Genomic DNA, 144,179 nt, shown 5'->3' on the forward strand with positions numbered 1-144,179 from the left:
ACCCCCACCCTTCTCCCTGGAATCCCTTGATGTTTCTAGCTTTTCTTCCTTCCCGTCTCATCTCCTATTCAGTGAGAAAGAAGTTCCTTCACTGATGACCTATTTGAGATGTCTTCCCTTTCTCTATAATCTTTACCCCCTCCTTTAATGCTATGTGCTGACTCCTTAATGTATGTATTTCGAATCTAACCCTCATCTCACCTACAGGCTCAAGCCGACACCTACTTGACACTTGAAGGCCTCATGAGTATCAGCCTCCTGAGTAGCTAGTATTACAAGTGCAAAGCACCAGTGCCCATCTGACAAAGTCACTTTTTAATGCCCCTATTTATGTTCCAAATTGTAGGCATATCTACCTAGTCTTGCTACCATCCAGGACCATGCTTCTGACAGCGAATAAGTCTCCATCAAATTCTTTCCTGTCTTTAGACTCCATTGAGAACATCAGTTCTTCCCGAGAATTGAACCAGCTGGTCTATAGCTAGAAACTATATCATTAGCTCTTCTGGGTCTCTGGACTTAACCCTTGCATTAGAATTAAGCCATATACTTTCTTGAGTCTCTGTGATCTTGCTGACTCACTATGAAAAGTCTTGGATATAAGATAGGAGGGATGCTGGAGGAGCAACAGTGCCTTAGCTGAGCTCCCTCCAACAGCGCAGTTTTCCCACCCCAGAGAAACTTTTACCGCTAGATAGACAGCTCAAATAAGTTCTAACAGTACAGGGATTTCGGCCAGGAAGGAAAAATCAACATAGCTGGTCTGAAAACACAGATTTGAGCTCTGGGCGGAGTCCCAACGCCACACCAGTGTGGGGGCCAGCACCGCGCCGTGCACCCCATGCAGCTCAACAGAGACCAGGGACAAATTCTCCAGATGGCAGCGAACATACAGATCGCAGGCTGAGCATGGATGGGCTGAAATTGCAGAGACAGTGTGAGTACTCCCATGAAAGACATTCTCACTAGCGCCCACAAGCAGCTCCTTCCCCAACTGCCAGAGCAAAGCGCCATCTTTGACACTGGCAAAGGGTCAGACCAGACGGGAGCTAAAGCCCGCCTGGGGAAAACGAGGACCAAGCGGCCATCTTTGAGAAGGGTAAGAGGGACCAATTAGCGAAAGCCAGCTCCGCCCAGGAGAACGCCCCCTGCCCAGGTAGGAGGCGTGTCCTGGGCCTAGGCCCAGCTAGAGGTGCCTGCCCTGCCTGCCGGAATTCCTAAATTAATAAGTGAAAGCAGCTAGCAGCTATTGGTGGCACGGAACTGCCAAATGGGAGAACAAACCTCCCAAGACAGATAATCGGTTCCATTTAGAAGCCCAGTTCCCAGCCCGAAAGAGAGCTGAATTCCATACCCAGCTCTGCCCAGAGGGCCGCCCCGCCCAGGAGGGTGGAACCACCCCAAGGCAAGTGACTCAGATGGGTAAAACAGGCCAGAATCATCCTGCCCTACTGAGTCTGCAGCCTATTCAAAGCCAGGCGTTAAAGACAGTGGCCCCACAGCAGACGGGAGGTGCCACAGCTCCCGAGACCGCTAGTGTCCCCACCTACAGAGAACGCACAAGGCCTACCTGCAAGCTGTGGGAACACAGGGAAGGAGAGTCAGAACAGACCCACCCCTGGAAACTGAAGGCATATCAAACCAGCCAAGTGGCAGAATAGACTGCAGATCATCACAAGGAAACCAGAGACCATAGAAAGTCCATCCAAACAAGGAAGACTTTTTTTGTTTTGTTTTGTCTCTAAAGTTTTTTAAGCTTTCATTTTTATTTTTATTTTTTCTCATATTTTCATTTCTGAAACATAATTGGTTTGTTTTTGTTTCCCATTTTCACCTGTTGGTTCTATCACTTTTTTTTGTTTTTGTTTTTTTTGTGGTCATTGTTGTAGTTGACCATTTTTTTTCTTTTTTCTTTCTCTGTTCTTTTTTGTATTTCCTTTTTATTACTCTTTTTTAAATAACTCTTCTCGGTTATGTGCATCTGTGTTCCAGTATTCTCTCTTTAGTTCTCGCTATGTATTCTCTTTTTTTAAAAATTACTTTCCTATGAATAACAGGTCCACTCTTTATGGCTAACTCTCCACTGTCTATCATTTTAACCTTGTTGTTTCTACCGATTCTACTCTCCTCCACATTTCCACGTCACTGAAACTAAACCAAAATCATCACCCCCCCCATACATTTTACTCTAGTTTCTTTATTACCACTAATTTACCCTCCTGACTTACTACTAGGTCCTCCAGATCCCATTTACCCCTGGTTATTGGATCGAGGGTTTCCTCGCTTAATTCGAGTGAAACAAAGGGGTTCATAGAGAAAGCCAGTCCAAAAGGAACTTAATATAAGAACAAGAATTGCTCATAGAGTTGTAACAGTAATAAGTAACTACTGAATACAGGGCTCAGAATTGGTTGTTATATTGAAATTGTATTCTTTAGGAACACCAAATCTAATTTTATACACAGGTATAAGAGGTATGTGTATTTAATTGTGAACATCTAAGATTTACACAACAGTGCTTGGTAAGGGCTGCTTTGGGTCTTAAACGGTGCTCACAGGTGCTGGTAGACTGGCATCCCCAACCCAAATGGGCAGAAGGAACACAAGAAAGATGGCAAACAATGAAGTCTTATCCCCCACTCAAAACAAGCAGGAAGCAGAGCAGGCAATCAAAGATATAGAAGAGAACCCTCAAAATGCTTTACAAAGTCTACTGATAAATATGATAAATGAAAAGTTTGAGTCTCTTCAGTCAATTATTCTAGAGCATGAGGAGGCAAACCAAAAATTAATGGAGAATTTCATGGCATCCACAAATAGAAAGATAAATGAACTTCAAGAGTCAAATGAAAAGATAGCTACTCAGCTTAAAGATTTGAGAGACAACACTCAAAACCAAATTAATGAAGTTAATGAAGTAAAGAAGTCCATACAGGACCTAAGAAATGACATGGAAATTATCAGGAAAGACCAGTCAGAAGGAAAAGAGATTCGAAATGAAGTAGCTAGCCTACAGTCCCGACTAACTGAAGCAGCAGATCGAATCTCAGGAGCTGAAGATTCCTTAGAATCTATGGAGAAAGATAAAAAATCAATACAAGTCCAGTCCAATCAACAAAACAGATCACTACAGGAGATTCAAGAAACAATCAGGAAGCCCAATTTAAGAATAATAGGTATTGAGGAAAACTTGGAAAAAGAAGTTAATGGGATAGGCAACCTATTTAACAGAATAGTAGCCGAGATGATATATGACTGTTAACAAAGGGAGACGGAGAGACAGTAGATACCAAGTCTGTGAATACTGTATATGTTCATGATACATTGTATATTGTATATGTGTCTACCTGACCTAGAGAAGGGATAGAAAAACAGGACGTAAGATATCACAAGAAATGTACACACGGCCCTACTATGTAACTGTACCCTTTTTGCACAACACCTTGTAAAAAAATTTGTGTTCAATTAATAAACAAATAAAAAAAAAAGAATATTAGCCGAGAACTTCCCAAATATCCAGAAGGAAAGGCCTATACAGATACAAGAAGCATTTAGAACCCCAAACCGACCAGACCAGAATAGGACATCGCACCGACACATAGTGATCAAAACAGGATCAGTAGAGTCCAAGGAAAAAATACTCAAAACTGTTAGGGAGAAGAAAACAATCACATATAAAGGAAAAGCAATCAGAATTACCCCAGACTTCTCAGCAGAGACCATGAAAGCAAGTAGAGCCTGGAATGAGGTATACCAAACACTAAATAAAAATAACTACCAACCAAGAATTCTGTACCCAGCCAAACTCTCATTCATAGCCAAAGGTCAAATAAAAGTCTTCCATAGTAAGGAAAAACTGAAACAATATATCTCCACCAAACCAGCTTTGCAAAAAAATCCTTAAAGATGTACTATACAGGGAAAATAATCAAGAGCCCAATACAGACAGAGAAATGAATCATAAATAGTAAACATCAGATCAAGAAATTGGAAGAAACAGTTTTAACAAGATAGTGACAATGAAAGGAACAAACGATCATCTCTCAATTCTAACTCTCAACATTAATGGACTTAATTCTCCAATCAAACGACATAGGCTCTTAGTTGGATCAAAAATCAAGATCCAGCTTTCTGCTGCCTCCAAGAGACACATCTATCTAGCAAAAGTAAACATCTGCTAAAAGTGAAAGGCTGGAATCAAATCTATCAAGCAAATGGCCCCAGTAAGCAAGCTGGAGTTGCAATCCTAGTATCAGACAAAATTGACTTCAAATTAAAAAAAGTAAGAAGAGACAAAGAAGGTTACTATATACTAGTAAAGGGAACTCTCCTACAGGAAGATATAACCATTCTAAATATCAACACCCCAAATGCAGGAGCACCCAACTTCATCAATCAAACACTACTGACTCTAAAAACACTCATAGACCCAAACACATTGATAGTTGGGGACTTTAACACTCCACTATCACCTCTGAACAGATCAACACGCCAAAAACTGAACAAAGAAACCACAGAACTAAATAACTGCATAGACCAACTAGACTTAACTGACATCTACAGAATATTCCACCCAGCAACAACAGAATACACATTCGTCTCTGCAGCACATGGAACATTCTCCAAAATAGATCACATCTTTGGACACAAAGAAAATCTGTACAAATTCAGAAGTATCAAAACCATTCCCTGCATACTCTCAGACCACAATGGAATAAAATTAGAGCTCAACTAAAACAGACACCACAGAAAATCCCACAATTCATGGAGACTAAATAACACACTGCTGAACCATCAGTGGGCCATTGAAGAAATTAAAACGGAAATTCAAATGTTTATGGAATTCAACCAAGATGAGGACACAAAGTACCAGCTCCTTTGGGATACAGCAAAGGCAGTACTCAGAGGAAAATTTATATCTCTGAGTGCATACATCAACAAACTGGAGAAACAGCAACTCAATAATTTAAGGAAGCACCTTAATCTCCTTGAAAGAGAACAACAAGCCAAACCCCAAGTCAATAAACGGAAGCAAATAATTAAAATCAAATCAGAATTAAATCAATTAGAGATGAAAAAAAACTATTGAAAGAATCAACAAAACAAAGAGTTGGTTCTTTGAAAAAAATCAACAAGATAGACAGACCCCTGGCAAACCTGACCAAAAGACGAAGGCAGCACACTCAAATAAACAAGATAAGAGATGAAACAGGTAATATCACCACAGAAATAACCGAAATTCAGAAAATAATAAGGGACTATTTTGCAAACCTTTATGCCAACAAATTCAAGAACTTGGAAGAAATGGATGATTTCCTAGAAAAAATTCATATCCCCAAACTCAACCATGAAGATTTAAACCTTCTAAACAGACCCATATCCAGTATTGAAATAGAAATGGAAATAAATGATCTTCCATCCAAGAAAAGCCCAGGTCCAGACGGATTCACTGCAGAATTCTACAAGGCCTTCAAAACAGAACTCACACCAATATTTCTCAAACTCTTCAATTAAAGTGAAAGAGAACATTCACTACCAGACACATTCTATGAAGCCAGCATAACCCTCATCCCAAAACCAGGTAGGGACTCATCACGGAAAGAAGACTATAGACCGATTTCCCTGATGAACATAGATGCAAAAATTCTCAACAAAATTCTGGCCAATCGACTTCAACAGGTCATCAAAAAAATCATACACCACGATCAAACTGGATTCATCCCAGGGATGCAAAGTTGGTTTAATATACGCAAGTCAATTAATGTAATTCACCACATCAACCCGAGCAAGATAAAGAACCACGTGGTTTTATCTCTGGTGTGCGGAAAAAGCGTTCGACAAAATCCAGCACCCATTTATGCTAAAAGCCCTGGAAAAACTGGGATTCCAGGGAACATTCTTGAATATAATCAAGACAGTTTATGACAAACCAACAGCACGCATAACTCTAAATGGTGAAAAACTAAAGTCATTCCCTTTAAAATCAGGAAAAAGGCAGGGATGTCCACTTTCTCCCCTGTTCTTCAACATAGTACTAGAATTCCTAGCCAGAGCAATTATGCAAGAAGAAAATATAAAGGGGATCCAAATAGGAAAAGATGAAGTTAAACTTTCTTCGCAGATGACATGATCCTATACCTAAAGAACCCCATAGACTCTACCCCCAAGCTACTAGAGCTGATCCAAAACTTTGGCAAAGTTGCAGGATATAAAATAAACCCTCAAAAATCAACGGCCTTTCTCTATGCTAACGACCCAAAGACCAAGGTGGAAATCAGGAAAGCAACTCCTTTTGCAATAGCTCCCCAAAACATAAAATACCTAGGAATAACCTTAACCAAAGAAGTGAAAGATCTCTTTGATGAGAACTTTAAAAGCTTGAAAAATGAAATTAAGTCAGAACTAAGGAAATGGAAAAACCTCCCATGCTCCTGGATTGAGAGGATTAATATAATCAAAATGGCAATATTGCCAAAGGCTATCTACAAATTCAATGCAATACCCATTAATATCCCAGCACCATTCTTTAATGAAATAGAGGAAGCAATCCAGAAATTCATATGGAACAATAAAAGACCTAGAATAGCAAAAACAATCCTAAGCAGAAAGAACAGTGCTGGCGGAATTACAATACCCAACTTCAAGCTGTATTATAAAGCTATAGTAATAAAAACAGCTTGGTATTGGCACCGGAACAGACCTGAAGACCAATGGAACAGAATTGAAGACCCAGAAATGAATCCACAGAACTATGCCTACTTAATCTTTGATAAAAGAGCTAAAACAATAACTTGGAAGAAAGCCTCTTTAACAAATGGTGCTGGCAAAGCTGGTTCAACACATGCAACAAACTAAAACTAGATCCTTATATATCACCTTGCACCAAAATCAATTCCAAATGGATTAAAGACCTCGAAATCAAAACAGACACCCTGAAAACACTAAAGGAAGGAGTAGGAGAAACACTTGGGCTCCTTGGCACAGGACCGAACTTCCTTAACAAAGGATACAAATCAAAGAAAGGCTGGACAAATGGGACTGCATCAAACTGCAGAGCTTCTGCATGGCAAAGGACATAGCCCGCAAGATAAACAGAAAGCCCACAGACTGGGAGAAGATCTTTACCGGACATTCAATGGACAAAGGCCTCATATCTAAAATATATGCAGAACTAAAAAAATTACCTTCCTCCAAAACAAAACCGCAAAGAACCAATAGCCCTCTCATCAAGTGGGCTAAAGACTTACAAAGAGACTTCTCTGATGAGGAAATGAGAATGGCCAAAAGACATGAAAAAGTGCTCTACATCACTGGCCATAAAAGAAATACAAATCAAAACAACATTGAGATTCCATCTTACCCCGGTAAGAATGTCATATATCAAGAAAACTAACAATAACAATTGTTGGAGGGGATTTGGCCAAAAGGGAACCCTACTTCATTGTTGGTGGGAATGTAAACTGGTTCAGCCACTCTGGCAAGTAGTATGGAGATTCCTCAGAAGGCTAAATATAGAACTCCCCTATGACCCAGCAGCCCCACTTTTGGGTATCTATCCAAAAGACCACGAACAAATTCACAGTAAAGCCACCAGCACAACAATGTTCATAGCAGCGCAATTTGTCATAGCTAGAATCTGGAACCAACCCAGATGCCCCTCAGTAGATGAATGGATCAGGAAAATGTGGTACATATACACAATGGAATTTTATGCCTCTATCAGAAAGAATGACATTGCCCCATTTGTAAGAAAATGGAAGGACTTGGAAAAAATTATACTAAGTGAAGTGAGCCAGACCCAAAGAAACATGGACTCTATGGTCTTCCTTATTGGGAGTAATTAGTACAGGTTTAGGAAAGTTACAGCATAGGATCACAAGAGCCCATTAGCTATACCCTTATGAACACATAAGATGATGCTAAGTGAAATGAACTCCATGTGGAAACGATTGCTATATCACAGTTGTAATTACTTTCAACGTACCATGTGTATCTGTAGCATCTATTATAAATGATGTTCTTGTATCACCTTCCTGTAGTTGTACCTACACTATCTCTGTAACATTATCTGAGTGTATTGGAAACCATGTATACTGGTATTAGAACTAGGAAATTGAAAGGGAATACCAAAATTGAGAGACTCAGGGTAAAAAAAGAAAAACAACTACAAATGCAATACTTGCAAAACTGTTTGGTCTAAGTGAATGGAACACCTCATGGGGGGAAAGGTAAAGGTAAAGGGGGCGGGGGGTATGAGGGACGAGGTAACAAACAGTACAAGTAATGTATCCAATGCCTAATGTATGAAACTGTAACCTCTCTGTACATCAGTTTGATAATAAAAATTTGAAAAAAAAAAAAAGAAAAAAAGAAAAGTCTTGGAACTTCTTAGCTCCCACAAATATACAGCAAATCCTCTATGATATAATACTTTTCTATAATTAGGATACTCATCTGTTAGGGTACTAAATTTTCACTTAGGTGTACTTTCATTGTTCACTAAACTCACTGTGTTGATTCTGAATCCTTTTGGAATGAGTTCTTGCCTATACACACTAAACATATGTAAGCTCAGAATTTACTAAGTGTGGGTTGGGAATATGGCCTAGTGCTAAAGTGCTTGCCTCATATATATGAAGCCCTAAGTTCGATTCCTCAGCACCACATCTATAGAAAAAAAATCCAGAAGTGGCGCTGTGGCTCAAGTGGCAGAGTGCTAGCTTTGAGCAAAACAGCAGCTAAGAACAGTGCTCAGGCCCTGAGTTCGAGCCCCAGGACTGACAAAAAAAAAAAAGAATTTACTAAGTGTTCTCAGAAATCCTTGGAAATTTCCCCCTGAAAGTACACACATGTTGATATTCCCTGGAATTTATTACAGCTGGTTGCCTTTCTGTAGTTTCTGACTGCCTTGGTCCCAAAACTCACAGCTGAAGTAAGACAATAAGCCCATTGTTCTAATACTTCTCCCTGAAGGCAAAATTGGGGGATCTATCCTTTTTTGTTATTCTTATAGTTCCAGACTAAGTGTGAGCCATTCTTCCCAATCTGGTTTGGATCTCTGCGAGGACTGTCACATCAAAGGTGCTTTACTGTGGTAGAATCCCACTCTATCAGCAACCAGATTGGGAGGTAAGGGAGCAGAGGGAAAAGGTAGAGAACAGTGAATACTAAATGGAATCTTCCAGGTTATTCCACTGAAGGATGGTCCACCCGAATTACAAGTGAACTTCCAGGTGAATGCTGGTCAAAAAAAATGGTCTGGAAATAATGATACTGTAATTATAAAAAGTGGGTATTTTTCACCAATATATGTTTCAGGTCATAATGGTGTGTTCAGGTTTTGTAGCATATATCAGTTCATTGAAGTAAGAGAAAGGAAGAAGTAGACTTGAGACAGAACATATTTGTCAGTTAAAAACAAAGCATGAAAGAAATGTTGGGTTCTGACCCTGCTTGTTTATAAAAGCTGAAGGGAGAACAGATACAATTATAGATTCAGACATGGCTTATATTTTAAAACAAAGCTAACCTCAAAACTTAGAAACGTTCAGTTCTCTCAGTATGGAGGAGACTGTAGAAAGGATAGGGAAAGTAGCCAGGTTTCTCTGTATATATTTTGTTCTCTGTCTCTCCACACACATACATATACACACATATATACCATTAACTATATACATATATACCATATATATACATACCACGTACCTATACCTACCATGTATATATATATATATATTTAACTTGTTTTGCAAGTTTTACACAATTGTGAAAGTTAAAATTTAGAAATGAGACCCTGAAAATAAGATGCAGGATGAAACAAAGAAACCAAACCTTTAATTGAGTAGATGTCATAGCTATAGTGATAGGACTCTGTCAAGTACCTTTAAATCACAGTCTGTTCCTTGGGGACTATATGCTAAGGACAAAACCTGACAAACTATTTTCTACAATCACATTGTTGGTGGTAGTTTTGGTAGTGTTGTTCTGAACCTGTATTTTGTGGGTTGTTTTACTTGTTTTGTGTGTGTGTGTGTGTGTGTGTGTGTGTGTTTACATAATACAAAAGAGTAATGATGTTGGAATCATTAGAAGCCAGGTATTTTTTCTTGTATGGGAGAGAAAAAACAGGATGCAAATGTGGGAACAATGAGGTTAATTTCAAACCTTAAATCCAGTGGCTCTATCATGACCAGCTTTTGGTATATTTCATCTTAAAGGAGAGGAAAATGTTTTAGTGTTGTTTACTGAAAAAGTCTTATAATACGGGCAGAGTAACAATGAGCCCCAGCTGGCAGTTCCTAATGCATAATTTCTGTTAATAGAAATCAGAGCTTTGAGAAAAGTGACTGGTTTCAGATTAGGAGAAGAAAATAGAAAGAAATCTTGCGCTGGGAATATCATGCCATTCACAAAAGGTATCAAAAAGTTATCATGGGGGCTGGGGATATAGCCTAGTGGCAAGAGTGCCTGCCTCGGATACACGAGGCCCTAGGTTCGATTCCCCAGCACCACATATACAGAAAACGGCCAGAAGCGGCGCTGTGGCTCAAGTGGCAGAGTGCTAGCCTTGAGCGGGAAGAAGCCAGGGACAGTGCTCAGGCCCTGAGTCCAAGGCCCAGGACTGGCCAAAAAAAAAAAAAAAAGTTATCATGGGGGGCTGGGAATATGGCCTAGTGGCAAGAGTGCTTGCCTGGTATACATGAATCCCTGGGTTCGATTCCCCAGCCCCACATATACAGAAAATGGCCAGAAGTGGCACTGTGGCTCCAGTGGCAGAGTGCTAGCCTTGAGCAAAAAGAAGCCAGGGACAGTGCTCAGGCCCTGAGTTCAAGGCCCAGGACTGGCCAAAAAAAAGAAGCCAAAAAAAAAAAAATACTTCAATGTCAGGAGCCACACTTGCAGCTAAATTCTTCCTGACCTCTGGCTGTGTTTTCAAGGACGTGCAAGGACATGGCTTAATGGAAAATCGGAAATGCTTTACTATGTCTGCCATGAGTCCATTCTTATGTCAACCAAACTCATCCTGTCTTAGCTACCATCAGGTATTGCTCTGGGGTCCATTCTTATGTTAACCAACCTCACCCTGTCTTAGCTATGTCGGGTATTGCTAACTCCAAGCCTTTTTGTGTTCTGGAATTTTAAGCCTATGCTGTTTCCTGGTTTTCAAACTGCATATATCCTGGAAGTTAAGAATAAACCTGGCTGCAGTCTTGAGTTACAGTCTGAGGCTGCAGACCTCCCATACCCCATCTTCGCCTCTTGTCTTTTTTCTCGTGTCTTGTATTTTTCCTTTTCTTTAATCCTCGCCCCCCTCATTCAGGATTTCCTATTCACTGCCGGCTGGCTCAGCAGAAGTGGTGCCCGAATACCTGGGACGACGGTAGAGGACCCCTGCTCAGGTAAGGATGTCTGAACTCTTGGGAAGGAGAGCGGGAGAGAGAGATAGTTGGGGGTAAGGAATTATGGGACTAAGTATAGGCTGTATGCTATACGTGCAGGCCCCCAAAGGCATGCTTCATGCCCGGGCAGTGAAAGTTGGCCAAAGTTACTTAGAACGTCTCTTTCACTTTATTGAGGAAGCATGCCCCCAGTTCCTGGAGGAAGGAACGAATAACTTAGAAACTAGGCAGAAAAAAAAAAAAAAAAAAAAGATTCAGGAACATTATGATGCAAATGGCCCTGAGAAAACCCCAGTGGATGCTATTATTCTTTGGTATCTGGTCTGAGATTGCTTAGATCCTAGACATAAACAGATTAAATTCAATCAGTCGATTGGAGAAACTGAACAGGGACCTGATGAGTGTTGCCCAGCCCAGGAGCGTATGCTGCTGCCCAGGAAGAGCTGAGAAAATTAATAAGATCTGAACCCAATGGGCTAGATTTTAAGGAAGACTCAGATGGCTCAGACACTGAGGAGAAATTATGCAATAAGCCTACTAAAGATAGATTGACCCATGTTGAGAATATGTTGAAATCAGTTATAGCCCTATTTCACAGCTTCATCCAGAACAACAAACTTCTTTAAAGGTAGATACTGGTGAGCCCCCACCGACAGTTCTGGCAGACTTACAGCTCTCTAATGCAGGCTGCTCGCAGAGGGGCGGGACCTGAGGCTAGGGAAATGCTAACACCACCGAGGTAACTTCTCCTGACCGAGCGCTGTACTTCCACCAAGACAATGACAGATTTGAAACCCCAACCAGGGTGAGTGACCATTAGCCTGGAGCTTGGATTTTCCATAAAGCTACTGGGCTAGGTCAAGGGGATCAGCAATTGTGGGTGTTTGGAGTCAACTGATTTCTAGTTCAGTTCCGCTGGTTGCTCATCAAGTGGGGGACAGTCTAAAATGCTTCAGGAAAGCTGCTCAAGTTTGAGCCCAATCTTACATATTTGGAATATTTTGTAGGACTTACCTAACTTCTATGAGTGCTTAGGCAGATGAAGTTCTCTCTGTCTCTTTTACTGCCTCTCTCTAAACTCTGCCTGCCTGTGACATAGGATGGGCTGGTGCTAGCTTCCAAGGGTACCAATGTTTGTTTAACATCTGCTTTGAAAGATACAAAGAAAGGTTTTCTGTTCTTGTTATTGATGTTTGTTAAGCTTGGAGATTGTTAAGCTTGTTGTTGGCTAAATCCTGTTTTCTCTAGCATTGACCACGTGGCGGGCAATAGATTCAGTTTTAGCAAGCACCATCTTGGTTCCATCAAGGTTCCAAAAACTCTTGGAGGTGGAGTCCCACCCATCCCCCCAGGTGATGGGCGTGTCGAATTCCTAGAGGCAGGGCAGGGACTTGGAGACTCTAGCTCCTGGTTACCCTGCCCCTCACCCTGAACTCTGTAACTGTGGCCTTGCAATTCAAAGGAGCCTTGCAATTCAAATGCTGAAAGGTGATGGTGTCATGCTGTGGACTGCTGTCTTTGTGTTCTGCTCATGTCCTGTCTCCCATATCCTGGAACTTCTCTGGTCATAGTGTCCCACTTAAGCTCCCCATGGGAGCTGAACTGGTTTCTCAAAAAGTTTTGTTTGTTTGTTTGTTTGTTTACTGTCTAACCACGTGGTTCTAGAATATAGGCAAAATAATATCATTTGCCACTGGAATTCCAGAAAACTTACATGGCCAATTAAAGAACAAATCTAAGTGTGCCCCAAAGCTTGTACACATTGTCTGTATGTCTGTATGTATGTCTGTCTATGTCTATGTGTTGGTAAAACTTAAAAACAAAACAAAAAACAGGTTTTAAACCCAAACTGATCATGTTTGGGTGCAAGCAAATATGTCTAAGAAAAACTCCAAAAGGTTCTAGTCAAGTGTACATCTAATCCTGACAATTCTTTGATACAGACTAAGATTTTGCTTCTCCATTTTTTTCTCTTTTTTTTCCTATGCTCTCATAAACTCTTTTTTTTGGGGGGGGGGGCATTCCTGGGGCTTGGACTCAGGGCCTGAGCACTGTCCCTGGCTTCTTCTTGCTCAAGGCTAGCACTCTGCCACTTGAGCCACAGCGCCGCTTCTGGCCATTTTCTGTATATGTGGTGCTGGGGAATCGAACCTAGGGCCTCATGTATACGAGGCAAGCACTCTTGCCACTAGACCATACCCCCAGCCTCTCATAAACTCTTTAAGATCAAGGGACCAGAGTCATTTTGGAACAACTGCACAAATGTGACTATTAATCTAAATTTTCCCGACCCAAAATTAACATTTTGCTTTATAGGATGCAGGTTGACATGTGTGCTAGCTGAGTGGACCGTGGCAGTCTGTGGCTACAGGAAGCTGCCTCCACAGTCGGCTCCCAAACTGCCTGGTTTGTTCAGGCAATCTAGGAGTCCTGTGAGGATTTTGACAGGCCAAGGCTGTCAAAGGCCACTACCCTGGCTCTGCCTGCCCCAAGATTAGAGTTGGGTTTATAGCAGGCCTATCATGACAGAGTTGCAACTGAGACTTATTCCAAGGTTAAAAGCATCAGAGTTGTGTTTGGCGACCACAGGGCTGCATTGGTGTAGCATTGGTGTCTTCTCCCTCCATGACTCACAAACTGTCCTGGCTGCTACAGAGAGCAGACTTGGTTGGCCTTCAATCTGTGTGGATTTTGTGACTAGAAAGATGGTTAAAGGCCCATGCCTTCTAAAATCTATTTAAAAATGCCTTTAACCAGTCTGTGTAGAAATTTACAGGCAACCAGCAGGAGGTTGACAATCTATCCAGGGGACTCAGAGATGCTACTACAGCCTTATCCAGATGCAAGCCATCTCTCCTGCTGGCCTGCTAATTTGGGATGGAAGACACAGCCACTTCAGATCCACTGAAGCTGAGACTTTTTATTCATTTGTTTTCTCTTTCATGTGCCAGTAAGGTAAGGTTAAATAATATGATTTGATTTAATGCCACATGGACCTCATCCAGTCTGCTGTTCTCTAAGTGTTACAGCAGAACTCTGGCAAATATTTATTTGTTGGTCATATTTGAGGTCCTTATTATTTTACTAGTCAAAAATTACAGATTAAAACTTCTCTTTTGCGTACTTTACATGATTTTCAAAAATTCTGGGAGATATTAATTGGCTTTGAAGAGCGTAGAGAATAAAATTATAACCATTATGCCCCAACAGCTATTTTACTTCTGTACCTTTGCTTGCTAACCCATGGGGAAGTGGAAAAATACCAGCAGTCTTCCTATAGCTACTCTGTAACTCCCCCTCACCCTTTTGTGAACTCTGTACATACCTGAATCTGAGCATGGGAGATAACAACTACCTGGCGCCGGGACGTGATTGATTGTCCACGCGCGGAGCCCACTCAAGGTTGGACATGACTAAGTGCCCGGTCTCAGACCCCAGCCAGGATCTGGGCACAAGAGACAAGAACCATCTGGCTCCAGGAATGTGGCTACGTGACCACTCCTGGAGGCCCACTCAAATCTGTACCCCAAGGTTAAGGCCGTCTGGCCCATATGTTTGGCGGGAAAACCCAGGCCAATCCTGAGGCGACCAGTAAACTAGGGCAAATGTCAACCAATCATGTACTTGTAACCAGGGGTCTTCCTCATCTTCCCTGTACTTGTCTATAAAAGCTGTACTGGAATTGTGCTCGAGGTCTCTCAGCGTGACTGACAATGAGTGCACGGTGGTGGTGGTGGTGGGGGTAACCAGGTTCGAACTCGCAATAAAACGACACTTGCGGTTTGGCTTTGACTGTGGACTTTGATGGTTGTCTTTGGGGGCCTTAAAATCTGGGCATTACAGCTTCACCCTTATCTTAAATTATCCACAGCTGAATTAAAACCCTTATTTGATCTATTAAAGGGGGGACCTTGAACCTACATCTCCCAGACAAATGACAACTGAAGCAGCTAAAGCCTTAAGCATAGTAAATTCTGCCATTTCTTCCCAACATGTTGTCGGGAGCCAACAGCGAAATTAACCCTGATTTCTGGCTTACTCTCAAGGGCGTGCAAGGTCATGGCTTAGGGAGCCAACAACAAAGTTCATCCTAACCTCTGGCTATGTTGTTATCTCAAGGACATGCAAGGACATGGTTTACTTGAAGGACAGTACTAATCCTGAGATGTTTTATTATGTCAACAAGAGTCTGTTATGTAAACCATTCAACCATATCTTGTTTTACTGTCTGTTGTTATTTACCAATTTCAGGGCCTTCCTGTTTTCTTAAACCTTAGTTAATCCTATGCTATTTCCTGGTTGTCAAACTGTATATAAGCTGGAATTTAAGAATAAACATGGCGGGGCTGGGGATATAGCCTAGTGGCAAGAGTGCCTGCCTCGGATACACGAGGCCCTAGGTTCGATTCCCCAGCACCACATATATAGAAAACGGCCAGAAGCGGCGCTGTGGCTTAAGTGGCAGAGTGCTAGCCTTGAGCGGGAAGAAGCCAGGGACAGTGCTCAGGCCCTGAGTCCAAGGCCCAGGACTGGCCAAAAAAAAAAAAAAAAGAATAAACATGGCTGCAGTCTTGAGTTACAATCTCAAGATGTAGACCTCCCGTATCCCATCTTTGTCTCTTGTCTTCTTTCTCTTGCCTTATTTTTCCTTTTCCTTAATCCTCACCTCCCTCATTCAGGATTCCCGCTCACTGCCAGCTGGCTTGGCAGGCATGTAAATTATATTGATTACTCAGCCCCTTGGGAAGCATATATTTTAACTACACCTCATTCTCCAACAGCGGTCCTCTGGCAGAAGGGACCCCTTTTATGGCTTTCCTTGCCTGCTACTCCTTCAAAAGTGTTAACTCCCTATTATGAATTGGTGGCCACCTTAGTCCATATGTGCTGTGTGGAATCTTGTAAGTATCTTGGACGAGATCCACAGGTTATTTACATATCCTTTACTTTACAACAGCAAGAATGGCTTTATATTCATTGTGATTCCTGGGCCAGTGCTTGGGCCAATTTTATGGGCATAATTTCACATCATTGTCCCTCCAAATTACTTCACTTTGCCTTTTCTTACCATTAAGGGAGGGCAATGCTATTATGGATGAGGCTACTCAAATTTTTCTCACTCAAATTGACTTAGCAAAGCAATCACATGCTGCCCACCATCAAAACAGTCATGCCTTATGTCAGCATTTTCATATCACACTTGAGGTGGCTCGTCAAATTGTAAAAACTTGTCCCAACTTTACTACCTTCCTGTCTGTGCCCTCCAATGGCATTAACCCTCAAGGTTTAGTGGCCAACCATGTTTGGCAAATGGATGTTATCCACATTCCCTCTTTTGGACAGCTCCGCTTTCTCCATGTTACCATAGACACCTACTCTAATTTTATTATGGCTACTCCTCTTATCGGGGAAGCTAGCAAACATTGTATCTCCCATGCCTTACGCTGCTTTGCTACTATGGGACTTCCTAAACAAATTAAAACTGATAATGGTCCAGGATTTGTTGGACAAGCTTTTCAAACTTTTTGCAAATCTTACCAAATTGTTCACTCTACAGGAATTCCCTATAATCCTCAAGGTCAAGGAATTGTTGAACGGGCCAACGGTTTGTTAAAACACCAAATTTCTAAATTAAAAGGGGGCGGGGGAATTATACCCCTTCTCTCCTGTTAATATTCTTTCTCATGCTTTATTTGTACTAAATTTTTTAAATTTGGACTGCAATGGACACTCCACAGCACAGTGGTTCTGGGAAAAGAGAGAGCAAAGAGCTTTTGCCCAAGTTAAGTGGAAAGATTCTTTAACAAGTGCTTGGCACGGGCCTGATCCAGTATTGACATGGGGTTGAGGACATGTCTGTGGTTTTTCACAGGATGAAAATGATGCCCGCTGGCTACCTGAGCATTGTGTTTGGATTGTGGAAACTCATCAGAATGGTACAAGCGCTGACCCACTGGGCTTATGTGCCAGATCCACCGATTTTTGCACCCTGCAACTTGGGAAGGAGCTGAGGTGTTCGTCCATGTCAACAGATCAGCATATGGTACAGCTCTAGATCCTTTTGTCCAACATGTTAAAATGGGAGACTTTGCAGCTTCTGGCATTGGAACCCCTTTATGTTTTACAACTGACCGCAACAGTTATATTCCAGACTGTAATGTAATGCGATCCATACATCATAGAATTTGGATTCCTGGTAACAGTCAAGTATATAATATACAAATGACTTAATTGCCTACTGGGTTCCCTGTACATGCTAATTCTACATCGTCCTTCATGATACCTCGCTGCATCAACTCTTCTCAAATTGTAGAATCCACGGGAGAACTGCACCCCATAAAGTGTAGACATGATCATCTTCTTATAACCAATATTTCAGGAACTAATTCTCAGCTGATGGACTGGTCTGGAGCCAATCTCACCAACAAGTACAACCCAGGTCTGTGGTGGATGAATGAACACCCTCAACATCATGTCTGGATGTTAGTGGATGCCCTAAATAATATCTCTTGGCCCACTTCTTCGTCTTTAAAAAATATTATGAGTTGTGTAACACCCCCTTATGCTATTATGTATGGACCTTTTAATATTTGTATAGAAGACATGTATTTCAATGTTACTTGTACTAACTGTTCTTTTACAAATTGCTTGTATAGTGCTAACTGTTCTTTTACAAATTGCTTGTATAGTGGTCTTACTGAATCTGTAATTGTTATTAAGCAGCCTCCATTTGTCATGCTTCCTGTGAACATATCTGAAGCTTGGTATGAAGAAACAGGTATTCAAGTGTTAAAACATTTAAAAGAGCTTATGCGCCCTAGATGATTTGTAGGGCTATTAATAGCAGGCATTGTAGCCTTTATTTCCTTAGCTGTCTCTGCTGCAGCAGCTACTGTGGCTTTAACACAAAGTGTGCAAACAGCTCACTATGTTAATCAGCTTGCTCATAATACTACGCAAGCCCTGCACTTTCAAGGCAGGATTGATGACAAGGTAGAACAAAAATTAGAAGCATTGTATGAATCTGTGTTGTTTCTGGGAGAACAAATACATGCTTTACAAACTTTGCAACGGGTGCGCTGTCATGCTGGGTTTGACTTTATTTGTCTGACCCTCCATAAATATAATGGGTCAAGCTATCCTTGGGAACAAGTTATAGCACATCTAAATGGTCACATCTAAGGTCAAGCTCCAAGTGAATGAATTTTCCCCCTGAGAGGAACCGCAGCCAGAGATGGGTTTGAGGGCGGGGCCAGCTTGACCGACCTAAGACAAGGGCCTTCAGCATTGCTCTGAAGATGATCCCCAGGACGGATAAGGCAGGCTGGGTGACCCACCCCACCTAAGACAGGCGGGTTCGCTTCTTTAAATAAAGACAGGGGACATGTCAGGAGCCAAACTTGCAGCCAAATTCTTCCTGACCTCTGGCTGTGTTTTCAAGGACGTGCAAGGACATGGCTTAATGGAAAATCGGAAATGCTTTGCTATGTCTGCCATGAGTCCATTCTTATGTCAACCAAACTCATCCTGTCTTAGCTACCATCAGGTATTGCTCTGGGGTCCATTCTTATGTTAACCAACCTCACCCTGTCTTAGCTATGTCGGGTATTGCGAACTCCAAGCCTTTTTGTGTTCTGGAATTTTAAGCCTATGCTGTTTCCTGGTTTTCAAACTGCATATATCCTGGAAGTTAAGAATAAACCTGGCTGCAGTCTTGAGTTACAGTCTCGTATCCCATCTTCGCCTCTTGTCTTTTTTCTCTTGCCTTGTATTTTTCCTTTTCTTTAATCCTCACCCCCCTCATTCAGGATTCCCTTTTCACTGCCGGCTGGCTCGGCAGACTTCAACAGCCCCAGATTTCCAAAGGACATGTCCGCACAATTATTTATTTTGAAAACTGTTGGATAAGAGAAAAACAATAAACAGAGATCTTGTCTTCTTGTTTTTTGTTGTTGTTGTTTCTTCCATAAAGAGTATTTTACAAACAGAAATAGACTGGCTAATAAGTGAAAAAGAAATAATCAAATTAGAATATTACTATTTTGCAACTTCTAATAAACAGATGAAGCTACTAATGATCATCAATGGCTAGACTCTCAAAAAAGGAAGAGATAGACATTTTCATCATTCCAGAAATGGAGTAAACAGTTGAAGTACAAATGTATAAAACATATCAAGCAAGATAGAGCCTGATTCATTGGAGCTGCAAAATAAAATGTAAAATCCTTCTCATACTGACAGTATGTCTTCATCTACTGTTGCTATAACAAAACACCAGAAACAAAGTAAAATGTAAAGAAAAAGGATCCCTTCATGTTATGCTTCTGAACATCCAAAAACAAGATATCAGCTTCCAGTGGAGTCCTATCATGGAGGAATGGATGGCTTCGCATTGTAAGAGTGTGAGCTGAGAAATCCAATGTCAAGAAAGAAAGCTGGGAAGAAACCAGCCTTGTTCTTAAATAAACAGCTTCTGAGTGTGGTATCCCAAGACTGTAATGCTTGATATGTGGGAACTGAAGATTGATGGATGATGGTTCAAGGCCAACCCAGTCCCCATATTCCAGAAAAAAAAATGCTCAGGAGATTCTGTTTTGATCAGGTTTTAGGCCTGGTGACCCAACTCAATCACCTCAGTGACACAGGGAAACACAAATAGGAAGACAGTAGTCTGGGCCAACCCAAGAATAAAGTGACACACTATCTCAACATAACCAGCCCACAAAAGGGATGGCTACCTGCCTAACAAGTGTGAAGGCCCTGAGTTCAAATTCCAGCATTGCTCCCCCACCCCACCCCGCCAAAGATGCAGAATTGCTTTGTCTATGTTTTAGTACAAATTTTAGGATTGTTTTTCTATTTCTATGAAGAATATCATTGGAATTTTTATGGAAACTGCATTGAATCTGGAGATTTCTTTTAGCAGTGTGATCATTTTCATAATATTAGCTCTGCCAACCCACGGACAATGGGAGTTCATTCTAGTTTCTGGTGTCTCTAATTTCTTTCTTTCTTTTCTTTTTTTTAGTATGTTATAGTTTTTCTTGTAGAAGCCTTTTAACTCTTTGGTTAGGTGTGTGTGTGTGTGTGTGTGTGTGTGAGAGAGAGAGAGAGAGAGAGAGAGAGAGAGACTTTAGAGCTAAATCTTAATAGAATGTGAGTTTAAATTCTTACAGTTAAGTCAAAACCATGAACTTACTGATTGGTTCAAAATGATTTTATGAAAAAAATTAATCCATAACAGAAACTTGGCATTAAGAATGAAGCTTCTATTTTTTTTTTGAGCAAAGTATACAAAGGTTTGATGAGCAAGGCTGAGAAGGAGAGACTCAAACATTTCTAACAGCAGGCAATTTTCTTTTATTATTTTTTTTAAATGAGAAATGGGCCAAAGGATTGCTGGATACTTCATGAAATCCTGAGGCTTCACCATGTGAAAGCTTAATGCCTCAGGTAGTTCATAGCACATATCTTGTTAGCCATGGCTAATTCCTATGCCATCATGGGCATAGGCCGATGAGCATCAGCTACTTCTCTGTGTCTTAATTGTATCTTCACCATCCTCAACATCTTGTTTTGTTCCCCCTAGAATGATCGGACAGCTAAAGGAAAAATAAATTAAGAACTCATCTGTTGCTGGGCACCAGTGGCTCATATCTGTAATCCTAGCTACTCAAGGAGGATAAGATCTGAGGATCTCAGTTCAATGCTAGCCAGGGCAGGAAAGTCTGTGAGACTCTTATCTCCAATTAATCACCAGAAAACCACAAGTGGAGCTGTGGCTCAATGTAGTAGAGTGTTAACCTTGAACAAAAAAGCTTAGGGACAGCACCCAGGCCCTGAGTTCAAGCACACACATATAGAAAGAACGCATCTGTTTGTGAATAGGACAGGGAGTGTAATCTGTCACGTACATACATACATACATACATATATTATATATATATATATATATATATATATATATATATATATTTGCCAGTCCTAGGCCAGCTCTGTCATGTGTATTTTCTTGTCCAGTTGTATCTTATAAGCCTAGATTCACCAGTTCACTACCATAATATTGACAGAGTAGTTCTCAAAGATTTTTCCGGAAGTTCACTGGCAGTGGAACTGATCAGTCGAAAAGTTTGGGGGGCTGGGAATGTGGCTTAGTGGTAGAGTGCTTGCTTAGCATGAATGAAAACCTGGGTTAAATTCCTCAGTACCACATACACAGAAAAAAGCCAGAAGGGGCACTGGCTCAAGTGGTAGACTGCTGGCCTTGAGAAAAAGGAGCTCAGGGACAGTGCCCCAGCCCTGAATTTCAAGCCCCAGGACTGGCAAAAAAAAAAAAAAAAGAAAAGGAGGAAAGAAAGAAGGAAAGAAAGAAAGAAAGAAAAAGAAAGAAAGAAAGAAAGAAAGAGAAAGAAAGAAAAGTTTGACCTATAGCTCTTCTCCCATCACCATACAATCGATGCCAGGTGCTGGAGTTGCAGGCTGACAAGGTACTTGAGCAAGAACTGGCTACAAGCTCCTGACTGTAAGGGGTGCTGGGTGCAAGGGCCACCTTGAAAGCTGTTCAAATGCCTGCTGACTTGAAGCAACTACTTCCCATAACTGAGGAAAATTGCCCTTGGTTGAGCTTATTCCTGGGATTTTCTTTTCTTCTGAGGTATTGCATATATGACACTTTTTCTGATTTCTTTCTCAGCATGTTCATAATTTCTCTACAGAGAAACTACAGATTCTTGTATGCTGCCTCACTATAAGTGTTTATCAAATCTAGGAGTGTTCTGCTAGAGTTTTAAGACCTTTTAAATATAGGATCGTGTCACCTACAAATAGGAAGAAATTTACTTATTATTTTCCTCTCTGTGTCTTTTTTTTTTTTTTTTTTTTTTTTTTTGGCCAGTCCTGGGCCTTGGACTCAGGGCCTAAGCACTGTCCCTGGCTTCTTCCCGCTCAAGGCTAGCACTCTGCCACTTGAACCACAGTGCCGCTTCTGGCCGTTTTCTGTATATGTGGTGCTGGGGAATCGAACCTAGGGCCTCGGGTATACCGAGGCAGGCACTCTTGCCACTAGGCTATATCCCCAGCCCGCTCTGTGTCATTTTTAATTCCTTCTTTTGCCTTATTGCTCTGGCTAAAAGTTTAAACATTATTTTCAATAAGAGTGGGAAAAATGGACACTCTTGTCTACCTCATTGGAGGAAAGCATTTTTTACCCATTCAGCATAGTATTAACCACAGTTTTGTTGTGTAATGTGTTAGTGGTTGAATTATATTCCTTCTATTCCTAGTTTCACCAGAGCTTTTTTTTAATCATAAAAGGATGTTAACTTATTTTTTTGATAGGGGTTAGTATTAGGGTTTCAGACTTTTGCCCTGCCTGTGCTACTTGAGTCATGTCCTCTGCCTTTTTGTTTTGTTTTGTTTTTACTTTTTTATCTTTTGAATAGTGTTTTTCTTTTATGGCTGATCTGGCATGGACTGTGGTCCTGTTTGTACTTCCTGCATAGCTGGAATAGTAGGTACCTGTCAGTTGTATTTCACCATTTTGCTTTTTTAAAAGTTTATATTATTTGTTTGTTTATTCATTCATTCATTCATTCATTTAGCCAGTCCTGGGGCCTGGGACTCAGGGCCTGAACACTGTCCCTGGCTTTTTTTTTGCTCAAGGCTAGTACTCTACCACTTGAGCCACAATGCCACTTCCAGCTTTTTCTGTGTGTGTGTTGATGACGAATCGATCCTAGGGTTTCATGCATGCTAGGCAAGCATTCTCCGGCTAAGCCATATTCCCAGCCCCCCAATTTATTTTTTTAAACAGTGTTTTATTTTTTCCTAGGCTGGCTTTGACCTGAAATCCTTTCAACATCCAACTTCGTAGTAGCTGGAATTACAAATACAAGTCATTGCATCTAGAAAAGGTAGATTTTATCAACTTTTTTTTCTCCATTGATGGAGATACTCTCATGATTTTTCCCTTTGCTTTTATTTATGTGCTGTGTTTATATGTATTGACTTGGAATGTTGAACTATCCTTGAATCCCTAGAATGAAACCAATTGGCTCATGATTGATAATGTGTTATTGAACTCAGTTTGTGAGTATTTTATTGAGGATTTTTTACATCTATGTTCATCAACAAAAAATGTGGTAGCTTTTTTTGTATTCTTACTTTGGTTTGCTAACAGGATAACTGGCTCAGTAGAATGAGTTTTGTAACATTACTTCTCTTTCTTAAAAAGAAATTATTGTGAAGTGATGTACAGAGGGGTAACAATTTCATGAGTCAGGTACTGAGTATGTTTCCTTTTGAACAGTATCACTCCCTCCCTCATTCTCTCCCAGGTTTTTCCCTCTTGACTTCCCTCCCCCCAAAGTTGTATATTCATTTCTAATATCCTTCTCTATTTTATGAAATAACTTGAAGTACATCAGTGTTACCTCTTGATGAAAGGTCTAGTAAAGTCACCAGTAAGTCCATCACAACCAGGGATTTTCCTTGTTGGAATTTTTTCTATTACTGTCTCAATCTCATTGTTTGTTATTAATCTGTTTAGATTGCTTATGTTAGGTTGGGCTGAGGGCATAGCTCCAATGCTAAAGAAACCATTTAGCATAAAAAAGGCCCTGAGTTCAAACTATAATACAGCAGCAGCAGCACCACCACCACCAGCAGCAGAAAAACCTAGATTGTTTATATCCTCTTGGTTCAGTTTTTTTTTTCCAGTAATCCCAAAACACAAAATTTTTATTGACTGAAACCAATTAATATTCACAGAAAAAGAAACACAACAATTTTAAGAATGCTTACTTAGGAGTTAATGCAATTACTTTTATTCATGATCTCAATCTGTCACCCATATTATGAAGTGAATCATTAATTGGCAGTTCAAAGAAAAGCACACAAAATCTAAGCTATGATTAACTCATTAAACTCAGAAAAAAATTCAAGTGTACAGAGAAGCCCACATGAGAATACTACTAGATCTATTTTAGATTTATTTCTTATATTATTCATCAAGCAAAATACAATGATCATAGGAGAATGTGTGCAATGTATTTGATGGTGAATGGCTGCTTTTTCAGTGATACTAACATAATTACTCAAGTTCTACATTCTGCTATACTCTACCTGTGGACCTGCCTTGATTATAGAGGTAGCATCAAGCATGTACAAAATAAGCAGGTAAGGCAAAGCAGCAAAACACAGAACAATAATACGATCTTTATTTCTGACTTCTTTAAGATGAAAGTACTCATAACCATTGCTACTGGCTCCAAAAGTAGAGAAAGTGCTCCCCCTTGGCTGTTAATTTGTTTAGAAAGTGGTAAGCCATATAATTTGTAGGAGGAAAGTCATTGAAACCTCCAAAAAACATAACCAGGCAGTTTCTCTTCAGTGCAGAATAGTGAACTGGCAGGAACATGATGGAGAACCAGTCTTCAAGGCATCATGTAAGGGCATCCAACTGTGCTGGTATGGTCTCCAGCTTGTTATAGAAATCAAACAACTCTTTGTGGCTGAATTCCACAAGAACTTTCTCCAGTTCCTTTGAGTTTTCGCTGCTCACGCCCAGCTGCAGCACAGCTTGTGGAGATTTCAGCTTTGCTTGAGCAGAGTGGGCCATTTGAAGGTTAAGCTGCCATCCAACTGTCTCCAGCTTGTGGGGTCAGACTCCTCTGCCTGAACTTCTCCACTGTCTCCTGACCAAAGGAACACCAGACGCTGAGGAAGGCTTCAACTTTGTCCTGCGCCAGGCGGATGCCATGTAACTGCTGCTGGAAGGTGGCCGGCTTCACATGGTGGTACACCACCTGCTCTAAAATAAATGCTCTTGTTTCAAGGACTAGGTGAAGATCTTGCTCTAGAGAAAATGCGGCTTGAAGCTTTTCCTCCTCTTCTTCACTGAAACTGCTCTCAGCCTTCGGGTGAAGTTTTTGAATAATCCGGGTTAGCAACTGAGGAAATCTTCCTATATCTATTTCGTTTATCAGCGACACTGCTTTCTTCATGCTAGGGCTCTCCCTCAGCACCGGGGCCGCGGGCGCCGCCATCTTGAAACCCCCAGGCTCTCCCGAGCGCGGCCGCGGCCTTGGTTCAGTTTTGGTAGGTCAAATGTGCCTATAAATGTATCTGTTTGTTTTAGCTTTCTCAATCTGTGGTAATGTCAGTGCTCCCTCATGATTCCCTGGATTTCACTGGTATCAGTGTTAATATACCCTTTGGTCTCTAATTTTATTAAATTATCTCTTTTTCTATTCATTAGTTTGGCTAATGGTTTGACAATTATTTTTCATCCTTCCAAAGAACTCTTTGTTTCACTGATTCTTTGTATTATTCACTCTTTTCTTCCTTCCTTCCTTCTTCCCTTTTCTTTCTCTTTCTCTTTTCATCCCTCCCTCCCTCCCTCCCTCCCTTCCTTCCTTTTTGTCCTAGGGCTTGAACTCAGAGATTGGGTGCTATCATGAGCTTTTGTGCTCAAGGCTTGTGCTCTACCATTTTGATCCACAGTTCCATTTCCTGTATTATCATTTTGGTCACCACTTCATTAAATTCTATTCTGATATTCATAATCACTTTTTTTTTTTTTTTTTGCCAGTCCTGCGCCTTGGACTCAGGGCCTGAGCACTGTCCCTGGCTTCTTTTTTGCTCAAGGCTAGCACTCTGCCACTTGAGTCACAGCGCCACTTCTGGCCTTTTCTATATAAGTGGTGCTGAGGAATCAAACCCAGGGCTTCATACATACGAAGGCAAGCACTCTTGCCACTAGGCCATATTCCCAGTCCTCATAATCACTTCTATATACTAAATTTGGGTTAAGCTTGTCCTTGTAAGTCATTGAGATCCATCATGAAATTATTTGTTTGCAACCTAATTTTTTGCAATCTAATTTTTTTATTAGTAAAAGTACTTTATTCTCCTGCAATCTAATTTTTTAATGTAGGCAGGCACTTATAAACATGTCTCAGAACTGCCTTGACTGTACCCCTAAGGCTCTGTTGAGTGGCATTTTCATTTAATCTAGGAATTTTTACATATTCCCTGTGGTTGCTTAAATCACTTATGATCATTAAAAGCATATTGTTCAATTTCTGTGTGTTTGTACATTTTCTGTAGTTTCAGTTGTTGTTAATTTCTGGTTTTATTCCATTAGAATCTAAGAAAATACAAAAAATCATTTTTGGTATTTTTGAAGACTTACTATGCTCTAAAATGTTGTCTATTTTGGAGAATACTCTGTGAGCTGCTGAGAAAATGTTTATTCTGGGTATATTATTCTGTAACTGTCAGACCATAAATCAATTTTTTTTCTTGTCTGATCCTCTCCTCCACAGTTGCCTCTTATGACCATCTCCCACAAAGACCCTGTGGTAGGGGTGTTCTTAAGTTCCCTGATTTGTACCTTGTTTTCAGGTCCCCAAAGTGGCTTGATCTTAAACTATTGGCCTTTTCTCAAAATGATAACTTTTTATGACACTCTAAGATATGAAGAGTGACAGAATGAATTTCTTTTCTGTCAGTTGTGGAGCTTGAACTCAGGACATGGGTGCTGACCTTCAGCTTTTTCATTTAAGGCCAGCACTCTACCACTTTGAGCCACAGCACCACTTCCAGTTTTCTTGTGTTTAATTGGAGATGAGATTCTCATGAATTTTCCTGTCCAGGCAGGCTTCAAACCATGATCCTCAGATCTCAGCATCCTGAGTAGCTAGGATTACTGGTGTGAGCCCCTAGTACCTGGTTATGGATTTCTTCTTTAATGCTGCCTGCTATGAAGCAGTCATTCTTCTCAGACTAAATCCTTGTATTATATTTAAACTGCGGGGTTTCTCCTGTGCTATGATTTCTAAGCAGTTGTCACCAAGGCCACCTAGCTTATCCTATAGTTACATCTCCCAGTTTCCCTCACCCATAGATCATGGAATTGTGCCCTGCTGTCTACTTTTCTGTTTCCATTTCCTTTGGGCTCTCCTATCACTTCTTTCTTGATTCCTGATGCTCTTCTTCTTTTCTATCCTTAGAATACAGTCTCACCTTTGTTAACTTGACTCTTCCCATTCACTGAACTACAAAGAAAAATATATCTTGTGTGTGTATGTGTGGGAGTGGGTGAAGTGGTGATGGGATTTAAACTCAGAGCTTCATGCTGGCAAGGTAGGTGCCCTACCTCTTGAGCCATACCTACAGCTCTTTTGACTCTGGTTGTTTATTTCATTTTATTTTGTGCTGGTCCTGGGGCTTGAACGCAGAGCTTGGGCGCTGATCCTGAGCCTTTTTGCTCAAGGCTAGGACTGTATCACTTGAGCCACAGCTCTACTTCCAGACTTTTGCTGGTTAATTGGAGATAAGAGTCTCATAAACTTTCTTGCCTGTGAGCCACACTACGGAGCCACAACTTGTTGTTCTGGCTATTTTTAAAGATAGAATCCTGTTGTTTTGCCCAGATAGATTTGGTATGGTTTTCCTATTTACACTTCCCACTGTAGCTGGGTTAACAGGTGTGTCTCCTTGCTTGGATTTTTATTGGTTGACATAGAGTCTTGAGAACTTTTTTTTTTTTTTCCCTGAGCTACTGTTACGATTATAAAACAAGACTGTCTTACCATTTCTGAATGTTAGCATCCAGACAGCCACTTGGCTGCATGGTTCTGGCTCAGTCTCTCTTAGCAAGTTTCTGTTACAATTCTAGTGAGGGCTGCAAATGATTTATTGAGACAACTTAATTGAAACATTAGGAAGATGAAATTTCTCAGTTAACAAAGTACTAAACGGTACTCAGAAGGGTAAATATAGTTCTACCACTTGAGAATCCTCAATGGGATTAAAGGAGATCAAATAAATAGGATTGTTCCAAGCAAATGAACAAAGGCCATGGACAAAGAGCTTCTCATCTCTTAAATATCCCTAGGCTCATCAAAATCAGAAACACTCATAGTAGGCTAGACATAACCCCTAACATTTTCTTTGTAAGAAACAATATCCTGTGAAAAATGCCTGAAGAAAGCTAAACAAGGACACTGTCTGAACCTCGTAGGCAGTAGTGTTGGCCTCGCAGCTTCTCTGAGATGATGTGTATCATCCCCTCTCCATGTGCTTCTGTATCAGAGAATTATACAAAGCAGTTTCTGAGCCCCCTGAAGAATGGTCAGTTAGGCAATTTTTTTTTAAAGACACCTATTTCTATAGCTGACCCTAGACCTGTGCAAATCAGCACACCTTAGGTTGCATCCCAGGAATGTTCATCTTCAATATGATGTCTTGGGAGAATTCTACATATGTCTATAATATTATATTTTCGATATTATTATTTATTTGTATGTTATGTGTATTATATACAAATTATATTTACAGCAATATATTTATATATTATATATGTATATGTATATACATATACATACCTTCACTGAATAGATATGTATATATTCAATATATATGTGTGTATACACACACCTATACATATACATATATGTATAAATATATACACATATACATGTGAACACATATATACATATGTATATATACATACGTGTGTGTGTGTGTGTGTGTGTACGCATTCAGTGAAGGCCAAGAGTCAGGAACTCCTGGATTAGGTTGTACACAACTCCTGAGAACAGAGCCTGGGTCTTGTTCAACTCTACATTCCCAGCTCCTCATCATAGGTAATTAAACCTTTCTGAGCACAGCTGATTTTTACACTCTTCTAGGTGATCAGATTGGATGGATTATTATCATTTTCAGTGGATTCGTCCATTGACAAGTTTTAATCTGAGTGGGCAATAGAAAGTGGGGCCTTATTGGAGGATGTGGGTCACTGGTGGTATACCTTTGAGGAGAATAGTTTGTACCTGCCCACTTTCTCTCTGGATGTGCTTTTCATAAAGCCATAAGGTGTACAGTTTTCATCTGCCCCTCTCTTCACTGGCATATTCTGTCTTATCACCAGACTGGGACAAATGAAGCAAGCCATCTATAGGCTGCAGTCTCTGCAGCCTATCATTCTTTAAGTTGATTTTATTAGGTATTTTATTGCAGTAATGGAAAGGTGACTAATAGAATTGAACTGATTTGGCATAATAGCCGCAAAAAAATTCTAGGTACCTGAGACTGTTGGGTCTTGTGTAGATTTGATGAATTGATCATCTATTGTTTTTGCCTGTTTAGTGTCTCATCTTTCCTCTGATGATAACTTTATTATTTCTTGAGAGAGGTGCTCCATTATTCAACAATTCTTGCCATTAGAGAGGCACTGATACTTTTTTTTTTCCAAAACAGAAGATGAGCATGGGATCCAGACATGGCTATTCAGAGTACCATATTTATAAGTTATAGGATGACTCAGAAACAAATATTTACCAGAACAGGACCTGTGACTTTCTCAAAATTTTCTGGTGTTGTAGGGAAAGAGGTAGCTACTGCTTCCTTCTCTGTTTCTTTTCTTTCCCTGATTTCTTTCTCTCTTCTTTTTTATTGCTCTGTTGCTTCTTCATTTGTTGGTCCTGGGGTTTGAACTCAGCGTGGAGGCACTGTCCTTGAGCTTTTGTGCTCAAGTCTTTATCACCCTCTCACTTTGAGCCACTGTTCCACTTTCCCTTTTTGATGTGGTTAATTGGAAATACTAGCCTTAGGGACTTTCCTGCCAGGCTTTGAATTTTAATCCTTAAATATCAGCCTCCAGAATAGCTAGGATTACAGACGTGAACCATGAGCACCTACTATGGAGCTTCTTCTTCATGGATTTGTGAAGCAATTGGAACATAAGTTTGGATTTTCTAATCAGCATATTTACTTCTTTTTAATCTACTGTCTTCTGTCTGTATAGGTTTGCCTGTTTTGGATATTTCATATAAATGCAACCAATATAATTATGGATATTTATTTGTGGACAGCTTCTTTCACTTAACATAATATTTTCATTAATTTTTATGCTGAATTTTTATTGCTGAATAAATATTATCAGTGCACCTTTCCTTTTTTATTGCTGAGTAATACTTCATTGTACATCACATTTTGACAATCCATTAACTGAATATCTCTTGCCTGAATGAACTGTGATTATTTATTTATTTATTTTTTCCAGTCCTGGGGCTTGTACTCAGGGCCTGGGCACTGCTCCTAAGGCTTCTTTTGGCTCAAGGCTAGCACTCTACCACTTGAGCCACAGCGCCACTTCTGGCCATTTTCTATATATATGACGCTGAGGAATTTGAATCCAGGGCTTCATGCATACAAGGCAAGCACTCTTGCCACTAGGTCATATTCCCAGCCTCCTTGTTTATTAAAACAGATCCTTGCACTGATTTTTACCGTTTGAGTTTGGTTACACTTTTTAATCTGATTCCAGTACCCACTCTTTGCACATACTCCCCTCACCCCATCCTCCACTGTGCATTCTGAAACTTATGCTCTGGGAATTTTAAGTATGGCTACAAAGTTAAGGTAATCAGGATACTGAACTTTTACGTTGGAAGGTAACTGAGTCTTAGAAAGCTTTAAGAAGTGGAATCATCCAATATTCTAGAAAACTTGCACGTGCAGATTTGGAGAATGGAAAAGAGGAAGATGATCTCTCTCTCTTATTGCAACTATATATTCTGAGGTTTAGAGGTTAAGCACAAGGAATATAAACGAAGGGACAGAAAAGGACAAAGCGAGGTGGGTCTCCTAAAATAAGCAATTAGGATGCTACTCTCAGCTTTGCATTTTTTTTCTAGGCTTTCCCCCAAAGACCAAAGGCAATATTTTGCAGGGTTGCAACGCAAAGGAAGGACCATTCCAGCAACGCGCCCAGCTGGGCAAGCGCGCCAGCCCAGCTTGCTCATCTTTCAGGAAAAAAGAGGGGAGGATTTATTATCCTAGCCCCTGGGCTGCCGTTTGTGGTGATGCTGTGGTAGGCAATTCACTGGAATCCTTCGCCTCCTCTGGAGCTCTCCCGCCTCCGGGAAAAACCACAGAAAACCGACTCCGGGAGCCCGCTCCGCGTCCAGGTTCCCAGGCAGCCAGGACGCGCCCCCTCCCTCCTCCCTCCTTTCCACTTTGCGCGCTGTTGCCGGGGGCCTAGGCTCCGCCCACCTCCGCTACTGGCCAATTCAACGCGGTCTAGGCACCGCCCATCTCCAGCGTCGGCCAATGGTAACACGGAGTAGACACCGCCCCGATCTTGAGAGGACCAGTAGAAAGCCTGGTCCGGAGCAATCTGCCGCCCGCCCCGCCCCCGCTCTCTCCACAACTGGGCGGGGAAGCAGAAGGCGGCCACTGGCTCCGCCCCGCTCCCCTCTGACCCCGGTGTCTGGTCTCTCCGTCTTCCTGTTCCAAACCACGTGGACGCGCCGAGGGGCTGCAGGGGATGCGGGGCTAAAAAGCGGCCACCCGGAGCCACCACCGTCACTGTCACCGGGGGTGGGGGTTGGCGGGGGTCGCGATCCGCGTGCCCCATCCGAAGTCGCGGAGTCCCGGGCTCTGGTGGTCGGTGCCTCGGCGTCCGGGCGCGCACATGGCGACCCAGACGCACTCCCTCAGCTACGCGGGGTGCAACTTCTTACGACAGCGGCTGGTCCTGTCCACCCTGAGCGGCCGCCCCGTCAAAATCCGGAAGATTCGGGCCAGAGAGGACAGCCCGGGCCTCCGAGGTAACTGCTTGAGGTGGGCGGCTTGGGAACGGAGTGAGGGGGACCCTGGGAGCCGGCGCGCGGGGGTACGTCCAGAGCCCCCGGGTGCCTCGGGGAGGGGGCGCGCTCGGCCGCGGGGCGACTTCGGGGCTCTGGTAGTAAACAGCTGCACGTTTTCCAGCCTGACGTGTTGTTGCCACAAATCTCGGGCAACTCCCACTCGCGGCGCCTAGCAGTGCTTTTTGCTTTGGCCGCAAACCTCTCCCCAAAAGGAGGGAAAACAGTTTGTGGACTCGAAATGTGATCAAGGAGCTGAGAGAGAGCTTTTGGAGAGGGAAAAAAATACCACTGGTTGGTTCCAACGGCAACACCGACCGCCCCCTGCCCTAGTATTTCTCGGTTGACCCTCGAGCCTCTCTCCTTGGGTGTGAATTTAGGAATTAAAAAAGAAATCGGTATTTGTTTTCATCAGAGATTGTGATTGATAGGCGCAGGAGAGAAGCATTTGGCATAGATTTGTCACTGCGTAGGCCTACTTGTCTTCACTTCAGGAAAGCAGTCAACTATAGATTTTTGCAAGCTCACTTTTTGCCCCACAGAGGTAGATACCAAAAAACCCCAAAACCAAGAAAGAAAGAAAGAAAAAAAAGGAGCATATGTAAGTCTGTACCACATCAAAATAGCTGATGTTTGGCTGGTCCCTTGGAATTATAGGCACATGCCTTTAAAAACTTAGCACTTTCCCCCCCCAACAAATCAGTTAAAAAGCAAAAAAACAAAACCAAGAGTGTGTGGTTAGTCCTAGAAACTTCCTGGGTCAGGATGATATGTTCAACTTTTCTCTGGCTCCTGCTTTAGATGGCCAGCCCATTTTCTCATCCACCTGAATACATTTTTTTGGATAGTTAGATTTCTACCCCCCCCCCTTTTTATGCCAGTACTAGGGCTTGAACCCAGAGCCTCATGCTGTCCCTGAGCTTTTTTTGCTCTATCATTTGAAACACTGGTCCACTTCCTGCTTTTTGCTGGTACTTGGAGGTAAGAGTCTTACATTCTTATGAAGCTGGCTTTACACCACTGTCCTCAAATAGCACCCTGAGTAGCTAGGTTGACAGGTGTCAGCCAGCAGCTGCCCGCTATCTCTGCCTTTCTTTAAGGGAGATTGGTAGCATGTAGTGGGCTGGAATGTCATGTGAGTTGATGAAGGTAGAAGATTGGGAAGGAAAGAACCACAAGATCTCATGTACAGTGATGGTAACCCTGGTGACATTAGGAAAAGCTTGCCCATACAGTTTCTGTGCTTTGTACAACTTAAAAGCTGCATGTGGAAAGCTGGGTGTAGTGATATACATCTATGATTCTAGCACTGTGGAGGCTGAGACAAGAATGCTCGAAAGTATGTGGCCTCCCTGGGCTATGCAGTGAGATCCTGGGAAAGAAGGAAGGAAGGAAGGAAGGGAGGGAGGGGAAGGAAGGGGAAGGAAGGAAAAGCTGAGCAAGTAAAGGAGAGACTACTGACGGATTTGTGCCATGGTCCTCCTTCAACATTTGTCACCCTTATTTTCAGTCTGGCCCTTGTGAAAAGTGATTGATTAATGTTCACATTGGTATTTTTCAACTCTAGCCTGGAGACCTTGCCCCTAAGATGCATACAAGAAGGGCTTCTATTTTCTATGAACACTATTTATTTGTTTTGAATAGCAGTGCCTTGGCATGGAGACTTTTTTCTTTAACAACAAATGCTTGCTATACAATAAAAGTTGTAAGCCCTTGTAGCCTGATGAGAGATATAACCAACAGGCTGTGTTGCTAGTTGTCTCTTTCTGACTCAGATTATGAGAGTTGGAAACAACTAAGGGAATATCCAGTAAAATCTAAAGTAAAATCTGTGTTCAGATGCAAGGATCACATCTCCCCAAAGTGCCTAAACATCCCCCATGGAGTGGACTTTGGGGGTATGGGCATTATTATGGGAGGCCCTCTGCCTCAGGACCATTCTTCCAGAAAAAGTTGATTTATGTGCAAGGATTTTTGAGGGTCATAAGATATGAGAAGTCGTTTCCCTCTGCTCTTCAGTAACTTGCCATTTATGCAGGAAGAAATTAGTAACTTGAAGTAGAAAAAGCTGAGTCTGGCCCAGGGACTTGGTAGAGAGACCTCCCTGAAGTAACAAAGAAAAATGATGGATGTCTTTCTGTATTGGTAGGTAGAATGGAGTGAGTGCTGTGAGGATCATTATAGGTGAAGGAAGTGGTTCTTAATAAAGATGTTGTTTATTTTCTTTATTTTACGGTGGTAAAAGTTGTCATGGTCATAATAGCTTGGCATTTAAGAGTTTAGGTTTTAGACCTTGAATTGAATTCTGGTCTAACTTTTACTTTTTGCTCTTGGACTTTAGGCTATGTCCTTGAACGTTTCTTAGGCTCTACTTCTTTTCATTTGTGTAGGGTGGTTAGTGCTACCTATCATAGGATTATGATGAGGGCTAATACTTAAAAGTATAGTGAGCTGAGCATGGTGGTTTAAGCCCATAATCAGGGGATCATAATTTGAGGACAGCCAAGCACAGAAGTTCTGAGACTCCATCTCACTCAATGGCTGGGAACAGTGGTGTACGTACCTCTGTTATTTTGGGGAAGCACAAGATTGCTCAGGTTGCTCTGAGCATAAACTGAAACACAACCTTGAAAGTGATGAACACAAAAAGGGGCTAGAAGCATGAGACCCTGAGTTCAATCCCTAATAACTGTTGACTATTAGATGTAGTTTGTACTTACTGGGTAAAGTGCTGCTCACTGATATCCCAAATCTGTTCCTGCTTCTATATGGGAACTTTTCGAAAATTTAAAGAGAATTTTATTTTTTCATTTAGATGGCCAATTCTGGTTACTTGTATGTTCTTTGTATAATGCATTGGTTCTCAGCTAGAGATGTATTTGCTCCCCAAAGGGTATTTGGTGGTGTTTGGAGACCTTTTTGGTTATCTTAACTTGAAGTGTTTTGCTACTGGCCCCTAGTAGGCAGAGACCAGGGTACTGTGAATATCCTACAAGGCAGGATAGTCTCCCACAATAAGTAGTCTGCCAAAATGTCAGGTGTGCTGATGTTGAAAATGACTATTTTAATAGTTAAAGCTGTTCTTTTTCCATATCCTTGATGATTAGGAATAGCAGCCTGTGGTATTAAATAAGAAAACTTCCCAAGAGTTAGGTGTGGTGGTGCATATCTGTCATCTCAACACTTGGGAGACTGAGGCAGAAGAATCATGAATTCAAAACCAGCCTGGGCTACATAGAGAATGTGAGGACAGCTTGTGCAGCTTACTGAGTGAGATGTGTCTTAGAGCAGAGCAAAACAAAGCAGAAAAACAAAACAAAAACTGTAAGGATTCTCAAGTGGGTAGACACGGGTCAAACTCTGGGAGTTCACATCATTTGTTAAATAACACTATCTCCTTCCTATCCAGAGAGGTTGTAATTAAGGAGAAGGACCTGAGCCTAAAATTGATGCTAGAATGATTTTAGTGATTGCATATTCACATTGGGCATGGTGGTATACACCTGTAATCCCAGCCCTCTGGAGGCTGAGGCAGCAGGGTTTTGAGTTCTAGGCCATCCTCGGCTACATAGTGAAAGCCATTTATTCTATATCATTATATTCTTCCTGACATTAAAGAGGAATTGTCATTTTGCTGAAGATAAAAATCCAAGATATAGATAGCTTCTGAGTTAAACATTCATTGAGAATCCAGTTAGCTCCAGCCTGGAGGCTTATTTTCCCCTGTCTAACTTCATAACAGTATTATGTACCATTTTTTTTAAAGTATTATACTGACTTTCCACATCAGCATTATAAAGCACTGTCCCAAGTACTTTTATGAATATCATAAGGCCCATGACTTGGAGAGTTCATTTGACTCAAGAGATTGTTTTGAATGTGAAGTCTAAATAGAAAAGAATTCCATGAGAAATATAATTATTTCTGGGAATTGGAGAAGCAATAGACTTGGGCAAGAGCCCTAGTTTAGGTGTCAGGAGGTAAGTCATGTGACTAAGCCTTAGTGTTGCTGCCTGTGAAATTTGAGGAGTTGGTCACCTGGTAGTGCTACACATGGTTTAGGTACATGAGATTCCGATGAGGAAGAGCTAAGTAGAATTTTAATCTACAAAAGCCTTTAAAATGTCCTGGAGAAGCAAGAGTTTGTTGTAAAGGAAAACATTTTTTGGCTACTTGGCTCATTGTTTTGGGGAGAAATCTGGCTGTTCTTAAATTGGATCTTCTGAAAGGAGAATGTATCTATGTTGTTCCCCCCCCCCCCCCCCCGCCCCCTCATTGAGTCCTGGGACTTGGGATTGTTAACTGACAACTTAATTGATTTGGAGTTAGAATGACTTTCAAAATGTTGTGTGGGTTGAGTATTGTCCTGTTGATTAGGACTTTAATATGCCTCTATTGACCATGAAAGCATACTCCCAAGTGATGATTTTTTGGTGGCCCAAAGCATAATATACCTTTTAGAGACAGATGGCAAGAGTTGTAATGGCCTTTTATTAGATGCTGTTAGTTGAAAGTTGTAAAACTCTATTCCTGATCCAACTGTCCACCATCTTACTCTTTAAGCAACACGTTTTCATAGTGGGATAATCATAGACTCCCATACAGTAATAAAATACAACACAGACCCTATGTAGAGTTTATCCTATTATCCCCGCGGGAAACATCTGGTTTTCTTATGATACCTATAATATCATAACCATCCTATTAATACTGATGTAGAAGAAATCCAGAACATTTCTACCACAAATTTCCACTCCGTAGACCATTGGTATTATAGGTATAGCCCTCAACGAGGAGAAACTTTATGTGCTTAGGATGCAGAGTTCAGTGTTGTACTGTGGATGTTTGATTTCATTTTTCTCATAATGCTGCCTATCTTCCTCCAGAGATACTCCCTTTTTTTCAACAAATTTTTTTTCTCAACAAATCTTAAATTGTTATTTTATCACTTTATTGAAGCGCACTAACTTTTGCCTTGATTATTGAGTATCATCTTTTCCTTGCTCATAGCTGGTGCTCTATTACTTGAGTCATTCTTCCTTCAGCCCCTTTCTGAATTTGTTACTCTATTACTCTGTGGGGTCGGGGGAGGGTTGGTCCTGGGTCTTGAATTCAGAACTCTGGCACTGTCCCTGAGCTTTTGTGCTCAGGGCTACCACTTGAGCCACAGCTCTACTTCCGGATATTTTGTGGTTAATTGGAAGTAAGAGTCTCAAGGACATTTCTGCCCAGGCTGGCTTTGAACCATGATCCTTAGATCTCAGCCTTCTGAGTAGCTCTGGGATTATACCAGCTTGTAAAGCACCAGTGCCCAGCTTGCGTTGGTCATTTTCAGGATAAGGGGTTTTGTTTTGAATTGCCCTCAATCATGAGTTTTGGGCATTCTGTATATATTCAGGACTTTTGGCCAATAAGTGATTTGCCAATATTTCTCTCTGTTTCAGTTCTTTATCTTTTATAGATAATAAATTTATAAAAACAGTTATTTAATAAATAATTTTATTTGTTTGTTTTGTTTTTTGCCAGTCCTGGGGCTTGAACTCAGGGCCTGAGCGCTATCCCTGGCATCTTTTTGCTCAAGACTAGCACTCTACCACTTGAGCCACAGCGCCACTTCTGGCTTTTTCTATATATGTGGTGCTGAGGAATCGAAACCAGGGCTTCATGTATACGAGGCAAGCACTTTATCACTAGGCCATATTCCCAGCCCTATAAATAATTTTATAAATAATAAATTTAAAAATAATTTATTTATTTTTGAGACAAGAATTGCAAGGTAGTCCAGGCTGGGTTTTTTTTTTAACCCAGTATTTTTATTATCACAAGGAAGAATTTCTCAATTTATGGCTGAATTTTTGGTTTTAAATGTAAGAACCGATTTCCTAGCCTTAGATCTTGAGCATTCTTAATCTGAAAATGTGAAATCCTCCATAATCTGAGACTCTTTTTTTTTTTTTTTTTTTTTTTTTGGCCAGTCCTGGGCCTTGGACTCAGGGCCTGAGCACTGTCCCTGGCTTCTTCCCGCTCAAGGCTAGCACTCTGCCACTTGAGCCACAGCGCCGCTTCTGGCCGTTTTCTGTATATGTGGTGCTGGGGAATTGAACCTAGGGCCTCGTGTATCCGAGGCAGGCACTCTTGCCACTAGGCTATATCCCCAGCCCCTGAGACTCTTTTTTGATGGCTGACATAGCTCCACAAATGGAGCATTTCACATCTGACATCATGTGACAGGCTAGAGTTAAAATGTTAAGTATACTAAAATGTAAAAACTGACTTTCAAGATATTTATATAAGGGCTGGGACTATGACCTAGTGGTAGAGTGCTTCCTTAGCATGCATGAGGCCTTGGGTTTGATTCCTTAGCACCACATAAACAGAAAAATCCAGAAGTGGCACTGTGGCTCAAGAGGTAGAGTGCTGGCCTTGAGCAAAAAGAAGTGAGGGACAGTGCTCAGGCCCTGAATCCCAAGCCCCAGGACGTCAATAAATAAATAAGGGAAAAAAGAAAAATACATATTTATCTAAGATGCATATGAAACATAAATAAATTTTATGTTTAGGCTTGGGTCCCTTCTTCAAGATATCTTTTTTTGTATGTGTCCACATTCTAAAGTTAAGAAAAAAAATCAGAAATCTAAAACACTTAATTCCAAGCATTTTGAATAAGTGATACCCAATCTGCATGTTTTTCCTGGAAGTTCTATAATTTTTCTAGTTGAGAAGATAGGTGTGTGCCATCATACCAGCTTCTTTCACTGATAAAGAATTTCATGGATTTTTCTAGTTGGGCAAGTCTTGAACTACATCTCCAGAATAGGTAGGATTATAGGCATGAGCCATGAGCGCCTGGCTTTCTAATTTTTAGTTTTCAGAATCATTTTACTTATTCCAGCTTCACATAAATTGCCCTTCCATAGGAATTTTAGAATGAGCGTGTCTAATCTACAGAAAAAGTCTTGCTGTTATTTGCACAAGAATTATGTTAAACGTATGTCAGTTTGGAGAGAACTGATATTTTTGTTGAGTTTCAAATCCAAGAACATAGTCTCCTTTTAAAAATACCATTTTTTTTCTTTCATCAGTGTTATGTAGTTTTCTCCACTCAAGTCCTGTGTATACTGTTGGATTTATACCTTTTTTAAAAGTAGTTGAAATGGAGCAGTATTTTTAAAATGGTCTTTGAGTTAGTATATAGTAATATAGTTGATTTTTTGTATATCTTGTACCCTGCAATCTTGCTTTATTTTTTTATTAGGTAAGGTTTTGTTGATTTGTTTCACTTATTTTTTTTGGGGGGGGGCTGATTTTCTACATTAATAATCATGTTATCTGCAGGTGAGAATAAATATGTATATGTATATAACAAATACATGCATATATGTAAATATATGTAAAAAGTAAATCCATTGTATATATTTATATATAAATCCATATAATATACATATGTATATATAAATATATGAATAAATATGTAAACATAACAGATAATGTGCACATTTATTATATACAGCGTAATTATATAATATACACATATCTATATGTACATACAATGCACACATGTTCTCTATTATATAGTTATGTATATAATTCTATAATCATAATTATAATATAATTAGTTAATAATTATATAATTAAATATAATGGTTTAAATTGTAGTTATATAATATACTATGTTGTAATGTAGTACATAATATATTTAATGTATTATACAGTGTGTTTGCATATATTATATAGATATAGTATGCATATGTATATAAGTATATTATGCATGTGTTTATAATATATAGATTATGGATTTATATCTATATAATTTACTTTTTTATTATCTTTAAATAGTTGTACCTAGGGCTTTCAACATGTCCATTTATGAATATGACACATATTGGTCAATGTCATCCATCCCAACCCATCCCACCCATCCCTCAAGTTACCTACTTTCACATACATACATTGTGTATTATGACTGTGGTAGCTTGCCATTTCTCTCTCCATTCATTTGCCAGGACTAACTTATGTTTTTAGTCCTTATGACTTTTATTTGCTTCTCTCTTATTGTGTTGGGTAGAACTTCAAACACCATATGTTAAGAGTAATAAAAGGAGACATTTTTATCTGTTCCTTATCATGTGAGGGAGGAAGCATATGTTATTTCACCAAATGTGTTACCTATATTATTTATTTATTTATTTTTTTCCCAGTCCTGGGCCTTGGACTCAGGGCCCGAGCACCGTCCCTGGCTTCTTCCCGCTCAAGGCTAGCACTCTGCCACTTGAGCCACAGCGCCGCTTCTGGCCGTTTTCTGTATATGTGGTGCTGGGGAATCGAACCTAGGGCCTCGTGTATCCGAGGCAGGCACTCTTGCCACTAGGCTATATCCCCAGCCCGCTATATTATTTTTTTTAAATTATTGTTTATTTATTTATTTTGCCAGTCCTGTGCCTTAAACTCAGGGCCTGAGCACTGTCCCTGGCTTCTTTTTGCTCAGGGCTAGCATTCTGCCACTTGAGCCACAGCACCACTTCTGGCCATTTTCTATATGTGTGGTGCTGGGGAATCGAACCCAGGGCTTCATGTATACAAGGCCAGCACTCTTGCCACTAGGCCATATTCCCAGCCCCACCTATATTATTTTTTATAGATGGCTTTTTTTATTAAGTTGAGCGATTTCCCTTTTATTACTGTTTTTCTGTGTTATTTAAAATCATGAATGAGTGTTACATTTAAAATCATGAGTGGGGTTATATTTTAACAAATGTTTTCTCTTTCACAATTGATGCACTTACATGATTTTTCTTTTTTAACTTGTTAATATGGTATATCATGTTGATTGAAATAATGAAGTAGCATTTTGTTTTATTTTATACAGTGCTGAATTTTATTTGCTAATATTTTCCTGAGGATTTATGTGTGTGTATTTGTGAACGGTATGGGTCTGTAGGTCTTTTATAGTGTGTTGGTCTGAATTTCCTATCAACATAATACTAGTTTAAAATAAATTGGAAATGTGTCTTGTGTTTTCTGGAAAAGATTGTGGGTGAGAATTGATTCTAATTCTTTTTAAATGTTAATGATAGAATTTTCCAGTGAAGTCTTTTGGGCCTACGGGTTTTTAGCCTCCTTACTTTCTGAATAGTTACCGTGTTACCGAAATTAGTTATGTCATATTGGATGAGTTGTAGTTTATATTTTTGGGAGAAGGGTCGATTTTATCCAAATTTAGTTGTCTAGAGTTGTCTATAATATTTCTTTGTTATTTGTCCTTTAGATGTCTGTAGGATCTGTAGTGCTGTAGTGGTATACTTATTTTAGTCTTGATATTAATATTTGTGTCCTCCTTTGCCTCTAATTTTTGTTGTCTTTTTAAAGAACCAGCTCTTAACTAGGCCGGTTGGTGGAGAGCTTGCCTCACATGTATGAGGTCCAGGGTTTGATTCCCCAGTGGCACCCACATACACGCATACATGCACTTAGGAAGCAGCATGAATTTTGTTTCAATGGCAGCAAATTTTGTCTTGTTTTTCTGTTTTCAATTACATCTGTCTCTGCTTGTACCTCTTTTTTTTTTTGCAGCACTGGGTGTGAATTCAAGGTCTCTTCTTGCTAGGTAGCCACTCTGCCACATGAGGCATGTCCTCAGCCCTTTTTAAATTTTTGCCCTTTTAAGTTATTTTCTGATAGGAGGTTATTCTTCCCCTGCCCCCCCCCCCCCCGCCCCTGTCAGCTTCAGGCTATTGTCCTCTTACCTATAGCCCCTTGCATAAGTAGGGTGACAGGTGTGCATCACTGTGTTCTCTTTGTTGGTTGAGATGGGGTCTTGACAACAGGCTAGGCTTGAACTGACTCCTAATCTTACATGTTTGCTGCTTAGTGGGTTCTTGGTAAATCTAAAAAATTTTAAATCACTTAGCCTTAATACTTTGAAACTTCTTCCTCAATACTGTATGAGTGTTTCTTTGTACAATGAAGTAAAATTCTTTTCAAAACTTTTGTCTTTGAGATATTGTCTTACTGTGTAGAGCAGTCTGATGTCCAATTCCTGAAGCTTCTGCCTCAGATTTTCTACTGTTAGAAGTAAGGTTAGAGGCATATATTGCCTCATCATCTGATTGAAAATATTTAAAATTGTCACATAGTATGAAGATCTACTGTAGATTTTTATGTTTTGTTTGTTTTTTTGTAGGTCATGGGGTTTAAACTCAGGGCCTGAGAGCTGTCCCTGAGCTCTTTTTGCCCTACCATTTTGAGCCACAGCACCACCTCCCATTTTCTGGGGTAGTTAATTGGAGATAATAGTCGCTTGGACTTTCCTGCTGGATCTGGTTTTGAACCAAGATCCTCAAAGCTAGAATTATAGGAGTGAGCTACCAGCACTTGCTTGGCTTAATGTAGTCTGTTTGAAAGCAGTTTTAAAAGGCTTCTTATTGCATTCCAGTATCTTTATTTGTATTGTTAGTGAAATTTTTAGCATTAAAAATACTGTGCACATGGTTTAAAATTCATAGGGAGGAAAAGAGTTTATAGAGTCTGTCAGGCTGTCTTGTAATACTTTCTTTGGGTGGGCTGATACTAAGGCTTGAACGCAGGGCCACTCTTGCTTAGCCTTTTCACTCAAGGCTAGTGCTATTCCAATTCTGACTCAAAAAAATTTTATTTTTATTTTTTTGCCAGTCCTAGGGCTTGAACTTGGCCTCTCTGTGCTCAAGGCTAGCACTCTACCACTAAAGCCACTATGCCACTTCGGCTTTTTCTGAGTAGTTTATTGGAGATAAGAGTCTCATGGACTTTCCTTCTTGAGCTGGCTTTGAATTGTGATCCTCAGATTTCAGCCTCCTGAGTAGCTAGGATTACAGGTGTGAGCTACTGGTGCCTGGCTCTAATTCGTCTTTTTGCAGGTTAGCTAGACATAAGAGTTTCATAGACTTTTCCTACCCTTGATAGTGTAGAACCCTTGAGTAGCTAGGATTATGGATATAAGCCACTAGTGCCTGGATGTCTTTTAATCTTGACTCTGAAGCATCTTGTATTGCAAATGTGTTCTATTTTTCATATAACACACACACATTCATTTTTTTTTACCTAACTCATCATCATTTGTTTTTTTCATTCACTATATGTTGAAGATGACTTATAGAGGTATAGCATATTTAAAAAATATTTCAATGATTCTAAGGCTGCTGAGTGTCTTGATATGTGGGTATGGCAAGATTTACCTCATGGGTCGTCAAGTATTTGTAGACATTTGAATTAGAATATTTTCAGTGGTGAGTATTGAACTCAGGGCCTTGCAAATGCTAGGTAAGTTCTTTACCGTTCAGCTAAATTCTCAGTCCTGGTCATTTTGTGACAAGGTTTCACTGTGTAGCTCAGGCTAGCCTCAAACTTGAGATCTTCCTGCCTCCATGCTGGAATTTTCCTTTGAAGTGCTAGAATTAAAGATTGTCTTTGTTTTTAAAGTACAGATTCCTAGGCTTTATTTTACCTGGCCCTTTTTTTGGGACATCATTTTGCCTTTTGTGTTTTGTCCTTGCTTATCTGGAGGTTTACTTGGAAAGGGGATGCTGGGCATGGGAACTAGTATTTAATGACTCCCCAGTTTGATGGTCCTAATAGTTAAAAACAGACTTAAAATTGTTGTGCCAAGTCGCAAGACCACCACCAAGAAGACCATCGAGACTCAGACATTCCGAAATGCAAAAGCAAGGCAAGGCTTTATTTAAGCGAGCTGCAACTTGGGCCTCGTCCAACCCACCGACACAGCGGAGGTTAGGAGGAAGCCCCGAGCTGTGATTACACAGGACTTATAAAGGCAGAGAACAAAGTTACAACAATCAGGTGTTCAAGCAAGCAAGATTAGGACACAGGTACAAATCTGATTGGCTCAGGGTTCGATTCTAGGGGTGGTCAGAGTTAAGCATTCCCAGCGGTTAGAGTTCTAGACCGATTGGGCCCTAATGGGCTTGTCCTGGGTCTGCTCACAGGGCCTGCTTATCTCAGGTTCGCGTGGTAAAGTGGGGTTCACGTGGTTAAATGGGGCCTGACTTCAAAGTCTGGCACTTCATAATATCAGAACATTACTTAAAAAATAAGAACCTTAATGGATTGTGAAGTAATGTGTATATAAACTTCATCCAGATTAGAAAATACAACCTTGCCAACATCCATACCTGTCAACCATTGTACCAAGTGGTAGCCACATCCTAACTTAAAATATGGCATGTACTTTCTATACTTTTATAACCTTATGTATTCTTACACAACATAGTAAACTTTTTTTGAACTTTTACCCCCTAAGTTTTCGATCTGTGATATGTTTCATACCCCAGGAGCTGTCTTGGAGGGGAGAGTCCAAATGTATGGAAAGTGAGTGGAGAAGGAATCCTAGGCATCTTGGCTTAATGAAGTTTCACGACTTGGCTCTTACTATTATTAAGTGAACTTGAGATCTGTTTTGTACCAGGTGATGGAGCTCTATTTTCACTGTTGATAGGACTCTAGAACTAGCTGGGAGTCTGGTTCTTTGAAATACTGCCTTGGAAGTACTTGTTGACAGTGACCTGGGATGGTCTTGTGGAGGTCTCTTTGGGTGTCTATTCTCTTCCTATTGTAGTTCTTGTTGAGCATTTCTGACTGTGGATTGCAAAGCAAAACAAAGCATTTCTAATGTAATACTTTTTTTTTCTTTGCTGACTTTCCTGTCTTCATGTGTAAAAGATATGGGGTTTTAATTTTAGTCCTTATTTGTAAGTATTTGTTCCTTCCTCATTCAGGTACCTGAAAAACTTGAGCAAATAAGGCCTGTCTTCCTTCCTTCCTTCCTTCCTTCCTTCCTTCCTTCCTTCCTTCCTTCCTTCCTTCCTTCCTTCCTTCCTTTCTTCCCTCCCTCCCTCCTCTTTCCCTCCTCCCTTCCCTTTATCCCCTCCCTCCCTCCTCTCTTTCTTTCTTCATTTCTTTCTTTCTTAAGTTCTTTGTCTTTCTCTCTCTCTCCCTCCTCCTTCCTCCCTTTCCTCTCTTCTCTCCTTCCTCCCCTGCTTCCCTTCCCCCAAGAATATAGAATATTCTGTAGGAAAGGACCTGAGACATAATTTTAATTCAATTCCATAGTGCAGTGTTTTCAAAATTTTTTTGTGATGGGGCTACGCATCCCACAACCTATTATGTGTACAAATAAAGGCCCAATTGAAGCCAAATTTCATGACCAGCTAGCAGTCTTAGTATATACAGTTAAACAGTCTTAGTATATACAGTTACTCTGAATATGTTCCAAGACCCCAGTGATGCTTTAAACTCTGCCTACACAGTACTCAAGGCATTCCTTTTTTTTTGTTGCTGTTTTGTTTTATTTTACTTTTTTGCTTCCTGAGATATAAGTCCCACTGTGTAGCCCAGACTTGCTTAGAACTCAACTATGTAACAAGCCGGTCTCAAACTCTTGATCCTCCTGCTTCAGCCTCCCACATGTTGGGATTAATCACCATCATACCCAGATATACTCCCCCCCCCATTATACATACTTATAATGCTAGCTTTGGCATATCCAAATTCCTAGAATCCTACTCTAGTGCTCTGGGGCTATTGTTAAAGATCAATTGAACAGAAGTACTGGGGTACCGTGATGGGATCTGCTATCACTGAAGTGTCTTCTAAGTGGAGAATGGGTGTGGGAAGGATATATGGTTTGCGTTTGCATATTGCTGGACCTAGGGAAGATTTCCTAGACAGAGGGAGAACAGTCATTTATTTCTGAAATTTTCCAGTTAGTCTTTACTGACTTTGGTTGTCTGTGGGTTAAGTGAAACTGGAAAATGAAATGGCAGATATAAGGGAATCTGTCCATTCTGTTCTAGTTTTATTAAAAAGAAATGTTGATTGTTATCCATTTAATGGGCTGGATGATCCTTTAGTGGGTCGCTGCTTGCAATTTAAAACCTACCATGCCTTTTCTGGAAGTCATTGCTTGACTTCTTTTAGAAATAGAGCCAGGCATTAGTGGTTGATGCCCATAATCTAGCAACTCAGGAGGCTAAGATCTGAAGAACACAATTCAAAGACAGCCTGGATAGGAAAGTCTGAGAGATTCTTATCATGAATAAATTGCCAAGAAAAGAGCTGCAAGTGACACTGTGTTCCAGAGTGGTAGCTCACTACCTTGAGCAAAAAGAGCTCCACAACCGACAATTTTTTTTTAAAAAATAGGGCTTTAATATAATATTACTGTTACTGTTTTGGTAGTGGGCGGTACTAGTTGTGGGGCTTGAACTCAGGGCTTGTTCCTGAGCTCTTTTTGCTCAAGGCTAGCCCTCTACCCCTTTGAGCCACAGCATCACTTTGGGTTTTCTGAGTATTTTATTGGAGATAAGAGGACTCTCTTGTGTGGGCTGACTTTGAACCATGATCCTCAGATCTCAGCCTTCTGAGTAGCTAGGATTACAGGCGTGAGCCACCGGCACCCAACTGAAACACCTTTGTAATGAAACCAAAAAAAGAACTAATGATCTCTTCCTGTCTGTGAGACACCATTTAATTTCTACTTAATGGTTTTCTGTTTAATTGCTCCTCTCGGTTATTTTGGAGCAAGAGGGGTTTTAATTGTAAAACCTCTTTACTTGCTGCTGTTTCTGTCTTATTTGGCCATCCTGAAGCCAAAGAACAGGTCTTTTATGGATTTTATGCTGCTGAAATTAACATTCTTTTAGGTTGCTGGTGGAGTTGCTATTTTGTATGAAATGTGAAAGCTGAAATATTTCCATCAGTTCTACTAACCATATATCCTAGCCAGTGCTTCCCACTGCTTCAGATTCCTCACCCAGTTCCAGAGAAAAACCCAGATGTGATGCTGTCCTTTCCTGCAGAATCTGGACCAAATATGCTTTCTGGAAATAGTACCTTAACACCAGATCAATGTATTTCCTCTTTTTCTCACAGATTTTGAAGCCAGCTTCATAAGGCTGTTAGACAAAATAACTAATGGCTCTCGAATCGAAATAAACCAAACAGGTAAGCTCTTTTTTTGTCCATTCCTGTAAACCCCTCCCTGTACTTTTCAAGCAGACACTCTACCATTTGAGCCACCCCACCAGTCTGGTTCTTACTCTTTTTAGTGATATAAATACTGTATCATGTTGAAATTTTTACTGTACACATAAGCCATTTTAGATTAGACCATGTGGAAGTACTTTTGGGATTATTCGTGAGTCAATAGTATAGGTAAATTTATCATTAAAATACCAGTTAAGGAGCTGGGCACTAGTGGCTCATGCCTGTAATCCTAGCTACTTAGGAGGCTGAGATCTGAGCATTGTAGTGGTTCTAACCCAGAAGCCAGCTTGGGTAGGAAAGTCGCTGTGAGACTCTTATCTCCAATAAACTACCAGAAAACCTGAAGTGGTACTGTGACTTAAAGTGGTATAGGGATAGTCTTGAGCTGAAGAGCTCAGGGACAGTGCCCAGGCCCAGAGTTCAAGCCCCATTACCAACAAAAACAAACAAAAAACCAGTTCAGGTAGAAAGGCTTATTAATTTCTTCTTTTGTTATATGATTGGCCAGAGGTGCACATGAAACCTCCCAATTTAAGTAGCATTCATATGATTTAAGGAAGGCAAATAACTGAAAATTATCAGATGATTGACAAGCCAGTTCCCCATTTTTTTTTTATGCCTGTCCTGGGGCTTGAACTGAGGGCATAGGTGCTATCCCTGAGTTTTTTTGCCCAAGGCTAGTACTCTACTACTCAAGCCACAGCTCTACTTCTGACTTCTTAGAAGTACATAGGAGATAAGAGTCTCCTGGATTTTCCTGCCAGGGCTGGCATTGAACCATGATCCTCAGATCTCAGCCTCCTGTATTACATTCATGAGCCACCAGTGTCTAACCATTCTTTTTATCCTAGCTTCTCACTACCCCGAGTTCAAGCCCCAGTATTAGTACACAAAAACAACAAAAAATATGTGTAACATTTATGCAAAGCTTCTCAAAGTCCATTTGTTTAGTATTAAGTTCTTACATAAAACTGAGTTTGTATGTACTGAAATTTATTTTAAAGTTTGTCTCTTAAAATAGATTTGTACAAATAGATACACAAAATGTGAAAGTTCCTTTACTTCTATTCTTTTTGTTTTTACTTTTTTTATTGTTATTGTAAAGGTTACGTAGGTAATAAGTACATTTCTTTCTGAACAGTATCACCTATTCCCTCATTTTCTCTCAGTTTTTCTTCTCAACTCCCCTCCCCCACAAGTTTTATCATTCATTTTCAAAATAGTGTCTAGTATCACTGCTGAATTTTGTTCACCCTTTGTCCCACTATTTCTTTGTTCTCCTTTACTCTCCCCCAAACAGATAGACTTACATATAAGTCAAAAGGTACAGAAATAAAAAATGGTGACTAAGGAGAGGAACAAAAAAGAAGCAAAATAACATAAAAACTCTTGTTTCCATTTCTTGGGAGTTCATTTGGATAAACACCATTTTATATGATCATATGCCCATAGCTATTGAACCTTTGTGATCCTTCTAAGAATATCCTCCTTTGGACTCATTGTGTGAATGTCTAGAGGTAGTTTATCATGTCCAGGTCTATTTTTTTTTTTGTTTTTGTTTTTTACCATCCAGTGTCTTTAACTTGTAGATTTATAGGAACTTTCCAGTTACAACAAATGGACCTCTATTCTCTTTTAAGACCCTTCTCCAGGGATAGCCATTGTCACAGCATTAGCTTACATGGGCACCTATACAAACCCAACCCATTAGGAGGGTCATGTTTTTCATGTTGTTCTGCAACTAGAGTTTTTTTAGTAGCATGAGTGTCTAAGAGCTTTTCTTGCTGCAGGAACTGTTCTACCACCTTACTTCTATGGGGATGGATAATAATAGATGTAACTACTACTTATGCTACACTTTTTACTATTATAAGAGAACATGGCAAACATCCTGTGGTTGGCTCCATGAACGCCCTATCTATATTCTTTTTTTTTTTTTTTTTTGTCTATTTGTTTGTTTTTTGCTCTTCCTGGGCTTGGACTCAGGGCCTGAGCACTGCCCCTGGCTTCTTTTTGCTCAAGGCTAGCATTCTGTCACTTGAGCCACAGCACCACTTCTGGCCATTTTCTAGTATGTGGTGCTGGGGAATCAAACCCAGGGCAATCATTCTTACCACTAGGCCATATTCCCAGCCCCTCTATATTTATAGTCTATAAATTTCTGGCTTTTCTCATATGTTGGCTTTCTTTCTTTTTTAATTTTTTTTTGGTGCCAGTCCTGGGGCTTGGTCTCAGGGCCTGGGCACTGTTGCTGAGCTCAAAGCTAGCACCTTACCACTTTGTCCCACAGCTCCACTTCCAGCTTTTTGGTGGTTAATTGGAGATAAGAGCCTCATGAACTTTCCTGCCTAGGCTAGCTTTGACTGTGATCCTCAGATCTCAGCCTCCTGAGTAGCTAGGATTACAAACAGAGCCATTGGTTCCCAGCCAAGATTTTTTTTTTGTAATTTATTTATTAATTAAACACAAATTTTTTGACAAGTGTTGTGCAAAAAGGGTACAGTTACATAGTAGGGCAGTGTGTACATTTCTTGTGATATCTTACATCCTGTTTTTCTTTCCGTTCCCTAGGTCAGGTAGACATATATACAATATACAATGTACCAAGAACATATACAATAGCCACGTGGCCTAGGCCCAAGAAAATTCTGCTAGGGCTTTAAATGTAATGTCGATATTAGATAATATGTCGACAGTAGTCTTATATGAATGTACATAGATAGCTTTTGAGCTATTGTATTCCACTGAGAGGTCAATTTTTGACCTTTATATGTTGAGTAGTTGTTTGGTTTTAGTTACATAATGTTGGGTCACTGACCCAATCCTGTGGGAAATACCATTTGACAAGCAGTTTTTGGTTTCATAGACCTGGTTTCTACTGACTCTCCATCACCCCTTCTTAACAATCATATATCAGGGAGATCATGCCCCTTTGTTTTCTGTGTTCTAGGCTTGTCTTGCTCAACATTATTTGTTCAAGTTCTGACCATTTCCCCGTGAATAACAATATTTCACCATTCCTAATCGCTATGTAGTATTCCATTGTGTATAGGTACCATATTTTTTGGATCCATTCATCTGTGGAGGGGCATCTGAGTTGTTTCCATATTTTGTCTATTGTGAATTGTGCAGCGATAAACATGGAAGTACAAATGTCTTTTTGATATCTTGGGACCTGCTGTTCAGGATAGATGCCTAGGAGTGGTATGGCCCAGCCAAGATTTTTTTTTAAAAATCATTTTTTAGCGATTCAGAAGGTAGATTATTTTATTCTCTAGTCAGATAAACTATATATAAGTCCAGTAAGAAAATTGGTAGATGGAAGTGGAAGTGTGGCTCAATTGGTATACCATCAGACTTGAGCTAAAAAAAAGCCAAGCAAGGCTACTGGTTCAAACCCAGAACTAGCACAAATTAAAAAAAAAAAAAAAAGAAACAAACAAACAAAATAAGTCAGGATAATGAAGAACATCCACTAATGCTATGAAATAATTTATAATCTTTCCATTTACTAATACGAAATGGAAATAGCTACCACAAATAGTGTGGAATGCCACAAAGCCCTGGCTTTTCTTGGGGATCTTGTTTGGCAAATAAAATGTGTGAACACTCATGTCAAGGGCCTAGAGATTGCAGGCTGCTGTAGAATGATTTAAGACCACCTACAGTCAGCATGATCTGAGACAGTGCCACAAGGAGGCATGGGTGCCCCTAAGGCGCCCTCCTCTGTGCCCTGCTGTGACTTTGGCAACTTAGACAGCTTGGGAGAGTTTTAATTTATTACTGTCTATTAAATTACGCTCACAGTTTATTACTGTTACAGAGGCTTGACAGTAGTGAGTCAGCTTTTGGAGTGAAGTGTGGCTTCTCAGGGATGGCATTTTGAACTCCCTTGGATGCCCTTGTCAGATTTTTCCCTTAGGACAACTTACTGCCTTCGTTGCCTTGTGACACTTGGTTTTGTTCCTGCTGCATCTGGCTGTTTTTTTCTCCATTTTAAGGAACAACATTGTATTATCAGCCTGGCCTTCTGTATGGTGGATCTGTGGAACATGACTGTAGCATCCTTCGAAGCATTGGCTATTACTTAGAAGGACTCCTTTGCCTGGCTCCATTTATGAAGCACCCGTTAAAAATAGTTCTGCGAGGAGTGACCAATGACCAAGTTGATCCTTCAGTGAGTATTGAGGCCAAGCTATGGTGTGATTTTTCTCCCCCTTTGTCTATTGTCTCTTCCCAGTTTCTTAACATAATTTTACTTTTGAGCATGCTCTTTCTGCTATTTACCTTGAATCTGAGGTTAATGCAGCCCATGAAGCAGGTGAACCAAGACTTGTAATCATCAATTTTGGGGTGGTTGCTCACATTTCATCAAGGCACCGTCCATTATTATGTCTAGGAACCTTCAAGACAGGTGTTGGCCATTTCATCATGTTTGTCCTGAAAGATGGCTCTGTTTGGCTGTACTGGGTGTATGGAGATTTTCTAAGGTCATGTGAAAGCTCAGGCTAGTGGGCAGCAGATCAAAGTTTTAAGTAGGAAATCTTGGCATTGCCAAGAGATGTGATCCAGGTTTCAGTCATGAACTCAAGGCCTTTCTTCATCTTAGGAGAGAGTTTTCAGAGTTAGGAAAAAAGGCATAAGGGTAAGGAAGGAATATGTGAGCTTTGATAAATTGTGGGTACCGGCAGGCTTCTTATTAAGCATACTAACTTTCATATATATATTTATGGATAATCAAATATCCAGCTACAATTTTCCTCTTAGTCACCACAGTTGATTTTGTGCCAGTCTTAGACATCCCTTAGGGAGGGATACCTTACAGTCCTGAGGAGGTGTCATAAAGCTGATGTTCCTGAAGTCCTGAAGGAAGAGGTAACATTGTTTTTACCACTGCAAACACATGCCACAACCCATAAAATGGACAGCTTCTGAGGACATCTGTGAAGTGTGTAGTCCTCCTAACTGGGAAGGCCCTGTTAGTGGCATAGTGAGCCCTTAGGTAAAACTGCTGATCTTTATCAAGATACTCACTAAGGTCTAAACATGGTTAATATATTCTTAAGGCAGTAGAAGAGTTACCTCTAAATTCTTAGAAACTCAAATGAGTAAACTCTTCCTCCTAGAATTCTAACTATAGTGAAATAGCTGAAATTTTTATTCTTAGAGGTTGCATGAGTGGTTTAGAATTTTAAATTAAGCGATTGCTTTTTCCCCCTTGGCATTTTCTAGATGGTTCTAGGAAATGGTCCCTTTGATTAAAAGTATTGTGGTCCATTTTAGGTTGCATTTTTTTTTTTTAGATCCTCTTTTAGATTGCAAGGAAGGCAAGTACCTTCTGTGATGGGAAAACTGTAGCACAGTGCATTCCAGTTTTATATTCTGATGGCTGATAATCTTTAAAAGAAATGATTTTGATTGGCAGTTAAACAAGCGTTTAAAAAAGTTTTATATGCTCACAGTGACTCAGATCACTTAAGTTCAAAAAAGGTACTTAAGTGTCTTATGCACAGTAGAAAAGAACAAATCTGCTTTTATTATCATCTACATTTATTACTATATGACTAAAGTGATCACCATGAGTACCTGGCTATAGCCTAGGTTAAAATAAACCTGTCCTTGGACTGCCCCTGTCTCTAGAAATATAAATAATAAACATCAGACTGGTGGTGTGGCTGGATAAAGAAGAACATCTTCATCCTGTGCTATCTTCGTTTCAAGCTTCCTATGTGTGGTTTCCCTGTCAGTTCATGTCCCCAGCTACTCTCTTCATTCAAGCATGAATACCAAGAGTGATTCTAACCTTAGAGAATTTCATTACATGGGCAGTTGTAAACACAGCTGGGGAGCTAATAAGGCCGGATTACCCTGGGCCCTGATAGAAGTATAAGAAAAGTGCTGAGCCTCAGTATCCTAGTCCATTTTACCTTGTTAACTTTGCTATAACGAAATACCTGAGACCAAGTAACTTATCAAGCAGTAAGACTCTTTTCCCTATTTCTTTCTTCTTCTTTAATTCTGGGGACTGAACTCATTCATGGTCTCGCACTAGTTGGACAAATACTCTGCCACTTGAGACATGCTCCTTGTCTAAGGTTTATTTCTTATAGTTCTAGAGGCTGGAAAGCCTCCCAGAATCTGGTGAAACCTTTGTGTTGTGTCTTGATGTAGTTCCCGGTATCACAATGGTGAGACTGAGCATCCTTTTATCAAATGCATCCTTTTATCAGGAGCCCACTCCCAAGATAATCACCTTAATCTGTCTATTCAAAAGGGTGGTATCTTCATGACTTAATGACATCTTAAAGGTCCCACATCTTAACAGTGTTATAATGGCAAACTTTGGAGCTGACCTTCAAACTATAGGGTTGCTAGGGGAAAGAAATCCAAAGTCACTAATGGGGCTTAGGGTAATTGTGTGGAGATTGAGTTAACACAAGGCATTCTAGGTTGTTGCACACAGGTTATATAAGGACAGGATATGATGTTCAAACAAAGATGAAATTGCTTAATGATGCATCAGAATGCATCACTAAGTGATGCATCCTTAAGATACGGGATGTGTTTAGCTTTAATATTTAATTGAAATGTTAACCTTAATAAAAATGAAAATTTTTAATAAGTTTTCCTAGTCACTGTCCCTATCACAACTGACTTATTCTGAACATGTTCTTAGGGTTTTACAAGTTTTGTTTTTTTAAATGGTACTGGTTTATTTCCTGATACCAGAATATTTACTTAGAACCTGTCTTCTGCTCTAAAGCCTTGTGGCATCATCTAGTGAATCAGCCTCTTAGAGATGTTGGCAGCTTGGACACAAACTAGGCTTAAGGCCCTTATGGTACAGACAAGGAAATTCAGGTAGTTGTGAGTTTCTTATTGGAGACTGGGCAGTGAGTTAGCAGCAGAGCCAGGAGGACTGGAGCTTCTCCTGAAATGCTCTGCTCATTTTACCTGTCCCCACTGCCCCCGATAGGTCAGCTCATAGGCGCAAAGGGACTGTCTCATTCCTTATGGAGTAGTTATGTAATTGAGCAACTTTCACCGGCTTGTTAGGTATATATGATTTGAATGTCATCTGTATACCCTGTGAGGATCTGCAAGTGACTAGGAAAGACCTAGAAACTGAACAGGAAAGATATAACAGAAACAGGTGGCACAGCCTGAATGAAGTTGGGGTATCTCTGTGTTCCTTCATGTACTTTGAGGTTTGTCTTCATCCCATCCACCCCTACTTTCATGAGGACACACAACCTATACCTGGATTCACATTGAGTACTTTATTTGGTTTGCATGGGCTCAATGTGCCCCCAGCTCTCCCCATTAAAAGGCCATCTTAGAAAAAGTGTAACTAGGGAAGAAAATGAGAATGAGCAGTTGGTTTTCTGTGTGAATTCAATAGGTTTTTCCATGCCGCACATGGTACCCCCAGTGACTTCACAGCAGGTGCAGGTCCCTGTGATCACTGAGGAAAGTTAGGCTGAGAGGCCTTCCTCCCCTTCATAGCTTGTAAAATTGTAGACCTACTTAAGGGCAGAGCATCTGTAAGCCAGCTTCCCCCCCTCCTGCCCTCCTTAGCAAACTGTGGTTGCTAACCTCGTTGGCTTCTTGGACTGTCTAACAGTTTAAACTTTCTTTTCTTCTTTCCTGAACTAATTTCTAGGTTGATGTTCTTAAGGCAACAGCACTCCCTTTGTTGAAACAGTTTGGGATTGATGGAGAATCGTTTGAGCTAAAGGTATGAACTGCTGCTTTTTGTATAAATATCAAACATTTTCTTATTAACTCATTTGGAAGAGCTGTGACGTGTGTGTGTGTGTGTGTGTGTGTGTGTGTGAGAGAGAGAGAGAGAGAGAGAGAGAGAGAGAGGCAGACAGATAGACAGACAGACAGAGACAGAGAAACAGAGATTTGAAATCACCATTTATCAAAGACCCAGAACACTCAGAGAGCATATCAGCCAGACCAACCAGACACTACTGATTGCCAACTAAAGGGGACTCTTTAGTAATGACTGTAGTGGCCAACAGCCATTTTACACTTAATTTGTGGCAGGTACTGATATGAATGTTTCTTCTCATTGACTTAATTCTTGAGCAGCAAGAACTATGGTCCTACTGCCTCTCTGATCTAAATTATCTGTATAACTTATGTCCAGGAGCTCCCGATCTGGATGTTTCTGAGAATTTGCAGTATTTCTAAAACCTTGTACAAGTAACTTAAACACCTATTAACTGTTTATTATTGTTATCTTAAGTAGTTGTGCAAAGGAGTTGCCATTTTAACAAAGCAGTTCATGCATATTATTGTGGTGTTTTTTTTTTCTTTCTGTTGTTGTTGTGAGCCTTGAACCCAGGATCTAAGCACTTTCTCAGAGCTCTTTTTGCTCAAAGCTAGCACTCTACCACTTTGAGCCACAGTGCCATTTCCATGAATATGATATATCTTGATCGGTGTCACCCCTTTCAATTCTCACTCATTCCTTCTCTATCTGCCCCTTCCCTTTTCTTAATTTTGTAGGATATACATTAGATTCTTATCTGCATTTTCCCCTCTCTTCTTCTTCTCTTCATTCATCTGCCCTTTATGTCTTTACTAGTAAAAGGAAAGGAATAAAGCAATCCAGTATGATGATACTGGACATCTCTTTTTCATTTTATCATTTTATTTTACTTTTTGTGTTGGTCCTTAGGCTTGAACTTGGGGCCTGGGCACTGTCCCTGAGCTTTTTTTTTTTTCACTCAAGGCTAGCACTTTACCACTTGAGCCACAGTTTTACTTCCAGCTTTTTCATGGTTAATTGGAGACAAGAGTTTCATGGACTTATCATCTTAGGCTGGTTTTGAACTGTGATCCTCAGATCTCAGCCGCCTGAGTAGCTAGTACAGGCATGAGCCACTGGTGCCCAACTCAATTTATAATTTTAAATGGAACAAATTACTGTTTTGGAATAATAGAATTTTGATGGATGAGTAATTTGCATAGGAGAATAATGGATTTCTGGTGGTTAAGAAATGAGATGGGCTGACAAACTAGGATAAATGAACAGATCCAGGTATGAAGTGGCCTGTGTCTTTAGGTAAAGAGGAAGCCACTTTGATCTGTTCCCTCTTGCTGCTGACTTAAGATGCTGCAGATTTTGAAGGGCTAAAAAGAGAAGAAGAGGGATGGAGAAAACCTTCTCCAGTTTGGCATCAGAGGACTCCGCTTTCTTGTGTTCTTGTCTCACCAGCCTCTTCACCTCCCCCTCGCATTTTGTGCAGATTGTACGACGAGGAATGCCTCCTGGAGGAGGTGGTGAAGTACTTTTCTCTTGTCCTGTAAGAAAGGTTCTGAAGCCTATTCAGCTCACGGATCCAGGAAAAATCAAACGAATCAGAGGAATGGCGTATCCTTTATTTCTCATTCTTCTTTCTGCCTCACTCAGGTTGGAAGGCTTACTTAAAAGCTTCATTTCTTCCTAGCACAGTTAAATTTGAGACAATAATCTTGGAAATATTTTTGAAACTGTGAGATTGTAACTGCTAATTGAAATACAATGCTTTATTTATTTGTTATTATTATTTGTGTGTGTGTACTAGACCTGGGGCTTGAATTTGACTTCGGTGCTGAGCTTTTGTACTCGAGACTAGTTCTCTAGCACTTGAACCACAGCTCTACTTCTGGCTTTTTGGTAGTTAATTGAAGATAAGAGTCTCATGAACTTTTCTGCCTGAGCTGGCTTTAAACCGAGAGCCTCACTCAGATCTTAGCCTCCTGAGTAGCTAGGATTACAGACCTAAGCCACTGATGCTGGCACAAAGCTTTATATTTATTATGTATTAGCATGACTAGATTGATATGTCCTTTTTCTCTTATCAGTATATTATCTGGAGCCTAGATCTTTTAGCTTTTGCTTTTTCTATAGATGGAGAAAGCAGTTGTTAACATAAAATTGAAAACTTGGTAATTGGATACCAGTATCTCATACCTGTAATCATAGCTGTTCAGGAGGCTGAGATCCAGATTTTCACTACTTGAGGCTAGCCCTTGTAGAAAAGCTGTGAGACTTCATTTCCACTCAACTAGCAAAACGCAAGGCTAGTGGCATGGCTCCAGGGCCAGCGTGCCAGTGGTGAGCAAATAAACCAAGTAAGCACCCATGGCCCTAAATTCAAACACTGGTGTTGCAAAGAAAAAACAAAAACACCACATGGCACAGCACAACAACAGCACCAAGGAAAGATGAAACTTGTGGTGCTCCCTGAACCGTGTGTGTGTGTGTGTGCCGTGTGTGTGTGTGTGTGTGAGAGAGAGAGAGAGAGAGAGAGAGAGAGAGAGAGAGAGAGAAAGAGAAAGAGAAAGAGAAAATCAAGACTACAGGGATATATACAATTGCCTGGATGGTTTCTTTTTTATTCTCTGCATGGCTGTCTTGGGGCTTACCTCAAATCTCAGCCCTGTAGGTGGGGGGAGATTGAGAAGTGGTACTTGTCCTGGGAGCCCCCATTGACCATGTAGCTTCCTAAGGTGATGGTTGTGCTAATACTCGAGCAGCTGTAACAGCTTATAGAGAAGACTACAAAGTAGTAAAAATGCAGTAAGACTACATGTTTATTTTTTTAAGTCAAATACGCCATTTATACTGACCCATGTCAGTCACTTACAGGTGGATCTCATGCTTGCTACCTTGTGTCCACCATACAAAGAACCCAATAATCCAACAGTGTCTGTGACCATTTGTTTTCCAGTTTTCCAATCACTTGCCCCAAATGCTACAACTTTTATCACAGTAGCATAGGTTCTGCTGGAGACTACCATATTGGGGTAACTCTTTGTTCAAAGTCTTGTGAATGATCCTTTGAGGGTGCTCATGAGTCATAGCTGCCTTGGGGCTTTCATAGAGGGGCACCTACAACCTGGAACACTGGTAACCTGGGCCCTTTGAGTACAACATTGTCCCTCCTGGTTTCTCCTGGCAATATTGGAGCCTTGTATCTATCAGAGATGAACCGGGATGGCCCACATCCCTCCTTCCTGAGGCCTGGATAGAATACCTAAACCATCCCTGGTGTGTCTCTCACTGCTAGAAGCTTCCTCTCTGCTTGCTAGGAAAGTCAACATTCCACTAATTAGTCTTCTGTCTGGAGGCCCACTGTCCCAGCTACCAGCAGCCAGTCAGCAGAGCTGCCCTGTTGAACAGTACCTCAAAGGAATGTGGGCTGGATTATCACCATTGCTGCCAGGTTTGGAGCCTAGGGGCAAAAAACGAACAAACAAAAACCAACCAAACTGCCTTTGGAAAAGACTTTAGTTTTATACTTTATAGTACTTTTTTGCTAGTACTGGGGCTTGAACTCAGGGCCTGGGCACTGTCCCTGAGCTTTTTTTGCCCAAGGCTAGCACGCTACCACTTGAGCCACAGCTCCACGTTTGGCCTTCACTGTGTTTGTGGTACTGAGGAATCAAACCCAGGGCTTCATGCATGCTAGGCACGCACTCTATCACTAAGCTGCATTCCCAGCCTATAGTTCTCCCTCCCTCCTTATCTTGGTCCTTCCCAATCCTTCTCCCCTCCCCCTCCCCCCTCTGTTTCTTTCACAAGACTAATTGACTGTTGGACTGAGCTTGGTGGCTTTTTTTTTTTTTCTTCCTGTAAAAGTGTTCAAGTTGGGAGAACTGTGGTTTTAACTGAATCCTCCTCCCGCCTGCCACTGCCATCTTTCCCCTCTTGAATTATGCAGGTTGATGACTGGCCAGTCTGGGAGGGAGTTGGTGTTGGCTCCTTCCAGCAGCTGTGATTACACAGTAGTTACCTTTTACTGAATGCCACCCACTCTGATTCTCCCTGTTGCCTAATTTGGGGGGGAGTAAGGGGGGGGGAAGAAAAGAACATTCTGTGTTATGTTAGTTTTGTGGTGCTATCCCAGAACTCATGATCCCATGTATAAACAATATAGACTGAATAGGAAGGTGAGTCGGGAATTTTTTTTCCTCTTTAGTGGTACTAGAGTTTGAAAATAGCCAGTCAGGTGGTCTGCCGTTTGAGCTGTGTCCTCCTCCCCATCCCTTTTTTACTTTCAGTGATTTCTGGATAGGTTTCAGATTTTTGCTTGGGGCTGGCTGGCGTTGGGCTGTAGTTCTACTTGTGGCTTCCTATGTAAGTAGGGACCACTGACACACACCACCTGGCCCAGCTTGTTGGTTGCAATGTCTCATTTACTCTGCACAGGCTGACCTCAAACTGTGGTCCTTCTGTTCGTCCCCTCCAGAGTAGCTGGGATCAGTGGTGTGTTGGACAACCTGGTTTTCTTTCCTTGACTGTTGTGAATGTCTGTCAGTCTCTTTTACCACCTCCTATACTCTCTCTTCTCTTACCCTCCAGGTTTCCCTATCCCTTTTTACCCTGGAGGGGTGAAAGGAAGACTTTTTTCCTTGTGCCAGTCCTGGGGCTTGAACTCAGGGCCTGGGTGCTGTTTCTGAGCTTCGTTTGACAAAGGCGTAGTACTCTACTACTTTAGCAACAGCTCCACTTCTGTCGTGTGTGTGTGTGTGTGTGTGTGTGTGTGTGTGTGTGTGTGTATTCACTAGAGATAGGAATCTCATGGACTTTTCTGCCAGGGCTGGCTTTGAACCATTCTTCGAACGATCTTCAGATCTCAGCCCTTTGAGTGGTTAGAATTACAGGGGTGAGTCACCAGTTCCCAGCTGGAAGATGTATTTTGAAGCCAGATCTGTTGACTTTTGAGCAAGTAACTTAGTTTTTGTAACCTATAGTCTTGCTTTAGATTAAACTCTGTAGCTAGGAATCACGGCCCTTACCATAGGGCTGCTCTAAATATAAAATAAAAGGCTACTAATATGTAAAAGAATTTCGAGAGCTATGAATGCAGTTGATTGTGCGTGGGGATAATGACATCTCTTGAGCTATCCTGAGGAGAGTGGGCAGTGTCAGGCTGAGATGAGAGACCCACTCAGTCCAAAGGGTCTGAGACCCAGAACTGTTTGTCTAAACTGCCTGTGGTCAAAAGTATGAGTTGGACAGAAGAGGTGGTGATGTAACTGAGTGCTTGTGTATTGAAAAATCCTTTGCTCTTTCCCTGTTGCAGTTTTGTCCTTTTGAGTCAAGTCAAATATTTATTGAGCATGCATGAGTATAAAAGTCAGAGGATCAGAGTTGTTAGGGATGTAACATTCAAGATGCTGCCGTATAGAGTGTGTGGTCTCTGAAGAGCAAGAGCAAGGTGTTGTGTAGGTGAAGGGAGGCATGGTAAGTTCAAGTGAGAGGTGAGAGGGCTTCTGGGGAAAGAGGAATTCTGGGCTGGGAGAATGGGGGATGATAGTTCAGGTGGGAATTTGGTAAAGCTGAATGGGTATAGGGAAATGAAGATAATCAGGCTGGGGACAAATGCTGTGTAGTCCATAGGGGCTAGCAATATGTAGGAGGGACACTCTGTCCCAGAGGAGGGCCTCTGGGACACTCACTTAACTTGCTTTGTTAGTGAAGTGTTTAGGATATGTCAAAGATGCTTAATCAGATTCCTTGTACAACATTTTGTTTCTCAGCTTAAGTGAAAAATGTTCTTGATAGTAACTCTTGAACATGTGTGCTGCAGGGGGGATGATCACACAAACACACTTGTTGTGTATGGGTCTGTATCGGGGGAGGGGAAAGGTCACTTGTTGGTATTTTTCCATATAGCCACCAGCCCTTGACCATGTAACACATTGCACACTGAAAGTGCCCAGTCCTTTTTTTCCCCCCTCCAATTTGGCATGTGTTGTTGGGGAGAAGCAATCTCTGCTATAAAGTCTAACTTGGTATAATAATAATTTCTATACCCTCAACCACTTGTTCCTAACGATTTCCTCCTTTTCTCAGGTGCCACATTATAGAAGTGCTAGTAGTTATCACTCTTCCTGACCATAAGGTAGCAGGAAGAGGAATCTATATTAGTGACAAATAGAGTGATTCTTAAATAATAGAGAATAGGCTCTGACGTGGGGGGTAGAGAGGAGAAACTATTTAGAAGTTTGTAACAGTAACCACCTTCATCTTTCACTAATGTTTTCTGCTTCCTGGTGTCAGCACACCAGGAGATTGGCCCAGGTCCATCCCAGGGGAGAGTGGATCCTGGCCTTAGGTTCTTAGAGAGGGACTTCTTGCTTGTAACCATGGAAATGGACAGAGAATAGAAAGATTTTCTTGCATGTGGTACCTTCAAAGGAAGATAGATGCAGAAAGAGGCAAGTGTCTTAGTGCCTTCTCAGTTGGACAGTCTCTAGAGAAAGAGAATATGGGCAGGAAGTTAGGGTACAGATTGAAGAACCTTGCATTTACACTTTCCATTCTTATTTGGATTCCCGCCCCCCCCCCCCCCCCATGAGCATGTCTACCTTTGATAATAATGAAACAAAGTTGAGTGATGGTATTAAAAAGTTAAGGTAGGGGCTGGGAATATGGCCTAGTGGTAAAGTGCTCGCCTCATATACATGAAGCCCTGGGTTCAATTCCTCAGCACCACATATATAGGAAAAAGCCAGAAGTGGAACTGTGGCTCAAGAGGTAGAATACTAGCCTTGAGCAAAAAGAAGCCAGGGACAGTGCTCAGGCCCTGAGTCCACGCCGTGGGACTGGCAACAAAAACAAAACAAATAAAACAAAAAGTTAAGGTATTACATACAGCTGGAATCCAATGGAATTCTGAGTCCTAGTTTGTTCTTGATAGTTCGACATATCTTTGCCAGCCTCAGAATTGACTTCTCTGCTGAGGTTCAAGCAACAGTATATCCTTAACTCTAGGCTGCAGGTACTCCGTGCGTGTGTCACCTCAGATGGCAAACCGAATTGTGGAGTCTGCAAGGAGTATCCTCAACAAGTTCATACCTGATATCTATATTTACACCGACCACATGAAAGGACTCAACTCTGGGAAGTAAGTATCTGAATTTTAGAATCTACTTCACATGCCTTATTCTACTTGAAGGTAAACTGCCAGCTCCGAGGTTGGGCTGCAGCGGAAGAATGACTTCAGAAATCACTTTTCTTCTGACTTGCTGCTATTGTCACCAGCAGGCATTTTTTTGAGTGCTTGTCACATGGAAAGTGTCCCAGTGGCTGGCACTGGTTGCTATGGGTTAGATCTTGAGCCTTGGAGAATTAAAACCTACCTATTAATAAGCAGTGCCTTCACTTTAAATCCCATTTGGACTCTGTTCCAAGAAAAAATAGAAAGACTCTTCTACCCCAAGTAAATAAAGATGAAGGAAAAAAAAGTCCTTTGTTGTCTAATGCAAATCAGCTTATCTCTGTATCTATGGGAATATGTACACAGAGAAGAAGTTGTTCTTCCAGATTTGAGTTTGATTTTATTAAAACTTTTGCTAAAAGTAGACTAAAGTTGGATGTGATGGTGCATACTTCTCATCCTAGCACTTAGGAGACTGAGACATGAAGATGATGAATTCAAGACCAGACTGGGCTTCAAGGCTTGATACCTTATTCCAAAACAACAACAAATCAAACAAATGAATGAAAACTAAATAGAAACTTTAAAAAAATAGAGCTGATAACTGAGCAGTAAAGCACTTGTCTAGCATGTATCATCCCCAGCACTGAAAATATTAGAAAATAAGAAAAATTAAAACAAAAATAGAAAAACTTGATAATTGATGTGTAATGCAAATGTCTATTTTGGACTATGCTTATTATATATTTAGGAATGAGATGATACGGAAGCAATTAAAACCATGTTCGTTACTTACAAAAGTGTTACATCTATAGAAAAATGGGAGGAATATTGCAGTAAAACCCCTGTGTATCTTTCTATTGCCCAGGCTTAATAATATTTTGCCACATTTGTGGATTTTTATTTGTAGGTTCTGTCTTAAATTTTTGTGGAATTATTTACCTGTGAATAATGACATCATTTTTTTAAAAACATTTTGAATTTGAAGTTGTTAGGTTTCATCTCTGAAAAAAGTAAGACTTTTAGTTGTTGTGAGCTAACAAAAAGGCAAGCGTGAAGGTGGGAGTCTTTAACTCCTATTTTTTGAATGGAGAATAGGAAATGGATCTTTTTCTGTTTCTCCCCTTTTACTTAAATCCTTGCTGAAACTTTCAAAAAAAATAGAAGAAAAATGAAAATGGGGAGGGGTATTGAGTAAGTGAGAATCTTTGACCTTTGAGACCCAGCGGAAAGATAAAGGTGATTTCAGATACATGGTGGTGACTCATAGTCCAAAGCAACAGAAAAGAGGTATCAGAGGTTACAGTTGGGAAAGGATTTGTGTGCAAAGCTAGCCCTTTCTATGGGGATTAGGAAGGTCAGTGAAGGGCCCAAACCTTTGATGACTTAAGCATCAATAATATTTTTCTCATTTGTTCATAGACATGACCATGCTTGTATCCTCATGGTTGTAAACATGAAGCAATCATTGATGTAAGCTATCAGTATGATTTCCAGCATGTAGTGGATGCTATAGAAATGGTGCCTGCTAACCTGGTCTTTGCTTACCATGCCCTTTTTGGCTTTGGGTCTGGAGTTTTCTATAGAGGACAGAAGGTTGAAGCAGAGCAGGTTGTAGTGGGAGCTGTCTGGTGGGTCAGATCTTGAGAATTCCTTTTCTATCTGACTGATGGTCTTACCAAAAAGTGGACAGGACTGAAGCAGAGTAGGCCAGGAGGCCTTGCTGCCTGCCACCAACTAGAGTGTGGCTTTTGATAGTGCCTGTGACTCAGCAACCCTAGTACATGATCAAGTTTCACACGTGCTAATGGTGAGTAGAAATCTTACACAAAATATGGAATGAGAAATGTTCTATACTTGTAGGCCATTAACTATGCACCATTAAAAATTACGTAGAAAACCAATGTATGATATACGTTTGTGCTTGATTATGACGTAGAAGCTTGGTGCATCTGGTCACCCTGTTGATGTTATTTTATCATGCAATACTGGTTGTCAGGAATTTATAGTGAGAGCTTTCACAGGTTGGAGAGAGGGAGAGGGCTAATGGGACAAGGTGTGAACTTGGCATCTCTCTTCAGTCTGTCTTATGTGCCCTCACTCAGCAGGCTTTTATTTCCAGTATAAACTAGTAGGCAATCTGGTAAGGCTTAATGTAACCAGAAGGAAGCCTTAGAATAAAATGCCATGTCTTGGATTTCTGTTGCTGGTGTAAGTGCTTTACCTACTCAGCCTCTGAACCTTTGTATCTGTAGATCTCCAGGCTTTGGGTTGTCATTGGTTGCTGAGACCACCAATGGCACCTTCCTCAGTGCTGAATTGGCCTCCAACCCCCAGGGCCAGGGAGCAGCGGTGCTTCCAGAGGACCTCGGTAGGAACTGTGCCCGGCTGCTGCTGGAAGAAATCTACAGGGTATGTCCTAAGCTTCTGCTTCCTAGGTGCTGGGAAAAGAACAACCAGGAAAAAACAATCGGAAGTCTCTCATTCTTATTCCTTTCCAAGGACTTACCCTGTGCCTATGCATTGAACACTTTAATTAGTTGATTGACTTGCTCAGTAAGAAGGCACCCAGTCCCCCTTGGGTTGGGATCTAGAGCAGGTAAATGGTAATGAATGGGGGAACAGAGAAAAGAACTAGAAGAGACAGGGGAATGAAGGTTAAAAACAAAAACCCAGGGGTTAGAGGCATGGCTCAATTGGTAGAGCGTTAGCCCATTAGCAAAAGCACTAGATGTGTTCAAATTCTGGTCTCAGATGAAAAAGAAAATAAAACAGCTCCCCCCACATCCTCCATAAACCCCCAAAACAACCTCCAAAAAGAAGTAGGTGAGCTAGGCGCTGGTGGTTCATGACTATAATCCTAGCTATTGAGGAGGCTGAGATCTGAGGATCATTGTCCAAAGCCAGCCTGGGCAGGAAAGTCCATGAGACTTATCTCCAATTAACTACCAGAAAACTGGAAATGGTACAGTAACACAAAGTGATAAAGTGGTAGTCTTGAGCAAAAGAGCTCAGGGTAGTACCCATTGCTGAGTTCAAGTAAGAAGCAGGTGAGATAAGATGGTCACAAGCACATTCTCCTTACCAGATAGGGTACTGTCTGTTTTCCTAGTTGTTGTCAGATGTACTCCTTGCTTTCAGCCTGTGTGTGTGTGTGTGTGTGTGTGTGTTCATGTATACATATATGTATGTGTGTGCCCATGCATGTGCTGGTACTGAATTCAGATCTTCTCTTGTTTAGCTTTTTCTTGTTTAGCTGAGGCTGTATCACTTGAACCATGCTGTTTTTGTTTGTTAATTGTAGGTAAGAGTCTCAGACTTTTCTTCTTGGGCTATTTTTGGATCACAATCATCAGATCTCAACTTCTTAAGTTTCTAGAATTACAGGCATGAGCCATCAGCATCTGGCTATCTTTGAAACTTTTTGAGAGAAGCTAGAAATCTAAGTTTGTATGTGACAGTTGACTCATTTAAAATGTCCATAGGCTAGATTTTGCAGGGTTTTCTGGAACGTTAGGAATGTCCAGGAAAGGCTGGCCTGTGGTACAGCTCAGTAGGGGGGCTTTAGAAAGAATAAGAACCCGGGATAGACAAAGGTTGACGCACATTGAAGACAGACTTGAACTGGTAGCTGTTTTGTTCGTACATCCGTGTGGTAGGAAGCAACTTAGGTCAGCTGTCTTCTCCATGGCCACCATGTGTTGATCCATGTGTACATCTAAATAAAGATCAAAAAGAGGGAAAGGATTGTGAGAGACAAAGATACCAGCAAGAGGAAGATGAGGTTGACTGAAAATATAGTGCCCTAAGATCCTATATGTTTTCCTTGAGAGGGTCACAAACCTGTTTCATGATGTCACTTAGCCTGTTCTCTTGTTGGCCTTGGTGTTCTGCCTCAGAAAGGCAAAGTGTTTTCTATAGGGAGAGTCTAGGACAGGCTCTGTGAGATGGTTGTTCCTCTGTTCTGTGTGTGCAGGGTCCAACGTTCTTTAGTGGGACAGTTGTAAGGACTGTACTTTGGGTGACTTGCTAGAGAGGGAATAATGCTTCCAAATCATCTCTATCCATGAGGAGCTGCAAAGACTTCATATGTGCATTTATCTACATGCTTCTTTGTAATTCTTACTCATTTCTTTGTCCATTTTTTTTTTTTTTGCCAGTCCTGGGGCTTGAACTCAGGGCCTGAGCACTGTCCCTGGCTTCTTTTTGCTCAAGGCTAGCACTCTACCACTTGAGCCACAGCACTATGTCTGGCCTTTTCTATATATGTAGTGCTGAGGATTCGAACCTAGGGCTTCATGTATATGAGGCAAACCACTAGGCCATATTCCCAGCCCCTCTTTGTCCATTTTTGAAGTAGCAAAACTTTTGTCATTTTTTTTTTTTTTTTTTTTGGCCAGTCCTGGGCCTTGGACTCAGGGCCTGAGCACTGTCCCTGGCTTCTTCCCGCTCAAGGCTAGCACTCTGCCACTTGAGCCACAGCGCCGCTTCTGGCCGTTTTCTGTATATGTGGTGCTGGGGAATCGAACCTAGGGCCTCGTGTATCCGAGGCAGGCACTCTTGCCACTAGGCTATATCCCCAGCCCCAACTTTTGTCATTTTTAAAGTAGCAAAATTGCACATTTAGGACTATAGAAATAAAGTCCAGTTTGAGAGATACAGTGGCAACTTTGTTTTTCTTAAAACCCATCCTTTGGCCACTGGTTCAGCTTACTAATTTGCTGTGGTAAAAAAAAAAAAAAGCCTGGTTCATCCATGTGCTCCTGAGATAGGCCTCACAATTGAGGACAGCTGACAGTGACAGCTGGCCAACCCAATCCAAATCAGCAACCTTGGAAAACATAGTAGTTGAAAGATGGGACAGGAGAGAGAATGAACTCTTAGAATTAATTAAAATGTCCAGGTCTGTTTAATATCTGTGTAATTCAAAGTTGGAGACAAAACACCAAAGATGAGCCACCTTGGAAGTGCAGCTGCAGACTTCTGCCTGCCATCATTTGGAAAACAGTGTAATCTGCCTAAGGACATGTCCTGTCACAGTTTTTGGTGCTAATTCAGCTTGTTTTCTGATGCTAAATATAGTGGTGTTTTGGAAAAATGAGTAATAATAACTAGAAGTTTGTGAGTAAATGGTGAGGCGGTTGCTCTGCTAGCTAATTTATAAAGTTTGTCAGCTGCCCATTGTGAGGGGGACAGATACGGGTGGGATGGTGTGTGTGTGTGTGTGTGTGTGTGTGTGAGACTCCTCCCAGTTTCCTTTTCCCAGGTTCTCTCTCTGGCTGTAGGAACACTTCTGTCCCTTTTAAGTGGGCCATGGGAGAAATGAAAGCACCATATTACAGGGCCGTCCAGTGGGGGGGCCCTGGGCATAGCTGGGATTCAGGTTTTATGTTTCCTTAAATAGCAGATTATATAAAAGGACAGCCCTGTTGGATACAAGAAAAGAAACATGCAGTCTGGATTACTTCATTTATTATTTATTTTCTTTAATTGAGATCTTTTAAATAATTTTTATTATATTTCCTTGGCCAAAGTTGTTTAGTCATTCACAGAACTTCCTTTGTGTGTCTATGATGTCTAATTAGTAAAAGGATAAAAGTGCTTTGTGCTTTTTAAAAAACATAATTGTCTACAGATACTTGATGAGACATGAATTTTAAATGAGTAATAAAACTCAATTCCCTTGAAAGTGCTCTTTGTTTTTTCCAAAGTTTTTTTGGTCTTTTATAGTTTTGTGATTTTTTTTTTTTTTTTTCCGGAACCGGGGACCGAACCCAGGGCCTCGGGCTCGCCAGGCGGGCGCTCTTCCGCTGAGCCAGATCCCCGGCCCCTGTTTTTTCCAAAGTTTTAAGCCTCTGACTGAATTCCTCCTATTTGAAGGTATAACATACCCTCTTGCTTCTGCACCAGGCCTCCTGGAACTATCCCTTGGGTTCCATCCTGCCTATTGTCCTGCTTTCCTGCCGCTCAATCTCACCTTCAATCTGGACTATTAAGTAGAATCACTCTAGCTCCACAGGAAAAGTTCTTTCCAAATCCTCTCCATTGAATTCCTTTCAGTCTAAATCTCCCTCAAACACTGACCCTATGTCTTCACTCCTGAGCATGGAGATCTTTGCTGGCTTCTCACTTTCTTGGGGTAAAGTCAGTCTGGTTGACCCAGTTTGGGAAGCCGTGTTTCAGTCTTGCCACCCCAGATTCTTCCCTCTGTGTTTGTGTGTGGCTCTCCAGAGGCTTCCTGATTTTTCCTCACTGGCCCCAAGTCATTATTCCTTCACTCTCATCTTGTTCTTCCTTCCTCTAGAAAGCCTGTTTATCCCTCCAGAGCCTGTTCCCCAGTGCCTCCCTTTGCTGTTGAATGAATTACACCTCCATCCCGACCTTTGGTATCTGGTAGTCTCCTCTTCCTCCCTCCTGTCCATGGGCACTGATGTATTTATTGCATTGAAATTTTGCTCCAATACCTAACAAATTAATTGAGAATGGTGTAGTAACAGCTTAGTAACAGGAGGGAGGCAGTTGTATAAAGGGACCAATATCTGCAAGACCTTTTGTTTTGTATTGGGAAAGTACTTTTGTCCTGAATTTTGCTGGGTGAAAAGATATTCTTTATTCCTTAATAACTTAAGTAATTTGGGGATAGCAATAGAATTTCATAAAGTCTAATAATTGGCTTAACTTCCTTATTTCCTTGTCCTTCCTACATCCTTGTCAGGGATACTCACTGAAGTCCGATTACACCTGGAACTGAGTTATTACCACCCTACATGCAGTGTAACCCATAAGAAGGGCAGTGTACCCCAGAAGCAGGCCTAACAGGCACCTGTTCTATTTACCTTTTGTGCCTTGGTCAGAAACTGTACTTCTCATTCTGATCTATTCAAAATAGGTTCAGATTCCAGGCCATCCTGCTTATACTTTGTACAATGTCAATTTTGATTCTAGATAAGTCTCAGAAAGAATGATCAGAAATTATGGCTTTTTTAAAGACACAAATTTAAATACTAGTAATACATAGACACAAACTGGCTGAAATGGTGGGAAAAGTGAAAAATGAAGGAAGAAAGACAACTAAAGCAGTTGTGCCTCAGAAGAAAGTTTTTGAAAGAATTGTTCTGCTTATTGGTTTGAACGATAAAGGAGGGACCTGACCTCAGCCTTCTAGATTTAAGGCACATGCAAGAGGTAAAGAAAAGTTAAGGGCTGGGAATGTGGCTTACAGTAGAATACTTACCTACCATGCATGAAGCCCTGGGTTTGATTCCTCAGCACCACATAAAAAACAGAAAAGGCCAGAAGTGGTGCTGTGGCTCAAGTGGTAGAGTGCTAGTCTTGAGCAAAAAGAAGCCAGGGACAGTGCTCAGGTCCTGAGTCCAAGCCCCAGGACTGACCAAAAAAAGAAGAAAAGTTAAGAACACGTGAGCAGTTTCCAAGAGTATTGGAATAAGTGTAGTGGTAAGGCCCTTTAAGGAAAAGGCCTTTCGGTGTCAGATATTGTTCTTTTGTGACATTAAATAAATAGAAGCATTATTCACTTAACCCTTGGAGTTACCTGTACAACCTATTAGAATTTTGCTCCTTTTTTGGGGGGTAGGAGGGTCAGTCAGTCATGGGGCTGAACTCACTCAGGGCCTGGGTGCTATCCCTGAGCTTTTGTGCTCAAAGCCAGTGCTCTACCACTTCTGCCATAATTCCACTTACAGATTTTAAGTCATTAATTAGAGATAAGAGTCTCTAACTGGGCTAGCTTTGAAACAGGATCCTCACATCTCAGCCTCCTGAGTAGCTAGGTAAGCCAACAGTGTCTGGCTCTGCTTTTATTTTTTTCTTTTGTTTATTTATTTTTTTTTACTTATACTCAGTACAGTGATATCCACTGTTGCTTTGATTTACAAAAGGAAAGTTTTCCTTTTCACCAGATTTTACTTTTAAGATATTTGCATGTTTATATTCATAATGATCTCAGCTGGGATAATTGTTATTATTAGCTATTAGTTTAACTACCTCCAGTTAGTTGGTACAAGGTTTCTCATTACTCCCTGTTCCATTTTATTTTTGCTTGCACGCAGTAGTATGCTCTTCTGTGAGTTGTGATATTCTGAGTGTATGTTTCTGGATGGCTTTGGTTTGGTGTGCTTTTTTTCTTCCATTTTCTGCTTTGTACAAAGATTAATTATTAAAGTGTTTGTGTTTACAGGGTGGGTGTGTGGACTCAACCAACCAAAGTCTGGCCCTACTGCTCATGACCCTTGGACAGCAGGATGTTTCCAAAGTTCTGCTAGGACCACTTTCCCCTTACACGTGAGTTGTTTCCTTTTGGCTCACTGTTCTCCTCAGTTAAATTTTCTTGAATTTTCCAATTGCACAAAATGACAAAGACGTGCTGCATGTGTTCTCTCATCTGATCACCTGCTTACCCTGATTCACTTAAATGAGATAGCAAGTGCTACTGTGAACCTGGTGTTTAACACAGGTGCTTTTGCCTTCCTTTCTTTCCTTGTTCTATCATTCCTGTGTGTTTGAAGTTGCACGGTAGATACAAGGCAGTTCTTTTATCTGTGCTTTCAATGTTGTTCCTATTTTAGAGGTAAGCTTCTGGTTCTATAAGCTTGGATTATGTTCTTAGTTTTCTTTTTTTTCAAAATTATTTTATTATTATAAAGGTGATGTACAGAGGGGTTATAGTTACATAAGTGAGGTAATGATTACAATTCTTTTTGGACAATGTCACCCCTTCCCTCTCAGTTTTCTTGTTTTCTTTTCTCTTTTTTCTTTTTTTGCCAGTCCTGGGGCTTGAACTCAGGGCCTGAGCACTGTCCCTGGCTTCTTTTGCTCAAGGCTAGCACTCTACCTCTTGAGCCACAGTGCCACTTCTGGCTTTTTCTGTATATGTGGTGTTGAGGAATCAAACCCAGGGCTTCATGCATAGTAGGTAAGTATTCTACTGTAAGCCACATTCCCAACCCCTCTTTTTTCTCAAAGGCCACTTTGCCCTAGCAGTCTTACTTGCTGTGATGATGGGCTTGTCCATTTGTCTCAGATGATATCGTGTATTAGCTGGCTGGCAGAGATGCAGAAAGATACAGTTCATAGTAATACTCCTAAAATGCTAGGAAAATTTTAAACGTGACTTTGGGCAGTTTGATGTTAGCAGAAATTGACAGCTGAAGTATAAAAGCAAATATCTCACCTGATGTTAGCCGAAATTGACTGCTGAAGTATAAAAGCAAATATCTCACCTGGTGCCATTGGCTCACACCTGTAATCCTAGTGTCTCAGGAGGCTGCTGGGCAAGAAAATCCATTGCACTCATATTTCCAGTTTAACTATCAAAAAGGCTAGAAGTAGGGCTGTGGCTCATGTGGTAGAGCACTGGCTAGCCTTGAGCACTAAAGCTTAAGAATAACACCCAGGCCTTCTGTTCAAGCTCTAGGACAGGCACCAGAAATTCTACCAAAAACAAATACTTTCCATAGAGAACAGCTAGCTATGAGACTTGCCTTATAGTGTATAGTGAAAGAAACATGACCATGGGTAGTAAATGAGTTTGCTGAAAGCAGCCTGTTTCAATATGGATGTGTATACATGCACACATGTGCATACATGTGCTCTTATGCTTGCAGATCATTACATGGCCATCTGGTGGGGAGCTGGGATTGAGGGAGAGAAGGAAGGAAGGAGGACCTGGCTAGCTGTGAGACTGAACTGTCCTTTTTCGGTTATCATGGTACCGATGCTGTATATGTGAAAGGTACAGTACTGTGATAACTGAAGAATGGTGGTGCCATCACGTTGAGAAAGAGGAGCAGACTGTGGAGAGGCCATGCCCTGGGGGTCTGGAAACCAGGAGCTACAAAGAGAGATTGTTTCTGAGGTTTTATTTTTCTGTGTAGGTGGTGGGAGGCTTTTTGGGAACAGGAAAATGGGAGAGAATGCATTCTGTTAGCAGTGGAGAAGACTGATAAGCAGGGCAATGGTAAGCAGTGTTATCTCCTGATCACTTGTGTAAGTATTTCACAGGACAGGAAACCTAAAGTTGAGCAATCCTAAATGGCACGCTGACACCAGTAGTTGAACATTGCTCAAACAGACATGGCAGTGAAATGTTTGGGGAGCTGGTGAGGCCGTGAGTATAGCAAGCACCCCAAGTGTGGAGATTCACTTCCTATTGGTTGTTGCTAGAAGTGATTGGTGGCTATGTTCTCACCCTGGGTCCAGGCAGTATCATTGCTGCATCTTTCCTAGGCTGTGCTTCAAGGACAGCAGAAGGCCTCATACATAGCCCACACAGCAGGACTTGCTGTCTTCAAATTGTGTGTGGTCTCAGGGCATGGGCTTTGGCAGAACATGTGGAAATGGAATATATGCTTTCTTCTTTTTTTCTTGACAAGTCTTTTTGGTTTTGGAGAGTTTTTCAGTTTGGCTCCAGGGCCTTTCTGTTAAAGCCTGCAGTCTCACTGGAGATGGTCAAGATGTGACTGGACAGTTTTAAAGGCCCCTGTGTCCTCTTTAGCACACTCCTCACCAAACATGAATTGCAGTGCCTTTTCTTTCAGAAACCTAACGTTGTGGCATCTCTTGGGAAAATAGTGGTCTGTTCTCAATGGAGCTTTAAAAGAGTGGAACAGATTATAAGATTATATGTTTTAAGGCTTGGTCTTAGGGCATAGACACATTGCCCTCTGAGGGCCTTTTACAAGGGTGAAAAAGTATAGCCTCCCATTTGTGTGTGTATATACTTACATTCCTACATACATGTACTAGGGCTTGAACTGAGGGCGCCTGGGTACTTTATGATGGCTTTCTTTGCTCATGGCTTTCATTCTACCAGTTCTACTTCTGGCTTGTTGCTGCTTACTTGGAGATGAGAGTCTCACAGACCCTTCTGCCTTTGGCTTCCAACCAAACTCCTCAGATCTCAGCTTCCTGAGAAGGTAGATTACAGGTATGAGCCCTCCCCACCTGGCTTCCTACTTCTTGGTAAGCCAGCACATGGAGAGGAAAAGTGAGTTAATTTTCAGGAAACTTGTGTGTTTGGGACCCTTTCTGCTCTTAATCATAGTAGAGGATTCTAGAAGCCCCAGAGAGAAGGAGGAAGGTGGGATATGAAGGCATAAGTAACATCATGTTTGTAAGAATGGTTGAGAATAAAGTGGGATGGACTCCATGGCTTTGAATTGAGATCCTCAGATCTCAGCCTCCTGAGTAGCTAGGTTGACAGGCATGAGCCACCGGCGTCTGGCCACATTTATTTTTATGAACCTCACATTTCTAAAAGCAGAAACAAGACTTTCTCTGGTTTTAACAAGAATGTATTTCTTCTGGCAGTTTGTATTTGTTTGGATTTATATAAATAGCTCTTTAAATGTCTATTTACAGAACACTGGATTTTTTTTCTTTCAGTGTTGCTTTCAAGCCATGCTGGAAAGTGTGGGTTTTTGTGTTCCTCCCTGTTTTCTTTTTCTGTTTCTTCCTATTGCTTTAGGTGATTGCTGTTGTGATTGTGTACACTGCTCAAGAAAGCGAAGTTTTATATGTGAAATTCCCAAGGAAGGCCAGGGGAATTCTTTGCAGGAGACTAAAATAGTACTGGATAATAGAAAATTTCTGACATATCTGGTGAATTTTTGTAGGTGTTTTATAATTGGTGACAGTGGTTCTACCCCCTGCTCAAAAGGCTTAAGTTTACAATTAAGTGTGTATTTCTACTTTATTTAAAAGTTGGAGAACGCAGTCATGACATTAAGTGTATATCCTATGAAACGAAGAAAATTGAGTCGGCGAAGTGGGTTGGGAGAGAAGAATGAAAGGAGTAATATTGGTCAATATGCATTGCACTTATGATGAATGATAACCCCCTTAGTACAACTACTTACAGGTAATAAAATTTCAACTTTAAACGGGTTAGATTAGTAGAAAAGTACATACCAACAAACATCAACACAGGTCCTAAATACAGTGCTTCTTGATCAGTGTTCCCCCTTTCAACGTTCTTACCCACCTCCCAGCCCACCCCTTCCCTTAGTTATCTTGATTTTAGGTTATGTGTTGAATTTTTTGCAATTTCCGAGGCAGTTTATATGTATATAATGCATCTTGATCTGTGCCACCATTTACTCAGAGGACTAGTCAGTGATCTGTCATGGACTAGTAGAAAAGATTTAAATGCACCTGCAGACAGAGAACTAAATTCTTGTCTACTAAGTCACCAGGAGATTCCGGGTCTGAAAAACCTGAAAAGTCTCCCCTGCTGCCTTCACCTCTGTGTCTCTGTAGCTGCAGTACTGGCTTGTGCTTCTTGCCTACCATGAGTTCACACAGTGGACTCTGAATAACTGTTGAAAAGTGACGTAGGCTTTGGATAAAAGAATTGAACTGGACTGTTTGCCAATCTAAGACTCCAAGTAAAATAAAACCATATTTATTTCAGCCGATGAGATGTTTAATGCTTGTTAATCTTTCTTGATGAGACTAATGTCAGCGTAACAATTCTCTTCTAAAACAATTTCACATCTAAAAATAAATATTGATGTGTTGACCATTCAATACATGAGACTTGACCATACATATGAAGAGAGTTAATAAACTCATGTATTAAAAATCTAAACTTATCTATCAGCCATAATGCAAAGTAGGGTATTATTTGCAATTCAAGAAGAAACAATTACTGTAAGTATATGTGTTTCAGATTCCAGAATTTAGGTTTTATTTTTGCCTTCAAATTATTTTCTTCTTCTTTTTTTTTTTTTTTCAAATTTTTATTATCAAACTGATGTACAGAGAGGTTACAGTTTCATACGTTAGGCATTGGATACATTTCTTGTACTGTTTGTTACCTCGTCCCTCATTCCCCCCCCCCCCATGAGTTGTTCAGTTCACTTACACCAAACAGTTTTGCAAGTATTGCTTTTGTAGTTGTTTGTCTTTTTTTTACCCTGTGTCTCTCAATTTTGGTATTCCCTTTTAGTTTCCTAGTTCTAATACCAGTATACACGGTTTCCAATGTACTCAGATAAGATTACAGAGATAGCGTAGATACAACCACAGGAAGGTGATACAAGAACATCATCAATAGCAGAAGCTACAGATACACATGGTACGTTGAAAGTAATTACAACTGTGATATAACAATCGTTTCCATAATATGGAGTTCATTTCACTTAGCATCATCTTATGTGATCATAAGGGTATAGCTATTGGGCCTTGTGATCCTCTGCTGTGACTTGCCTAAACCTGTGCAAATATTTATTCCCAATAAGAGAGACCATAGAGTCCATGTTTCTTTGGGTCTGGCTCACTTCACTTAGTATAATTTTTTCCAAGTCCTTCCATTTCCTTACAAATGGGGCAATGTCATTCTTTCTGATAGAGGCATAAAATTCCATTGTGTATATGTACCACATTTTCCTGATCCATTCGTCTACTGAGGGGCATCTGGGTTGGTTCCAGATTCTAGCTATGACAAATTGCGCTGCGATGAACATTGTTGTGCTAGTGGATTTCCTGTGATTTTGTTTGTAGTTTTTTGGATAGATACCCAAAAGTGGGGTTGCTGGGTCATAGGGGAGTTCTATATTTAGCCTTCTGAGGAATCTCCATACTGCTTGCCAGAGTGGCTGAACCAGTTTACATTCCCACCAACAATGAAATAGAGTTCCCTTTTGGCCACATCCCCTCCAACAATTGTTATTGTTAGTTTTCTTGATATATGACATTCTTACTGGGGTGAGATGGAATCTCAATGTTGTTTTGATTTGCACTTCTTTTATGGCCAGTGATGTAGAGCAATTTTTCATATGTCTCTTGCCATTCTCATTTCCTTGTCAGAGAAGTCTCTTTGTAAGTCTTTAGCCCACTTGATGAGGGGGCTCTTGGTTCTTGGCGGTTTTGTTTTGGAGGAAGGTAATTTTTTTAGTTCTGCATATACTTTAGATATGAGGCCTTTGTCTGTTGAATGTCCGGTAAAGATCTTCTCCCAGTCTGTGGGCTTTCTGTTTACCTTGCGAGCTATGTCCTTTGCTGTGCAGGAGCTCTGTAGTTTGATACAGTCCCATTTGTCCAACCTTTCTTTGATTTGTATCCTTTTTGGGTCTTTGTTAAGGAAGTTCCATCCTGCGCCAAGGAGGCCAAGTGTTTCTCCTACTCCTTCCTTTAGTGTTTTCAGGGTCCCTGTTTTGATTTCGAGGTCTTTAATCCATTTGGAATTGATTTTAGTGCAGGGTGATACATAAGGATCTAGTTTTTGTTTGTTGCATGTGTTGAACCAGTTTTGCCAGCACCATTTGTTAAAGAGGCTATCTTTCTTCCAAACTATTGTTTTAGCTCCTTTATCAAAGATTAAGTAGGGGTAGTTCTGTGGGTTCATTTCTGGGTCTTCAATTCTGTTCCATTGGTCTTCAGGCCTGTTCCGGTGCCAATACGAAGCTGTTTTTATTACTATAGCTTTATAATACAGCTTGAAGTTGGGTATTGTAATTCCTCCAGCACTGTTCTTTCTGCTTAGGATTGTTTTTGCTATTCTAGGTCTTTTATTGTTCCATATAAATTTCTGAATTGCTTCCTCTATTTCATTAAAAAATGGTGTTGGGATATTAATGGGTATTGCATTGAATTTGTAGCTAGCCTTTGGCAATATTGCCATTTTGATTATATTAATCCTCCCAATCCAGGAGCATGGGAGGTTTTTCCATTTCCTTAGTTCTGACTTAATTTCATTTTTCAAGCTTTTAAAGTTCTCATCAAAGAGATCTTTCACTTCTTTGGTTAAGGTTATGCCTAGGTATTTTATGTTTTGGGGGGCTATTGCAAAAGGAGTTGCTTTCCTGATTTCCACCTCGGTCTTCGGGTCATTAGCATAGAGAAAGGCCGTTGATTTTTGAGGGTTTATTTTATATCCTGCAACGTTGCCAAAGTTTTGGATCAGCTCTAGTAGCTTGGGGGTAGAGTCTATGGGGTTCTTTAGGTATAGGATCATGTCATCTGCGAAGAGAGAAAGTTTAACTTCACCTTTTCCTATTTGGATCCCCTTTATATTTTCTTCTTGCCTAATTGCTCTGGCTAGGAATTCTAGTACTATGTTGAAGAGCAGGGGAGAGAGTGAACATCCCTGCCTTGTTCCTGATTTTAAAGGGAATGACTTTAGTTTTTCACCATTTAGAGTTATGCTTGCTGTTGGTTTGTCATAAACTGCCTTGATTATATTGAGGAATGTTCCCTGGAATACCAGTTTTTCCGGGGCTTTTAGCATAAATGGGTGCTGGATTTTATCGAACGCTTTTTCCGCATCCAGAGGTAAAACCATGTGGCTCTTTACCTTGCTCCAGTTGATGTGGTGGATTACATTAATTGAATTGTGTATTGCATCCCTGGGATGAATCCAGTTTGATCTTGGTTTATGATTTTTTTGATGACCTGTTGAAGTCGATTGGCCAGGATTTTTGCGTCTATGTTCATCGGGGAAATCGGTCTATAGTCCTCTTTCCGTGATGAGTCCCTGCCTGGTTTGCGGATTAGGGTTATACTGGCTTCATAGAATGTGTCTGGTAGTGAACGTTCTCTTTCAATTTCATTGAAGAGTTTGAGAAATATTGGTGTGAGTTTTTTTTTTTGAAGGCCTTGTAGAATTCTGCAGTGAATCCATCTGGACCTGGGCTTTTCTTGGATGGGAGATCATTTATTTCCGTTTCTATTTCAATACTGGATATGGGCCTGTTTAGAAGATTTAAATCTTCATGGTTGAGTTTGGGGATATGAATTTTTTCTAGGAAATCATCCATTTCTTCCAAGTTCTCGAATTTGTTGGCATAAAGGTTTGCAAAATAGTCCCTTATTATTTTCTGAATTTCGGTTATTTCTGTGGTAATGTTACCTGTTTCATCTCTTATCTTGTTTATTCGAATGAGTGTGCTGCCTTCGTTTTTGGTCAGGTTTGCCAGGGGTCTGTCTATCTTGTTGATTTTTTCAAAGAACCAACTCTTTTTTTTGGGTAGCTATCTTTTCATTTGACTCTTGAATTTCATTTATTTTTCTATTTGTTGAGGCCATGAAATCATCTATTACTTTATGGAAGGATTCCTGTATTGATTCAAACTTTTCATTTAACATGTTTATCAGTATCCTTTGGAGAGCATTTTGAGGATTCTCTTCTATGTCTTTGATTGACTGCTCTGTTTCCTGCTCGTTTTGAGTGGGAGAAAAGACTCCATTGTTTGCCATGTTTCTTGTGTTTCTTCTGCCCATTTGGATTGGGAAGCCCAATCTACAAACACCTGTGAGCACTGTTTAAGACCCAAAACAGCCCTTACCAAGCACTGTTGTGTAAATCTTAGAAGTTCATAATTATATACAGATACCTTGTATACCTTTATATAAAATTATATTTGGCGTTCCTAAAGAATACAATTTCAATTTAACAACCGATCCTGGGCCCTGTATTCAGTAGTTACTTATTTACTGTTACAACCCTATGAGCAATTCTTGTTCTTATATTAAGTTCTTTTAGGACTGGCTTTCTCTATGACCCCTTTGATTCACTTGAGTTAAGCAGGGATACCATCTCTATGCAATAACCAGGAGTCAATGGAACCTGGAGGGCCTGGCAGTAAGTCAGGAGGGAAAGTTAGAGGTAGTAAAGAGAATAGAGTAAAATGTATTTGGGGGGGGGAGGTGATGATTTTCGTTTAGTTTCAGTGACATGGAAATGTGGAGAAGAGTAGAATCAGTAGAAAGAACAAGGTTAAAATGATAGACAATGGAGAATTAGCAGAAAAGATTGGAGGTGTTATTCATATGAAAGTAATTTTGAAAGAAAGAGAACACAAAGAGAAATAAAGAAAAAATACTGGAAGACAGATGCACAAAACAGAGAAAAGTTATTTAAAAAATAAAATAAAAAAATAAAAAGGAAAAAAACCCAGAAAACCAAACAACCAAAAAAAAAAAAAAAAACTTGATAAAACAAACAGGTAAAAATGGAAAACAAAAAAACTAAGAGGTTTCAGAAGTGAAGAAATTTTTTTTTTAAGTTTAAAATATGTTTGAAAAGAAAAAAAAATGGATTCCTCCTTGTTTGGGTGGTCTTTCCCCAGTCTCTGGTTTCCTTACGATGGTCTACAGTCTATTTTCCTGATTGGCTGGTTTGACTTGCTTTCAGTTTGTAGGGGGTGGATCTGTTCTGACCCTTCTCCCCTGTTTGTGCAATCCTGGGTCTCTGTGTTTAGCACAGCTTGCAGGTAGACCTTGGGCGTCCTCTGTAGATGGGGACGTGAACAGTCTCAGGAACCTTGGCTCCTCTGTCTGCTGTGGGGCTGCGGCCTTTTACACCTGGCTTTGAATAGGCTGTGTACTCAGCAGGGCAGGGCGCCTCTGGCCTGGTTTACCAGCTGAGAGCTGCTTGCCTGGGGGAGGTTCCTCCCTCCTGGGCGGGGCGGCCGCCTGGTGGTGCTGGCTATGGAATTCAGCTCCGTTTCAGGCTGGGAATTGGGCTTCCTCTGTGACGGGACTGTTTATCTGTCTCAGGAACTGTTTGTTCCCCCATCTGGTGTTTCCGTGCCACCAGTAGCTGCTCGCCGCTTTTGCTTTAAATTTAGAGATTCCGGCGGGCAGGGTGGGGCACCTCTGGCTAAGCCGCGGCCCAGGATGAGCCTCCTGCTTGGGCAGGGGGCGTTCTCCTTGGTGGAGCTGGCTCTCACTGTTCAGTCCCTCTTGCCCTTTTCAAATATGGCTCCTTTGTCCTCGCTTTCCCCAGGCCCACTTTAGTTCCAGTCTGGTCTGACCCTATGCCAGTGTCAAAGATGGCGCTTTGCTCTGGCGGTGGGGGAAGGGCTACCTTCCAGAAGCTGCTCTGTGGGCGCGAGTGAGAATATTTTTCGTGGGGTACTCATGCTTTCTGTGCGATTTCAGCCCGTCTGTGCTCAGCCGCCATCTGGAGGATTTCTCCCTGGTCTACGCTGTGTGCTTTAGCCGCGCGGAGTGTGGGTCACTGTGGGTGCCGGCACTGGCTCAGCGGTGGGACACCGTCCAGAGCTCAAATCTGTGTTTTCAGACAAGCAAAGTCGATTTTTCCTTCCTGGCCAGAATCCCTGTACTGTTAGAACTTGCTCTGGCTGTCTTTCTAGGAGTAAAAGTTTCTATGGGGTGAGAAAACTGTGATGTCGGAGGGAGCTCAGCTAGGGCTCTGCTGTTCCTCCGCCGTCTTCCTCAAGTTTCACCAACAAACATCTTCATCAGTACCTTCAGAAATTGTGAGAAGAGACTTATGGCTATTTGTGCACAGGCCTTGGGGTCCATCTGTTTCAACTTAAGTTCTGGCTCTACCACATTTGGTGTTCAGGATCTTTGAGCCTCAATCACATCTGGAGCTAAAGTGATGATCCTGAGCAAAAATGAGCTCAGGTGCTCAGTGCTCTTGCTTATTTCCTGCTTGGACATCTTCTTGCCCTGCTCCTGTGTATTCTCTCAGTCATGTCACTTTGAATATGAGAAGGTAAACTCCCTTGAATTCAGCCCTGAAGTCAACTGCAAATGTGTCTGCTCCACTATTTATAATTCTATATCCATTAACTGTTTAAATTCCTCCAGTCAGTTACTAACCACATTACATGTACTTTCTTTACCATCCCTAAGAATTCTGGAAGGGGCTGGGGATATGGCCTAGTGGCAAGAGAGCTTGCCTTGTATACATGAGGGCCCTGGGTTCGATTCCCCAGCACCACATATACAGAAAACGGCCAGAAGTGGCGCTGTGGCTCAAGTGGCAGAGTGCTAGCCTTGAGCAAAAGGAAGCCAGGGACAGTGCTCAGGCTCTGAGTCCAAGGCCCAGGACTGGCAAAAAAAAAAAGAATTCTGGAAGGTAGGTGTGTAGTAGTCACAGGATTTTCTGTGTGCCATATGTTGTATTCTTTTTCCTTGTGCTGGAGATGGATGCCAGGCTAGTGCTGTACCACACTGAGCTACATTCTCAGTCCCCAAATTCCATGTAAATGACCCGACTCTTCATTTTCTGCATAAGCCTTTGGGGTTAGGGAGCAGGTACTGTACTGTGCTCTGTCTCACAAGTGTTAAGTTGGAGGTTGTGTCATATTCTAGATCTGGGATGATTTCACCCAGCTGTGCTTCCACAAGCCACTGTGCTCTTAGGCAAGAACTGGAATTCCATCCATTACTGTTAAACTCACAACTTTTGTCTGAGGCAGGATGCCATGTTATCTGTCTTTCATGAGAGTCGTCATTTCAAATTCTGCCAACATAACATAAATCATGCCATTTTCCCCCTTCATTTTGGGACTGGAGCCCCTTTGTTGAACTGCATATGATCAGAGTTTCTGGATCCACTTTTGAAGTTCACCTGATGCAGTGTCTTCATTGGTCTTTTGAGCTCTAGCTTAACATTTACAAAGACTGCAATACTCCTGTACCCTGTTACATTCCAGCCTAGAACATATTTGGCACATAGTGAAAGCAAGTGATACTCCTACATTTTTTGGGGGGGGAGGGGTGGTTATGGAGCTTGAACTCAGGGTTTGGATGCTTTTTTTGCTCAAGTCTATGCTACCACTTTGAGCCACAGTGCCACTTCCATTTTTTCTGTTGGTTAACTGGAGTTTCCTGCCTGGGCTAGCTTTGAATTACAATCCTCAGATCTCAGCCTCCTGAGTAGCTAGGATTATAGGTGTGAGCTTCTGGCAGCTGGCATGATACTCTCACTTTGCAGTAAGAAAAAAGGGAGTTCAGTGATTTGTTCATGATGAGTTCCTGGCTAAACATGGCTAGGACACCCCAGTGGTCCAAAAGTATAGCCAGCCTTTTCTGTTTCCTATTGCTACTGTAACTGGTATTAATAACTTCCTTCTTGAAGTAGAAGTTGCTATTTGGACAAGCTGTTAACAAGAGAGAAAACACCAGGAATGTATTTTAAAGATGTCATGTGATGCCTCGAGGGGAATGCATCAAGCAGATTCTTTTCCTGCTCCCAGATCTTGCCTTTTAGCCTCCCACGCAACTCTGTGTTCTTGGTAAGCAAGTAACCCAAACCCTGTCTCATAAACTGGCAGCTTGGTAAAGCAGGAAGCGAGACCTGCTGTCATGATTTGTGTATTTCTCTACTCCAGAAATCTGAATCTTGCTCTCTTGAGGTTGATTGTTGCTCTTGTAGAAAAGTCTGTTATGTTTGTTTGTTTTTTCATTTTTGTAAACAAATCACTTGGTCTTAAAATCAACAGTGGCTCATTACACATGTAGTTCTTCAAGTTAAGAATTAAAATCCTTCCTGCAGGAGTGACATAGAAGCTCATCCGAGAAGCCGTTAGTTGCTCCGTGTGTGTGTGGGGGGGGGGGTGGTGTGGGTGGTCATCTGTGGAAGGATAGAGTTGTTTTTCAGTGTACGCTGACCTTTCCTGCTGGTGTGGCCATGTAGTTGTATCTAGGAAGTGTGAATCTGCAGTCTGTGGCGTGGGAGGGAAAGTACCCCAAGTGTCATGAACCTGGTAGGTGGGGTGCAGGTTGCAGAGAAAGCCCAGCACAGGAGAAGATTTTGTTCTGCTACCTGCAGTCAGGAGCCAATCTGTTCTGGGGATGATTTTCATTTTCCTAAGGATGCTGTTTTTTGGGATTTAGCATCATGCGTGGTAATTTTTCAGCTTCTGTGCATTTTTATGTCCTCTTCCCCCCCCCCCCCCCCCCCTTTCTTTTTGGTCTAGGGCTTGAACTCTAGGCCTGAGTGCTGTTCCTTTTGTACTCACTGCTAGTGCTACAGCTCCACTTCTGGCTTTTTTGGCAGTTAGCTGGGCTGGCTTTGAGTGGTGATCCTCAGATCTCAGCCTCCTGAGTAGCTAACATTACAGGCGTGAGCCACTGGCACCTAGCACATTTTTGACTTTTTAATATCCCAGGTGTAGGAGGCAGAAAGAAGAAGGGCTGGGGGTAGGAGGGGAAGACATTCTGAAATGTACTTTAATCCAGTCCTTCCTCCAACATTCTTCAGGCAGACCAAAGGGTTGGCAGAACATTATGTGAAAAGTCACATTGACTGTGCCTTTTCTAACTGTTCCAAAGGCTACAAACATCCCAGAGCTACAAATATGTAGGTCTATAACACTCAGGCCTGTGTTTCTCCCACCCTTCTCTAAGAGATCAAGCGAGCTGAGGCCCCCAGGAATCCTGCCAGCTGGAGTGGGTGATTGGGTGTTTGAGCACAGTTGAATGGTTCAGAGTGAAGTAGCTAGGTGAGACCTTGGGGGGAGATTGCACCCTAGACCTGAATTCATCTGCAGCAGGAGAAAAGAGAATAGGATGTTTTATCCGTAGAATACATAGGAATGGATGAGGTGGCTGCCATTTTCTGTGTTGTTGTCTGCTGAAAGCGTGGCTCACAGATGCTTATTTTGGGGTTTGATTTGTTTGTTTTCTTTTTTCCCTAGTACAGTGTTAGGATAGATGATATGGAGGAAGGGAAAAAAGAGGAAAAAAATTCTCTTGGTTAGTTAGTAAGAGAGGAAGCCAGCAGGGGGAGAACAGACTTCTCCTAATGGCTGAGAATGTTGAAACTCTTTCTCAAAATTACCTCCAAATCCTAAATTCTGTTCCATGTCTCTTTGTTGAGGGCCTTAGAATGGGTTTCAGCTATAGAAATGTGGTCATGACTGCTAATATGCTTATATAATTAACCAGAGGGCTGAAGGGGAGGCAGTTACAGAGACAGATACACATAGCCATTGAGTTAGGCACTGTAAGCACAGAATGCTGTTGAATACCCAGAAGGGAGGGAAAATGGTGTAGAATGATGGTTGTTGGCTAGCGTGACTTTGCAGAATTGCTGACCGATGGATGCTATTCTAAAAATCAGTTCATACCTTCCCAGATGGAAGTAGAGATGTTTTTGTGGGTATTGTACTCAGCTGACCACTGGTGCCCTTTGTAACTACTTTTGTGCTGTTTTTCTGTTTTGCTCGTGGTACTAGGGATCCTAGGGACCTCATACTTATAGTAGGCAGGTGTTTTGTCACTTGAGCCACACTCCAAATCTCCATTTTTGTTTTTAAGTTTTTTGTTTCAAATAGGGCCTCAGAATGTGTTCTTTCTACCCCTGCCTTCCCGAGTAATGGGATTACATGTATGCAACACAATACTTGTCTTATTTTTTGAGATAAGGTTTCACTAATGTTTGCTGTAATCCAATCAATCTGTAGTCCTCTCCCATCCCTAGTAACTGGGATTACAGGTATTACTGATTTCATTTCTTAGCCCTTCACATGCCAGTCATTTTAGCCTGTCCTTGTGAGTTGTTTGGGATTCCTTTCTCTTGGGTCAGAAGCACATGAACAGGAGACACATTCATTGCAGGAGGCTCTGTACTTAGTGTAGTATGTGCTCTTGAGTAAGGAGTGGGAACCAGGATTTCTCCACCCCTCCCCTCCCCACTCCTCCTCTCCCCCCCTTCCCCCGCTTCTCTCTTTTTTTTGTGACTCTATAAGTATATTTTTGTACATTTTAAATACTTTTATTGTGTATATGATTTAATGGCCTTAAGAATATTTACAGGCTTGTATAACCACAACCACAATCTAATTTTAGAAAAATTTTGTCACCCCAGAAAGAAACCCGGTGCCCATTTATGGTTGCTCCCCATGCCTGACTTTCGAGCCCCAGTGCCAGGCACCCACTAAATCTGTCTTTGCCTCTGTGATGGATTTGTCTGCTGTGGCCATTTCATATAACTGGAACTATACAGTATGTGGTCTCTTGTGACTGGCTTCTTTCACCTAGCATACTGTTTGCAAAGCTTATCCCAGCACTTCATTGGGTTGAGTAACTGACAGAACACATTGTATTTGTCCAACCTAAACGAGAGGCATTTGGGTTGTTTCTACCACTTAAATGCAATGAACATGTTAATGAACATTTGGGTACACACACTTCTGTAGGGGTATATGTTTTCATTTCTCTGCAGGTGAATCTCAAAGTGGAGTTACTCAGCTATGTGAACCCACTGTTTAACATTTCCAGGAATTACCAGATTGTTAATTGTGGCATCTGTATACTTTACCTCTATCTGCAGTGCTGGAGTTCTCGTTTCTCCACCTCCTCATTAGCAACTGGTTGTTGTTGCGTAGCCATCCCATGTAGTATGAAGTGGTGATCTAGTGCTTTCTGATTTTCAGCTCCCTCATGACAACATGATGCTGAGCTTGTTGGTTATTCACATCTTTGAAGAAATGCCAGTTCAGATATCTTGGCTATCTTTAATTGTTTTTAAAAATCACTTCTGAGTTACAAAAGTTTCTTGCTTTTTTTTATTCCCTTTCATTCTGCCTTTTGATGTTAAAGTAAGAAATTACACAGTTAAGAAACTTGTCTCACCTGAGTTAATGAAGATTTATTCCTGATTTCTAAGTTTTATACTTATTTTTAGTTCCTACAGGTACATCTCTGAGCTATTAAAGTTAATTTTTTTGTATATGTGAGGAAAGCATTACATTTCTTTACCATTTGAGGCACATATCCAGTCCCAAACTTCATTCTTATGTATGTCCCCACACAATTTGTTGAAGTGCTTACTCGTCCCAGTCAAACTGGCCTTAAAGCACTTGCATTTATTTCTTGACAGTTCTGTTCCATTGATTTGCATGTGTGCCATCTGTATGTATGTATGGTATGTATTTTGATGGCACTGGGCTTTGAAGTCTCTTTTGAGCGACAGCTCCACATCTAGTTTTTTGATGTTTAATTGGAGATAAGAACCCCAAGCTACTTTTGAACCTTGATCCTTAGATCTTAGCTTCCTGAGTAGTGAGGATTACAGGCATGAGCCACTGGCACCTGGCTGTTTATTTTTGACATAGTAACCTTTTCTGATCAGGATGGCCTTGAACCATATTCTTCCCAGTCTCAACCTCTGGTAGCCAAGATTATAGGTAGGAGCCACCCTGCTGCCCTCCGTGATTTTTATAAGGTTCCTCAGATGGCTGTCAACCCACCTGAACAGGAGGCTAAGATAGGGAAAATCAAGGGTCCAGGCCAGCCCAGGCAACAAAGGTTTCTTGGGACCCCCATCTCAGCAGAAAAAAATGCTGGGTATGATGGTGCCCAACTGTCATCCTAGTATGAAATGTAAATAAGGGGATCATGGTCCAGGCTAGCCATGGTAAGAGAAATAACGGAAGGTATGGTTCGGGTCTTAGAGCACCTGTCTAGCAAGTGTGAGGCCATGAATTCAAATGCAGTGTTGTTAAAAAGACTAAAATTTCCTTTAAATGATGGATTCCATGTGCAGTTAAAGTAGACAGTGAGGTGGCTGAAGTAGGGAGTTTGGCTAGTTTGATTGGAAGGCAGCATGGTAGGAGGGTCTCTGTATACTTTGTTGTGGATGTACAGATTGCCATTGTTCACTAAATCAGTGTTTGCTGAACTCACCTGGTAAGAATTGCCAAGAATACTTGCAATAGAGGGCTGGGCAGGGGACATGTTTGCATGTGCTCTGTGATTCTGGGCTCTGCACAGCTACTGTGTTCCTGCTGGTTACAAATTGATCCGAACCTTCAGGAACCTATGTTAATGAATTCTCTGGGTGAGTCTTTGGGTCAGACTGACGAGGGCAGTGCTGAATTTGCTGGGGGGTAGCCCATTTGAAGCTATATACCCATACCACATCCACCCACAGAACTGCTGTCCTAGGGTCTTCTGAGGTGTTGCCATCCTTCAGTGTTAAGGCGAGATTACACAAAACCCTTCCATGAACTGTTTTTCTGTGTCAGCCTTGAGCCCTTCCCTGGCAGTTAATTTACTAGTGCCCCATGCCAAATCTGCGTTATTACTCTTAACTCCTCTGGTTCTTCCCCTTGCATATTGAATTTGCTCATCTCATCTACACCATTAGGTTGAAATCTTCAAATTTAAGGATTTCGTATTTTATTTTTTCCATTGGCTACAACCCCAGCACCAACAACAATGCCTGTACCTAGTGAACATCCAGTAGCATTTGTTAAGAAAATTGAATTGTTGAGGAATCAATTTATCTGTTTGATAGTAGTTTTAACATCAGAAATAGTCATCCTTCCTATTCTGTTATTTTATTCTTTCTATTCTGTTCATTTTCTAGGGTCTTGAGCTTTCTCTCCAGGCACTTGGCCCTTGAGTTATGCCTCCTACCCCCTTGCACTGATTCTTTTGAGTTAGATCTCACTTTTTACCTGGCTCTCCCCCTGGTTTTCAATCTGCCTTTTCTTATGTTTTCCATTATCACTGGATAATTGAGTCTCAGACTTTTCTACCTGAGCTGGCCTGGAGCCAGATGTGTGCCACTGTGCCTGGCTGTTTCTTGGTTGGGGGATCTCATGTGTATTCCCAGCCTGATCTCAAACTGCAGCCTTCCTGATTTCAGCATCCTGAGTGGCTAGGATTACACGCATGAACCACCAGTACCCGACTTTTTTTTTTTTTAGCCTCATGATGTTTGTGAATCATAGGGAATAAATTGTCTTTGCATGCATGGACCACTCCAAATTATTGCTATATTTAGCAGCTGTTTGGGACTAAATGGTTTATATGTCATGTGCTAAACTCTGACCTTTCTTTAACCTTGCTGCATTGTGTGTATCTCTGCAAGCTGTGTCACTTCTCTTTGAAAACTGGTAGGCTGCACGTGAGCCATTGGCATATCTGTTCTGATTAGAAGTTCCATCTTCTTCCATCTTTATTCTTGGTCTTTGGAAAGGCAAAGCTTGGATTCTAAAGTTGGAGAGGGAGAGGAGAATTTTCTTGTCCGAATCATTCCTTTAAACATTTTTGTTTTTGATGTTTTCCTTTGTAGGATAGAGTTTTTGCGCCATTTGAAGAGCTTTTTCCAGATTATGTTTAAAATTGAAACCAAACCCTGTGGTGAAGAACTCAAAGGCGGGGACAAAGTGCTGATGACCTGTGTTGGCATCGGCTTCTCCAACCTCAGCAAGACCCTTAAGTGACACGTTCGCAAGAGATGGCCATCAGACAAGGCAGAAGCTGCGGAGACACCGAAGGGACCAGGTCCACAGGCACTCGTACCTGGGACAAGCCATATATTAAGGACTTTCTTGAGTGTCTACTAAAAATATCAGTATGCAAATACAAATCAAGGACATCTTATTTTCGAGCTATTTCTCCAGTGATGTTAATATTCCTCAGAAACTCAGTCAACCTACAGCATCCCTAGCCAGCCTGGAGGAAGGCTTGCTAGGACAGTATCCTCCAGCATTCCTGTGCTTCCTCTAGCTCACATCCATCCCTGGCCTTCTGTCCTGTAGCCATTGTCCATGCCTGTCAACCTGTTGCAGCTCTTGCTGCAAGGATTTTCAACATTTTTTTTTTGGCCAGTCCTGGGGCTTGGACTCAGGGCCTGAGTACTGTCCCTGGCTTCTTTTTGCTCAAGGCTGGCACTCTGCCACTTGAGCCACAGCGCCACTTCTGGCCGTTTTCTGTATATGTGGTGCTGGGGAATCGAACCCAGGGCCTCATGTATAGGAGGCAAGCACTCTTGCCACTAGGCCATATCCCCAGCCTGATTTTCAACTTTTTGACCAAGGTTTTCTGTCCTAAGAACTATGTGGATGCTTTATATGCATCATGCAGTGCTATGCAAATGTTGTAAATTTGTATACAAGACTTTTTTTTTTGTCTAGTGAATGGGTTGTTTTTTATCAAGGACACATGACTCATGTAAGTGTCAGGGTGGGTGGTTGGGCTGGAGAGAATAGTTAGGGATTTGTTTAGGTATTTCTTGTATCACAGGTATGCCATAGATTTTCTTATGATATCTGGTAATAGCCCCGTTATGCAAATTATTGTTACCACAAGAAAATTGAAAGGGGTATTTTTTTTCTTTTGATATTTATAATGGAAAAATTTCTTATTATAGATGTCTAAGTGTAACAGACCTATTTAGGATGGCTCATGGCTCATCAAATACAATTCTGAGAGAGGGCTTGGATTAAGTCCTCAGTACCAAGGGCTGATTTGCCTCTGCCATATCTAGTAGGCTATATTTAATCTCTGCAGGGTGGGGAAATTTTCATGGTATCCTCCATCTGGGGTGGTCTTTGTCTCACTAGTTGTTCTTTATATCCTTTTTTTTTTTTTTTTTTTTTTTTTTGGTAAGTGAAAAGAGCTGGAAAAAGGATGTGTTCTCTGGCCAGTGCAAGAGAAGGCCAGGCCATACAGAACTCAGGTACTCTGCAGAGTATCTGTGTTGGTGTTCTATTGATTCATAACAAATGATCACAGACATAGCAGCTTAATAACAATACCTACTTAGCATTCCACAGTTCTGGAGGTTAGAAGTGAGGGGAGTGAGGTTGGATTCTCTGCATGGTGTCTCACAAGGCTGGTGTCAGTATGTCAGCAGGGAAGAGCTCTCCTTAAAGGCTCTGGGAAAGGATGTACTTTCCAAGTATCCAAGATTGAAATTCAGGACTTGGGGCTGTAGTTCCCATTTCTTGGCTGGCTGTCAGTTGTAGACAACCCTTTGCTTATAGAGACACAGTGCTCACATTTCCATTTACCTTCAACTGTACAGATGGCAATAGTACACTAAATACAGATCATGCTTCTATTCTACTCCCTCTTTTGTGATGTCAGCTAGAAGAATCATGACTTTTAAATGGCTCAGAGCACAATTAATCTATACTCTCGGTAAGACTAGTTTTCCTATCGTAAGGCCAGCTGATGACATAGAATCTGGATGAGTGTTGGAACAGCCAACACAGTTGGGAATAGTGGATGGTTACTTACAGTTCTGCCTAGGATTTCCAAGAACACAGCAGTTGTTTTGCTTCATTTGTTTTTTTGCTACTCCTGGTGCTTGAACTCAGGTCCTGGGTGCTGTCCCTGAGCCTCTTTGTGTTCAAGGCTAGCAGTCTACCACTTGAGCCACAGCTCAACTTCTGGCCTTTTCTGAGTAATTTATTGGAGATAAAGAGTCTCATGAATTTTCCTGCCTGAGCTGGCTACGAACTGTGATCCTCACATCTCATCCTCCTGAGTAGGTAGAATTACAGGCATAAGCTGGCACCTTGCTACTACAATTGTTTTAGTACCACTGTTGGGTTAGTTCAGCTCTGCCCACACGGAACTCAGTTGTAGAACTAAGTGTCACATTGTTTTGGATGGTTACATGCCATCCAACAATAGGGGTGAATTCTAACTGTCCATCTAAAAAGGTTGCTTCTGGTATAGTGCCATACTACTGCTATAAAAGAAGAACAAATACAACAATTTTTTTTTCTTCTTAGACAGGATCTATCTCTCCATGTAGTCCAGCATGGCCTTGAATTTGTAATATTTGGCCTCTATCTTGAAGTATTACAGGTGTTGTACTACTCTCCTGGCTCACAAATGTAACGTTTACTTAAATAGCCTAGCCTGTCACCCTTGTCAGATTATCAGGAGAATACCATGCCTTGAATAGAACTCATCCTTTGCTGGTTGCTGGTAAGACCTAGAGATATTTCAACTTCTGCAATCTCTCTCTCTCTCTCTCTCTCTCTCTCTCTCTCTCTCTCTGTCTTTAACCCACCTTTGTTCCCTGTTCAGTTGCTTGCCAGGGTAGGGAGATTCCAGCATTTGAGAAGGGGGTGTGTGTCTGAGAGTATATGTATGTGTGCTTTGCCTGTCTGTTCCCCTCTGTTGACAGATTCCCTTGAATCACAGTAACAGTTGCTCAATAGTAAGGTTTCACTTTCTTTTTTGTGAGGATACAAATACACCTGTTGGGTATCATGGCAGAATTACTGTGTTTACCTGTTTGTTGTATGCATGCTATGTTCTACTTTTCAACAGAGGGAGCCAGTCTGTGTCATGATTATTCTTGCATGTCTCTCAAAACCCCTGGCCAGGATGGGAGGAAGCTAAGGCACTGGGGATGGCATGCTGGCTGGGAAAGAACCACAGGAGGATCTGCTAAAGTCTGAATATCTTGTCAAGGCAACTAACTGGAACCTTGTGGGTTATGTTTTATATATTTTAAATAAATTTTATTGTTATTACTAAGGTGTACAGTGGGGTTACCATTTTGTAAGTCAGGTAAGTGAGTACATTTCTTTTTTGGACCATGTCACCCCTTTCTTTGCTTTACCCATGTTTTATATTTTTAAAAGTATTTTCTTGTTAAAAAAGTAGTAAAGGGGCTGGGAACATGGCCTAATGGTAGAGTGCTTGCCTCACATACATGAAGACCTGGGTTTGATTCCTCAGCACCACATATATAGAAAAAGCTCTGTGGCTCAAGTGGTACAGTGCAAGCCTTGAGCAAAAAGAAGCCAGGGACAGTGCTCAGGCTCTGAATTCAAGCCCCAGGGCTGGCAAAAGAAAAGAAAAGGATGACTTAACAAAGGCTAAATGCAGCACAATGCCTGTCCTTTCTCGCCACCACTCCTATAACATAAATTGTCCAGTCACCTCTCCATCTTTATGATGGAAGGCTACTAGATGAGGCCAGTGCTGTCAGTAAGTTTCGTAGTCACCAGTGGAATAGTTGAGTGTCCTAAAGACAAGGAAAGTAAGTAGGCGGGATGGGGTTCTGGGAACCTTGAAGAACTTGGTAAAATCATAGGGAGAAGCCAGGTACTGTGGCTCAACCTTGAATCAGATCAAGGGTTGAAGTCAGCCAAGGCAGACAAATCCAAGAGACTCTTATGTCCAGTTATCCAGCAAAATGCCAGAAGTAGAGGCATAGCTTAAGTGGTAGAGCACCAGCTTTGAGCAAAAAAGCTAAGCTGTAGTACAGAGCCATAAGTTCAAACTCCCAGTACCAGTGTGCACACGTGTGCATGCACACACACACACAATCATAGGAAGATGGAGAAACTGAATTACTAGGGAGACAATTTCCAAAGTTTTGGCAGTACATTGAGGTGGGGTAAGATTCACTTGGGGGAAGGAAACTGGGTAGGCTTTATTACTACAGGATTTGCTAGGGCTTTGGTCAAGGATGTGAGAAGTATAGGGTTACATAGTTCTCTGTTGATCATGGTGGGCACCTGAGGCCCTACCACATGTGTATGTTAGCTAGGCTATGATATGTGGAAATGCAGTTCCACAGGCCTTTGTCCCCAACCTGCATCTCCATTGTTAACACAGTCTTAGTCAGAGCTTCCCCATTCAGAAGACTCTGGCCTATTCTTTAGAAGTGACTAACAGTTCATGGGAATGTCAGGATGCAGGCCAGGCCTTTTTGTACTTTCGTTGGCCACATCTTTGAAGCCATTTGAGTGGAACAGTTTATCAGTGTTTGACATCTGAGGCTGAGCTACATCCTCACTCAAGCAAATAGAAGCTGTCATTTTGTTGAGTATAGCACTACTCCAGTTCTTCGTCATAGTTGGTTCACACCTGTCAGATTTCTGACCCCAATCTTGAACATAGGACTTGGGTCAGTGCCTGATTCGAAACAAAGTAGGAGTTTCTGATAGTTATGATTCTGAAAAGGGAAGACGTACTTATTCATCTGTTATTTCCTCCCTATTCCCAAACCCTTTAAAGAAGTTTGTACTCACAACTGTTTGGATTGAATTGTTAATAATTTCTCCAAATGTTATGTGCAAACTGATGGGATTATTTTATAGTAATTGGAGTGGAAGTGACAGTGATTCACTCAGTGTTGATTTCATTTACATGATGATTTCATTTGTCCTTTCTCCTGGCCCCTATCTTGGGACTAGTTGAGTAGCAATGCTGCAAAGGAAATTGGTAGGGCGGCTGCTTCTTGCTGCCACATCTGGGAGGGATGGGCATCCTGGAAGCTCTTTCTAGTCTTGGAGGAAGAATATAAGTGGAGGCCATATATTTTGTAACGGTGCCTGGCTTACTATGTGAATAAATTTCACTTGAATTTTGTCAACTCACCTCAGGCTGAATATTTTCAGAGCTGAATGTACTTGGCTTCTGGATCCTTCCTTCTCTCTCCGTTCTAACCTCTTGACTACTTCATTATTTTACTTACTGGGCAACTAAAAGCATTGTACCTAAAATCTGCAAGCTTTGAAAGACCTATGAAAGTGTTTTCATGAAGCCAAGATTTTAAAAAAATGCTGATTACAAAGAAAAGAGCAAGTGAATTAAATATCCACAAAATGTGTTCTGACTTAATAGTTAAAATGTTGGAAACCACGTGTGTGAGTGTGTTTACAAGGACTTCTAAGGCACAGCCAGTGACTTACAAGGAATCATAACTAATCATCTCTTAAATGAGTTACTGACCACTGTCAAGCCATTTTAAAAGGTAGGACTAAAATGCTTTCAGTGATTTGTGCTAAGACTCCATCTTAGAATAAATGCTTTGATAAAACTATCATTAAAAGCCAAAATGCTAATCTAAGGCTTTCTCCTCTCTCACTGAACTACTTGCCTCTAAAAGCCTCCAAAGTCCCTGATGGTATCCCTTGACCACTCCAAATATCATTCCCTTTCCTCACAGTCTCTGATCCTTGTTTAACAATTTCTATGCTCTTGGCCATTGCTTGATATCCCCTGTGAACCTCCAGTGGTAAGCATCTAGTTCCATTTGATGGGGTATACCTATGATACTAAAGGGTTGTTTTTTGTTGTTTATAATGTGTTAGTCATGGGGCTTGAACTCAGGGCCTGCATGCTGTCCCTGGGCTCTTTCACTCAAGAGTACCGCTCTACCACTTTGAGCCACAGCTCTACTTTGGTATTCTAATGATCAATTGGAAATAAGAGTCTTGGAGGGACTTTTCTGCTCCACTGGCTTAGAACCAGGATCTTCACATGTCAGTCTCCTGAGTGGCTAGGATTATAGGTGTGAGCCACCAGCACCTAGCTTAAATTTTTTTTTAAGGCTTATAAACAAATGAATTTCTATTAAGGAAAGCTTTTGTTTCCTGAACTTCAGCAGAGTGCTGTGGAAATATCAGGCCTATGGTGGAATCTAAATTGAGTCAGCTGTTTTGGCATGGCCCTTTATCCTTCTGATGTTTGAGTTCTTCTTTTGAAAATGGGAACAAACCATCTGCCTCACCTACATTGGTGTTGGATTTATTAATTAAATACAATGGTTGTGAATGGGATTCTTTTGGGTTGTTTAGTCTTTGGAGAAGATTCAGAACAGCCTGCCACCTAGTAGTTTAATGTCAGCATGAGTCATAGGATTTATCTTTACATCCAGTACTCGAATGTCCTGAGCTAGAAGATAGGATAGAAGCTGTGGCACCTGAATGTGGCTTGAGGTCAAACTGTCCCTTGACAAGTGTGACAGAGTTATAAAGAAAGGCCTACAGACATTTCAGTGAAGTACACCGTGTTCTGACATGGAATGCTAGCGTTCATCTGGTCTGTTCTGGGCAGAGTGGAAGGCCTGGCTGACCCCAGGACTGCCCCGTCTAGAGCTGCATGTAAGCCAATCTAAGCTGTAAGGAACTGCAGCCTTTCCAACAAGAAAGAAGCAGAATGTCTGGTTGCCATGTGGAAGATTTTTGTGTCAGTCTCCTTTACCTGTAGCCTGTTTTGTACAGTATGGAAGAGCATAGCAATAGGATTGGACATGTCTAAGGTTCCTGTCTCTCTCACCTAAGGCCACTTTTGAGCAAGTCCTTCAGTCTTTGAATGTCCGATATATCATTTGGATATGTGCAAATCCACTGTAAAAGGCTCTGAAGAACAGCCATGCATATTGTGCAAGCCCTGGCACAGAACAGGTATTCATGAACTGAATTGCCGTGACAGATGGTGGGGTAAAAAAAGATTGGTTTTTCCTGAAACCAGAGATTTTATGATGGGGATATGGAAATTCATTAAGGGGTAAGTCCTAAGGCTTTGAACTTGGATAGAGTGTAGTTGCAAGTAAGAAATCAAGTAAGTTGACTCAAAAAGCATAGATTCTCTTAACTGAGGAGTTCAAGTAGTACATTTGACTTCAGGTTTAGCTGGTTGGTTATCCAAGGGTTCAAAGAATATCTTGGGAATTCAACTTTCTCCCATCTTTCAGCTCTGCTCTCTTAAGTGATATGCCCCTTCTCTAGCAGCATTGACCTTTATATTCTGCTTTCTTGGCCGATCTATTGGACTCAGAAATCTACCCAATACTTTGGAAAATTTTTTTCAACACCCAGAATTGAATCTCCCATGTTGAACACAGGTGCTCTTGTTGACCAGACCTAGGATCTGTTATCTCTAGAGGGGTAATAATGTCAGCCTCATGCAAATTGTGTAGACAAAGCGAAAAGTGATTCCTAAAGGAAGATCCAAATGCTTTTTTTTTTTTTTTTTAAGAGAAATGGATCCTGACAGGTAGAAACAACAGTGGTCCACTACAGATTATATTGCCTCATCCCTGAATATTCCCAGAGAGGTGGCCCTCAATACTGGCTGCTGACTACCGTCTTTCTCCACCCAGAATCTTCAGAGCATGATGGCAAAAAAAATTGGTTGCATAAGGATGAAATCAGTTTAGCAGTATCCAACATAGATAAATCATTGTAAACCAGGCATGGTGGCGCATGCTTTTAATTTCAGCTTCTCTCAAGGTAGAGGCAGGAGTTTGAGGCCAGTTGGCAAAATTCGCAAGACACTGTATCAAAAACAAAATGAAAACAAAAGGGCTGAGTGCAAAGCTCAGATGAGCTACATGGGGCAAAAGACAATAATAATAATAAGCCCCAAACCCGGAGAGCCAAAGATCACATATGTTCTTGCCAAATATGATCATTTTAGCCAGTGGTATTTTTGATCTTGAAAGAAGAGCCACACCTGGTATAAGTAATCACCCACAGTAGAAGCAGCCAGGACCAGTTGAAGCTATGGGAGTAGCATGCACATTGTGCACCAGGAGGAAGGAGGGAAAGGGGGCAGGTGCCTGGCCAAAGAGGGCTACCCCTCTCCATTACAGCTTTGACTCTCCCAGCCTCTGGAAAGATCTTCAGAAGAATTGCAGCTTTGGAGGGTGATGGGGACCATTTCTCTGGAATATAATAGTTGTTGGCCACAATGTAACAAGCTACCCCTGGAAGAGCAATAGAGATATATTCAAGCAGCAACAAGGTACAGGGTAGAAATGAAGTGCTTCTGTTTCCAAATAATTTTCACTGTTTTTTGGGGTTTCTTTTAGTACATGTTTCACTTCCTGAGATTGGAGCTGTTTTGTTTATATACATATTAACTATCTCGGATATTGTTCCTGTAATATTTTCATCCATTCTAAGGCAAATAAAGACTTGGGAGTCCCTTTTTGCCTACTCTGTACCCTCAAAGCAAGGACAAAACAAAATACCACACAAGCAACTTGTGGTGGGTGCTGGATGAGGTGCCATAGGTGGAGGAGGCCTGCTGGCCATGATGTCTGCCAAGGAGCTTGGACCTCGCCTGCGGTCTCTTTTCTAGCTGTGGCAGCAGGACCCTGGACCAGAAGACTCGGTTCAACCTCCAAATTTGTGTTTCTTTAGTAGTGTAGTGCTTCCCAGAGAATGTTCTGTGGACACTGGCATCGTGTTGTGTTTTCCCTGGAAAGGGATTAATCAAGATTAAGAAAATGCCAATCCCCATCCCAGGCCTGGAGAGTCACATTGTACAATAACCTGAGCATTTTAAAAATTAAAATCCTAACCTACCGGCTTTTCAAACTCACTTGACCCTGAGACTTTTCCCACCTTAAAAAAGTGTTAATGTCATGTAGCACTTTTATTCTGCAAATGCTACTTTGGGGGTTCCTGGCCTACCAGGGTTCTTATGGAAAAAAATATATGTATGTATAAATATATATGTATTATGTATGTATACACACACACACACACACACACACTTTGGGGAGGGTAAGGGGGATCAAGTGCTGGGACATGAACTCAGAGCCTGGACACTCTCCTTGAGCTTTTTCACTCAAGGATGAGGCTCAGCCACTTGAACCACAGCCCCACTTTTGGCTTTTTGGTAGTTAGTTGGAGGTAAGAGTCATAGTGACTTTTCTACCTGGGCCGCCTTTGAACCACGATCCTCAGATCTCAACCTCTTGAGATTATAGAAGTGAGCTACCAACACTGTTCTTCTTTTTCTTTCTCTCTTTCTTTTTGAGCAGAAGTTTCACTATGTCATCCAGGCTGACTTTTCACTTGTGATCTCCTATCTGAGCCATCCCTGTACTAGGATTGTAGGTGTGTGGCACCATGCATGGCTTATACTCTCATTCTTGGTTGGGGTATTTCTGAAAAACTGGGCACTTGTAAAGACAGAGGTGAAAAGCTGAGGAGTATAACTAACACTTTTCCGACCCTCTAAACTTCACCAACCCCAAGACATGAGTTTTAAACCAGTAGCTGCTACGTTACCCAGCCCTATTGTATTTCCCCTTATCTGGGCTTCCTGGAATTATAAGCATCAAGTGAGTGGACATGTTTTAGATTAATATTGCTCTTTTCCTAGTGGCTTGGAAGCTCAACATAGCAGTAAAGCTCACCTTGGTCCCTCAGCACTGTGTTAGAAGAGGTCAGGGAAAATACTTAGGAAGGGAAGTTTCTATTTTTTAAATTTAATTTTATTGTCAAGGTGATATATGGAGGGGTTACACTTACATATGTAAGGTAATGAGTACATATCTTGCCAAACTTGTTACCTCCTTCCTTATTTTCTCCCACTTTCCCTCCCCCCAACCTCCCCCAAGTTGTGCAGTTAATTTCCAACATATTACCTTTGAGTAGTATATAAAGGAGTTGCCATCAGCAAAGCAATTTATGAATACTGTCCATCTCGATCATCACCTCTCATCATTCTTCATTATCCCTATTCACTTCTATCAATTTTGTAGGATATGCGTTGTACTTTATAGGATAGTTGTGGTTTTTGTTTTTCTCTTTTTTTAAGACTTGTGATCATTCTCCAGGCCAAACCTAAACCTCAGGATTTCTAGATTTGTACAGAAGTCAGCCTGGTGAACCATCTACCAGCAGATACCAATGTGATTTACAGAGGAGCTGGTTGTGGGGCGTGACAAGAGGGAGGACTTAGGCCTGTGTGTTAGCTGCTGAAAAGCTACTCTTATACATGGAAAAATCCCCTGGTTGAATGGATGCCTGGCTGGATAGTCTCTCAGTGCCTTCTTTAAACTGGGGAGTTCACTGTGTGCTTTTAACAGCTGTAGATCCTGTATGCCAAGGGCACACTTCTGTAGTTCTTGTCAAACTGAATGTTTTTTGCCTTTTAGGAACAATGAAGGGAAAGGAGGAGCAAAGGTTGAATCTGCCCTTAATGCAAAACCCAGGTTAGGAAATAACCAGAGATGTTGAATTCCTTACCACTTACCTGAGAACAGGGAGCATGCAGGAAATGGAAAATAACCTCAGACTGAAGTAGTGTAGGGTGAGAACCTTTAATGAACAATATCAAGAAAGCAGCTTGGGGGCTGGGAATATGGCCTAGTGGCAAGAGTGCTTGCCTCGTATACATGAGGCCCTGGGTTCGATTCCCCAGCACCACATATATAGAAAATTGCCAGAAGTGGCACTGTGGCTCAAGTGGCAGAGTGCTAGCCTTGAGCAAAAAGAAGCCAGGGACAGTGCTCAGGCCCTGAGTCCAAGGCCCAGGACTGGCAAAAAAAAAAAAAAGAAAAGAAAGAAAGCAGCTTGGGCAAGATGAATGATTCTGTGGTTTGGAAAAGTAGGAGGGTCAGCTGCTCCAGTCCCTCGGGACTGTCCTGCTTATCTAATCTTCTTGGCGAGGTGCTAGGCACTGAAGGAGGTCTTGGGTCAGTGCTAACTAAGTGCATGATATGCCTTGTGCTTGCAGGACTGTCTGCTAAGTGTTTAAAGCACTGCCTGCTGTAGTGAAGAGCATGTGTATTTTAAAGCATTAATTAAGCCCTTCTCCATCAATAGATTCTGTCATTACATAGAAACAGGTCAGCAAAACTTTTACGTGTTTAAAAGAGATCTGCATGCTTTCTTGAAAGGATTGGATGCTGGGCGCTGGAGGCTCAAGCCTATAATCCTAGCTACTAAAGAGGCTGAGATCTGAGGATTGCAGTTCAAAGCCAACTGGGGCTGGAAAGCCCATGAGTCTCTTATCTCCACTTAAGCTCCAGAAAACTGGAAGGGGTGAAGTGGCTGAAAGTAGTAGTGAGCTAGCCTTGAACATAAAGAGCTCAGGGACAGTGCCCAGGCCTCACAACTGACAGGAAAAAAAAAATTCCAAGTAGTAGTTTCTGGTTAGTTACTTAGCTCAATCATAGGATTACTCTAGGAGGTTCTGGAAAATTAGAACTTTGGGGTAAGTGTGTGTGTGTATGTGTGTGTATGGGCTGGGGTATTGGTAATAGAACTCAGGGCCTTACACTCAATTGAGTGTAAAAAGAATTCACTGAAAGCACCCAATTGAGCCCTTTCTGCTTTACTTTTGTAGGCGGAGTCTCACCCTATGCCCAGAACTGGCCTAGGATTGAAGTCCTCTTACTGGTTCCTCCAGTGTAGTTAAGATTACAGGCATGAGTCATCATGCCCAATTTTTTTTTGGCTTGAACTCAGGGCCTGGGCATTGTCCCTGGGTCTTTGCTCAAATCTAGTGCTCTACCACTTGAGCCACAACATGACTTCTTGCTTTATCTTAGTAGTTTATTGGAGATAAGAGTCTCGTGGGGACTATTCTGCCCTGGCTGGCTTTGAACCACGATCCTCAGATCTCAGTCTCCTGAGAAGCTAGGATTACAGATGTGAACCTCTGGTGCCTGGCCCCAGTTTCTTTTTTTGTGATCAAGACTCACTGATTCCCCTCCCACCCCCAACCTTGATCCTTCTATCTCTGCTTCCCAAGTAGCTGAAATTGCAGACATGAGCTACCTTGCTTGACGTATGTAGTACTAATGTTCATTATCTGCCAGTATTGGGAAGGTTAGGAAAGAGAAGCAGAGAGACCAGACCTCAGCTCAGTTACTGAACTTTGGTCAATCATTAAAATTTTAATTCAATCATTAAAAGTTCCAAGTGGTATCACTAATCTGATACAAACCACTTGTCCTTGCTTTGATAATCCTACCGCTTTGAGAATCCTGCCGCTTCCTCTCCTCAGGATAGTCTTTTCAAAGCTGCAGGCATTCAAGGTGGCCAGAGCCCCTATTTGCCTTGAATTGCATTTGTCACTTCCTTATGCATGTAAAACTCTTCTACAGCATTCTCTCCTGTTATCCCTAGACACTAGGAAACCTCTGAGACTTAAATTGTCCATTAGTGGAGAAGCATGAACATGAACGTCATAGTCAATGTGTGTATGTCACTAGTAGGTCACACCTCTGTGCCCTTTCAAATGAACATTCTTTACATGTCTCTGGTGTTTATTCAGAGAAGAGATGAATCCTTTGGGTAGAATGTGCTCTAATGCTTTCATTGGAAAACCAACACTATGATCAAGCAGAAGAAAAGTGGTTATCTTTTCTTATTCAAGTATTCCCCTTAGAAATTATATGATTTTAATTAAGTTACTTGGTTTTAATGCATCTGAAAATTCAAACAGGCTGAAGTGAAAATAAGTATCGTCCATACAGTGGTGGCTTGCTCTGCAGCTGGCCAGTGTGACGCTGCTCAGATGATGTGGGAGGCCATGCAGGACCACATGGTCCAGCTGATGGCTTTGCTGGAATCCATGCCTCTCGGATCATCACAGCAATGAGTCCATGGTGCTTACTTCCTGGATGATAAAGTCTTGAAAAGGACCATGGTACATTTATGTATTTCCCTCCAGTGCCTGCAACAGAGCTGGCACAGGATATGGTGGGAGTGAGACCTTTTCGAGGATAACTCCCAACTTCTGACACTTTTCCTTTTCTTTTTTGTACCAGTACTAGGGTTTGAACTTAGGCCTTGGGTGCCATCCCTTAGCTTTTTCACTCAAGGCTAGCACTCTTCCATATGAGCTACAGCTCCACTTCTGGCATGTTAGTAGTTGTTTGGAAATAAGAGTCTTGCAGACTTTTCCGATCTGGCTGGCTTCAAACCATGAACCTCGAAATGGGAATATGGCCTAGTGGCAAGAGTGCTTGCCTTGTATACATGAAGCCCTGGGTTCAATTCCTCAGCACCACATATACAGAAAAGGCCAGAAGTGGCGCTGTGGCTCAAGTGGCAGAATGCTAGCCTTGAGCAAAAAGAAGCCAAGGACAGTGCTCAGACCCTGAGTCCAAGCCCCAGGACTGGCCAAAAAAACAAAAAAAAAAAAAAAAAAAAACCAAACCAAAACAAAAAAACAACCATGAACCTCAGATCTCAGCCTTCTGAGAAGCTATGATTACAGGTGTGAGCCATGTAGCCCAGCTCTGACACACTGGTAAGTGGGATATCCAACACTGCAAGCAAAGCCACACCCCCACCCCCACCCAAGAAAATCTCAGACTCAGAATTTCATCTGTCCCCTATGTGGCATTCTCTGTTGGAAAAGCCATTTCTGGTGGCCTTGGATGCCAAGGTTTTTCAAACTGGTGATGAACTTGGTGCTGTGCAGTCTTGCCTCACAGCTCCATCATCCCCATACTAAGATTGTGCAAATGCTGAGGACTTAGCCTGGGGTAAATGAAGAAAATGGGCTAGACAGGTTGCCAGTGGATTGTAAGAAGAACCAGAGATTGGAGGCTGCTGGTCCTTGACTTGCCTGAGTGAGGCTTTCACAATACACAGAAGCCTGACCCTGAGCCACTCTTCCTGTGTCATCTTGGTCACCAAAATCTGTCTGTTCTGAAGGCAAGCAGAATTTGATCGACTCCTTGGTGCTGGCCTCACTTGAACATTAAATCAAATCCCAATTTAATGGAGCGGTTGCTGGGATACTAATTAGTGTCAAGTATCAGACATCTCTCAGGAAGAGATTGTTTTCTTTCCCGAAGGTGCCCTTTTGGGTAATCCTTTCCTCAGGGGTAAAGTGGTTCTCCCTCCCTCCCCTTGATACATCCAGTGAAATGCCCCAGTGGCTATTCCCACAATGATGTGGCAGCCTGTCCTATCGAGTCTACAGGTCTTTAGGAGGTTGTATATGATCTTTTCAGAAGACAAACTCAACAGGAAGAGTGCTTAAGTAACAATTGCTAGCTCATTGTGATTCCTGCAGCTCATTGAGATTATTTCCAGCTCTCAGCATGTGTGCATTTGTCCTGCACTGGTGGTGTGCCACATCATCTCTCTCTTCCATTAGCTGCCTGTGGAGGCCAGGTAATCACTCTGGGATCTTCTCTCCTGCCTGGTTTTCCTGCGGGTAGAAATGGAGGGTTTGTGCTTGCTTTACTTCCTGTCCAGCTTTTCTGCTCTCCTGCTTTGCCATGCCCTGGGCTGACCTTCCCACAAGCTGTGTTGGAAAGTGGCATCCCATGTTAGGAAAGAGGACAGATCTCATGTTCATTGCTGAGAGATACAGGCTGGTATTCAGGCATTAGATTCCAGCTGGTGGGTGATGCCCTGATGCCAAAGTGTGTAGTTTTCATTGTCTCATTTACCTCTGTAGCTACTCATGAATGCCATCTTCCTTATAAGTCCCTTGTAAAGTGGGCTCTCCATCAGGATTTCCAGTTAGTCCTCTGGTTTCCTTAGAGCAAAAGACCAGTGTGAAAGGGGACAATGGAATGGCCAAATGGCTTAAGGTCAGCTGTTCTGAACTACCAGTGGAGAGGAAGAAAAACACTTTCTGTCCCCAGACACATCACCCATCAGTGTTCATGGTGTAGAGATGTCTTTGTTTCCTAGAGGTACTGTAATAGTCCCGCAAAGTTCATGGTTTACAATGACAGAAATTATTATGCCACAATTCTGGTAGACACAAAGTCAGCAAGAACGATTCCTTCTGAGAGCTTTGAGCGAGACTGTTTGATTCTTCTCTGTTAGCTTCTAATAATTCCAAGTCCTCATGGGTTTGTAGATGTGTGCAGATGTTCTTTGGATTGTAGATGCAATCTTCCATTTTCACATCTCATTCTCAGTGGGGCTATGGTTTCTTATGGCTGTCTTCTTATAGAGATTTCAATTAGCTTAGATTGGTAGTCCAACCACCCTATACTAGTATGACCTCATCTTTGTCCATAAGGTCATATTCTGAGACTCTAAAGTTAGGATGTCAACTTACCCATAATAGAGACCAAAGTCAAGGGAATTTGGGAGGAGTATGTGGGAACCTTGAAAGGCTCTGCCAGAACAGTGGTCTTGTGAATTCGATGGAGAATCTTGCATAGTCTGAGACTTTATGAAACCCTACATTTTATGTGTTATAGGAGCTAAAGTTTTAGTGGCAAATAATAAAAATTAACATATTAATCAGAGAAGTTGGAGAAGCAAGTGATGGAAACCCAATTTTAACTGGCTTAAACAAAAATCATTTGAAAAGAAATTTACTCATTTATATAACCCCAAAATTCCTTTTAGAATTTTGAATTAGGAGGCTACATAATTCCTACCCATCTTCCAAAGTTGATCTCAACTATGACTTGTTCCTTTTGTTGTTGCTGTTATTGTTCCTAACTTATCAAACTAAGGCAGTCTTCACTTGTTTTGTGTTCTCATCATCTTTCTGTTCTTCCCCTTCTAGTACTATTAAATTACTGAGCTTGTAAGTCTGCATAGCTATCAAGATTATGTGTCATCTCAAGGTTCAGCATGACTACTTGTGCATGGCAGGTGCTTAGTAGGTGTTGGATGGAAACCAAAAAGAATGAGCCATAAGAGGGAACTGAAGAAAAGAGCCTCTATCTTCACCTTTTACCAAGAAGGAAAAAACAAACTGTATTCTTCATTTGGGGAATCCTGAGTTTAGGGGAAAAATGATTTTAGAAACACATTTTGGATGAAAGTATATTGATTACTTTTGTGTAGTGTGACCAAAATACCAAAGAGAACAACCTAAAAGTTCCCATCCTAGTGGGTATCAAGCAAAGATTTCTTTCTGCAAGGGACCAGTGACCAGGTATAACCCTCAAAGTTCCAACTCTGGGCAGTCTCCACCTCCTAAGGTTTCCAGAACCTTCCAAAATAGCACCACCAGCTGAGGACTAAGCATTCGCCACATTAACCCATGGGAGTCCTTTCATATTCACACCTGTTCCCCATCTCATAATGTAAAATATCTAGTTTGAGTCCCCAAAGTCTTAACTGTTCCAGTATGGTTCAAATGCCGAGTAAAGCTTTCCAGAGCAAGATGGTGGATTTGAAGTTTCCTATGTGCAACCTATGTAAAAAAGTATTTGGTAAAAATGGACAAACTACATTCCAATGTGACAGAGGGTGAACATTAGGAATCAACTGGACAGCTAAAGAGCATGGAAGAACAGAAAGGCAATGCTCAAAAGTAAGAACAGTTCAAAACTTCAACCTAATCTTTTCTCCGGGTGGGTGTGTATGGGGGAGGGTAGGGGTGCTAATGCTGCTGCAACCATAGGTAAGCCCAGCAGTCCTGCTGATAGCAGTACTTGCAAGCCTTTAAACAGGTTGAGGTGTTTGATCTGACTGACTTGTCCTGTGTGACCAGCCAGCATTGAAGAAGAAATCCTTTGCTGTGCTTCTATCTTGGGATACCATCTTGAGAAGGGGAACTTCTTGCATGAGACTGAGCTGTTCTTGATACCTAAAAACAAGGTTCAGTTGTAAGTCAGGGATCTGGAGGAACACAGTGTCTGGGTGGGAAGGGCCACCAGAGGCAGGCTTGGAGGAGGGGGGAGTGAAAGCAGACTGACTGAGAAGTTTAGGCAGTCAGGAGCTTGGGCTGTTGAGGGTGGGGAAATTAGTGGTCCTGAGTTCTGAGACAAGGATCCAGTACTCTTCATGGCCAGTGAATGACTATGGAGACTGCAGATCCCAGCCTGGGGCTGGAAGATGAACTTGGCCTTTGGAGCTGCCTAACTGCAGTATGTGGTACACTGCCTAGCAGGACTGAGTTCTGAGCCAGTTCTGAGAATCATTTCCCACAGCATCTTCTGTTCAAATGGGTGGCGAGTTGTTGGAATCTGAATGTGCTGACACTGACCAGCAGAGTTCTCTGTTCCCTCACAGGTTCCTTCCAGCTCAGAGCTCTTGTCTGCTTTTTTTCAGTGTGGTGCACTTGAGGAACATCCTTCAGCTTGGACTGGGAGGCCTCCAGAGTGAGGGGAAACCTACTGGACCAACGTGGTGTAAGGCTCCTCAAGGTCATCAGTGTCTCCCAGTATACATTGAAGGGAAGTTGCTAAAGTAAATGCCTCTGACACTGACAACTCATCCACAGCTTTAGACCTACAACCTCTTTGCCTCAGACTTTGTGAAAGAAACAAGTTTCTCCAGTGTTTTGTCTCCAGTTTTGGAGCTTGAATTCAGGGCCTACCCTATATTTTGTCCCTGAACTTTTGTTCTCAAGGCTACTGTTTTACTAGTTGAGCCACTGCTCCACTTCTGGCTTTTGGATGGTTAGAGATAAGAGTCACATAGACTTCCCACCCATGCTGGCTTCAAACTGTATTCCTCCAGACTCAACCTCCTGAATAGGTAGGGTTACAAGTGTGAGCTACCAGAGCCTGTTTTTTTTTTTTTTTTTTTTTTTGGTCTTTTGTTTTCTTTTCTGTTGGGGTTCAGCTTTGGCCTTGAGGGGGAAGGGCTCCCGAGATGCTGCCCTTCCCCCAGCCCTGGGGGAATGCGGAAGCAGGCCACAATTCTCTGGGTCCGGAACCAGAAGAACTGGCTTTGCAAACAGCCCCCCAACTTTCTCGCCAGCCCATGTGCTCCCCATTCTCGCGGGCTTTTTGCCCCTGGGGTGGTGCTAAGCAAGTGACGTTAGCTCATGAGGGGGTCCTATGACAAGCTCGCCAGCCTATCGCCAGCTCTCTGGTCGATCACCCCTTTTCTTGTCACCCCTACCGTATCAACTGCTAGCCACTCCCTTATTAAATCAGATTTGTTCTTGAAGTGTCTCCGAGATCCGCGTACACCTGGCTTTCTTCAAGGGTAAGGAGGGAGGTAAAGCGATCTCGTAAGGCCGCGTGCACCTGAGGTCTTTCCTGAGCCCCCCACTCCACTCTGGCCTTACCTGCAGGTCGGGTGACCAGGGGAGAGGGTGAGAAAGGGAGCAATTAGAGTAGAGTAGAGCCTGACCCTCCGCACCAGGGGAGGCGACCGGAGCCCAGCACTTTTCTAGAAAACTTTTTCTTTTTTACTATATCTTAAAGTATTATTAATTTTAAGGTATGGCTAATTTTATTGTTAATTATTTTTCTTATTGTAGTTGCTTTGTTTTGTACCTATGTAGCAGCTTGAACTCGGAGCCTCATGCACTCCTTTAGTTTTTTCATTCAAGGCTTGCACTGTGCAACTTGAACCACACCTCCACTTCCTTTATTCTTTTGTTTTTTGTTTTGTTTATTTGGCCAGTCCTGGGCCTTGGACTCAGGGCCTGAGCACTGTCCCTGGCTTCTTCCCGCTCAAGGCTAGCACTCTGCCACTTGAGCCACAGCGCCGCTTCTGGCCGTTTTCTGTATATGTGGTGCTGGGGAATCGAACCTAGGGCCTCGTGTATCCGAGGCAGGCACTCTTGCCACTAGGCTATATCCCCAGCCCCACTTCCTTTATTCTTAAATAGTGCTTTATGTTTTTATTTTTATTCCTTTTGCATATATATGTATATACACATATTTATGTTGTAATTCGATTTTTTAAGTTCTTTACTCCTTTCCTCTTTTCATATTCTTTTCTGCTCTTCCAACTCCTTCTTTTCATTTAACCATGCTTATTTTTTTTCTTTTCCTGAACACTTTTATTTCACTATTTCTTCATTTTTACTTACACTTTTAATAAAATTTTCACATCCGATTTTTTTCTATACAATTTTTGCCACTTTTCTGATTATTGGTGCTGTGGCTGTTCTTTTTAATTGATGTTGATTATATTTTATGTCTGGTTGTTTGGGTGGTGGCGCTATTTTGGTGGTTTGTTGACTCCTATCTGAGTGATATTAGGAAATGAACCCTCAAAACAAGTGCACTCACTGAGAAGACCACATATAAAGCCAGAAGACATGTTCATCCCCACCAAGGCACAAATTATAACACAGAATTACAAGAAACAAAAAAGGCAATACAACATGACTGCTCCAAAAATTCATGGCTGTTTGCTAGTAATATCAAAATTACTGCAGCAATTGAAATGCCAAGTAATTAAATGGTCTAGTTTAAAGAATGACCAGTGACCTCAAAGAGGTGGGAAACTCACCAAAAAGTAAAGATTCTGCTGGGTGCCTTTGGCTCATGCCTGTAATCCTAGCTACTCAGGAGGCTGAGATTTGAGGATTGCAGTTCAAAGCTAGCCTGCCGGGCTTAGCTCTACCACTCCATCCGCGTGGAGGGTCTAGGCTTGTCGGCCTCTCTCATGTGGTTGTCTCTTGCTCTCTCGCGTCCCCTGGCCAGTAAGGATTAATCATGGGAGCGGAGACCCCAGATAGCCTTGGTCAGCGTGTGGTTGCAGGACTCCCCCATGTCCTTCAACCAAGGAAGACACGGAAGCGTGGGAGTCCTGGAGAAGGTCTCAGGGGTGTTCTGGTTTAATAAAGGGAGGGGCTAACAATTTATACCCCCAGAGGCGTGCGCAGGAGAGGGGCTACTGGGTTTTAACGATTGGCCTGATGGACTGTCCATCAGGTGATGTCACGGAACTTCCTCTATGGGTGGAGACCACAGCCCCCCAAGGACCGGGTTTCTCACCATTACACACGTGGCCCAGCCGAAAGGCGGGGGCTGCTTTGCTTCTCTTCCGGTTGAAGCCAGAAGGTGGGGGGACGGGCTAAGTGGGCCATCCCCTCTTAAAGGTACAGCTGTCCCCAATCTAGCCCAGGCCAAAAAGTCCCCATGAGACTCTTATCTCCAATTAACTACTCAAAAAACTAGAAGTGGAACTGTGACATAAAGTAGAAGAGCACTATCCTTGACCAAAAGAGCTCTGGGACAGGATCCAGGCCCTGAGATCAAGCACCACAACTGACAAAACAAAAAACCACCAAAACCAGACTCCATAGATCATACAAAAACCTCATGGGAAGCATCACCAATAACCTATACCACAGGGAGGAAAGAATGTCAAGAAATGAGGACAAAATTGAGGACTTATTACATGGAGATGAAATAAATGAGAGAAAATGGCATCATGAGAACAACCATTTTAGACTTCTAGGATATAATAAAAAGACCAAAGATTCAGTTCTGTGATGTAAGTGAGACAATCAAGATATAGGCTGCATTGATAGAGAACTTAATGAAATTATGAAAGAAAATTCTCCAAATTTAGAGAAAGATATGGACATCTAAAACCATGAAACATATTCAAAATTAAAGTAGAAATAACCACATCTTTCAAGAATATGAAAAAATACTGAAAGATGCAAGAGAGAAATTACAGGCTGGGAATGTGGCTTAATGGTAGAGTGCTTGCCTAGCATGCTTGAGGCCTTGGGTTCAATCAATACCACCCTGGTCTTGCTTTTTTAAAAGAGAAGTGGATTACTAGATTAAAAAAACAAGATCCAGCCATGCATCAATGGCTGCCTGTAATCCTAACTACTCAAGAGGCTGAAACCTGAAAAACAGGTTCAAAGCAATCCCAGGCAGAAAACTTAAAGAGAGTCCATCTTCAATTAACCAGAAAAAAAAGCCAAGCTGGAGATGTGGTAGACTGCCAACCGCAAACAAGCAAGCCAAGTGAGGGCAAAGCTCCTGACTTTCAGCCCAAATACTAAAAATAAATAAATAAAAACCACCAAACCAGTCAATCCAACAATCCCTGCAAAGCAAACTACATCTCTTTGCTGAGGTGCATGAAATGCACCTCAAAGAGACTGAAAGTGAATGGATGGAAAAATGATACTTTAAGCAAATAGAATCTGAAAGCAAGTGGGAGGAGCTAAACTTCCAACAAAGTAGATTTCAAGCCAAATTAGTCAGGTAGGGTCTCATGCTTTTACCTAGACTTGGTTCATACCAATATCCTCCTTTCGGTACCTCCTAAGTAAATATACATAAATGATCAGCAGATTATTGAACTCATCAGAAGCGGGATTTCAAAATCAGGGGCTTGAACTCAGGACTCAGGGCTGAAGCCCTCTTCCTTGGCTTGCTGTTTACAACTTGAGCCACACGTCCACCTGAGGGTTTTCACTGGTTGGCTAGAGATAAGAGTCTTGGATTTGTCTGCTTGGGCTGCCTTTTAACTGTAATCTTGGATCTCAGCTTCCTGAGTAGCCAGGATAATAGGTGTAACCCACTGGTAAATTGCTGGTCTCTTAAAAAAACCTGATCAGGGCACAATCCTATTTGTGAAGGGTCTTCCAATGGCCCCATCTCCTGCCACTGTCACCAAGGAGATTAGGTTTTAATGTAACTAACATTCAGTCATGACAGAGGCTATTTCCTACCGTCTTTGTAGGGGCAACCTCTTTGGAGGAGGAAGACAAATCTCATTAAGGTAAGCAAGAAGTGAAGAACCATTAAGTCTAAGTCTAGTTTATGATCTAACTCTGAGATTGAGAAAAACATTTTACCTGAACCAAATCTCTCATCCCAGAAGCCTCAAGACCTCTGGACCCTGTCACCTGCTCTCATAGCTGTCTGGACCTTTTCTGTTTAAGTTCGAGTATCATAAACTGCAAGTGAAATTAAGCCAATAGGTCTGACCTGTCTGGACCTCCAAATGGACCTAGGGCTTCACTCCTTAATACTTTCCCAGAGAGCCAATATGCTCAGCAGTTAGGGTGGGAACAATGCTCCATTTACATATGAATATTAACTGAGCATCCACTATATGCCAAGCACAGAAGTATAATAACAAGGCACCCATAATAAATGGCACTGATATTACTCATGAGGTCCCTATTCTCATTACTTAATTACCTCCCAAAGGCCCTTCTCCAAATCTCATCATCATTTTGGTGTTAAAGTATAAATGTATCAATGTGTGTGTGTGTGTGTGTGTGTGTGTGTGTGTGTGTTTATGTTTAAGATAGTTTATGTTTCATGCTAGCTTCAAACTTGAGATCTTCCTGTCCCACACTCCCAAGTGCTGGTATTATGGGAATGTGGTACTATGTCTAGCCAAATTTTAAAGGATACATCCAGTATTTAACACAATCCAGCTTAATCTATATCATACATATGAGAGAAGTATATTGATGAGATGAGATAAGCAAGATACATAGAGACTGATCACAAGCCTGAGAGGTTTTTTTTTAATTAAAAAAAGATCCTAAATTCTAGTATATTGAAAAAAATCATTAAAGAGAAATCAATGATTTGATTTGAAAGTTTAAAAAGCCACTGTGTGGGAAGTAGAAATGGGATAATTATGGCTTATATTTGACTTTTATCAGACAGCAATAGTACAGCCATAGAGACTTTGTATGCAAAGAATTACATGGAGCCAGAAGCAAGTGGCTCATCCTTGTAATCCTATTTAGGAAGCTGAGATCTAGAGGATTATAGTTTGAGGCTAGCCCAAGAAGAGAAGTTACTAGACTCCATCTCCCAAATAGCCAGCAAAGAACAAGGTAGGAGGCATGGTTCAGGTGGTAGAGTTCCAGCTTAGCAAATATGTAGGTCCTGAACTAGGTAAGAATAGTCCCCTTATTCATTTTTTTGGTCCTCACAATACTCAAAGCGTTTTCCACACAGGACATGTTTAGGAAATATTTGTGACAATAATCAAAGAAGGAGGTTAGGACCTAATGATAGCACACTAAAAGAGAAGTCAGACTCCTCATGTGTAGAAGTATAGGTATTTACAGGAGAAAAAACTCAAAACAAATGTGGAAAGACAGATTTGATGGAAACTGTTAATACCTACTTGTTCCACTAACAACATAAGTCACTAGAGCAACATGGAATACTTAGATGGGTGGTGAGAAGTGTGCCTTCCAGCCGGATGCCAGTGATTCTAGCTACTCAGGTGGCTGAGATTTGAGGATCTCGGTTTGAAGCCAGCCCGGGCAGAAAAGTCCTTGAGACTCTTTTTTTTTTTTTTTAAACTACTTATTTTTTTTCTTATTTATTGTCAAAGTGATGTACAGAGAGGTTACAGTTTCATATGTTAGGCCTTGGGTACATTTCTTGTACTGTTTGTTACCTCCTCCCTTATTCCCCCCTCCCACTCCCTCTTCCCCTCTCCCCCCATGAGTTGTTCAGTTGGTTTACACCAAATGGTTTTGCAAGTACTGCTTTTGTAGTCGTTTGTCTTTTTATCCTTTGTCTCTCGCTTTTGATATTCCCTTTCACTTTCCTAGTTCTAATACCAATATATACAGTTTCCAATGTACTCAGATAAGATACAGTGATAGTGCGGGTACAACCACAGGAAGGGGATACAAGAGGATCATCAACAATAGAAGCTACGGTGAGACTCATCTCCAATTAACCACCGGAAATTTGGAAATGGCACTGTGACTTAAAGTAGTAGAGTGCTAGCCTTGAGCAGAAAAACTCAGGAATAGCGCCCAGCACCTGAATTCAAGCCCCATGATCACCAGCACCAACAACCAAAGAATTGCTTTGCAGAAGGGTCTGAGACAGTCCAATATTCCTGATTCCATGGTCTTCCTATAATCTGTAAGGGGACATGGAAGTCATTGCCCACCTCTGGAAGGTCATAGATATAGTGATCTAATTATATCTTCTTATACTTATTACTTCAACACAATACAGTATGCCATTCCCATTGTAGAGGGAGTTGCCTCAACCAAGGATTGATGGAAGCTGGAATAGAACATTAACATCAAACCAATTCTCCATTATAAACCTAGAGGCAAATCAATCAACACACAGAGTACTGCTGAAAAGAAAAAATAGGAAAACTAGTTTTCCTAAAGGCTTTGTATTCAGAATTGCTCAATGAAGAGAGAGGACTATGTCCTCTAATATTTCTGCAGCTGTTGGCTCTGGGGCTCTTGGCTCTAATCTTGTTTCCCTCCAATCCAGTCATAGTACTTTGGGGTGACCTTGGAAGGGCAAATGTGATGATGAAGCTTCTTGAGGGCAGAGATGTTTTGTATTCTCCACTGCATTCTTAGCACCTAGAAGAGGCTCTGAGTGGATATTCTGGGATACTTCTGGCTCATAACCAGTGTATTATACTCCTATATTTATCACAGGAAGCCCATTGGAATTTAGAATGCCTTTGGCCATCATGACAGATGGTATTTAACTCAGTTAACTAACAGGTTTAACATGTGATAGCCTGTGATAGCCTAACCTTTAGTCCCAACTTTCTAGGAAACCATAAGATTAAGGAGGGAAGGAGAATAGGAAAGATAGGCTTAGGAGCCATTTGGAATTAATGTTATTTCTTCCATGTTTATTCTTTCACACTTGTAACTTCCTTGTTACTCTAGAGAGGTTTCTGTGCACTTGCTTCTCTTCTCTGCACACATCCCAATTCCCATGGCAGACACTCGCGCCCCCCCCCCCCCCACCGGCCCCTTCTAGGCTCCTCTGATATCCCTCATTCTGCCCATCACAACTTCTGCTCCTGACAACAATTCATTTCAGGCACCCAGTGGAAAGTGGCTGGGTTGAGTGAATCCTCATATTTTAGTTCTGCAACTTTCCTAAATATACTTCCATTTTTCTAAATCAGTTTAAGCGAATCTAATTGCTAGAATTCATTATAAGAAGATGAAGTGGCCAGGCACAAGTGGCTCACACCTGTAATCATAGCTACTCAGGAGGCTGAGATCTGAGGATCATGGTTTAAACCCAGCGAGAGCAAGAAAGTCTGAGACTCATCTCCTATTAATGGGGGCGGGAAAGCCAGAAGTAGAGATGTGGCTCAAAGTGGTAGAGAACCAGCCTTGAGCATAAAAGATCAGGGATAGTTCCCAGGCTGAGTTCAAGTGTGCACTGAAAAAAAAAATTAAGTGAGAAAAATAAATATGAAGAACAATATTTTGAGGCAGGCATTCTCACCAGTTTTTCAGCCTTTTCTTCTCCCCATTTTTTTTTTCTCTAGGACTACTATCTAAATTATTTCTGGTGTCTTACAACTTTGAGTGCTTTAAAGCCACTACAGTGCCCGCTACTTTCTCAGTGCCCTAGCTGAGGAGGGGACCTTTGAGTGTGTGCAGGCACAGGCGGGAAGATCCCCAGAGTGGACACTTTCTCCACTGACTTGCTCCATTCCTGTTGACTTTTTACTGCAACAAATGTATATCTTTAACCCACAGTTGAAACCAAACCCAACACCCAAATGTGGTCAGCACTCAAAAGAGTAGAAATGAGGAAAGTTGGAGGGAATTCCTATCTGGGTAGTCTGGGGATTTCCATTCTGATATTTATAGTCTCTTTAATTGAGCAGTCCTCAAGTGTATATACAGATGGTTTTTACCACAGAGAACTCTGAGCAGAGAATTTCCCCTTTTGTAGCTGTAGGAAAAAAAAATGGGTGAGAGAATATTAAAGTGATACTACTTGTACAAGGTCACAAAAGCTAGTTATCCCAGATACTCAGAGACTAGAGACTAGAGACTGATATCTGAGGAGCATGGTTTAAAGCCAGCCTCCACAGGAAAATTCTTGAAACTTATTTCCAATTAACCACCCTGAAAACAAGAAGTGGAGCTGTGACTCAAGTGGTAGCCTTGAGCACAAAAACTCAGGAACAGCACTCAGGCCCAGAGTTCAAGCTCCAGGACTATTTAGCTAAATAAATAAGTAAATACATAAGCATGGAGAGAGTGAATACCCCTGACTGTTTCCAGAGTTTAGAGGATATGGTTTGTCTTTGTCTGATTTGTATGATATTGGCTATAGGTTTGTTTTCATACAGTTTTTATATGCGAAGAAAAGTTCTTTAGCACTTTTATGAGGAAATGTTGCATTTCGCCAGTGAGTTTTTCTGCATCTACTGGGATGATCTTGTGTTAAAGCACTACATATACAAAATGACAACAACAAAAAACATTAGAGGCTGCAAGAGAGAAGCAACATGTCACTTATCAAGGAAAACCCATGAGAATCACAGATTTCTCAATAGAAACTTAAGAGCATGGGATAATATGAATTATAAAAGAAAATAATTTTCAACTCACATTATAGTATCTAGGCAAGTGAGAAAGAAAAATCCTTCATGATAAACAAAAACGAAAAATATACACGATCATGTAACTTGCCCTGCTGACATTATTTAAAGGAATGCTGCACACAGTCAAGATAATTGCAACTCTGAAGATATGAGCAACAATAAATCCCTCTTGTGAGGAGATACAACCATGATTCCTCTGTTTCTGTCTCTGGAGTAGCTTATATTACAGTCACATAGAACCACACCTGGCTGTAGAGTGTTAGGAAGGGTCAGCACAAGAGAACATTATAGGGTCTTGTCAATGTTCTATCACAATAAGGGCTGAGGTGCATAGTATATGTACAGTTATGTGCTACATAGTGACCAGATGGAGCCAATGATGATGAACTGCATGTGTGACAGTGATCTTATAAGATTATAAAGCAGCTGAAACATTCCTATCACATAGTGAATACAGAGCTGAAGAAGCAAGAGAAAAGGAAACTTCCAGAGAAGAACAACCTCTGAGAAACTTCATAATGAAGGGATGAGCTTTGATAGACCTCAAACAAGCTACTTACAAAGTTGGAAGGTACAAGTCCCCTTGAAGTGCCAGACATGTGAACCCCATTTTAGAATTAAACCCTGAGCCAATCAGATTTGTACCTGTGTCCTAATCTTGCTTGCACACCTGATTGTTGTAACCTTGTTCTTTGCCTTTATAAGCCCTGTGTAATCACAGCTCGGGGCTTCCTCCTAACCTCTGCTGTGTCGGTGGGTAGGACGAGGCCCGAGTTGCAGCTCGCTTAAATAAAGCCTTGCCTTGCTTTTGCATTTCGGAAATGTCTGAGTCTTGGTGGTCTTTTTGGTGGTGGACTTGCAACTTGGCACAACACCCTCGTTGCAAGGTTTTCATTAATAGGGAAGAATGTTCATGTACTTACAAGCAAGTCTGTAACAACGAAATCAAGCAACCACCTTAGAAGTATTTTGGAAAGGAGTGACATATCTTCAAGGAGAGCCTCAGGCCAGTCCTTCAGGAGAAATTCCAGAAAAAGGCTTGTCACTGATGATAGCTCCATTCAAGTTTTTATTTCTCAGGATATTTCAGTGGGGCAAGGTGTTGCTCTGGAAAATGTTATATTACTTACTGACCCGTCAAGGTCTAGGCTAATGTGTACATTTGTTTCCTAGTATTTTTATTTTTAAAAGTTTAAAATAGAAAAAATAATAATTGAAAAATAGGGAAAACAAACTGCTGTTTAGCCTATGTGTATAGTAGCTATACCATCTAGGTTTGTTAAAATCCTCTCTAATCTGGGCACTACTCAGAAGGCTGAGATCTGAGGATCGCAGTTCAGAGCCAGCCAGGGCAGGAAAGTCCACGAGACCCTTATTTCCAATTAGCCACCAGAAAACCAGAAATAGCACTCTGGCTCAACTGGTAGAGTGCTAATGTTGAGCTTAAGAGCTCAGGGACAGTGCCTATCTTTTTGTCCATTTCTAATTGCTTCTCTGTTTTATGTATTTAATTAAACTGCACTAATTTTAAAAATAAAGTAAGTATAAACCAATCAGATAAAATAGCTTGCTTGTGAAATGCAACAATCCCTTTCTTGTTATGAAACACTGTTAAACCTCTGGAAGTATGGATTACTTATAGACTCTTCCTTTAGCAATAGACAAGAGTTAGTTGGTACAATCAGTATGCCATTATTTTTTCTCATTTTATTTCCAAAGACTAACCCTTTGGAATATTCCAGTACTTTGAAAAGACAAAATTTGATTTGTGATGACAGAAACCCAGATAAACAAAGAAAATTGAATAATTTCACTGCCTTTTGAGAAAAAACAACACACCCTTTATGGAAATTATTTTTGGAAATTTAAAACAGAACTGACCTCATTATGAAAGAACTGCCATGTCCTATCTCTGTGGGGCATGGTGTATTTTACATGGTTTTGTGTTTTAAAATATAATGTGCTATAGCTATGGGGGACAGTAGGAGTTAGATCTCTTCCATATTCATTATATCCAAATAACTTCCAAGTAGATTGAAATTTAGAACATAAGACATTAAAAGTAAATATGATGATTGTGCTTTGAAGCCAGCTGGGGCAGGAAAGTTTGTGAGACCACCAAAAAGCCTGAGATGGAGCTGTGGCTTGAGTGGTAGAGTGCTAGCCTCAAGCAAAAGAAGCTCAGAGACAGTGCCCAGGCCCCAACTTTAAGCCCTGGGACTGGCACCAAAAAAAAGAAAAGAAAAGAGAAAAAAAGTGGGGCTGGGAATATGACCTAGTGGTGTAGTGCTTGTCTTGTATACATAATGACCTGGGTTCGATTCCTCATCACTACCTATATAGAAAAGGCCAGAAGTGGTGCTGTGGCTCAAGTGGCAGAATGCTAGCCTTGAGCAAAAAGAAGCCAGGGACAGTGCTCAGGCCCTAAGTTCAAGCCCCAGGACTGGCAAAAAAAAAAAAAAATAACCAAAGGAAAAAAGGAAATATGTGTGAATTTTAGGGGGTAAAAGAAACCAGGCAAACACTGGAAACAAATAATACCTGGCTACTATTGAGAGATTATTATAGATTATTTCATATTCACTAGTTTACCCATAGCTTGCTATGTAAGAATAAGGGAGTACAGCCAACATGCAGTTTTCCATAGCTGCCCTTCATCTTTCTCACCTTTCTTCATCTTCTTTTGGTCCTTCTCATTTAAACCATTGCTATTGATTTGCCCACTGGAACCACCACAAGTAAGCAAGATGCTTCCCAAAGCCTGCCAAAGAATCTGACATCTTATTCCTTGGAAACATAAGGGCATAAGTTTTGTACCTGAAAGACAAAACTGTAGCTCTCAGTTACTTGGCAACTTGCTATTCCTTCCTTCTTTCCCAGCAAGTAAACAAACGCTATTAGCACGGCTTGTGTAGAGTTGAGACTATGTAGAAACATGTTTGGATAATTGCAAATTAAAGCCAAATTTTGGAACAAAATTTTACAGGAAAGCAATATTTGTAATACAATAGTGCTATTTCCAAAGAATTTATGAAACATACTCAATGATGTAACACTGGAATCTGTTTATTCTTCTATAGTCTTCCATCCAAAAAAAAAATTTCTCCATTTTTATTTATTTTCACAACTGAAAATGTGAAAAGAAACTTTGCCCATCTTTTAAAAAAGTAAATGCAGATTTCCATCACTGGCAAGAATAGGAATTTCCAAATCTGCTATATCCCAAATAATCAGAGGAGTCATGAGTGTGGAATTTCCAACTCTGCTATATCCCAAATAATCAGAAGAGTCATGAGTGGTCCTATTTTGGACAGAAAACTGGAAAATTTCAAAATTTCCAGTATTTGACACTTTAGATTGCTTTCCCTTCTTTGGGAAATTTATTCTTATCAGCACTAAAGGCAATTTTAAGAGAGGAAAAGGAAACCCTACTAAATAAGTTCTAGCAGAAGACATCATCACTTTGTGTGAAACACGGGTGTCTTGAGTTTCTCCATAGTTGATCTGGAAATCCCCTGAGAACTGTACTGACAACCCAGAGCCTTAGTGAAATTTGATTTTTGTGGGGCCTGCGGAAGAGTTGCAGTAGATTCCATGAGAGTTTCCAACTGAGTCCCAGCTCTGCAGAAAAGAATGTAAGTGTTTGAAGGTTATAAGCTATTTTCTTATTCTCTATACATCTCTCTATAATGACTTCATGATACAAGACTATTTGGTTAACAATTGTATCTTGCTTGGAAAAAAGTCTTTTATTAGTGGTATGATGAAGATTCATTATTTTCAAAAGTGTGCAGTTTATAGTATGAATTAGCTACCAAGACAGAATATGATGCTTATTTTAAAAATATTTAATTTGAATAATTATTTGAATAAAGTGTGTGTGTGTGTGTGTGTGTGTGTGTGTGTGTGTGTGTGTCACTAGGAAATGAACCCAAAGTCTTATGTAAGCTAGGCAAGCACTACCATGGAACCACATACCAAGGACCTTAACTAGATTTTTAAGATGTCAGGATTGTACTGTAAATATTTGAAAATATTATTTGGTTATAAACATGAACTTTTCTCCATGAAAAGAAAATTTAGTCCATCATCATATTATTAAGAAAAGCCATTGGAAGCCTGCCCCATTGACATCCACAGCCTCTGCACTTTGGGCATATTCTCTCTCTCTCTCTCTCTCTCTCTCTCTCTGTCTGTCTGTCTGTCTCTCTCTCTCTGTCTCTCTCTCGACTGGTGCACACTCCCACATCTAGTTTCTTCCACTGACTTCTGCCCACGGTGAACTGGAACCATTGTTCTCTTAATCTCAGCCTCCCAAGTAGCTGGGAAAATGTGCATGTGCCACCATGAGATTGGAGGGGGGAAGAGGTTGTCTCTGTATTTTTTTTCCTTTATAGATTTATAGAATCACACAGAAAAAAAGAAAGGAACTGAAGTCACTTTTGTGAATGTATTAAAAGAGAATGTACAAATGAACAGAAAAACATATTCTAATAGATAAATGTGTGTCTATTAAAAAAGAGACTGAACCTTGGTCATGGAGATGAATTTCATGGCAAAGAAGAATAAATAACTCATATTATCCAAACCAACTCAGTTTTAGTCAAAGGTAAAAAATGGTCTGAGTGGGCAGTAGAGTAAGCCTGAGCCTGGTGTGTGCAAACATCCTCTTCAGAAATCAGTGATGACTGGAGGTCAGTGATGGCATTACAGTGTCCCTCAATGTCCCTTTTTCCATGGCCAGAATTACATGACCACTGCATATGCTAGCAACACTGACCTTCTTCACATGTGGCCTAGTCCACTGTGCCTTGGAGCTAGATTTTAGAGGATGGGTATTTTCTGTCTCATAGGATGACAGCTCTACCTTAGGGTCTCCTTGCAAATGTGATTTCAGAGGATTCTTAATATATCATGCGAACTAGGTTTTATTTCTGTGTTTTACAGAAAAGGTGGTCAGCTGAATTGACACTCTAGGAATACAACTTTTAAAACTTGGCAAAATTCAGACCCCACAATGAAGTCCACAGGGAGGCACTGAGCCCCAATTGCCTGGTGTTCATATCCTGACTCTTCTTTTTACTAGTTCAGGATCTTGAGACATTCCTTAACTCCTTGTTCCTTATTTTGTAGAATAGAGATCCTGATAGTATCTTAGATCAATCATATAGAGCACGTGGCTCATTGAAACTGATGAGAAAATGTCAAATCTGATGCTCCTCCATCTTTTTAGGACTTTCTTCCTTTGGGGACACAATTGCATTTGAATTGCTTCATTCAGTTGCTCAGGTCTCTTCAACTGAACACTACTTCTGCTTGCTTTTTGGCTCTGGGCACATAATATACTGAAGTAAAATATCCAAATCTTTTCTGAGAAAACAAAACTTAATAAGACATAAATCTTTGCAAACTTGAGTTTTCTCTTGTAGAGATCACTTTAAATAGTCTTGTCATATACTTTCTCCCCCTTGCTTGAGTAACTAACAGGTGAAAATGATCAATTTGCTTTCTGGAGACTATTTTTTGTCAGTAATGAGTCTTGAACCCAGGGCCTAGGCACTGTCCCTAAGCTTTTTCCTTCCTTCCTTCCTTCCTTCCTTCCTTCCTTCCTTCCTTCCTTCCTTCCTTCCTACCTTCCTTCCTTCCTTCCTTCCTTCCTTCCTTCCTTCCTTCCTTCCTTCCTTCCTCTCTCTCTTTCTTTCTTGGGTCAGTCCTGGGGCTTGAACTTAGGGCCTGCGCACTGTCCCTGGCTTCTTTCAGCCAGCTTCTTTCAGCTGGCTTCTTTCAGTAGGTTCAGTCAGCATCCCTCCCTTGGTCAAGATTACTTGGGGATGAATAGGTGTCCATTATGGACAGAAAAGTAGGATCCTTGCATGTTGTGTTATTGCTTAATTTCTAAATAAAGAAGAGAATGAAAGAACTGGCTATATTCATCACTTTACATTTCTTGGCTGAAACCAACTTTTCTTCCATTACCTCCTGCCCATGATATTTTTGTGGATGTTTGCTGGTGCCTCTGCAGGCTCTAGGGAATTGCTCTGAAGAAGAGATTCTGAACAATTGACTTTCTCTGGGCAAGCAAATTGAGATGCTTTAGAGCTGGTAGAACTTGAATATTAATGTTAGTGTCATTTATCTTTGTTCTAGAGGCAAGGGGAAGCTGAACCATATTGGATGGCCTTTTGTTTTAAAGTCTCAAAATCTGAGAATTCCCAAAAAGAAATATGATTTCTTTATGAAACAATAGGTTAAATGCTTCTCAAAGTCAGGCATTATTAATTCTATCTTGCACTTGAAACAATAGTATCCATAGAGTCTGGCACACAGTAGATGCTCAAAAATTAGAGGAAAATGTATTGCTGAATTGATTGGCCATAGAATGCTTATTAGTGGGCTGTGGTTTCTTCTTGCAAAGCATATGCTATGACTCACTGTAACAGCAAAACTGATGAAATATCTTTGGCGGTAACTAGAATGTGTTCCCTTTATTGCTTAAAAGGCAGAAGATTTACGAACACAGAAATCAGCTATGGCCAAGACTGAACAATAGTAGAGGAAAGTGGAGCATTGATACTTAGAGCCCTGTGATAAAACCTATCCCTTTTGATTATTTTTCAAAACAAAGGAGTAATGATAACTATAGCAACAATAACATAATGGGGCTATTATTCTGCTTTGAAGACACATTCCAAATGAGTTTCAATTCCTTATCATTAGGAATATATTGTCTATAGTCAGCATTTCTATTTTTTAAAAGCAGAATAAATATAAAATATCTGGAAATTTTATTAATTAGGTAAATGTCTCCTCTGTCTCTCTTCCACAGAGAGATGTAGGATGGGGTGGGGTAGGGGTTGTTGTGTTTATTTATTGCAAGAAAGACAAGAACTTCTGTTATTTTCTGAGAACTTGAAAGCAGGCTGACATTAGAGAGGGCAGGAGAAAAGGACATGAAGAGCCTTGCTTGTCTTTTGAGAAACTGGTGAGTAATTTGGGTGTGTTGGTTTCGCTGGAGTTTTGGCATCAGAATGTTTCTCCCTGGACATTTTTCCTTTGAGATTTATGTTCTACAGTCAATATAATTGCTTAGATAATTTATCTGGAATACATGATAAAGTTAGGATAAAAACTGAGATAAACACTGTCCTGTTGATGTCTTTCATTTTAATCTGGTAGCTAAATTAGGTATTATTTAAATGACAGGTCTGGGGATGTCTTTGGATGGTAGATCAATTGCCTAGGTATGAGGCCCTGCTTCTATTCTCCAAACCACCACATAAAATGGGGAGGGGAAGGAGGAAGTTGACAAAAGCTAAGAAGAGGGGGAGAGGAAAAGGAAGGAAGAAAACTTTTTATCTTATAATGTAGTATTGCTTTGCTTTCATGCACATCCCCTGCCCAGTCTTCATCTTTTCTCTCCAGGACTTTAAGATGGAAAAGAGGAAAATGGGAGAGGAGCTGCAGTAGGTCTTTCTAGTGTGGTCCTTGTTTCTCAAGGACCCTGATGAAGGTCATTGTTGCATGGTCATTTCAACTAGGCATTTTACCAGAAGCATCTTGTTAATCAGTACAACATGTTCCCTGTGGGAGCTGCTACTACTGTCTACATTTTCTTGAAGGAGAACATGGCAGCATATACCTTGTAAACATGGAATTGAATTTCAACCCAATTCCATTTCATTCTTACACCTTAGACGACTTAGCTAATTTAGACACAAGGCCCTGCACCTGGCTCAGTACCTCTGGCCACAGGTTGACACTGAATGGAAGAAGAGGGAAGGAAAGAAGAAAGGAGGGAGAAAAAAACAGAGGAAAATGAGGCCAAGGAAAGATAGAAAGGTATTTGGAGGTTGTTTTTGGAGGATGTGAGAGAAAAATCAAATTAATATCCTGCAAAAATAAAAGGAAGAAACTCTAGACATCAGCTGTTTTATATGGGAGGGAATTCCTTCCATTTTTCACTGGAAGTTCCCCAAATATTTAATACTTTACTTTTCCATTTGACACTATTTTCTTGCAATCTGAAGAGCTTTGAGCATTTTTTTGGCGGGGGGGAGGGGAGCTGCAGTCTCTTGCAAATAGGTATTTTCAGCTATTGGAAAATGTTTTAGCCTTCACTTTTGTTTGTTTGATTTTTTTTTTTTTGGTGCCAGTCCTGAGGCTTGAAATCTGGATCTGAATGCTATCCCTGAGCTTTTGTGCTCGAAGTCACAGCTCTATCACTTGAACTACAGCTCCACGTGCAATATTTTGGGAAGTTAATAGGAAATAATAATGTGATGGACTTTTTTGCCTGGAATGGCTTTGAACTGCAATCCTTAAGATCTCAGGCTCCAAGTAGCTAGGATTACAGGCATAAACTACTGCCAACTGGCCAAACTTTCTGTTTTTAGGGGTATTTCACCATCTATGAAACTGAGTTGACAGCAAGCAGTTCAGTGATGACGTCACAGTTTGATACCCTTTATTCTTACTGATGAGAAGTCAGTTATTGATTGTACATTCTCTATCTTATGTTTTCTTTCCTTAAGATTTTAAATGTTATATTTTAGTCTTCAGTGTTCCTTTTGTATATGCTTAGCATGACCATTTTTTATAAGTATCCTGCTTATTTTTACTAGATATCTTAGTTCTTAAGTTGATTATTTTCCTCCAAATTAACAGAATTCGCAGACATTATTACTTCAAATATAATGTCAATCTCTCTTTTGTTCCTGTAACTTGTTTCATGTATATTTTTCAGCTTCATGTTGTCCCACATATACCCAAGGCCATTTTTCTTTCGAATCTTTTTATTCTGTCACATTGAGCAATTTCTATTGGTTTATCTACTTTTTAACATGAATCTGTATTTTATTCCTTTTAATGGCTAAATAATCCCACCGTGATTGTCAGTTGTGGTGGTGGTGGTGGTTTTTCCCTGGTGCCAGTCCTGGGGCTTGAGCTGTCCCTAAGCTTTTTTTTCCTCAAGGCTGGTGCTCTACCACTTGAGCCACAACACCACTTTTGGCTTTTTGGTGGTTAATTGGAGATAAGAGTCTCACAGAGTTTCCTTCCTGGGCTGGCTTTGAACTGCTATCCTCAGGTTCAGCCTTCTGAGTAGCTAGGATTACAGGTGTGAGCCACTGGCACCTGGCCCATAGTATATAGTCTTATATTTCATATACTTATCTATTAATCACTTCTTGGGTATTAGTTTTTCTACTTGTTTGGCTCTTATTAATAATGCTGCTATGAACTTTTATGTACTGTCCATTTTTATGGACCTATATTTTTATTTCTTTGGGGAATATATCTATCTATATTTATTTATATCTATAAATAGATCTATCTATAGCTCTATATTAGTAGAGATAGATGTAAATAGATTTTAGATCTATGTATATATCTATTTCTAGATATATGCCTAAAAGTATATAGTATACAGAGTTCTCAATAAATATAATATAAAAGATAAAAATGTACAGGGAGATTTATTTTAGAGAATTGGCTCACATGGTTCTGGAGACTTGGTAAGACCAAACTCTACAGGTCAGGCCAGTGGACTGGAGATTCAAGAAGAATTACAGTTAAGAGTCTAAAGGCTGGCAACATTATTTTTCTGCTCAAGGGAGGTCAGCCTTTATTTTACTAGGGCTTTCTACTGACTGGATGAGGCCCATCCACTTTTGCTCAAAGTCCACTGACTTAACTGTTAATCTCATCTCCAAAATACTTTCGAAGAAACTGCTAGAATAATGTTTGACCAAATTTCTGGACCCAAGTTGACACGTAAGATTAATCATCACATTACCTGAGAGTGGAACTGCTGTCTAAGAGAGTAGTAATTCTGTTCAATGTTTTGAGGAAATACCAAACTGTTTTCCCAAGTGTTCAGGTCATTTTACATTCCCAGCAGTAATGTCTGTAGGCTCTTATTTTTCTATGTCTTTACTGACACTCACCCATCTTTGATTGTAACTATCTTAATGTGTGTAAAGTGGTCAAGTTGTTAAGTTGTACGATAGCTCCTGTAGGCTCTCTCTCTCGACTTCCCCTCGCTTGGGGGGGAAGGGCTTGTCCGCCCCTTCCTGGGTGGCCCTTTATCGCTCTCACGTGGGAGCGATGGCCACAGGTAGCCTCGTCTCTCAAATTCCCTCGCTTGGGGGGGAAGGGGCTTGTCCGCCCCTTCCTGGGTGGTCCATTACAGCTCAGGAGGGAGCAATAGCCATGGGTAGCCTCAGTGGCGTGTGGTCGCAGGGTGCCCCAAAGCCGCCAAGAACGACACGGGCGCGTGGGTCCCTGGAGAAAACCTCTAGGGCTTCTGTTTATTCAAATGAGGAACCTCCCAGATATACTCCAAAGGCGGGCACAAGAGAGGGGCCCCTGATTAGTCCCAAGGAGCTGTCCCTTAAGTGATGTCAGACTTCCTTCTCTTCTGGTTAAAGTCAGGAAGGGGAGGGACAGGCTAAGGTCAGCTGTGGCCCCTTAAAGGTGCAGCTGACCCCAACCGCTCCCATCCCTTCTTCTGTTAGGAGTCAACAATAGTTGCATCTCTTTATGGAATTACATTCTACCAGCTGCTGAATGTCGAACAATAAACAACACAAACATGGGTTCTTTCTATACAGGGCTGATGACAAGTCACAAAATTTTGTGATTAGTAGTTTAAAAAAACAAATATGATAGAGTGATGGAGGACAGTAAGTTGGATGGGTGCTGAGAGAGTGTTCTGGACTAGTAGCATCAACCTCATGCAGGAACCTTTTGGAACACGATTCTCAGGCCCTCACTCAGACCTGAACAGAAAATCCAGCAGCGGGAACCAAGGTATGTGTGTTTCCCCATCCTTTGAGATGATTGTGATGTATGTAAAACTTTGAGAGCTTCTCTAAATTTTTTTTTCAGTGGCCCATATCATTCTAAGATACAAATAACAGTTGAGGCACTGGATGGGAAAGAGCAGAACATGAGGTGAGTTTAGAGTTATTACTAGGTCAAGACAAGACTTGAACTAAAGCCAGGAGTTTAGATTTTACTTTGAATGCAATCACAAACATTTGGAAGAATTTAGCTGATAAATTTATGTCTTAGTCAGTTCTCTCTTTACCTTGAAGTCTGAGAAAGAGTTCTATATATTATATGAACTTCTCTCTAGGATTTAAGTTTTTTAAAAAAAAATAGGCAAAATGCCAAACACTGTTTATACTGCCCTATCTTGGTGTAATAGGGACCTTGATACTATATTCTTCAAAGGACTGGAATAATAAATCAAAAGCTAATAAAGGGCTGGAATGTAGAGGGCTTGCCTAGCATGCATGAAGCCCTGTGTTCAAATCCTCAGTACCATATAAACAGAAAAAGCCAGAAGTGGTGCTGCGACTCAGTTGGTAGGACACTAGCCTTGAGCAAAAGAAGCTCAGGGATAGCACCTGAGCCCTGAGTTCAAGTCCCAGGACTGGCAAAAATTAAAAAAAACTAATAATATTGGGTATCTATGTCAAAAAGCAAAGAGGAGGAAGGGAAAGAATAAAAGAAGAGTTTTGTCAAATTATTTTGTTGTGTAGCTTTGGTTTTAGAGCCATTTAAATCTTCTACATAGAAATTTAATTGAAGAATTAAGTAAGAAAAAATTACTAAATATTAAAACCAAATGGGAACAAATGACCATAACAGTATAACAAGTTGATGCCAAAAGCTACACAGAGAAAATCATTCCTGAAATGTCTTTAAGATGATGTATTTTAGAAAGAAGAAAAAATACAGTATTGAGTTTATATCCCTCGTGGGATATGTTCTCAGAACAAAAGTCCACAAATAAAAATTCGATTTGTTTGGCTTATTTATTTTTTCAGGTACTGAGGCTTGAACTCAGGGCCTGGCACTTTGTGTGGCTGGCTTGCTAATGGCTCTTGCTCTACCACGTTAGCCACACTTTAGCCTTTTGCTGGTTAGTTGAAAACAGTCTCCTAGACTTTTTTCCCCCATTTTTTCATCCAGGTTGCCTTTGAAATTCCATCCTTCAGGTCTCCCCTTCATACTAGCTAAGATTGCAAGTGCCTAGCCAGTCTCATTGATTTAAACAACATCAGCATTGTTCTTTTGATAATAGTATAGCTATATCATGGAATAGAGACATTGTATATTACTGTTATCAGTTTTCAGCTTACGAGAAAAGAGACATACGTAAAATTAGACAAGCAAACCCCTTGTAAATCTTAAAATACAAATAGTAGTTTCATTTCATGCTTTTACTTCTTTCCTCTGTCCATTGAAAGACTTAAAAGCAATAACAAGGCAGAAACAACAAGTATCCTCATTGTAGTGTCTATTTCTAACCAAAGGAAACCTTTCTTTGAAGAACTGGGTGACTGCAGTTTCAGGGTACAATATACATTATGTAAACTTGTAAAATCTTATCATGCCTGAAATAGCAAAAACGAAATGGAAAAATATAGCCATCAGACAAAGAACAGTAACTATAATTCACCAGATCACAACAGATATGTAAAATACACTAAAGCTTGAAGTAAAGGCGTGGGCACTGTAAGCTTTTTTGCTTAAGGTTAATGCTCTATCACTTGAGCTACAGCTCCACTTCCAGCTTTTTTGGTAGTTCATTGGAGACAGGAGTCTCATGGACTTTGCTGCTCAGATCTCAGTCCTATGAATAGTAGGATTATAGGTGTGAGCCACCAATAGCTTGGATTTAGTTTTTAATCAAAGTCAGTCTATCTTCTAAGAAGGAAATGATTTGTAAGCTGTTCACACTTTCTGAATACTGATGTCATTCATTCATTCATTCATTTATTTATTTATTTATTTATTTATTTATTTATTTATTTAATTCAGTGCTGGACTTGGGGCCTGAGTGCTGTCGCTAAGCTTTTTGTTCATGGCTCTTACTCTACTACTTGAGCCACAGCTCCACTTCCTGATTATTGATGTGTCTTTCCTGACATATTGTTTTGTATTTTCTAGTTGTTTTCCTTTCTCTTTAAAAAGTTTTCTTTGCTTTTACTTAAAAAGAAATTGAATCAGTTGCGTTTTCTTTTGTTGCTTTTCTCTGGGGTAGTCCTTGGAGTGGGTTGGCAGAGAGATCTGCTCCAGGACTGTCCCCCTACTTGTCCAATCAGGACAACTTCCCTCTCATGTCCCATACCATGCCTGTGACATCAGAAATTGTGTACAATAGGGTCTAAGAATTTACACTTTAAATAAAACAAGCTGTGTTATACTTATGAACATTGATAGGTAAGAAATGCTCTTCTGGAAGTTTAAAATTGACATGCCTAAAGAAAACAAAACCAAAACCAAATCAAATGTAACTGTATAGTTTCGGATTGATATTGAGAATTAATTATTAAGGGTTACTTCTCCCTCCTGAAGATTGGATTCCTTGAGATGGTATCACTCTTCCCTGTCCTTGCCTCTCCCTCTGTTCCTCACTATTACTATTGCCACCAAGGTCTCATTAAAGTTATTGAAGACATTAGCTACCTGTCTTAAAAAAATAATTCAGTGTCTGTTTTCTTAAAGTTGTAATTTATTCAGTGTCTATTAAAGGTCAGGCTCTCTAGGAAGGATTCTCTGATACAGAGATGGTGATTGTTACGAGTGTTCTTGGGTTTCATAGTAGGAGAAGGAAAAAGGAGAAGACAGAAGGAAGTCTTTGTGGGGATGAATTAAGGGCTCCTCTGTCTGCCTTGCTGGATTTTCTGATGCTGTAATCCTCTTCAGAACTGTTAAAATCAGAAAGGTAGATTTGGCTTTTTTTAAATGAAGTATTTATCAGTATTTAATACTGTATATAATATTGTATATGATATGGGCACACACACATATGACAGATGCCAGGATGAGAATTTTACCTGTCATTAGAATCTACATCAATAAAAGTCCTTTTACCACTGAAAAACATCACTTTTGATATTAACCACTCAACAATGTACTTAAAAGTGGATCAAAGGTAAGCACAAGACTGTTGATGTCAAAAGAAATAACCTGTAACCTGCATGAGGAAAGGAATGAAATACTAGAGTATAAGTAAAAATGTGGAAGAAAAGGAAACAGAATCCATTGGGTTTGGTAATAGTAGACTTCTTTTTAAGACTGTCATTCTCCTCTTCTATTAATATTGATTCATGGTATGAAGGTATTTCCTAGAGGCATTTCTAGGCATGTATGTCATGTGCTTGGTTTAAACTCACTGATCAGTGTCACGTGAGGACCATCCCGTGTAAGGAATGTGACCTCTTATCTCTTTGGTTGTGGTCTTGAAATCTACAGGTGAGGGATACCCCCATCAGGGGGTATCTGTATCTTATCAACTGTCAGAAGTCACTAGAATTTTCATGAGCTGTTTGTTATTCATGGCTTTTTCTGGTACTCAGTTTTTGTTTAGCTCCAAGTAATTTTTAGCCAAAGCTCATAGATGCCAAACTTTCAGAGTCCTTCCTTATGTATCTAAACACAACTTTTTTGTCAGTATACTTGAGTAATTGTTTGGCTCAATACAAATTCTGGGCTCAAAATCATTTCTCTCAGTACTTTGAAGAAAGTAGGCCATTGTATTCTGGCATTCACTAAGGAAGATGAAAATTCTGATGTTAACTTTTCTCTTTTCTTCAAAAGGATTATTTTCTTTTCCTGCCTCTTGTTGGAGGCTTTAGGTTTCTCTTTTTCTTAGAATTCAGACATCTTTCCAACATGGGTCTAAATGTGTTTTCCTTATGACTGGCACTCAATGTGCCTTCACTTTCAATCTGAAGAATCGATTCTCCATTTAGGAAAAAATTCTTCTCTAATTTCCTTGCTGACCCTCTTTCTTCAGTCTAATTCTTTCTCTCTCTCTCTCCTCCCCTCTTTCTCTGAAACACCTATTATACCAGCAATATCTGTGGCTGTATCTCTCACATCTTGAAATTTCTGTTAGGATTCTACATAATGTCGTGGGGGGGGGGGCGGGGGGAGCTCGCGGGTTCTATGACTTGAATGCAAGGCGTAGGCACTATCCCTGAGCTTCTTTTGCTCAAGGTCAGTGCTCTTCTATCTGAGTCGCAGCTTCACTTCTAGATTTTTTTATTTTTTGGTAGTTTATTGGAGAAAAGTCTCACAGACTTTCCTGCCTGGGCTAGCTTTGAACCTCATCCTTAGATCTGTCTCATTGGCCTCCTGCGTGTGGCAAGCTTGACCATGTGGTGTTTGCTTGACCATGTGGTGTTTGCTTTTATAACCCAACCGGGATTGTGGCCTGGGGCGCATGGTCCCAGCTCCAGAGTCTGGGCTGCTGCCCTGGCTGGCCAGCCTGCTTCTTCCAGGTCGGGGTTGCCGTTTCAGCTCCTGAGGCTGGGCGGTGACCCTGGCCGGTCAGATTACTTTTTACTTCCCCAATAAACCCATCTTTTTACTTGAGACTGTCTCTGAGTGGTGGACTCTTGGAGGGATGGGGGATCCTCTCCCTTGGGGGTGGGGGGGGCTCCATTACACTAAGTAACTAGGATTACAGATGTGAGCCATTAGCAGTCGTCTCATCATGTCCCTTTTTGCTAAAATCTTTTTTGCTTAGCCTGCCAGACCAATACTGATCTTTTAATTTTGGCAATTCCTACGTTTGATTTTTTTTATGCTCTTTTCATTTCATTTGTTTTGTTCTTTTACATCATCCTGGGAATATAATTAAAGTTTTCTTGTGGATTCCATATTGGTAATGGGTGTTTTCTCTTATTTGGGATGAGATCTCTCTCTCTCTCTCTCTCCCCCCCTCCTTCTCTCTCTTCCTCTCCTTGACAGTAACTGAAAGTTATTTTTCAAGACTCTTCACTCATTGTGTGCTTGCTTATTTATTTTCATTGTGGTATATAAAACAAGATTCCTATTTTAAGGATGCAATTCATTATCATTAAATATATCTTCTAATCACTATAAAAGCTCATTTCCAGAACTTTTGAACATCTCAAACAGAAGCTTTGCAGCCATTAAGTAACAGCTACCCTTACCAGCCCATATAACAGCTATCCTTGCCAGCCCATAGTAGTCCCTGTGTTCATGAGCTTACATGCTGTAGGAACCTTATAAATATATAGTAAACAGACAAATAATATGTCTCTTTGTGTCTAGTTTATTTCACTGAGTATAATATTTTCATTATTAACCCACGTCATAGCATATATCAAAATTTTATTCTTGTAAAGGCTGAATGACAGGTTGGGAGGTGGTGGTTCGGGCCTGTAATCCCATATTCAGAAAGCTGAGGGAGAAGGGTTGTGAATTTGAGGCCAGCCTGGGTGACCCAGTGGCATTGTCTCAATATGTAAGTCAGTCAGTAAATAAATAGATGCAAATAATAGTCCATTGTAGTAAATATACATATTTTGTTTATTCATTCATCTGTTGATGTACTTTTGGGTTGATTTCATCTTTGGCTACTATAAACACTGATTTGAAAGTATCTGTTCAAATTCCTGCTTTTATTTCCAGAAGTGGAATGTCTAGTTCATATTATGGTACTACTATGTTTAGGATGAACCACTTCTGTTTTCTACAGTGCCTGCATAATTTCTACAGTGCCTGCTAGTAGGTAATGACCTACTAGCAATGCACTCAGGTTCCAGTTTCTTCACATCCTCACCAACACTTTTTTCTTTTCATAAACACACAGCCATTTTTTATGTATATAACATGGTATTTCATGGTGGTTTTGATTTGCATTTTCCTAATGACTAGCAATGTTGAGCACCTTTTCCTGTGTGTTTATTGGTCATTTAAATATCATCTTTGGAGAAATGTCCATTTGAATTCTTTCCCAATTTTGAACTAGGTTGTTTTGTTTTAGTTGTACTTGAATTGTAGAAATATATATATGTGTGTATATATACACATATATATGCTGTATATTCATGTCTCATCAGATATATATTTGCAGATATTTTTCCCAGTGCCACTGGTATGAAGTAAGAACTTTTGATGGATGGGTTTCTTTTCAGTGAAAATCTTTTGGAGGTACAAATATTGGCCACAGGATGGCTGAGGCAATGTTGAATTTTTCAGAAACTAGCATTTTCTTTTTCATTTTGTGCTGGTTCCCTGGGTCTGGAATTCAGGGACTAGGTGCTATCCCTGAGTTTTTGTGCACAAGGGTAGCACTCTACCACTTGAGCTTCAACCCCATTCTAGGCTTTTTTCATGCTTATTTGGAGATAATAGTCTCACAGATTTTCCTGCCTAGGCTTACTTTGAACCAGATCTCAGTCTTGTGAGTAGTTAGGATTACAGGTGTGAACCACCAGCATCCAGATGAAACTAGCATTTTTTGTGGCGATTCTCTTTTTTTTCAAAAGCACTACCCCAATTCTAATTTGGAACAAACACTATAATCACTAGGACAGAAAAGATTTCAATAGCTAGTCCCACTGCTGCAGGTATAAGAATATCCAAATGAAATAGTTTTATACAATAAAGAAGTCTATTTCTCTCTAAGAGAAAACTCAACAGAGTTCTGAGCTCAGGACTAGTTGATCAAGAAACTCAGCAATGTCATTAAAAGTCAAGTTCTGTTGATTTCCATTTGGTTATTGGTTACATCCAGAAGCTGTCTACCCTCTTGTATGCTTGCTATTTTTAATTTTTATTATTAATTATAATATGACATACAGAGGAGTTACAGTTACGTAAGTCAATTAATGAGTCCATTTCTTTTAGGACAATATCATCCTTTCCCTCACTCTCCCCTAATTTTCCCCTCCTGTCCCTATCCACAAATTGTATAGTTCATTTTCAATATAGTGTCCAGTGAGTACCACTGCTGCATTTGTTCACCCCTTTGTCCCTCCATTCCTGTGCCCCCCATTATGTTTGCTGTTTTTGACAATCAGAACTGCATACTTTCTCACTCCCATCTAGTATTTATCCTGTCATCTTGGTGACCAATTCTGAATCACATTCATTCCTAAACAAAGCAAAGGTCATGATTGTACCTTTGAAGCTGAGAGATTTGGCCACCCCAGAACTGTATAATATGCTATGTTGGTGCAGTTATAGAGAAAAAGTGTGTTTCCATTAGGAAAAAGGAATAAATGAGTGCTGATCCTTGCAGTGGACTACCCTCCATGAAGAAATTGCCAGGTTGAGAAAAAAATAACCAGGCTGATAGCTCAGTGTCCATATTTTCCCTGTTATCTCTAATCTTGAGGCATGCTAATGTTCTTTTAGGAACTAATTTGTTATGTTTTGTGATATGTGTGTGGTGTGTGTGTGTGCGTGCGTGCATATGCATTTGTGTGTGTGTGTGTGTGTGGTATTGTTTCTTTTATCTTTTAGACTTAACTAGTTCTCACCCTCAATTTTTTTCCCCCTTCAGAAAATCTGGAAGCACCCACTTTTCCTTCCCATGTTTGCCTTTAAGTTACCTTTATGCTTACATTTATTGCTTCTATCATTCTAATGGGGTACTAGAAGTGAGAAGAAACACATTTGTGTGTGGCTGGCCGGCCATCCAGCCAGTCATATTGACCTATGCTTTCCAATTACCATGGTTTGTCCTATCTCATATGCCTAAAATTAGTTGTTTAGCTTTAAAATTCTCCACAGCAGTGCTTATTCAAATTTTGACCTACAGTCTGGTTCTGGTCCATGAACTGTAGAGTATTTTACTGGTCTACACAAAGATAAGTACAGAAAATTAGAGTACTTAGAAACTTATTTTTAAATTGACATTTTGCCAGGGCACTGGTGGCTCATGCCCGTAATCTTAGCTACAGAGGCTGAGATCTGAGGATTATGGTTCAAAGCCAGCCCAGGAAGAAAAGTCCCTGTGAGACTCTTTTCTCCAATTAACTTCCAAAAACTGGAAGTGGTGCTATAGCTCAGAGTGGTAGAACACTAGCCTTGAGGAAAAGAGCTCAGGGACAATGCCCAAGCCCTGAGTTCAAACCCCATGACCGACAAAAAAAAGTGACATTTCTAAAACATTAAACATATATATCCTGTGAATTTTCTAAACCAAGTAGGAGTTGTAGAATTTGCATGGTGGGCTGTCTGTGGCATAGGCTACATGTCAGTCATAGTCGGGCTATATAACAATTCATTGGACTGGGAAAAACCAAGTAACAAATTGAGAAACAAAATCTGGCCCTTCCCACAGAAAGTTAGTGAAGTCTGATTTATATAATGCCATCCTCAATTTTGGTAAACAAATTTATTTACTTATTCATATATACCAGTATTTTCATCTACTATATAAACTGAAGGTTCTAATCCCTTTGGCATAAATAGTTTTGGCTCTTTTTTTCTTGAATATTTTTTAGCCTATGCCATGTCAATTCCAATGGCATGAAATGTCTCCGTGTCAAAATTTTTGCTTGATATCTTCAATAGTGTTGCCATGCTGTACTGCTACCAGTGAACACGAGGGATTGGGTAACTTATAATGAACAGACATTTATTGTTTTTTTTTTTTATTATGGAGGCTGAGCCTGCCTTCAGTCCTTGGGTTTTGCTTGAAAGGTCAAAATTACCCAAAACACAGCATTGTAAAAATTCCAGGTACTGATCAGAATGTGGAAAGATAACTGTTTATAGAATGAGAATTGAAAATAGGCTGCAGAGCAAGCTTTGTTATCCTCAGTTGTGAGGGTTTCTGACTATTTAAACTTCTCACCTTTCTGTACATGTCTACCAGTGACTCCCAAGTCTCTGTGAGGTTATTTATTTATTTATTTTTGGATTGGTTGTGGGGTTTGAACTCTGAGCCTGGGTGCTGTCCCAGAGCAGTTCACCTCTAGGCTAGCTCTCTACTATTTGAGCCACAGTGCCACTTCCAGTTTTCTGAGTGGTTTATTGGAGATAAAAGTCTCATGGACTTTTTTGCCCAGCTGGCTTTGAACTGTGATCCTTATTTTTTTTTGCAACAAAAGAAACTATTTATTTGGAATATGCATTACCAGTACAAATTAGGAGACTGTAAAACCTACCCCGTTTTAGTATCATTAGAGAACACAAAAAGTTCAGTTGGAATCAAAAGGGCCAGAAGCCTGTGCTCTCACAGAAGCAGAAAAGCTTAAACTTTCAAAACCAAAACAGAGCAGAGCTTTGCAGGTTTATACTCTGCAAGAAACAAGAAAAAAGGCGGGAAAAAGGAAGGGGGGAATAAAACCAACAACCAAAGGAAAGCACTTCAAAATGAAATGCCAAAATAGAAGAAAAGAAGTAAGAGAGAAAGGGGTAGGGTAGGGACATTCAATTTTTTAAAAATTTATTTTAACAAAAGGGGAAAAAAAGATTACAAAAAATAGAGGTTTCCAGAAAGCTTTGAGCCAGGGATTGAAACCACAAAGGTGATGTGAAAAGCTCCTCATTATTTAGTAAGACCATACAAACAAGAGCTCAGCATTGGGGTGAAAATGCTTTCTGAAGCATTCCTCCGCAACTTGTCATTCGTTCTTCACTTTTCTAACTGAAATTCTAGCTTTCTGAGCAGATAACTTGTTGAATGAGTGGTGTCTAAAATTAAGGGGTTTTCCCCCCAGACAATATTGCTTTCTTTATTCCTTTAACTAATACAAACCATTCCAAATCCAGCCGGCTTTAAGCAGCCATTTAATTCAGAGGACTTTCAGCATACCAAACTTAATTTCTTAGCATGAAATCTACAGCATCAGTTCTGGCTTAGAATCTCACAAACTCTTCATTCAGAACCAGCATCTGATTCCTAGATCTACTAAGTTTGGCCAGTAGTGTCCACCACAGTAGTACCTCCTGTGGATTCTTCTAGAAGAAAAAATCCTCTCTAGTTGGAAGAGGACTTTCATGGAATGTTATGAACTGTGGAGAAAGAAAGCACTTGATTTTGACATTCAGAATCAACAAAGACAAAACCCTTTTCCTACAGTATAAGAAGATACTTTGGGACCTGTATTTGAATTTTTATTTTATTTATTTATTTATTCTTTTTTTTTTTTGGCCAGTCCTGGGGCTTGGACTCAGGGCCTGAGCACTGTCCCTGGCTTCTTTTTGCTCAAGGCTAGCACTCTGCCACTTGAGTCACAGCGCCACTTCTGGCCATTTTCTATATATGTGGTGCTGGGGAATTGAACCCAGGGCCTCATGTATACGGGGCAAGCACTCTTGCCACTAGGCCATATCCCCAGCCCCATGTACTTGAATTTTTAAAGAGCCAAAAATAGAAGCAAGTCCCTTACTATAGTTCTGAGGGACTGCTAGAGCACCACTCACTCTGGAAACACAGGTAAGCAGGGAGATTGAACCGTGATCCTTAGATCTCAGCCTCTTGAATAGCTAGGATTATAGGTGTGAGCCATCAGTGCCTGGCTACTCTGTGAATTTTGATGCTAAGGTTATACATAAATTAGATAAAGTGAGTAAATTCACAAGAATGAATCCTCTAATAATGAGTACTGTTAATGTGCTGGAGTAATGCTAACACCATCTCTTTGAAGATACACTGCCTCTTAACTCTGCTGTCTGGTCCATCAGAACATTGAAAAAGTGAAATCAAGGTAAGAGGCTGGGACTGAAGTAAGGCAGAAATGCAAAAGTGAATGCGGGACTCTCCAGTATCACAAATACATAACCTTCAAAAGTCTAAAGTTTTTGTTGCTATTTCTTGAATTGATAGAAGTTTCCTTGGCAACCATCTAGAAACACTACAGACTGTCTGCTCTATGTCTGGAGAACTATCCTGTTTAGGAAAAAAAAAGTTACTCTGAAGCAAAATTATAAATATCAGCAACAAAACAGAAAAACTTCCTGAGAAAAATTTCAAAGGAGAAACTTGGTTAAATTTATGTCCAATTGTGTTCAGTTTGAATGTCCTTAAGTGCAACGTGAATTATTTTTGAGTCAGTAAGTGGTCTTAGGGTTGACCATTCTATTGTTCTTGAGTGAAGTTTGCCTGGTCTCATGAGATATGGCAACCCCACCCATTTATAAAGCAGTTGACCCTCTTGAAGAAACCAAAATGCCTCCAGGAGAAGACCTAAAATTGCCCAAACTGCTTTAAGACTTGTTCTTGAACGAAACCCAGTCCTTCTTAGTAAATTGTAACTGCACATCTCCTAAAACAGTCTTCCATTCACATTAGCCCCTCCCCCTGGGTCTTGTCCAAACTGCTCCTTTTTTGTCTTATCTATCCTTTACCCTGTTGGTCTAACTAATCCACTGTCAAGAATGCTGGACTAAAAGTGTAATTAAGAAAAATCCTAATACCTTTGCAGTATTAATGTATTATCAACTAATATCAATCGTTGAATGTATACTAGGTAGCATTAGGCAAGGTCACAGTTCTCCATCTTAAGAGAGAGTTGTGATACAAACATGGAGACATGTTACCTCAATGTTTCTGCATTTATAGTTCACCAGGCTTTGTCATTTTTGAAAGAAAGTGATATTAATAAATATTTGTATCGGATAATAAGTTGCTTTAAAATGGATCAAGAATACATATGTGTATATATGCACACACATGTATGTATATGCATATGTATATACACATGAATACACATACATACATACATCTGCATGTGTGTACACACACACTCATACACACACAGTCTCTAGAGTAGAAGCTAAATGACCTGAGCCTTGAAATCAGTTGTTGGCTCAAGCAATTACTCTCTCTGCTTTTATGTTTATGTATTTATAAAATGAATGTTTTAGGCTAAAATTTTGCTTTCATTAGTTATTGGTTAGTTAATTCTCTCTCTACTGGAGCTTGAATTCATACTCTTTTGCTTACAGCTGGCACTCCACCCCTTGAGCTATGCCTCTAGCCTGGCATTTTACTGGTTAATTGGAGATAGTCTCATGGACTTTTCTGCAGGGGCTGCCTTTGAACTGTGATCCTCTAGGTCCAAGTCTTTTGAGTAGCTAGGATTGCGGGTATGAGCCACCAGCTCTTGACTTTGAAGACTGATGTTAGGATTTTGTTATTTTTTAAGGACTGTTATCCTGAATTGAGTTTATCTTGAAACTGACAAATAGAGATCATAATGCCCGTTAAGAGTATAGGACTTTAAAAACAATGTAAGTTTGAAATGCATTATTAGAAAGCTCTTAGATACAGCATCAAAAAATGCTAACTCTGAATCCTACACTGTTTCCTAAAAAATTTATGTGCATCTTTTCAAAAAACAACCCTCAATTGAGTTTTATTATCATCCTCTTTTTTTTCCCCCTTAAGTGATAGAAAGTGAATTTGAAGAGATTAATAATCTATCCAAGGTCAGCCAATAGTTGTTGGAATTAGTGCTCAATCCAAGATTCCAGACTTTAAGTTGTTTTTGTTTTGTTTTGTTTTTCTTCAGTAACGGCTTGAACTTCAGGGCCTAGGCACTGTCTGTCCTTCAGCATTTTTGCTCAAGGCTAGTGTTCTACCACTTTAAGCCACAGGTCAAGTTTTATTTATTTAATTTTTTTGGTGGCTAATTAGAGATAAGAGTCTCATAGACTTAATTGCCCAGGCTGGCTTAGAACCTTGATCCTCAGATCTGAGCCTCCTGAGCAGCTAGGATTTCAGGTGTGAGCCACCAGTGTCTGACTAAGGACTTCAGTCTATATACTAAACTATATCCCAAAGAAAAGTTTAAAATGTTCAGCTGCTGAGGACTTTGATACTCAAAAGACATTTGAAGAAGCAAGTTATTTAGAGTGATGAAGTATCAATCTGATACATTTATTATTCCTTAAAATTCCACCGGCATTCACCATCTCCCTTTTCTTCTATCTACTTTGAAATATCGATATTGTGTATTATTTTAAAATGGGAAAATGTATTTTGAGAGTGGGATTATACCATCTTAACATGGCTATTTTTCTCTTTGTGAGATGGCACTGTTTTGATTTTGCCAAAAGATCAAAGCAGTAGCAAAATAGAACTTCTTGTTTGTTTTGTTTTTTGCCTGTCCTGGGGCTTGAACTCAAGGACTGTCCCTGGCTTCTTTTTGCTCAAGGCAAGCACTCTACCACTTGAGCCACAGCACCACTTCCAGCTTTTTCTATATATGTGGTGCTGAGGATTCGAACCCAGGGCTTCATGTATGCGAGGCAAGCACTCTACCACTAGGCCATATTCCCAGCCCCAGAACTTCTTTAACTATCTGAAAAGACTTTAAAAGATTTTACTGTTGAAATATTTTACTATTGGAAAAGAAAATAAAGCTTCTTGGTAAATGAGAAGTGTGTAATCAGAGCTGAAATGAGATGATCTATTTTTAGAAAAGTTCATGACTCTCAAGACAACTGAGCAAATGGCAATATTTTCCTGTGAATAATAGCAAAACCCACATGACAGAATCCTGGGGACACTTCTGGAACTTTAAGACCTTGTAGAAAACAGATACACATTAAGTATATTATATTGCAACATATAATTGTGATACATGGTGACAGTTGCACCTTGTTATCTTGGGCTCCCTCTCAACAAAGGCTGGGCAAGAATACAGGAGGGTTCAGTAGATGAATGGATCAGGAAAATGTGGTACATATACACAATGGAATTTTATGCCTCTATCAGAAAGAATGACATTGTCCCATTTGTAAGGAAATGGAAGGACTTGGAAAAAATTATATTAAGTGAAGTGAGCCAGACCCAAAGAAACATGGACTCTATGGTCTCCCTTATTGGGAATAATTAGTACAGGTTTAGGCAAGTCATAGCAGAGCATCACAAGGCCCAATAGCTATACCCTTATGAACACATAAGATGATGCTAAGTGAAATGAACTCCATGTTATATGGAAACAGTTGTAACTACTTTCAACGTCCTATGTGTATCTGTAGCTTCTATTATTGATGATGTTCTTGTATCACCTTCCTGTGTTTGTACCTACACTATCTCTGTAATCTTATCTGAATATATTGGAAACCGTATATACTGGTATTGGAAGTAGGAAATTGAAAGGGAATACCAAATTTGAGAGACACAGGGTAAAAAAAGACAAACAACTACAAAAGCAATACTTGCAAAACTGTTTGTTGTAAGTAAACTGAACACCTCCGTGGGGGGGGGAGGGAAAGGGGGAGGAGGGAGGGGGGTATGAGGGACAAGGTAACAAACTGTACAAGAAATGTATCCAGTGCCTAACGTATGAAACTGTAACTTTTCTGTACATCAGTTTGATAATAAAAATTTGAAAAAAAAAAAAAAGAATACAGGAGGGTTGTTTATAGTTTTGTAGGGGTTTTGCTCCCTACCCTGGGCTGGACCTCAAACCCCGGACCTTGTTACTGGTAGGAAACACTCTTCACTGAGGAGTACCTCTACAGCTAACCCTCTGTTTTTAGACGGGGTCTTGTTATATCACCCAGGCTGGTCTCAAACTCACAATCCTCCTGCCTCTTTTTGTCTGTAGTCTGGAATTACAGGTTTGTACATACCTTCACCTCAGGTGCTCTTTTTATTTTAATGCATAATTGAATTAGGGCAGGTCCAAGGGCAACAAGTCTAGGTTTTCCTTCACACTCCCTCCTATCTTTTCCAAGAAAACTGGAAATGACCTTAGTTCTGGAATGTGGCTTGAGTCTGTTTTCATTTCCAGAACTAGTTTGCAGTTCAGTGATCCACATAGATCCCTTTGGGCTCCTTGTCATTCAGGCTCTCTCACCAGATAGTGATATCTTTGCTCTCATCAGATCCTGCTTCAGGCCTCAATCTTGTCTTACTTTCTACACTTTCCTCACCCAACACTCAGTGGTTACATAGCCAAGTTACCAGCTTGTGACTTCATCTCAGCACAACCCCCAGGGTCTCAGAAGAAAGTACACAGCTCAGTTTGGGTTCAGAGGTGCCCTCTGCTGGTTGTGATGGGACCTCAAAATTAAAGTCGAAACAGTTTATCAATTCATTAAATAAGAAGGGTGGGGATGTTAGCAAACAGGATAAGCACACAAGAACATGTTGTGTGTGTTCTAAAAGCATTTCAAATCTCTCTGGATTGTGCTTGGTTTATTATGACTTGCAGGAAGGTGGTCAGTGAGAATGAGACAGGGGTGATGGCTACATTTTGGCAATGTCTATCTGAAGACATTGTGTTGTTGTTTACCTGATTACTGGAGAGTGAGGATGAGGGGATTGCTAATAAGGGATACTGCCTAATAGTCTGAAATGCATAAAAGCACCCCAACAGCAAAGAAACATACAGCTTCCCCATAGTGAACCTGGATTATATAGGCTTGAGAAAGCTGATATTAGACTAACAGAAATGACAAGTTTTATCCAGGCACAGTAGTAATGCACCTTTATCACCAGCTTCCTGGGAGGCTGAGGCAAGAAGATCGTTTGTGACCAGGAGTACAAGCCTAGCCCAGGCAACACACTAAGACCGCATCTCTTAAACATAGATAAATGAATACAGAATTCATAGATAAATAAATAAGAAAACGAACAGTTCTGGAAAGAAAAAGAAGAATAACCAATAAATGTAGGAAGAAATGCTCACTATTACTGGACATAAAAGAAATGCAACTCAAAGTGCCATTGAGATTTCATCTCGCTCTGGTCAGAATAATTTCCAACAACAGCACAAAGAAGAACAAATACTGGTGACAATATGGGAAGAAGAGTGGAGGAAGCCTTATATGCTTTGATGCTTGTATGTAAGCTTTGCAACCACTAAGGAAATCAATATGTAGTTTCCTTGAAAAATAATTGAAGAAAAGGTCTACCATTCAATCCAGCAGTACCACTCTTGGGCTTCCAGCTGAAGAAATGTAAGTTAGGAAACAACAAAGACCTTTGCACACCTTTGTTCATTTCAGCACTGCTCACAGTAGCTACGGTATGGAAATAGCCCAGATGACTTACAATTGATGAATTGATTGAGAAAATGTAGTATATACATATCATACATATGTATATATACATGTATACACACACACACACATATATATATATATATACACATATCAACAATAAAATACTATGCAGCCATAAGGATGAATAAAATATCATTTGCAGGGACTGGATGTAAATGGAGATGGCTAAAAAGTTCTCTGACTTGGAAAAATGTAAAATACATGAAAAATCACTACACATTTGTTAGTGTGGCCTAAAAAAACCACTCTGCAACACTTAATGAGGAGGAGGAGGAGGCAGGACAACTGCAAATCTCATACATTATTAATGGATATAAAATAGTATAGCCACTTGGGGAAACAAGGCAATTTCTTATAAAATTAAGCATATACTTACCAAGGAAACTTACAATCCTGCTTCTGAGTATTTATTTAAGGCAAGTGAGAACTTATTTTAGTCACATAAAGCCTGTACACCAATGTTTATAGTATTACTTCATAATTACAAAAATGGGAATAGCCCATATGTCCTTAAATCAGTAAATGGATTAACAAACTACACAATTGTCTGTACAATGGAACAGAACTGTTGTGTTTTAGACCTCCAGTGTCACCTAAAGGCTATCTGTTGAAGGATTAGTTCCCCAGGGTGGTGCTAGCAGGAGATGCTAGAACCTTTAAGGGGTAGTGACTAGCTGGATAAAGTGAGGTCCTTGTGAATGTGCTCTGATAGCTCCAGTCTCTTTTGTGGCTTCCTGGCTGCCATGATGTGAGGAACTTTCCTCTGCCAGATATCCTCCTTTATGATTGTCATCTTGCCTTAGGCACAAAAGACTAAGAGGCCAATAGACTGTGAACTGGAACTTCTGAAACTATCAAAAGAAGTCCTTCCTTCCTTCTTTCCTTCCTTCCTTCCTTCCTTCCTTCCTTCCTTCCTTCCTTCCTTCCTTCCTTCCTTCCTTCCTTCCTTCCTTCCTTCCTTCCTTCCTTCCTTCCTTTCTTTCTCCATTCCTTTTTCTCTTTTCCTTCCCTTTCCCCTTTCCTTTTTTCCTTTTCTTCTTTACTTGAATGCTGGTCCTGGGGCTTGAACTCAGGGTGTAGGTGATGTCCCTGAACTTTTTTTTAACTTTTTCTGTTTATTTATTCATTTTTCAGTCATGGGGCTTGAACTCAGGGCCTGGGCACTGACCTTGAATCAATCAATCAGCCAATCAATCAATCTGTGTGTCTATCTCCCCCCACCCCTCTTTCATCATGGAGCTTGAACTCAGGGCCTGAGCACTCTACCTGAACTCCTTGGCTCAAAGCTAGTGCTCTACCACTTTGAGCCACAGCACCACTTCAAGTTTTTGAGAGAAGAGTCCCACAGGGACTTCTCTGCCAGGGCTGGCTTTAAACCACAGTCCTCAGATCTTAGCCTCCTGAGAAGCTAGGATTATAGGCATGAGCAACCAGCACCTTGCTCCTTTTTTTTTTTTTTTTTTTTAAGTCAAGGCTGGTGCTCTATAATTTTAGCCACAGCTCCACTTTCAGCTTTTGGCAGCTGCTTGAAGATTAGAGTTTCATGGACTTTTCTGCTGGTCTGACTTTGAGCTGTAATCCTTAGATCTCAGCCTCTTGAGAAACTAGGATTACAGGCATGAGGTACCAGCACCCAGCTAGTTGGTTCTCTTAGCTATTTTGTCACAATGACAGCTAACTTATATCAAAACTCAATAATAAAAGTTGATAAGACAAATTTCAAAAGGATTATATAAAGTAAAAGAAGTCCCATTTACATGAAATCCTGGAAAAGGCAAAATGATAATAAGTAGAAATTATAAGAATAACAAGAGATTATAAGAAGAAGCTATATTAGTAGTTTGAAAGGTTGAGGACAGAGTACAAGAGTTAAGTACAGGGGGAGCACAGTTTTGGAGTGATGCTACAACTATTCTAGGTCTTGATTTGGGTGACTGTTATGACTACTTTTATCTAAAGTCAAATAATATAGAACCAAAAAAAAAGAAGTACTTTCATATGCAAATTTAAAATATCACACTGGGCACTGGTTGCTCATGCCTATGTTCTTAGCTACTCAGGAGGCTGAGATCTGAGGACTGTGTTTTGAAGCCAGCCTAGGCAGAAAAGTGCCCCCTGAGACACTTATCTCTAATTAATCACTCAAAAACAAGGAGTGGCATGTGGTTTAAGTGGTAGAGCACTAGCCTTGCGCACAAAGAGGCTCAGGAACAGTGCCCAGGCCCTGAGTTCAAGCCCTACAACTGACAAAAAAAGAGTTACTAACATTTATTTTTAAAAAGAAGAAAGCAACAAATCATCCAAAATCTTTTATTCCCAAATAAGGACTTTGATAGTCCTTTAATATATCTACAGGCATTTCATTATGAATAAGAATGGATAAAAATAATGGATAATTAGAAACAGAGATTACCCTCTAATGTTTAAATATAAACTCAATTGTTATAAATAACACTATGTTTACTTTTACTTGATTTACACATAAAATCATGTTATAAATAATATTAGAAAATTAATTTACTTGAGTTCAACCAAAGAAGTAGAAACTGAAGAGAAAAGGAAGCTGTTGATGAATTTCTAGTGATGGTCTTTGCATTAGAAAGAGTTTCTGAAGAAAATATCCATCTAGGGTAAAGAAAAGAAATAATGAAAAACATTGAGTTGCTAACTTTTTTTTTTTTTTTTTGCCAGTCCTAGGGCTTGAACTCCAGGCTTGGGCACAGTCCCTGAGCCTTTGTGCTCAAAGCTAGCACTCTACCCACTGAGCCATAGTGGCACTTCCTGCTTTTTCTGTGTATGTGGTACTGAGGAATCAAACCCAGGGCTTCATGCATGCTAGGTAAGCACTCGACCATGAAGCCACATTCCCAGCCCATGAGTTGGTAACTTTTAAAAGAAGATATGCTTAACTGTAGAAAGGACAGACTGACTCCCTATTAGGAAAAAAAAAAAAATATATATATATATATATGATGAATTCCCACATTTTCTCTCATCTCCCTTTCTGCAAACCTTATGGGTATTGTTGATCATTTGTTTGAATTTTGCCAGTAATTATAACGTTTGGATCTTTGGTCATAATTCTCCCAGTTATTTAGTTTTAATTTAGTGTTTAAAAACCTTCAGTGGTTATTACTAACCCTTACCATGACTTTTAAAAATTCTTGTTTATTTTGATACAACTTCAGTTGGCTAGATGACACAGTTGAATGGTTTTTCTCAGAAGAGTTTCATGGGTGCTATAAGACCAGAGTTATCTAAAATTTTGATAAATAACAGCTGCCTATTACCTTTAAAGAACTGTGCAGTTTGTAACATCACTAGGGTAGAATTCTC

The 144,179-nt window shown here is 40.8% G+C and overlaps 1 protein-coding gene and 1 pseudogene across 2 annotated transcripts; one reads left to right on the forward strand and one right to left on the reverse strand.

Annotated features, from left to right (window-relative positions):
- Positions 1–24,200: 24,200 nt before the first annotated feature.
- Positions 24,201–25,475, reverse strand: LOC125367432 (annotated as a pseudogene).
- Positions 25,476–31,664: 6,189 nt separating this feature from the next.
- Positions 31,665–88,374, forward strand: Rcl1 (RNA terminal phosphate cyclase like 1). 2 transcript variants are annotated; one of them, XM_048329282.1, is made up of 9 exons: positions 31,665–32,017; positions 46,976–47,047; positions 51,091–51,266; positions 54,753–54,827; positions 56,353–56,477; positions 61,879–62,004; positions 64,293–64,449; positions 70,235–70,338; positions 87,842–88,374. In XM_048329282.1, exons 1-9 carry the CDS (start codon positions 31,882–31,884, stop codon positions 87,990–87,992), a joined length of 1,122 nt encoding a protein of 373 aa, XP_048185239.1. In that variant the 5' UTR covers positions 31,665–31,881; the 3' UTR covers positions 87,993–88,374. The 2 variants fall into 2 exon arrangements, with proteins under 2 accessions (XP_048185239.1, XP_048186003.1); XM_048330046.1 differs by lacking the exon at positions 51,091–51,266 and having other exon boundaries at positions 32,005–32,017.
- The last annotated feature ends 55,805 nt before the right edge of the window (positions 88,375–144,179 follow it).

This window comes from Perognathus longimembris, chromosome 1 (assembly GCF_023159225.1).
Source record: "Perognathus longimembris pacificus isolate PPM17 chromosome 1, ASM2315922v1, whole genome shotgun sequence".
Classification (NCBI taxonomy): domain Eukaryota; kingdom Metazoa; phylum Chordata; class Mammalia; order Rodentia; family Heteromyidae; genus Perognathus; species Perognathus longimembris.

What these genes read in the sequence shown, in the direction of transcription:
- Rcl1 (XM_048329282.1), top strand. Translation starts at nt 31,882, where the DNA reads ATGGCGACCCAGACGCACTCCCTCAGCTACGCGGGGTGCAACTTCTTA. An exon ending in GAGAATCGTTTGAGCTAAAG is followed by an intron (nt 54,828 to 56,352) that starts GTATGAACTGCT and finishes CATTTTGTGCAG; the next exon opens with ATTGTACGACGAGGAATGCC. An exon ending in AAAGGACTCAACTCTGGGAA is followed by an intron (nt 62,005 to 64,292) that starts GTAAGTATCTGA and finishes TTGTATCTGTAG; the next exon opens with ATCTCCAGGCTTTGGGTTGT.